Raw genomic sequence first — 144,179 nt, 5'->3', positions numbered from 1 at the left:
GATTCGGAGACCGACTCACATGAATGGGAATTTGATTCCATCTAGCTTAATACTTCAGATGAGGAAGACACATCACTACCTCCACCATGCAAAGACATCCCTATTTATGGAGAAGCACAGATAAAGACTTCTTGGGTTCCTGAGCTGGAAACATCTTCCACAGGCCCTACGTCTCATCCTACGCCTAATTCTGACAGGGAGAGTACCTTCAATGACCTTCACCACACTGTCTTAACTCTCACTGATACATCTGATGAACTTAACCTAATCGATGAAGTAATGCCCATTATCCATCATGAACTCATCGAATGGAACCAACCACATCCCCCATGTCTTGACCTCTTCCAAAACGATGAGGTCATCATTGACTTTTTGGAATTAAGGGATAACCTACCAAGTGGGGATCACAAAGCTGGATTTGCCATAGAACTAAATAGCGCAACATACTTCGAGGCGGATGCCAAACCTTTCAGCTGCAAAAATATAACAATAAAACATGGATCTTCCAGTAAAAACCACACCGTGGCACTGTTTGATTCAACAAAAGTAAAAAGAAAGAGTGTATCCAACGGTGAAAACCTCTCTGAGGTGCCTGAGGATGAAGGGTTTGACATTCTCCCCGCTAGTACACAATAGGAACGATCAACGATTCTCATCGAGGAAACCAACGAATACAATGTGGGGACTCCTGAAAATCCTCACCTCATACATCTGGCATCTCTTCTCACTCCAGAGGAACAGCCTAAATTTATAGAGTTCTTTCAAAAGCGTCAGATCAACTTTGCATGGTCATATGCAGACATGCCTGGGCTTGATCCTGATTTAGTCATGCATCACCTCACCATAGCAGAAGGGGCCAAACCTGTCAAGCAGAAGCTTCGTAAGATGCATCTCCAGATTGCAGTGCTAGTCAAAACAGAACTCAAGAAACTCCTAGATGTTGGTTTCATTAGACCAATTGATTATGCAAATTGGATCTCCAACATTGTGCCTGTTGGAAAACCAAAAGGGGGCATCTGCATTTGTACTAACTTCAGAGATCTAAACAAGGCATGTCCTAAGGATGACTTCCCCCTACCAAATATCGACATCATAGTAGACCTGATAGTAGGACATGCCATGCTTTCACTCATGGATGGCTTTTCAGGATACAATCAGATAAAGATTGCACCAGAGGATCAACATAAGACAGCCTTCACATGTCCATGGGGCACATATTGCTGGAATGTAATGCCTTTTGGTCTAAAGAATGCAAAAGCAACCTATCAACGAGCAATGACTACTATCTTTCATGATATGATGCATACCATAATGGAAGATTATGTTGATGACTAACTGGCAAAATCACTCACAAGAGAAGGTCATTTGGATATATTAGAGAGAATCTTTGATAGACTGGAACAATATCATGTTCGACTCAACCCAAAGAAATGTGTCTTTGGAGTAACCTCTGGGAAACTTCTAGGATACATTGTCTCAAGCAAAGGCATTGAGGTCGATCTAGCAAAGGTCAAAGCAATCGTGGACATGCCACCACCAAAGAATATCAATCAGCTAAGGACATTACAAGGGCGGCTTCAATCCATCTGAAGATTCATTGCACAGTTGGTAGATAAATGTCACCCATTCACACACTTGCTACATAAGAACATCCGCTTTCAGTGGGATGTCGGATGCTAGCAAGCATTTCAGATGCTTAAAGATTATCTCATGAATACACCATTGCTGATCCCACCAGATCCAAGTAGACCATTATTACTCTATATATCGGCAACAAGTACAACATTGGGTGTACTATTGGCACAACATAATGCAGAAGGGAAAGAGTGTGTTGTTTACTACATTTCTCGTACACTGGTGGGCTTTAAACTCAATTACACACCTATTGAGCGAGCTTGCCTAGCAGTAATCCTGGCAGCCACTAAACTGAGGCACTATCTGTTAACACACAAGGTACAACCCATTGCAAAGATTGATCCACTCAAGTATTTACTCAACAAATCAGCATTGACAGGCCGCTTGGCCAAATGGGTGATGATTCTAAGTGAATTTGACATCGAGTATGTAGACCGTAAAGCTATCAAAAGTCAAGTTATTGCAGATCAATTGGCCGATGCACCACTCATAGGCAATCATCCTGTCATTTCCAATTTTCCAGATGAAGAGATATTCATGATCACAACAGCACAACCATGGAAACTATACTTTGATGGTTCATACACTAAGCATGGCTCAGGGGCAGGCATTCTGTTTATCACACCTCAAGGTGACAACATCCCGAAGTCTTACAGGCTCACATTTCCATGCACTAACAACATAGCAGAATATGAGGCCTTGATCACAGGACTCAGGCTAGTCGTACAATGGAAATTACAAGAACTACAAGTATATGGTGACTCACAACTGGTCATTCGACAAGCAACTGATGAATATCAGACAAAGGATGATAAACTCATGCCATACAAGCAAATGGTGGACAATCTAAAGTCATCATTTACTACAATTTCCTTTGAGCAGATACCTAGAGATCAGAATCGAGCTCCTGACGCTATGGCTACCATCGCATCTCTCCTAGATCTTCCACAGAATTCAACATGCTACGAGTTCTTGGTAGAACAACTTTGGATTCTCGCTTATGATATCCCCGAATCTGAGATGATATGTCACCTTGTCGGTTCTGAATCCCCATGGTACGGTGAGTTCTAAACCTATCTTCGCGATCACACCCTTCCTCCCAACCAATCGAATAACCAACGTAAAACCTTCATTCGCCAAACTACTTGATATACCATTATTGTCGAAACCCTATACCGACACAGTCTTGATAGTACTCTCCTTCAATGTCTGGAACAAGATGAGATAACAAAGGCCTTGGAAGAGGTACATGAAGGAATTTGTGGAACCCATGCAAGTGGTCCGTCACTAGCCAAGAAACTCCTGCGCAATGGATACTATTGGCCATCTATGGAAAAAGACTCATACTACTTTGTCAGAAAGTGCAAGAAATGCCAAGTTCATGGCGGCCTGATACATGCACCGGCACAAGAATTGCAACCAATCACAACACCATGGCCTTTTTGTCAATGGGGTCTTGACCTTGTGGGTAAAATCCATCCATCTTCATCCAATGGCCATAAATTCATTATTACCGCCACTGAATACTTCACAAAGTGGATCGAAGTTGTTCCACTTACCCAAGTCACCGGCAAGCATATCGCCTCATTCATCCTCAATTACATCATCTGCCGGTATGGTGTACCCATGTCCATCATCACAGATAACGGTCTTCCTTTCAAAAATCAGGATGTCCGTGAACTCTGTGAGAAATTTCACATCCAACACCGCTTTTCCACCCCCTATTACCCACAAGGAAATGGTCAGGCTGAAGCATCGAATAAAAACATATTGAGAATCCTCAAGAAGACAGTCAACGATGTCAGTCGTGATTGGCATGTTCAATTGAATCCAACACTATGGGCATATCGAACTAGAATTTGAACCCCTACAGGCGCAACTCCCTACTCATTGGTCTATGGTGTCGAAGCTATCTTACCTATTGAGGTTGAGATACCATCACTACGGGTTTCCTTGCATAATCTGATAGATGATGAAGCATACAGAGTCTCACGCCTCTAGGACTTAGAGCTACTTGATGAGAAACGACAAGCTGCATACAACCACCTCAAAGCCTATCAACAACGCATGAGTAGAAGCTATAATCATCGAGTTCGACCTCGTACATTTGAGGTAGGTGATCTTGTTCTTCGAGAGAATCCTTGTAACCAACCAAACAAAGAACATCAGGGAAAGTTTGAATCAAATTGGGTCCATATGTTATCACTGTTGTATTTGGGTCTGGGGCATATCAGTTGGCTACTTCAGAAGGAGAACCACTAGTAGCTCTGATCAACAACATGCACCTCAAACGGTTTTATACGCAAAGCTGTATAGAGTATCAGGCTCTCATACATACCAGAAAAACAATCCAAAAACATTCAGATAAATGTCCTGAAGAAAATACAAAAAAATAAAAAAAAGTCAAGAAAAATCATGCATCCAAATGGTGAACAACCACTCTGGTGGTACCTTGGGTAAGTACGATGGTGAAAACCTGGCAAACAGGTGCCACTCGTAAAGGCTATGGCTCCATTGTCTTTCAAACTTGTTGCAATCACATTCATTTCATCCTCTCATCCATCTGTCCAAAACCATGGCTGGTTATTGATCTGGAATAAAGAGATAGTACTTCATGTGTCTTGCATCCCACTTTTTCATGGTCCTACCTATATTGGGGGCAATGCCCTTAACCTATTGATACAAGTGGATTTCTGCATTACTTGTGATTTGTGGAGTTCTTCATTCAAAACTGTCTCACAAAATCCAAAAACATTCAAAACAATCACCAAAATATCAAAAACATTGGAAATCAAATCAAAAAAATCCAAAAACATCAAAAAACATCAAAAATCAATCAAAAACATGGCAACACATTGTACATACTCATCCGCGCAGATACCAAACAAAAAATTGTGATATACTCCACAAAATGACCACTTATCAATCGACCACACAATCAACATCAACACTCAAAATTGTCTTCAACAAGGATGCATCCTTCCTTACCAAAACAAAGACAAGATGACATTTTCTTTGACAAGAAAATTATGTTTATGCTATCAAATACTTGGTTGATTTATGGGCTAGTTATTTATATCAGGTTCCTACAGCATTATTTGTGTATCTTCGGCACATTATTCCGATGAAGTTCTGGGGCATGTATTAATGGTGTCTACGTGGGAAGTTCACTAAGCTACATGATCATAGGCAAAAATACAGTCATAGATCAGTACGACTCGCTGACTACAGTGTATACCTCGACCATATGAGCATGAACCATTACCAAGGATCCATATTCTTTATTCTTTATGTATATATTGTTTGTTTGTAGGTACAATGCTCTTTCTTTGGTTCCTCCTACCTCATCCAAACTGGATAAAGGTTTTATCTCTTATTACGGTATGCACTTGTCTCAGGATATGATCGGCCTAAGATCAAGGAGGACGATCCAAGTCATGCATGAAAGGAGATAATCCTTGTCTGTTCCGCAAGCAATACTCAGGTCAACTTGATCCATTATATCAAGTTGCTTGTATTAACTTGCTATATCAAAATCCATGTAAGGAATACTCAGGTCATCTTGAATCATTATGTCAAGTTGCTTGTATTTTCTTACAACATTTTAAAGCTCAATGATGAAAAAATAAAGCACCATGGATCGTCATTTCATCTCATCTCTATATATTGCATTCTGTTGCATTCCATCCATCCATACATTCATAATAACTGTATATCATTCATACATAGTAATGACAATGGATACTCTATTTTCCTCTTCTTCCATAGGAATGTAATAGGTCCTCCATTTCTTCTATCTAACATTGAACTCGCCCTCCCCCACCCTCCCTATCTTGATCATCAGCATCACATACCCTACATCGTGTCCCAATCAACCTAATCAAGCCATGTTCATCACCATCCATCTTTAAATAGGATGGATTGTGTTTCCTATCCTAAGTCATCCAATAAGCCACACAAGTTACTCTGTCTACACAGATACATCGACTCACGCACACCTAGACTATCAACAGATACTCTGATCAAGTATCTTCGGGTCTCAACAGGTAATCGATTATGGCAAACCTAGACTACAACAAGCATTTATCATAATGACCTAGTCTCAACGGGGCTGCTATGATTCACCACAACCATCCATCACACACACACACACTATCAATTGATCAACCAGTCAAAAACAATCCAATAGACAATTACATCAATTGTCTAAGTCTCAACGAGTATTTTGCTTCATATACCTTGACTTCATCGAGCAATTACATCAATTTTCTAAGTCCCCATTAGGTCACTTTGATTCACTTACTCAGACTTTATCTTGTCCAAGCAAACAACTGACATCAACTGTCATGTTTTGACTCGACCGAGGCAATTTAACCAATTGCACCAGATTGTCCAACCATTTTGATCAATTATATAGCATCATTCAAAAGCACAACACCACATTTGCACCGTATCTCCTGCATAACCTATAGGTACTCACTAGCTTGCCATTTCTCCGTATTCACTCTATTTTCTTCCATTCTTTCACCGTTATTGTTAATTTCTTCTATTCTACCTCCCCTCCACTTCTCGTTCTTTTTCGAGAGACCGCCCGATTTTTCAAAAAATTTCGGACCATCTCTCGAGGGGGCATACCACCCACTAAATTAACATTTATGGGGCATATTTTTTCACACCTATTTTTTTTTCTTTGAAACGACGCGATAAAACTGCACCGTCTCAAAGAGGGGCAAATGTAGTCACATAAATCTGTCCACTTAATTAAATGAATATTTAATATTTATTTGATTATTTAACCATCAATTAATAATTAATTAAATTAATATATTTAATTAATTCATCTTAATCCTCTTCTCCTATTTTTTAAATAAATTATTCAATTTATTTGATTTAATTCACTTAACAAATTCAGACCATTAATTAAATAAATAAATCATATTTATTTAATTAAATATTCTCTCACATTTAAATAAATTAATATTTATTTAAATCCCCCAAAATCCCACCTCTCACATTTAAATAAATTAACATTTATTTAAATCACCTTTATCCTCCACCCACTTGTATTTTCCTACAAATGCAAGTTGCACAACTATTTTAAATTAATCATTTATTTAAATCACATTTATCCTCCACCCACTTGTATTTTCCTACAAATGCAAGTTGCACAACTATTTTAAGTAAATTATTTATTTAAATCACCTTTATCCTCCACCCACTTGCATTTTCCTACAAATGCAAGTTGCACAACTATTTTAAATAAATTATTTATTTAAAATCTTATTTATCCTCACCCACTTGAAACCTTTAATGGTTTCCCTTAAAGTCTTCAAACTTAATGGCTTCCTTCTAGAGTCTTCTCAAACCTTTAATGGTTTCCTTTAAAGTCTTCAAACTTAATGGCTCTTAAGACTTTAATGGTTTCCCTTAAAGTCTTCAAACTTAATGGCTTCCTTCTAGAGTCTTCTCAAACCTTTAATGGTTTCCCTTAAGCCTTCAAACATTTAATGCTTTATCTTCCTTTTTCTCATTTAAATAAATTAATATTTATTTGAATATTTACCCAAATGCAAATTACACCATTTAATTGAAATAAATGGTTTTATTTTAATTGAAAATACCAAAATTCCTCCTACTTGCATTTTCCTACAAAATCCACTTGCATGCCTAAACCCCTTTTAGATTCTTCTAAACCCTTCCTAATTAACCTAATCCATCCTCTAAATATTGTCACATTCCTAAGCAAATTGGAGTCACTTCTCAAAGACTCCAAAGTCTTTGAAAAGCAATTAATGCTTTGTGTGTTCAACAAATTAACCACTAAAGTCTTCCAAACCACTTATGGCTCTTACATGACCATTAATGGTTAATTCCACTTGCACCCATGGTTAAAGACTTTGACCCCTAACTTAACCCTCATGTAACCCATGTGTCTCTTCAAAGCATTTATTTCTTTGACTAGGGTAACCATCATGTCCCCTCAAGCATTTAATGCTCCTTATCTCTCCTCTCAAGCCTCTTCATGGTGACACTTGTCAACATGGGATTGGGTTGAAAGTCTCACATGGATTGAATATCTTTCAATCCTAACCCTTGTTAATATTGTTCAATCTTAACCCTTCATTTCCCCATTTCTTCTATAAATAGAACCCTTCTTCTCAAGCAAAGGAGAAAGCATTAGAGTATTGTTGTTATACTGGTATTATCATAGAGTTTTTTCATAGCATCACCATCTACACTTGCATAGCATTTATTTATCATATTCAACCATCTTGAATCTCTATATGGTAGCCATGGCTAGTGCTAAAAGCTGAGAGCTACACTCATTTGAGACTTGGAGAGGGGAGAAACAAGGGAGAAGCATCAAAAGGCATCATGAAAGCATCTTAGGGAGACTCTTCTCCTTTCTTTTATTTTGTTAAACTTCTTTCATGCTTTTTGAAATCTCTTTTGATATGTTTGGAATGGTTTTTAGTTCTTTGTTTTGTTTTTATGGTTGAAACTAACTTATTAACATTGAACTTTGTTGTTGCCTTATCCCCATTTCCATGACATCAAGAACACTAACACTTTTTCAACACCGAAAGAGTCTTTTCATCCCCAAAGTGTCCTAAACCTTGTTAAAATAAACCTCCCATATTAGTTTGTATCTCTTTATCTCATGCAAAGCACACAAGTGCCCAAGGTGGTATAGGAGTCCATCCTACAAGTAGACATCTAGAACTAAATTACTGCAAAGCAACTTTTGATGGACATTTGCAAAGTCAATGTCAGATGGATATAATTTTAACCATGTGCTAATTTCATGTCCACAAGCATGAAGAACAAAAAAGGAGAGCTCAAACTGGTAGATGGCTCAAACAATCTGCGATTACATTAGCACTTCCCTTCTTATGCTTGATGTTTGTAATACCCTAAAAATGGTCACCTAAACCATGAGCCCCTAATCTTGACAACATCACCAAGGTCCTAACCAAAGGCAATTAAATCAACCTTGAGCACCTAATTAATTAATTCTTCAATCATTAATATTACATGGCAAATTGATCACTCCATATTAATTAAATATTTATTTAATTATTTAATCATTCCAAGTAAATCATTGTAATCAATTATCCTATTTATTTAATTAAATATCTTAGCATATTTAATTAATAAATAAATTTACCATTTAAATCACAAAAAAATGAATTAATTTAAAGAAAAAGAGGAATTAATTTACAAAAAGAGATTAATCTCAAAAAAAGGAATTAATCTGCAAAAGAAAAGAATTAAATTGAGAGAAGAAGTCAAACTTAAGATATTTCTTTTTTCTAAAATTGAGATAACTTGAGAAATTTCAGAAAAGCAATTAAATTGAATTAATCATTTTCTCTAAAATTAAAACTCAAAGCTTTTCTTGAGGAAAGAGGTTTAGTTGCATTAAAAAAAGCTTTTTCTTTAAAAAAAAAAACTTGAGCAAATTAAAGAATTGTGCATGGAATCACCTAATTTTATCTCAAGTGTAGGGAATCAACTAATTTATCTCGAATGCAAACTCAAACTTATAATCTGAATGCACCCAATCAAGCTATAATTGGAATATATCTCAAGATTAATTGAATCTAATCTCTCAATTATTTCAATTAAATTGAATTGTGCTTTTTCTTGAGGAATCTCAACCGCTCATTGTTAATCAATCTTGACCATTGGTCTCTCTTTTGAGTGTCTATAAATTCAGCCTCCATCTCTCTGTTAGGCACAATGCACCACTGAGGGGGGTGAATCAGTGGTTTTCAAACTTTTCCCTTTAACTATCCTATGTGAGTATACCAGTTAACAAATCTAACTTAATTCAGACTTACTGGTTAGAAGGGAGACTAACACAAATGCACTCACAGATAAAGGGACATCACATAACACCAGCATATATGAGGAAAACCCAAGATGGGAAAAATCTCGGTGAGAAATGCTGCTAGAGTCTACTACTCCAATCCAGCCTCACAATGAATCTTTGATTACAATGTTTAGGGCACCAACCCAAGGAGCATCAACCCCTAATTTAGGGAACCAACCCAAGGAGAACCAACCCCTAATTTAGGGCACCAACCCAAGGAGCACCAACCCAAGGAGATACAACCCCTGCACCGAGCTCCAACTCAGTGATTACAAAACATAATCATTTACAAATTAATAGCCTTGTTACAAATGGATTTTGCAACTCTTTTACAAATCTCTTTGTTGGATCTTCTATCCAGTTCACTATCGATTCTCTGCTAACCCACACACTACTACAACCTTACTCTCTACTGCACTCTTACCGGTTCAACCTCTTCTCCTTCTCTGTCGGTTCTGCACTCTATCAGTTTTGCACTTTATTGGTTCTCTTCTCTCTCTGCTACATCACTGCTCTCCACTGATACTACACTCTACTGGTTTTATGCCTGCCTTCTCTGCAGTCTTCTTCACTTCTTCTATGTCAGTATGGTCGATGTCGGTTTTGCACTTTTGTTGTTGATTGAACACTTCAACCTTGTTCTCCCTCACCCTCAGTCTCTTCTCCTTATTCTTGGTGAGCACTTGACTAATCTATTCTTGCATGCAACAACACTCCCTCATTCAATGACAACCTTCAACGATTTTGGCTTGCATATTTATAACCTGGTTTTCCCGCCAAAAGCCAATTCAAATTTTGGGCGGTTAGGGTTTCCTCATTTACCTTGAGGTAGACCAAATCCAATCAGATCTCATCTAATATGATCCCTAGATTGATGAACTGTAACTCATCAATCAACCTCACCATTATCGTTCCTTCTAGAACACACCTTCTATTTTTAACATCCTACTCTTAACCTATCAGCGGATTTCTTGGTTGATCACCAAGAATGGTTTTGCGGTTTCCTTCACCTTCCTCGGTCTGCTCAAACAATCTATGCTAGATCTATGTTGTCCATTGACCTTGAGCCACAAACCTCTGCTTTGCATCCCATGAATCTCACAGTCGACATAAATTTTGACCTGTCACCATCTACCTCACCGCCTAACACTTCATTGACTCAACACACTGACCTGTGCATGCATGCCACATCACCTCCATGTGGCAACTATGTCAGTGTGGATGGGATAACCAACCAACTCCATTACCGGGTTCCTCTACCAGGTTACTATCCCTATCGGTTAAACCCTTAACTAGTTTGCTTTCAACCTTACATTATGCTTCTCTTCTGGTGAAACACTCAACCGGTCAGTACCCTTGCTAACCTACCTTATGCACATCTTCATTAGATGGGAGTCTTATGCATATGCACCTTGTCCATATTACTGATGGACATACTTATCGATAAACACTTTGATGACACCATGTCATCAACCATCAATAGACTCCATCTTCAATCTGTCCATTGTCCTCTATCTGCAGTTGCCGAGCCTTGCCTTCTTCCTCATCAGCCCAGACCATATCTCAACCGGTTTGTCAAAGTGACAAACCCATCACTCTTCATCTGTCCTGATAACTTGAAACATGCCTTCTCTGTCAGTCCAGTGCATATCCCTGATTTCATGCACTTGAGGCATCTTTGTGATTCACTGGTAGATCCAGTGTGAGCCTTCAAACACCTGTCTTTAATTCTTTTGTCTTATCTCACAAAACTATGATGCACACTTTTCATAATGGGAGATAAGCTCCACTTACCAATGGTAGTGAATCTTTGTCATCTGCATCCTGCAATGCACTCATGTGGCTTCCCTGTTTGTGCAGTATATCTTCAAACAGGCACATGTGATCCGGTGTGGGCACATTCATTGTCAGTCATCTCTTCACATGGTGATTGCATCTCTATCTGGTGGGAGTTTTGTTGTTATGCATCCACACAGTATATCGGTGACCTATATATCCTTCTCCTCTAGTGTTGATGTGATTTAGGTAACATTTTGCCTCTTCATCATAATCAACAACTCAAGCACTTTGCCCATCCTGCTTGTACATTGGTCATAAGCTTGTCGGTTGGCAACTACTCACTTTCAACACAACTCTTACCATTTGACATCCTTTCCTTACCAGTGATAGATGATGAGCCTAAATAATGGCTCTATTTTGATAGATTTTTTACATAATACTCCTTCCTAGGTCTTATGATTAGATGACATTTGGATTATAATACTCTTTTAAGTTTATACCTTTAAGTGTTTCTGAAACTGGTTTAACTTATACCTAAGGATGTCATGTAATGATCTATCTATGCAAATATCTGAAAATAATTATAAATATGGTTTGCATTATATCATGTTAGCATTAGTATATACACATGTTTGTTGTGCATTAATATCATGATGCAGGGTCAGCAAAGGTGGAGTAAAGACAAATGGCGGTTCAAAAGATCATCAAATATATAACCGCAATGCAGACCCAGTCAGAGAATTGCAGTAATGATCAAAACCACTTGACCAATTCTTCAGTAGATTAATTTATGAACATTTATAACTATTCTTAGTGGAGCTTAGATCTAGGAGGCTAGTCATGCTATATTTTCTCAGCTGCAGGACAGATGTAGTTTTGTTGTCTTGCGCTGACTTCTTCTCTTGTTAATAAATCTTGTTCACCTATTCCGTAGGAATGTGGTCGATCAGTTAGAAGTTTGTTATAAGTTTTCCTATAAATAAAGAGATCTCTCTCCTCTCAAGGATAGCAGAGAAGAACCATAGTATCTTGTAATACACAGTCTTTTGGTATTGTTTTATGTATTTTCCAGTCAAGATGAAATAAAGAGATCAATGCGATTTTGGATAATTAGATAATTGAAATCTGAAGTTCTTGAGATACTCACTCAAGGGGGACTTGGTGAGTAATCCTTTGTATGTTTTAGTTAGTTTTATACTTCTGTAGCAGTTGTTTCTGCAGTTGTCTGTTCCTGCAGCCACAACAGTAGAGTAGTTCTTGTTTCCCACCGGAACTTTATCATTTAACAGTAGTTGTTTAAAGTAATTTCCAGTTGTAAGATTAAAGTATTAGTTCATTTGAGATTTTGTGTGTTTACTTTGAGAAGAATTCCCTTTCATACAATAATATAGGACGATTGCAATATGAACTTGGTGCACATACAGTGCTGGCCCATTTCAAGTTTACAAACTGGTTGATAACTAAATGAGTCTTTGCCACAAAAAAAGTTAGCTATTTAAGGATATTCAATCGTTGGATTGTGTTTTATTACCTAGTTACCATTCCAGTTGTGATGACCAACATTTTTGGTGTCGTTGTCAGGGATGGTGCCAAGCTAAGGACCTATTGTAAACCATTAGTTTTAAGTTTTCTTAATTAAGCTCTTTGAATTTCCTTCATTAATCTGCATGCATAGGAGGAGAAGAGATGCATTAGGAAGATTTCTTCCCTCACCTTCTACTCAAGATATAAGATCAAATCAAGCACCTGAAGTAAACCTTTTTGCAGAAACTTATGTGCTAAATAGTAGTGTCTTTAATTTGTCAGAAGGAGACTTAGACTTCCTGAACGAACCCCCTGAACAAAACATTTTACCTCTAGTCATTTATCATGGACCAATGGCAGCAAATCCTCCACCTCCACCTGTTAATTTCAACATTTGAGTTCCCCATTCTTGATCTGCATGATAATGCAAATTTGAAAAACATACCAGCCTCTTCACTTCCAAAATTTGATGGGTTGGTAACAGAGGATCCAGACACCTTTCTGTTTGAATTGATATCCTTTGCAGAAGTTATGATTATACCATTGACGCTCATAAACTCAAGTTATTCCCTGCTACTTTGAAAGAAGTTTCCTTGAGATGGTTTATGAGTTTAGGAAGAAATGTAATCACTACCTGGGAGGGAATGAAAACAAAATTCTTGGATAAGTATAAAGACTATTGCAGGGGAATGGATCGACATGGTGATGATATATTCAGAATGACACAAAAAGAGGATGAGAGCCTGGAAGACTATTTGGAAAGGTTTTTATTTAGTGTCAGCAAATCCAAACATAGTAATCTAAATGAAGACTCTATGAAGTTGATTTTTCTGAGGGGTATCAATGATGACTGTGTTGACTCCTTGGATCTAATGGGAGGAGAAGATATTACTCAAGTTCAATGGGATGATATCAGAAAAATCTATCAAAACTATTCAAGAGCTGCGGCAAAAAGGGGAAGACACTATAGGCTTGGTTCTTCAATTGCCAAGTCATCTTCAACAGTCTCAAGAATGGAAATAGCTCATCTGTTGAAGGATTTTAAAGATATAATTAATAATATGGCTACCCAATTGGATACACTGCAGGCAAAGAAGAAGCATGAGGAGGCAGAGGCTATGCTTGTTGAATTTTGTCCTCATTGTCAATAAAAGAAAAAGGACTGTAGATGCAAACTGTTAGCTAAAATTGATAGCCAATAGAGTTCCCTGGATTTCAAGCCTGTTTACAAAGATGATGAACAACTTTTTTATGTTGCACAATGAAGGCCTTGGCCCCCAAGACAAGGTATGACACATGATCCATTATCATTTTCTAATCCTTATATGAACTTCAATGCACAAAATAATCAGTGGCAACCACCATATTCCCAAAATTTTGGAAATTATACTCCTCAGTCTTGGAATAACTCTCAAAACTCTTGGCCTAATTACTAGAATTCCTCATCTCGAAGGAAACAACCACAAGGGAATTGGTCTTCCCCTCAAGGTAACCGGCAGCAGTCACCACAATGGAGGGGAGGACAGCAGTGGGTAAACCAATCATCAGGTTTCCTGCAGCCACAACAACAGTCCCAACAACCAGCTTTAATGCCACCAACTCCTACTGCCAACTCAGCCTGTTCCAAATCCAAATAATAAACCACAACAACAATAGAAAGTTTTTTCAACTAATCTTAATAACGATCCTGCATACTCTCTCAATATAAGTGATATTCATTTGAGATAAGGGACAACATTGCCTACTCCATCTCCTCCACTCATAACAGAGTTACCAACAGAGGAGACTGCTTAGGAAAGCATACCTAATAAATCTGGAAACATTGAGTAGGTTCAATAGTCTGAAACTTCAGATATACCTATAAGAACTCCCTCGTTTCCTCAAAGATTGCAGGTAGAAGTATCTAGGCAGTCGGATGATATAGCTTTTGATGTCATTGATTAGCTAAAACATATATGTGTTAAAATTCCACAGTTTCAAGCTATCAAAGATATCTTTATAAGTCCCTAAATATTCTGACCCAGGTAGCCCTATTGTCAAGGTAGTTATTAATGGAACTCAAATAAAAAATGCCTTGATAGACTTAGGAGTAGCAATTAATGTGATGACTAAGGATGTCATGCAACAAATCAACATTACTAGTCTTAGATCAACTCCAACGGTCCTGCAGCTTGCTGATAGCTCTACTATTCGGCCTGAAGGAATGGTTGAAGATATTGTTGTCACATTAGACTCTTGGTAATATCCTGTTGATTTCATAATCCTCTCTCCCAAGGCAACATTTAGAGGATATCCAATTATTTTGGGAAGACCTTGGCTGGCAACAACTGATGCATATATAGGTTGCAGATCCGAAGATATGACAATTTCAGATGATATTACTACCAAAACACTTACACTCTATTCTCTAGCACAACTACAACTTGATCAAGAACGAGTAGTATGGCCAGACATGGGAGAAGAAACAAAGGAAATTAACTTTGTTCAACAACTAATGATGTTATCAAGGGACCCATTCATAGCACTTCAAGAGGATGATACAGTACTCTCTAACATCATAAGGAATCATTATGGAGCAGCTCAATAGTCATTGGGTATACTAGTAAGTCCTCTGCATACCCTTCTTCCATCTGTAGGCTTAGTAAATTCTCCTGCAGCCACAAGTATGTTTCGCACATTACTACCACAAGAGATTAAAACTTCTTGTCTATCTGAAATATCTAATGCAGAATCAGTAATTTAAATAGAAGTTGCTACAGGGAGAAATCTGAATATAAATAATCAATTAGCAGTAGATCAAAAATTGACATTAACATAATTACTCAAAGCCCAACAACAAGCTTTTGCATGGGATTATCAGGACATGAAAGGATTAAATCCTACTTTGTGTACCCATAGAGTTTATATCAAAGAAGATTGTAAACCAATTAGACAGCCACAACAAAGAATTAATCCTGCTTTAAGGGAAACAATTAAAGAGGAACTTCAAAAGTTGCTTCATGCATGATTCATCTACCCTATTTCAGATAGTCAATGGGTTTCTCCTCTGGTTATAGTTCCAAAGAAAGGAGGAAAATGGAGAGTTTGTGTGGACTATAGGGAGCTCAACACTGCTACTTAAAAAGATCACTTCCCACTTCCATTTATAGATCAAGTGTTAGACTCTCTAGCAGGTAAGCAATACTTTTCATTCTTGGATGGGTTTAGTGGTTATAATCAAATTAGAATAGCTCCAGAAGATCAGGAAAAGACCACCTTTACCTGCCCTTGGGGCACATATGCCTATTCAGTCCTTCCTTTTGGTTTATGTAATGCCCTTGCAACCTTTCAAAGGGTTGTCCTTAGTATATTTTCAAATATATCCCATGATTGTATGGAAATCTAAATGGATGACTTTACTACTTATGGAACTACATTTAAGGAGGCATTACAAAATCTGACCAAAGTATTGCAGCAGTGTGAAGATCACAATTTATCCTTAAACAGTGAAAATTATTTTATGATGATTCAAGAAGGTATAGTGTTGGGGAATCAGATCTCTCAATCAGGTATTCAAGTGGATCCAACTAAAATAGAAGTAATACTTGATCTTCTTGCCCCTGTTAAACAAAAGGATGTGAGAAGTTTTCTAGGCCATGTAGGGTACTATAGGAGATTTGTCAAGGAATTTAGTCAAAAAGCAGAGCCATTATATTCTTTATTGACAAAGGAAGCTGAGTTTGGATGGACAGTTGCATGTGAAAAATCATTTTCTCAACTCAAAGAAGCCTTAACCCAGGCCCCTGTGCTTAAAGGACCTGATTGGTCAATTCCTTTTCACATTCATACAGATGCATCCGATTTTGCAATAGGACTGCGCAGTTTTGGGACAGAAGCAAGGAGTTTTGGAAAATGCAATTTATTACAGTAGTAAAAATTTGCAAGGACCAGAACTGAATTACATTGTTAGTGAAAAAGAGATGTTAGTTGTCATCTATGCCCTTAATAAGTTCAGACACTATATAACTGGATATCCAATCTTTGTACATACTGATCATGTCGCCATCAAGTACCTCATGAACAAAAGCTCCATTACAGGTAGATTGGCAAGATGGTTATTATTAAAGCGAGAATTTAATATTATTATCGTTGATAAACCAAGGAAAGCAAATGTAGTGGCATATTTTCTGTCAAGGATTCACACACAAGATAATAAGGAGATCATTTATGATTCCTTTCCAAATGAGCATTTATTTTCCATCATTTTACATAGTCCATGGTATGTTGATATAGCCAACTACCTAGCAGCTAACAAGACACCCTCACATTTCTCACCCAAAGAGAAAAGACTGCTAGTAGAAAAGAGTTTCAACTTCTCATGGATAATAGATTACTTATTTTATACAAGGCCAGATCAGGTGATGAGGCGTTGTGTTAGGGAAGATGAGACATATGATATACTTCATGTCTGTCATGATGAACCTTGTGGAGGTCATTTTGCAACCAAAAGAACAACTCTCAAGATATTAACTACAGGATACTATTGGCCAACCTTACACAAGGATGCAGTTAAATATACCAGGAAATGTGACAGATGTCAAAGAATGGGCAGACCAACTAGGTCTGATGAAATGCCTCTACACCCTCAAGTGGTTGTCACACCATTTGACAAATGGGGTCTAGACTTTGCTAGGCCAATTGATCCATCATCAAGTGGTCTCTCTTACATTCTTGTTTGTGCTGACTATGTTACTAAATGGGTGGAGGTCAAAGCCTTCAAGCATGCCAGAGACAATAAGGTGGAAAAATTCTTATATGAAGAAATCTTCACTCGGTATGGAGTTCCTAGAGAAATAGTGACAGATCAAGGAGCACAGTTCACTTCCACTCTGATCACATCCACTCTGATCACAAACTTAGTTAATGAATACAATGTCAAGCATAGGAAATCCACTCCTTACCATCCACAGGATAATGGCCAAGCAGAGGTTACTAACAGGGAGCTTGAATCAATATTGACCAAAACAATAGCACTCAACAAAAAAGATTGGTCTAGCAGATTATTTGAAGTTGTATGGGCTTATAGAACCACCTAGAAAACTACAATAGGGTTTACACCATTTGAAATTGTATATGGGACAAAAGCAATGATGCTTGTAGAGTTTGAACTTAAAACTTTAAGAACAACTATTTCCTTAGATATGACTCTTTCTGTAGCACAAGAAGAAAGGTTCCTACAACTTAATGCTTTAGATGAGATAAGGAAGTCTGCCCTGCAGCATACTGAATCTATTCAAAACTAGCGCATGAAGTGGCATGATCGCTATATAAAGGACAAATCATTCCAGCCAGGAGATTGGGCTCTACTCTATGATTCCAGGTATAAAGATAATTTGGGAAAATTACAGACACGGTGGTTAGGACCTTATGAAATAATTTAAATATTTTCTAATGGTGTTGTCAGATTATCTACCATAGATCCTATTAAGATTAAATTGTTAGTCAACGATCATCGGTTGCGCCTATACCATAAACCTCTAAGAAAAGATGACTTCCTACGGCAATTTTCCACTGCCAAGCATGCCGAAATTCCTGCAACTACTGATGACAGCATTGTCGTCACCACTCCATCTTAATATCCTTGTTGCACGACCATAATAAATACTTCCCCACCTGGTGGGATTAATTTTCTCCATAATAAATATTCCATTCCGTATTCACTCATTTCTTTCCTTTCACTCTATTCATTCCCACATCATTTTCCATGCATTACGGCTCAAATATCTTCAAGTTGTAGTCATTCTCGCGTGATGTCAAGTAAGCTTGTGTGTATTTATTCTTCTTGCATGTATATAATTAAACCATATTAACTCTAATTATGATATTTTGCATATTGTCCTTTCTCGTTCCTCCTTCGCATGTGTGAACACCTGTCAAACCTTAGGTTGGGGGGAAAGTACACTAATAATTACTCTAGGCAGATAATTTTGATGTCCTCTCGGATTGCATTTTAATTTTTTTCAAATTTCTCGTTTGAGGTGATATCTTGCACTCTTCTTGTATGTTTGCTTAGAGTTATTTTTAGATTGCAACTAGGTTCAGACCAAGTAACGACACATTGAGTATACTATAGTGTAAAACATAGTGCAGAAAGTAAGCAGATTTATGCCATTTTAAAGTTGAAAGTGTTATTGTTGTAATGGGTGGTCCACCTATTCGGCATGAGCCAACAGTCCATGAAGTTCTCCTTGAGGACCAGGATTGTGAACTAGTATTTAGGAACATTGCATGGATGGATTATTTATTAAAGCTGATGGAGTTTAATGAAGAAATTGTGAGGGAATTTACCCGCACGCTGTCAAATGGAGAAGCTCAGGTAAAAGGTTTAAGAGTGGTGGTTACAGAGGAAAGGATAGTAGAAGTAACTAGGCTACCAACAGATGGGGAGAAGTACTCAGAGTCCAAGGATGCACGCAGTGCAAGAGCAGAATTTACACGTCCAAGAGACCCCCCATTAGTAGTAGATAGGCAAGGAACTAGGCGAGAATCCCTTCCGCCTGAATGGAAAGCAGTGGCATTGTATGTTTTAAAATATTTAACCTGTGAAGGAAGGTTTTCATGTCTGCATTCTCATCACTTCAAGCTCCTAAGTCATATGCGCCACAGAAGAAGGATGAATTCTCCAAGCCTGTTGTACAACCTTCTTTCTATAAGTGCAACAGAGACCCAGAAAGGTAGGCCTCACTCTGTTTCTCACCATTGTCTAATTAATATTTTAGTTGAAAAATCCTTGAGAGATGTTTCTCCAATGGTCTGGAAGGAATTTGTTGAAACCAGAATGTTTAGGGTAGAGAACATAGTTATAGAGGAACCACTTCCATCTCAGAAATAAGAAAACCTTGTAGAACCCAGTTCCCCTCTTGAACCCTCATGCTCATTGAAATCTTCAGAACAAAATCTTCCTGCAATAGAGGAACCCTTACAAAAAGAAGCTACAACAGGGGTTCCTCCTCAAGGTTCAAGAAAAACTAGGCTTGCCACACGAAAGGAAAAGGGCAAAGAAAAACAAGTTGATATAGAGCATAAGGAGAAGAAAAGTAAAAATGAGAATGTACCCCCTCCTGCAGCCAAAAAGAGAAAAATTATAAAACCAATTCTTGCAGTAACTGTTGAAGTAGTTGAAGAATTGGCTATAGGAAGTATTCCTGTAGCCGAAAAAGGGAAATCTTGAAGAAGTAGTGGTAGGCTTCGTGAAAAGTTTAAAAGCTGAGACCAACCCACAGAGCCAAATATTACAATCTTGATTGACTCCCCAGAACAAGAACAAAACAATCCACTCCACGATGATATCCCTTCTTCTCCACCAAATGAACCTCAGAGAGACCACGAAGAAGAAGAAGAACCACAAAATATTGCGGAAGAACATGAATTACAATTTCAGGAAGAAGGGGAACTCCAGGATATTGAGCAGCCTCAGAAAGAAGTAGGTTTTGAAAGACTGGATAGCTTAGCATCTGTTGTAGAGCAGGTCACTAAAGCAGGGGGCAAAGTAGAAAGTAAGAAACCTAAAGCACCTGTTCATAGGCCACCTACTTCCCTTACTAGTCATGCAATAGGACTTGCTCTTTATGAGGAATGGGAACTTGAAAAGGTAAAAATGCAAATGATAATTGATTACCAGAAGAAATTTACTAAGCAAAAGGATGAAGAAATAGCCCAACTTAAAGCTAAGGTGGAAACAATAGCCACCATGGTACCACAACTGATGCAATGTCAGGCTCCTCCTCATGTTTACTCTCTATACTTAAGAGAACAACACATTATTTTTTAAATGATGAGGATTGTCAAAGATTTAAGTCCCTCATTACAAACACCAAAGGAATTTTACAGTGCTTTTCAGACATCTCCTACAACAATTAAAAATCTACTATGTGAACTATATGTACATAAATATGTTGTTCCTGATGATGTTGATTGGAACCCTATCCGTTACATTGGAGATAACCAATTGAGGGATCTTATGTCTTGGATGAAAAATAAGATATCAAGGGGAGAACAGTTTTAGGTGCATCACAAGGAAGAGCTTGAGATTTCATTACCCTTAAGGTCTGAATCAAGAGAACCCAGGCGACTTTACTTTGATTGGCAGAAGATTGTATACGAGCCAGCTTATGCAAAGGAAACCCTACCCTTAAGGGAAGAAGTGTATAGAGAATATGAACAAATGGTTCCAAGGGAAGGATAAGAGGGAATAAGACATGTAGTCTAGCACTGGAACAACCTAACATATGAGTTGAAACAATCTGAGCCACACTCTGCACAAAATTACCATGCAACATTAAACAAAGCACCCAAGTATATGCACTTGGGAAGAACAAAGGGACGACATTGGCTGCCTCTCAGCTTTCAGCCTCCAATCCTCCTATGGCTATTGATGGGATGCAGGGACAGTGATCCTTCATACAGTGAAGCAATGGAACGTACTAGGTGGAAGAGATTGGAGAAAATGAAAGGATTCTACTGGAGCTTATCTACAGGCGGTTCTGGATGAGTTACCCTGGGCAATTTCCGAATCAATGCCAAAATCCAAAATTTTCCTCTTGCTGGAGGATCAACAAGAATTTAGGTTAGGGGGAGATGATGAGCCTAAATAATGGCTCTATTTTGATAGTTTTTTTATATAATACTCTTGCCTAGGTCTTATGATTAGATGGCATTTTGATTATAATACTCTTTTAAGTTTATACCTTTAAGTGTTTATGAAATTGGTTTAACTTATACCTAAGGATGTCATGTAATGATCTATCTATGCAAATATCTGAAAATAATTATAAATATGGTTTGCATTATATCATGTTAGCATTAGTATATACACATGTTTGTTGTGCATTAATATCATGATGCAGGGTCAGCAAAGGTGGAGTAAAGACAAATGGCGGTTCAAAAGATCATCAAATATATAACCGCAATGCAGACCCAGTCAGAGAAATGCAGTAATGATCAAAACCACTTGACCAATTCTTCAGCAAATTAATTTATGAACATTTATAACTGTTCTTAGTGGAGATTAGATCTAGGAGGCTAGTCATGCTATATTTTCTCAGCTGCAGGACAGATGTAGTTCTGTTGTCTTGCACTGACTTCTTCTCTTGTTAATAAATCTTGTTCACCTATTTCATAGGAATGTGGTCGATTAGTTAGAAGTTTGTTATAAGTTTTCTTATAAATAAAGGGATCTCTCTCCTCTCGGGGATAGCAGAGAAGAACCATAGTATCTTGTAATACACAGTCTTTTGGTACTATTTTATGTATTTTCCAGTCAAGATGAAATAAAGAGATCAATGCGATTTTGGATAATTAGATAATTGTAATCTGAAGTTCTTGAGATACTCACTCAAGGGGGCCCACTTGGTGAGTAATCCTTTGTATGTTTCAGTTAGTTTTATACTTCTGTAGCAGTTGTTTCTGCAGTTGTTTGTTCCTGCAACCATAGGAAATAGTTCCTGTGTCTGTTCCTGCAGCCACAACAACAAAGTAGTTCTTACTGCCTGCTAGAACTTTATCATTTAACAATACTTGTTTAAAGTAATTTCCAGTTGTAAGATTAAAGTATTAGTTCATTTGAGATTTTGTGTGTTTACTTTGAGAAGAATTCCCTTTCCTAAAGTAATATAGGATGGTTGCAATATGAACTTGGTGCACATACAGTGCTGGCCCATTTCAAGTTTACATCCCTGGTTGATAAATAAATGAGCCTTTTCCTTAGCAAAAGTTAGCTATTTAAGGATATTCAATCCCTGAATTGTGTTTTATTACCTAGTTACCATTCTAATTGTAAGGACCAACAATAGACTGTACCAATAACCTGTCCATTTCATCCACACAAGTCAAACACTAACTTGTGTACCGGTGACTCTAGTGGTCTCTCCCTTACCGGTGACCTGCACCACTAGTTGACATCAATGACTGCACATCAACTATACTCCCATACTGGTTGTCCTTCTATACTAGTTGACGTCAATGACAACACAATGCCAACACTCTCATTCAAGACACCCTGGAGATTTATTGTTATTATGCAGTTTTTGCTCTAGAGTCATTGAAAATATTATTCTTTGAGATTATTGCTTCTTATTTTATCTTTTTGCATACTTAGTTTAATCATGATTTCTTGAATTCATCTAGCTTAATATTCATTCATCTAGCTTAATATTAATTCATCTAGCTTAATATTCATTCATCTCGTTTAATCTTGCATACATCTAGCTTAATCTTGTGCTCATATAGATTAAATCCTTCATCTTGGTGTAGTCTAGTCACCGGTATTGCTTAGACAAATCTGAGAGAAAGTTTATACTCGCATCTTTTAGAAGGCAATGGGTCGATTTGTTATGGTTTTTATATTCATGATTATATCTATCTAACCATGCATGCAATGACTTAATTGAAGTGTTGTGTCTTGCAGCTTGCAGATACTTATCCACTTTTCACACACACCTTTTTGGTACTCACCGTGGAGTAGAAGACTAAATTTTTTAGCCTCGTAGATCAGCTTATATTTATTTTTTGGATTTTTTTTCATATAGTTAATGCTAAAACTCATACGAGTTTTCACAGAGGCTAGAATGACAATCTGCAGGTTCTCATACAGTCCGTGGAGAATTATCGTACGACTGGGTGAGAATTATCATACAATTTTCTGGTTTTTCGTATTAAAAACAGGCTGCAGGGTTTTTTTGATTAAAATTTGATGGTACTAATGCTAACCCTGGCTTGTTTTCTGTCTGCCTGAGAGATTTTGACAACCTAACCAGTTTTTGCAGAACGTTTGTCAAATAACACGCCTGTCGCACAAAAACAATATGACTACTGATATATTGTTTTTGCAGGTTGCCTGAGGAGATTCAAGTGAACTTCGTGCATTCTTTATTATTTTCTAGGCACTTAAATTGCTATCTGGTTAATGAATAAATCTTTCTTTTGTGTTTTAAGAAAAAACTAAGAAGTAGGAAAGTATGCTCTTGTCTACACAGACAATCAGAAATCTAGACCCTCAAAGCTTTTTTTGAGTTTGAGATTTGTGTACCTTTAGCGGGCTTGTCATAGTGGGAAAAAGTAATCACCCTGTGAGAATGACCCAAGTGAGTACAACTAGACCTGAGCATTCCAACTCACTATAATAAATAGGCCTTTGGTGATTAAAGTCTCAAAGGATGGGATTATTTGAGTTTTCTCTGTGAGATCTCTCATATTGGACATTTTGTAGGACCTCATGGTCTCAATCACGTTTATGTGACTACAGCTTGTTTCGGTACCTTGTTGGGCTATAGGTCTCGATCATGCTTGTGTGACTTCAAAGGATAATTTTGAACAAAATTCCTTACTAAGAACTATAAGATAGAAGCTTCCCGATCACCTCTGAAAGGGGGATAATCTTTGTGTAGGAGAGATAGTAACTCTCCCAAAATACTTTCCATTTCGTGCCCCCATTAGCATTTGGAGTCAACTAATATGACATTTAGAATCCATTGTGTGAGACTCACCAACCATATTTTGATTAGCTATTGGGTGTGTACCTAAGTTTGCAAGCCAAGGTTTTCTTCTCTCAGCCAACTTACGTAGGGTTAACGTGTTGTGCTTGAAGTTATTATACATCTTGCATGTTTGTTGTGTTTTCATCTTTGAAACTGAAACTGAAATACTGAAACTGGAGAAAATATTCAAAACGTAAAAAATACAATGATCAAAACTCTGTCCTTGTTAGAAACTCGTCTTTGTCCAGTCCTCTGTCGTACGAGTCTACTGAATTATTGCCTAGCTATATCTACTGTCATACGAGTCTACTGTATTATCATCTAGCTATATTCCTATTGTCATACGAGTCTGAATTCATCCTGTCAGTTTGTCGTTTGGTCCTATCAGAATTGTCGTCCTAGTCCTAGAGAATTGTCATCTGGCCTTAAAAGCACTGTCGTATGAGTAATCATAATCCTCATTAGATTATCATCTGAAGAACCTTAAACTATCGTGCAAGTATAGGCACCAACTCGTACGAGAAACTACCCGTGTCATCTAGGAGCTGCTAAATTGTCGTTTGAGTCTAAATACTCTGTCGTACGAATTTTTGATTTTGTCAGTCCAGACACTTGTTTGTTTGCACACTTTTCTAGAACTGTCATACTTGCCTAATCAGTCTACAGTGAGCATATATATGATCTTTTTTATCCTGAGCATAAACAATCTTGATAGTGTAACCCTATCGTTGTGTTACACGATTTTGTCGATCATCTTTCAGCTAGTTCAATCAACTACTTGTCAAACTTAATCAACCTAAGTTACTTAGATCACGTCTTAGACATGATAGATCATTCCTGAAACCAGACTGGGTCTTAGTCGCTTCTCTCAAATAAACCTAAGTTGCTTAGATCACGTCTTATACAGGATAGATCATTCCTAAAACCAGACTAAGTCTTACTCACTTCTCTCAAATCACTACATTAAACGAACAACTAGCTTCAATTTGATCTTGACATCTGCATCACTTCTAGCTCTCGGTCACATTAGTTATAATTGCCTATTCAAACCAGAAGTTCTCACAAGAAAGCTACCAAAGGTAAAGGACAGTCCTTTTCATTACAGACTAATCTGTTCTTTATAGAAGACGTCGTATTTGACAAACCTTCATCGACAAGTATACCAATGTTTGATCAACCCTTATCTCCCACCATGTCTGGAGAAAAACAAGAAAGAGAAGCTACTAAACATGATACCCATGACAATATCAACAGCCATGCTAATGACAACAATTCCTCATTTAGTGAGTTTGAAGCTTCCGAACCTACATAAGCTGTTATAAATAGCTGTCAAAATGATGAAAATCATTGGCTAGAGAAAAAGAAGAGCATTTTCTATAGCTAGCAAAACAAGGCACTACACTTCCAACTAATTATAACATTGAAACTCTTATCACTAAAGAGGAAGAGACACCACTAGCATTGGTAAACAAACAACTGCAAGCATTACAGGTTGAAATTGAAGAAATGAATAACAAGGATAAATCATCCAAGCAATATTCTTTGGACACGATCTGCCCGTTCCCATTTGACAAAAACCTTTACATGCCTCCATTTCCTTCAAGAGTAGAAATTCCTAAATTTAACAAATATGATGGTAACGTAAATCCTCAAGGCCATGTCAGAGAATTTTGTGCTTTATGTATGGACTTCATGCACGAACATACATATCTCATTCGCCTTTTCCCGAGGAGTCTAGGAGGACAAGCTATGGAATGGTTTTCAAGCCTACCTATGGGAATTAAATATTATAAGGAATTAGTCAATTTTTTTCTCCAACAATACTCCTATAACATTCATCATCCGGTCACCATGATCGAGCTTTGCAATACCAAACAGAAAACTGGAGAACCTTTTCTCACTTTCCTTCAACGTTGGAGAAAGATATTCTCTAGATATTCATGACCTATTCCAGATTATGAGAAGATGGACATCTTTGTCAATAACCTAATCCCTAAATTGAAATACAATATCCAAATGCAAGTGTACCCTTCATTCAACAAAATGGTAGATAGTGCCCTCGGAATGGAAGATGTGCTTATAAAGAAAGGAGATATATCACTTTATAAAGAAACACAAGAAGGCTCTAGTTCCAAAGAGAAGAACAAATACTGGAAATACGGCAAAGATAACAACATAAATGTTGTTAATAATGGAGTGGTGGATATTGTTAAACCAAAATTAAAACCCCCAATATTTAATCTGGCTAGCGCCACACAAGCCCTCAAAGCAGTTGAAACTGCGGCGGAAAACCCTCCTAAGAAATCAAAAGAGTGGTTTAAAGATAAGCCTTGGCTTTCAAAGCCTAAACGTGATTTCACTCCTTTGGAAGAATTGTATGAATCAGCTCTTAAGACTCTATTGGCAAATAATCTACATTGCCTGACAACTCTAGACCATATGATCCAAAAGTTAAACACAAATGGTGGAGGGAAAACGAGTACTGTGAATATAATCAAAACAAGGATCATACAACAAACAACTGCATGAAACTCAAACACGAGATACAAAACCTTATCGATGCTAGCAAAATTATTGTTGGAAGTCATGCAACCAATGTTGATCATAAATCTTTTAAAGATCCTTTGCCTGCTTATGACCAAGGAGAATCCTCTAAATCTAAAGGAGGTGTGAAATTCAATTACACCTAAGCCAACAATGACAATGTCATCAACATGATTGAATCTTCCCAATCTGAGTATTGCAATGTAATCATAGTCAAAGATAAACAAAATAAAAGGCAAACTGCAAATTATTGTGACCCATGCTCAAAAGAAGGTTATTCTCAAAGGAGCTAGTTCCTCAACTCCTGATCAAACAACATCAAACCTACCATCTTCTTCAAACAAACAACCATATACAATCACGGGTAAATCTAAACAACTGGCTTCATCATCCTCTCCTAGTTACAACATTGTCGAATAATTGAAATGTACTACCGCTCAAATCTCCATTTTTGAACTGCTTAAGATCTCTTCTGCTCATAGATATATCCTAGACAAAGCTTTGCTCACTACTAATGTCCCTAAAGATTTAGATGTAGATCGGTTTCAATCTATGGTGGGTCACCTGACTTCGCCTCATTACCTCACCTTCTTTGAAGAAGATGACAATTTATTGAATCACCCACATAACCAGCCATTACACATCGAAGCTATGATCCATAAACACCGAATCAAATGTGTTTTGATAGATGGAGGCGCTGGATTCAATATTTGTACCTCCAATTTACTGATACAGTTGGGATTTTCAGAAAATGTCATTGATCCAACAAAGAAAATAACAATAAAAAATTATGATGAAGAAGAGATAACCTCTAAAGGTCTGGTACTATTACCGATCAGGGTAGGACTTGTAGAAATATGTTATTTTTCAGGTGCTTGACATTCCTCTTTCCTACAATATCTTGTTGGGTAGGCCATGGATTCACGAAATGAAAGCAGTGCCATCTACATACCATCATTGCTTGGAATTTCCTTATAATGGAGTTGAAGTCAGTATTCCTGCTGATACAAGCTACACCTGTAATACATTGAAACAATGTATTGATACCTTTGTTCCTCATAACAGAGTAGCCTTTGCAGTTGAAAGTTTAGAAACTTTGATGAAAGACTTAGAAAAGAAATTGAAAATCGCAAGTACTGGCATGGATGGATACGAGATATAACTTGTACTTTCATTAATGTCTCTTCCCCCATCGCCAAGATAGTTTGGAAAACCATCTGAGCCTATGAAGCCACAAACTTCAACTCCAAATGTCATTTATGATGGTATTTTTGTATAGTCCTCTACTTCCCTTGCAGATGAAATAGAAGAGGAGGTTGTTCTCAAATGGCTTTTTAAAGAAGAAAGTGAAAATAAAGAAGTGCAACACTGTGAGATTTCCCCTAAACAATATGGTCCAGGCTATAAGATGATTCAGCGTATGGGATATTCAGGTATCGGTCCTCTGGGAAAGCGTTAAGAAGGTATTGTTGAACCTATTAAGCTACACACTAAGTCTACAAAGTTGGACTTGGATACCATCTAGAGGAGTTATCAGATCAAAAACATACTTCTCATCATCAGTCAAAGTGGAGGAAAAATATATTACATCAAACATCACAGGAAGTAAATACTCAACAAACTCAAGACGAGTATGAGAAAGAACACAAAGAATTGACAATCAAGGGAGAAGAAGCAACTTGTAATCAAGTTCCAACTATATCAACAATAACACTACAAGGAATAGAAATCCTAGAAGATATGAGAGAAGAGATGGAAGGCATTAAAGAATTGTTTGCACCACTAAATATTTCAGTCACATATACAGGAAGAATACAAGTAGAGGATTCAAAAACTAACTTGAATGAGTATGAATGGGGTCTAGAGCCTCTCTCAGATGCTACTACCGAGGAAAATCCAGAAGAACCTAGTGATATCATAGATGAAGCACAAGAGATAATACCCTTGAAGTGACAAAAGGAAATAGAGGAAATCATACTAAAAAGACAAGAAGACTATGAACAACAGCTAAAAGAAAGAAGAGCACAAGAAAATTCTTCACCTACTATATCTCCCTCTAATAAGATAGAGCAAATCAGGTATGGGACTACAAATGAAGAATTGGAGGCTGATACAGGGCCAGTCATTAGTCCAGAGGAAGTTGAATGGGAAAGACAAAAGAGACTAATAGAGTCATCAAGGTTATTTCAACAGGTATGTCAACTACAACTGATCATTGAACCAAATCACAAAGGAACTTGTAGCATCAAAGATGTAGATATTGATACTATACATTCTTTCACTAAGCCACTTGAAGAGGAGTCAAAGGCTTCATCTTCTGACTCTGATCACTCTGAAATAAGATCTATTTATGACATTTCCTATTCGACACCAAACTATAACTACTTCGTCATGAATGTTGAAACTCTGTCTGATGAACCTGTTACTGTCAAACCACGATATGTAGTCTAGTCTAAAGTAGAGGACAGTGCTAGTGGTAGGTCTGTTGGGTTAGGTCCCCTAAATACTAACATAAACTTCGATAATCGTGTTCTAACTCTTCCTGGTCTCGAGACGCTTACACAAGGTAGACATATAAATCTAACCACTAAAAATAGGGGCATCCACATGTTGTGTTACTTGTTAAAGCTCAGCTATAAAAATAAGTATTCTGATGGCAAAAACCACAGTGTGGCGATATCAGAATAAAAAATAGTAAAAATAAAGGACGTACCTAATAGTGAAAACCTCTTTAAGGCACCTGCAGGTGAGATACTTGATATTTTGCCTGATCGCTTTCAAGAGAGATCATCAGTGCTAATTGAACCTACATAGCCAGTAAACATTGAAACAAAAGAAGCTCAACACACCATACATGTAGCTCAATCCTTGTCAGCCAAAGAACTGAAAGAATTTGCTGATTTCTTCACAGAAAAGAAGATCAATTTTGCATGGAAATATGTTGATATGTCGGGTTTGGATCTTGATCTCATAATGCATCATCTTTCTATCACTCCCAAAGTTATACTTGTTAAGCAAAAACTTTGAAAATGCATCCTCATGTTGCATTACTTGTTAAAGCTCAACAAGAAAAATTACTAAAAGTTGGATTCATCAAAGCAATTGATTATGCCAAGTGGATATCTAATATTACGAGTGGACTTCACTTCAAAGAGGGGCAAAATGTAGACGTATAAATCTAACCACTTTCCTAAATAAATATTTAATATTTATTTTAACCCCATTCCTCTTATTAATTAAATTCTAATTAATTAATCTCTTCATTTTCATCTATTTGATTAAATGAATTACTCAATTCATTTAATTAAATTCACCTAAACCTTTTCTAGCCTTTAATTAAATAAATCACTTTATTTAATTAATTCCCCTTTCTCCCTTTTTAATTAAATTTATATTTAATTAAATTGATCCTTGCAAATAAATAAATCTAATTTACTTATTAAATCCCTCCACTTGCATTTTCCCACATCTCCCACTTGCCTCCTAAACCCCTTCTAGATTCTTCTAATCACTTCCAATTTAGCCTAATTCATGTCCTCATTATTGTCATATTCCTAAGCAAAGGGAAGTCACTTCTCAAAGCCTCCAGAGTCTTTGAAATGCATTAAAGGCTTTATGTCTTCAACAAGCTAACCCTCAAAGTCTTCCTAACCATTAATGGTTAACTCAATCTTCTTGCATAGTTAGAGAATTTCTCTCTAACTTAACCCTCATCTAACCCAAGGGTCTCATCAAGCATTCATGGCTTTAAACCTTGGTTATCCTGTTAACCCTTGCACAAGAGTTTACCCATTAGGTAAAAGCTTTATCCATTGGATAACCCTTACCTCCTAGGATAACCTTCATATCTTCTCAAGCATTTAATGCTTCTTACATCTCCTCACAAGTAACCCTTTGTTGACAATTGTCACCATTTCATTGGTGAAAATTGTAAACATGGATTGATTAACTTTCAATCCTAGCCCTTGGTAATATTATTCAATATTAACCACCCATTGTCCTATTTTCCCTATAAATAGAGCTCTCATTCCTCATTTTTCATATCAACAATCTTTCATGCATCTACCTTATAGTCTAATTTACTAAACATTTTAGCCTCTCTTTGTTAAATCATCATAATAGCATTTAGAAGCATTTTTAATATCATAGAATATTCATGCTAGGATAATTTGCTAATCTTTTATCATGTCATCATCTTTATTCTAGATTAATCATCATAGTTTCAATATCATACATCTTATAATGCATTCATGCATATAAATAAAACATCACTTGTTCTTGGAGTTGTCATTCCTAAGTCATTTGCTCAATGATCTGAGAGCAAAACATTGACTTTAGGGATCCTGTGAGATAGAGAACAATGGGACACCCCTTGGGAATTTGAACTAATTGAATTAGTCCATATACTTTCACCAAGAGTATCATTGGTGTGTGGGTCTTTTGGATTCGAGTTGTTCGTTTTCGTCATCGCACTTTCCCGCATACACAATCAGATCAAAATTGCACTCGAGGATCAAGAGAAAACAACAGTCACCTGTGCATGGGGAACTTTTTGTTGTATTGTAATGCCCTTCGGCTTAAAGAATACACATAATCAAAATAATGATAAGATGCCTAGAATCAACGCACAAAGATATCTAATGCAATGCTAACTGTGACAATTATTGATAAGATGAATCAGGTACCATAAAAGATTTAGGAACATGAACCATGGATGTATAGTGATAGTTGGACCAATGTGAATTTGATACTATGGTAGGTGGTGATGATTGATTTAGATAGGTTAACTAATGAATATTTGGACAATCCGTCACAATAGAAGTTGATGTAAGCAACACAAGAGAAAATCAAACGATGAACACGAAGTGACAATAGTGTTTATGTGACTATCATCAAATAGAAGACCAATGTCCTTTATAGTGTCTTCTTAGTCTACAATGTGGGACTCGCAAAAAATTGGCAATATCCATCGAGTACTCATCCCAAGAAGCTGTAATTGGAAATTAATGAATGACCTATTGCACCAAACCACCATAATCTATTGAAGAAGCAACTTTGAACTCAAAAGCAACAACATGAGTGTCCTCAAATGTAGACACAACAATATGTGGAGGATTAATGTATGTCAACTAATCATTCCTTGAGGATGTGTCTACACAAGATGGGGTAATATGAGGCTCAATAGTATCTAAGGAAACACCACTATTAATCGAAGATTATAAATTTCCAAACATTTGTTCAATGGTGGTCCATGTAGTGAAAGGGAACTCAATGTACTTTATGTGATGGAAATGTCCCTCATAAAATGTAATGTATATTAGTCCATAAACTTTGTCATTTTTGTTAACCATTTATTCTTCTAGTATTCGTCATTGGCTTAGGAACGAGTTCAAGGAGATAGGATAGTAGACAAGCTTGGAATTTGACAACCAACTCTGCTTACCATATGAATTTTTTATGACAGTTTCATCATTGCAATGCATTTCATTTGACGTTTTAAGAAAAATTGTAATTGTCAAAAGAATATTTAATTTAGATAGAGTATTAAAAATATTATTTTCTCTCACAAATAACTTAACAAACAATCACAATTTTAAATTTTTTAATTGTGGTTGTCTACAATTTAGTTTGCAAAAAGATGATAACCAAAGAGAATTTTATTGAGAAATAAAAAGAATTATAACATAATTGTATAAACTACAAAAGTATGTACCTTAAGTTTTAGAAGATCGAAGCTACAGTATAATGTGCATGTTGTTTCTCAAAAAGAAATGAAAATCATCATCCTTTCATTATTCATATCAATATGATATCTTATATAGATAAATTAATGAATGTAAAAATTCAGAAAACAATGATAAATGGGTAATATATGCAAAAATCTTAAATTTATATTTCTAAATTCATACCAAAAAATCTTGTTTATAATTAAAATAGAAACTATTCTAAAAATTTGTTTTATGTTAAGTTTCGAAATTGATATTTAAGACAACCTTATTAAAAATATTTTAAAAAAAAATGGACTAAGTTTTTTGTTAGACTTATCATGTATTAGCTGATAATTATTTATTTAATTATTAGTCTCTTGTCCTATACAGTTAAGCTAAACTTAGGAATTTAATAATATTGTAGCTATTTAATACACTTTATCCTTTTAGGGTTTCTTTAGGGTTGCATTAGGGTTTTTTTAATCTCCTTTTATAAGGATTGATCCCTTTGTAATTATTCAATTTAGTCATTAGATAATCAATATGATTTATCTTTCTGGATCAATCATCTTTTGGCCTCCATAGATATTTGCTTCTCTCTTGTTTCGTGGCAGGTGTTTGATTGCAGACGATCTTCGGAGTTGTGGGGTTGAGCAATCAACTCTAATATGGTGATCTGCAATTCTTTGTCCTTTCTTTCAGAGATCTAGAAGTTTTGCCAATTAATTTGGTTTGTGTTATTTTTTGGATTGGCCTTGTTCGTTGTGGTTGGAGCATCTTTGCAACTATTTTGAGCTTGTTGTCTTCCTTTGCATGTTTGGGACTAAATCTACTCTAATATATTTGGAGATGAGAGTGTTCCTTGAAGCAGCTATCTTTTGGGCATCTGCTTGATTTTAATGGCCCTTTCCAATACTTGGGAGAGGCGATCTATTGTTTACAATGTCTTTTTTGGTCCACTGTAGCTTCATAAGTCTTGGATTGTGTGTTTTTTGGGCTCCACTAAGTGCGATGTGGAGCGTGGTTCTCTACTGTATGATCAGTCTCCAAAGCTACTTCATTGGCGACCTTCTTTTGCCATTCACCAGCTGTTTGATTATGTCTTGGAGGATTTTGTTTATGTTTTGCCAGATCTTTTTGCATGATTTCTTTCTAGTAGTTGGACTAAGTCTTTGGATAGTGGAGTTCTCAAGTTGCATGGAGTGAACAAAGACTTCTTTTGCAGCCAGGCATCAACTTTTGCATGCGGCTTGTTTTCAAACTATGGGGTCGAAATTGGTGGGCATTGGTTTGTGACCTAAGGTGACTTATATTTTGCATTGGCATTTCTTCCATGTAACCCGTGGTGTCTGCTTTCTTTCTGATATTGGTGTTTGATCCCCTTGTCGCCTTGGCCTCTCTCAATATCATGGGTGGTTTCTCCTTTGTGGTTGATTTTTTGCTATAGCGAGCTTAAGTTCTTTTTGATTTAGAAAAGTGAATATAATTATGTATTGGCTTATGGACGACATTGGAGCAGCAATCTGGACTTCCTTTTTTGCATGCTTGATGTCTCCTTCCCGACGAATTTTGTTTCTATTGGGTGGTGTTTCTCTCTTCACTAATAGAGGTTCAGTGTGGGTATGCAAAGTTATTCGCATGTGGAGTTTATTTTTGGAGTACCCTCTCTTGCATGGTGTAGTGATTTGGTCTCTTGAAGTGTTTTGACTTGTGGCTCCTTGCATGTGGCAGTTGTTTCTTGTTTGCAATGCCTTGGGTCTGAGATTTCTCTCACTCGTTGTTTAAAGACTTCTTTGGCAGCTTTTTCTTTATGGCTCTTCATACAACGACATTTGATGCTTTCGATGGTGAGATTTGCTACTTCTTTGTCAATTGGATGTCGTTTTTTCCTTGCATGTATTGACTGGTGCATGACAGACTTTACTCTTGTGGCTTGGTTCACTGTTTTTTTGTCTTCATGCAGATTATAGTACATGGTCGATTTGAGCCTTCTTTTAATCAGTGTGAATTGTGGAGGCATTATCTTCATTTCAACGACTTCCCTTTCTTGTGCTAGCAATGTTAGCCTCTTCAACATCTACTGGGGCGATTTGCATGTCTATTGGATTGACTACTTCATTTACGACCTTATTTTTCATATTCACTAGCTGCTTGAGCTATCATGGAGGCGTTGATTTGCTATGGTGGAGTTTCAAGTTACTGTACATGGTGACCTTCACTTCAAACGGTGGGTTCTTATTCGATCATCTTGGATTCTTTGCATGCTTCTTAGTGGGCTGGCTTTGTTTGGTTGACTGGCAATTCTTCCACCATGCTCACCTTTACATGTGTCCTCACCTATCTTCAATGCATTCTCTATAACTAGTAGCAGTGGTCGTCATAGTCTATGACCTTGGTATTGTCATGATTACTCATTCATTACATGTGTGGTCCTTATCATGCATCGTGATGATCTTTTCAACGTCATAGTTTTCTATTTGCATGCCAGTCCTTCATGATTCATCGTATTTTTTTTGGGGGTAGGCCCTTTTTCATCTTCACATGACAGATTTACTTCATGCATGAAATTTTGTAAATGCATTGAGATCAAGTGCCTATGTATTGTCCATGTATTATGGGATCTTGCACATCATTTTTCTGCCTTATTGTACTCGCACTATAATATAAAGCGCCATGGGGGGGTTTGACGTTTGCCTTTGTTTGCCATCTACCTTTGTCAAGTGAGTGTCCCTTCCATGACATTAGCCTCATGATGTGTGTGTCAAGTGAGTGTTCCTTCCATGACACTAGCCTTTATATGTGTTTGTACTTTCTGTTGCACTCTTGATGTTCCTGGTTCTTCATCATGGAGTCCTTTTCGACATTCAGTTTTCAGTGTACCTGTCACCTCTCCTTTGTCAATATTATTGGGGATTCTACTATTGGTGCTAATGCTTCCTTGGTTTGTTGGAGTGAGCTATGTATTCAATATCTGTTCCTATGTACTAGTCAGATGCAGCGGCTGGTTTCCCATGCATTTCGGTGAGATGGATCATTTACCATATGTACACTTTCATTCCTATTTTTGGAGGCAACCTTCCATCTTCGATTGATCAACTCTTCAGACTTTAGTGTTTTTTGCCATTTGTATCTTTGAGTTCAATTGTTTGCCTTTGTTTGCCATCTGATTCGAGTAGTGTCATTTGAGGGCACTCATGCAGATTATAGTCTTCTATACCTAATCATCTTCTATTTCAGTCGATAGTTATTCTTTGACAGTGTTTGCAACTTCATGCTTCAATGGTGTTCTTCATGTTCATCCTTTGTTCTTGTTTTCTGGAACATTCTCTAGTTTGGAGGCTTCTTCAGTCCTTCACTAGTCTTCATCTCTTTTTGGAGTAGATTTTTTTCCCATGTGGTTTTCTCTATTTCTCCAGTTTATAGAGATTTGGTTGTGATTGGGTACCTCATCAGGCTTTGTTATCAGGACCCAAATTTGCCTTCATCATGTAGTTGCATTTGCTTCATGCATTTAGTTTTTTAGCTACTCCCCAAGTTCATCTTTAGGGGGGGGGGTGTTAGAGTTATCATGTATTAGCTGATAATTATTTATTTAATTATTAGTCTATTATCCTCTACACTTAAGCTAAACTTAGGCATTTAATAATATTATAGGTATTTAATAATTACATGAAATACACTTTATCCTTTAAGGGTTTCTTTAGGGCTGCATTAGGGTTTTTTAATCTCCTTTTATAAGGATTGATCCCTTTGTAATTATTCAATTCAGTCATTAGATAATCAATATGATTTATCTTTCTAGATCAACCATCTTTTGACCTCCATAGATATTTGCTGCTCTCTTGTTTCATGGCAGGTGTTTGATTGTAGGTGATCTTTGAAGCTGTGGGGTTGAGCAATCAACTCTAATATTTTTAAATTCATATAAGAAAATAGATACTAAAAATTAATATTAAAATACTATAAAATTAGAAACAACTCTATCCTACCATTTCAAAATATTCTAGATAAATTTGCATTTTTACAATAAACATTCTAAAATAATATATCAATATTATAAATTACAATACTATATAATATATAATACCTATTATACTTTTTTACAGTTTATTAATAACTTGAAGTATCATATATATGGTTTTATAAAAAAATAGTATGTTAATAAATACGGTCTAAAATGAAAAAATGGCCATATAGATGGTCAAATTGGTAGGCCATACATACTAAAATGATTCTTTATCTCTTGTTTCCAAGACAATTTTTATTTTTAAATAGAAAGGCTAAGACACTAGAAATAGTTTAGGTTGAAGATGATAAAAAAAAAGGTGTCAAATGAGCAAACCGATTTCAAATGTCAAACTTGCGCTAAAAGGATGCCACCATTGTCAATTTTACCATTGATCGTGTTTTCTAAATAATTAAAAATTAAAATATAACAAATTATTTTTTAATTAATTATTAAGTATGATTTGGATGTTGGGTAGACGTTGCCTGATGGCTCCAAAACAAGCTTCACCAATTTGTAGGTCAAAGGGCCAATTTGAAAGGTGACTCGTCAAAGATGATTTTAGATTTCAATTTGAATTCCAAATTCTCATATTCCCTGCCCAAACTTGTACACTGGCACCAACCTGGTAAATTTGAAGTCGGTGCTCACCCTGCAAGAGTCACACGACAAGAAGCCGGAGTAAAAAAAATTCCTCAAGCAGCCAAAGTAGAGGCAGCTGAGGGAGGAGGATCTGGATCATCTTTCTTGCCCCATGCATCAGCGGGGCTAGGAGTCAGGTCCGACACAGACCACCCATCTTCAGGGTCTTTTTCTTCTTCTCCTTTCTCCCACCTGGGAGGCAAAATAGCCAGAGCCAGAGAAAACTTGGAGGTGGTGGTAGTAGGCCACCCAGAGCCATCACCAGTAACAGGAGCCAAAGTGACAGAAGCAACAGAAGGCCACCTCGAGGTAGAGCCATGACGTGGAGGAGAAGCCGAGCAACACCTCCACGCATCGTCTCTCCCACCAGAGGAGCGATGAGGAGCCTGGGACCGCGGGGTCTGAGAGCGTCGGGTGGAGGAACTGTGGCCATGACGACGACCACGGGGTAGGGTGCGATCGACATAAACAAAATCCGATAGCATTTTGGCAACCATACAAGGGGCGTTGCCCCAGTATTGAAGGAGCTCCTGTAAGTGGCCCACCTCAAGAGACACTTTGCCAACTTGTACTTGAATCTGCATTAATACATTATTACAAATGCAAGCTTTAGCATAAAGTGAGACATTAATATCCAAAGAGTTGAGTAAAAAGAACTGCATTTCAATCTTTCCAAAGAGTAAATAGGATCTCCATTCTGAAAGCATGCCATATTTGGGAAAACTTGAAGGGGATTCTAGGTGAATCTCCCAGAAGAGCCATATGCCAAGAAAAGGGCTCAGACCGAAAAGGTCGAAAGAAATCATGGATCCAGCTCCAGCTCTAGTACTGCTTAACTCTTCTACAAAACCAAAAAATGCGCATAAAATTTTCTGGGTGACCACAAAAAGGGCACCGAGGATCAAGAACCCCCAAATGCTTAATTCTGGAACCCAAAGGCAGCCCTTGAAAAATCACACACCAAGCAAAGTGTGCAATCTTGGGTTCAGTGGTGGCAGACCAAACAACAAGAAACCTGAGTCTCCAAGATTTCTGAGAAGACTGCAAGTGCCACCGCTGGTTGAGAATATGGACCATAGGCAAATGAGGAACCAACTAGAGATAACCCATTTTGGGTTTGTAGCTGGTGAAAGGAGTCCAAGGATACCACTTCCAATCTTTCCACCAAGGTCTGACAGACTAAATGCCAAGCTTATGTAACAAATGTGAGGGTAAGGCCGAAACCAGAAAGTCATAAGTCTGTTGATCAGGTCGAGACAGATGAAACTGGACTTGGAGGTCATCCCATGACCAAAGACTCATAAAAACTCTGAAAAACAGATCGAAAGGCATAATTTAGCAATTTTGACTTAAAATTATCGCCATGACAAGTGCCAAAGTGTGAAACATCTTGCAAATTTAATGCCAGAATATAAGTCGACACCATGCCAAGCGTTAATGTTCAACGCTAAAGAACCAAAGTGAAGATTTCAAGGTTGATTTGAACAGGTCGCCCAAATAATTCAAAATGATAGGTCAATTTTGTAGAGAAAGAAGATCAAATGTGCAAGTTGATTTGATCTAGCAGCTCAAGGTCGATTGATGCTAAACTGTCAAAAAAATAACAGTGCAGGTTGAAATGCTTTTGCCGCTTGAACAAAAGGAGGGAGAGTAAGGTTGAAAGGCCGACGTAATAGTATAAGCCGATTTCCAAACTGCTTTAAAGGCCAATTCAAGCCAAAACAAAGATAATTTGTAGTTCAAACTGCATCACCAAATAATTTCAAAGCCAATTCATACACCAACGAAGATATGATGTGCAAAGGATAAACACCAAATCAACGTCGTAAATGCAGACCAAAAACATGTAGAGGCATCAAAATTTTTGTAGACTCATGTGGAAAGGGGTATAGGGCTACCACTGAAAAGGCAGATGCATGCCAAAAAAAGGTAAGTCGAGCCAAACAAAATTTGCACAGATATTGCTTATTCAAGTGCAAATCAACACCTGCAACCAAATTTTCCACAAAATCGAGCTATATTTTGCAAATATTGATCTATTGTTTGCAAATATTCAAATATGACGGAAGAACATTTTTTATATTTTCACAAATAAACTTCAAGTTAATTGTAAATGATGAACGATTTCAAAATTTATAGATCAACTCAAATTTGATACAATTATTAAGCCTATTTTCATAGATTTTAACAAATCAACTACAAATTTCTACAAAACTTGCAATTTTTTTATAGATATTTGTTAAAATGAAAGAGAATTTGTAAATTTTGAATTAATTTTATTGATTTTTTTTGCGGATCCAAGTGACTTCACACAAATTTTATCAAAATAGTGCAATCCTTCACTGAATTGAAAACTTTTGCATAGATCTAGGTCAAAATTTGTAGAATCCTCCATTAATTTGCAAGTTTTACTCAAGCAAGTACAAACATTGATCCAACTTTACAAATATTTATACAATTTGCAACTCTCACTTCAAATCTTCATGAAGAACTTGCTTTCAAATCAATTGCATTTCCATGTGCATTAGCATGGCTTTCATATCATGTGAGATTAGCCAAGAACACTAGGTATAATGGAAACAACAAATGAAGCAAAATTGCAAGAGAAAAATGAAGATTGAATTGGATTAGTTGGTGAAGGGATAAATATCCAACCTACCCCAATAACTAACTTACCACACAAGCAAGCCATCTAAGCATATCACCTTTAAGTATGATTAATACACCAACAATGTTGACATGCAACTAACATTTAATTGGAATTGTATTTTGTTACTGTTCTATTTCAATTGGATTAAATTGAAATCATAATTTCAAAAGAGGATCCTCAAGGTTTAGGTCAAGGTCTAAAGGTGGTTTAAAGATGACCTTGACATTGAGAGCTTACTGCATTCCAATTTGAGTATACCAGTTGTGACATAGAGTTCAACCATAATTATGGTTGAAAAAGTTATAAAGTTGTCATTTTTAAATTATATGGAAGATGTTTGGTCAATTAAGTCAATTTTTTTTGTGTCTTGAAAAAAATAGTAGCGACCAAGGAGTGGTTATTACAAAAAAGTTCAAGCTTGCATACTATAAGTTTGTATGAAAGAACAAACCTAATTAATTATAGATGACAAACAAGATCCATACATTAAAAAAGAGCTTTACCATTCACATATCATTTGAGAATCATTTAAATAAGAACCACTTCAATATGTGCATTACTAAAGACATATTGGACATCTTGCATTACTGCTTGACCAGTCTTCAAATTGTTCGAACCATCAAATCAATTCAAAAAAATTGATTAAGAGTAAAATCACAATACAACAAAATCTAATAATACCTTTAGATACTACCAACAAATTTTGATAGATCAAATCATAAATTTAGATATGAAAATCAATTTTATAAATACAAAATTACAATTTCAAATCTAATCATAAAACACCACATTAAATTATCCAACAATCTAAACTAAAATATCTCATAACAAGATTAAGTACACAAGTCTCCTTAATCACTTTTGTAAAACGCGTTTGTATGGTGTCACTTTCTAAGCTCTATCATATGATTTATTTCTGATTTAATTGCATTACTTAATTCATGTGTCTAGATAATTCAGAAAAGGACTTTTTAATTTCTTATATCTTTTCCATTCACACTCACATAGCCACTATCCTGCAACCAGCTTACGTGTACAATATCCTAATTTTGATATATTTTTCCTTTTGACTTTATTCTCTGAAAGCCGCCTGTGTTTTCTCCAGAGACACTTCTGAATGTGAAGCAGTGGGATCCAAAGTCCAAACTCCAAGATAGCATCTTTGGACAGAGCGCTAATTCTACAAGCAAAATAAATTCCAGAGGTCGGGAAGGCTGAACAGTGTGGATGGAAATGATGAGAATGTTATGACATCGTAGGTATATTTCCGCAGCCCAGATTCAATGGAGGGATGGCTAGCGGGCGAGTGGAATGCATGGCCGAAGTGGATTGCGCTCGCGATTTTTCTGTTCTGCTTCTTGATTCGTCTTGCTCTGAACAAGTTTTTGCCCATCCACAGCCAGATAAAAACGAAGCCTCAGAAACACCCACAGGCCTCCAATGTTAGGTCGGTCTTTCAACTCAATCACTATCTACAGTTGGTATTTGCAGTATGAAAGATATGCATTTTGGTCTTTGAAGGGCATATTAGGTTTTATATTTTCCCGCGGGTTAAATTGTAAATTTTTTCTAATTACGATGTGAATTTTCTCTAAATTTTTTATGATAACGAGCGCATAGCCTTGCGTGGCATATTAGAGGTTTTGCAAATAGGGTTTGTGGTCTGTTCACTTTTCTGTTAATGAAACGTAGTTTAATGTAAAGCCATGTCAAAGAACTTAGAGAAATGCAGAGAAGCTAAGAGAGGAACGATTTTCAATCACTTACTTACTACTGTTGTTCTGTCCAGGTGACCGCGTGCAGAATTATTGTTTGTTTTGATTATAGGGTTCACTGGTTAGTTACCAGATGCGAGAAATGTGAACTAATAGAAAACCGGGTCTGGATGAGGGTGAGCATAAGAAATGAATTAAAAATGGTTTTCGAGATATACATATATTTGGTATTTTTATGATTTTTAACCATTATATTATTTTAACAGTAGATTAACACATAAAATCATAAGATATAGTATTGAGAACTATATTTAATGAAAGAAAAACCATGCTTAATTAGAGGTACATTCAGGAATTCCATTTATTTAAATTTAAGAAAAAATAAAAAATACACTTCATACGATATTGGGTATGTAAACAAAAGCCTAATATCGAAAATCATTTCAAAATCTAAACTTACAAGCTTAGCTGAATCAAATTGGAAGGTGCTGCATCCTTCTGCTATCTTGTCATCTTTCTTAAAAAACTGTGTCCCATCTGTGGAGCCAAAGGATGGTTTGAACCATCATTAAGCTACTCAATTGTCAATCATCATTGTCATCATCCTATGAGCCGCCATAATTCTCCTTTTTATGAGGCCGTGATTTATCCTTGGTTGAAGCTCCTATGGAGCCAAAAGGCTCTCTGTGTTATCGTTGAGTACCTCAATTGGTAAATCATCATCACCATCATACTGTGAACCACCATAATCCCCCATTTAATGAAGCTCTAATTTATATTTGGTTGAAGCTTGGAATAAGACTCGGTGATTGGAGCAAACATAAACAAATTGCCCACCTTTATTGATTGTTAACAGTTAAACTATTGTATTTTATGAAATGTATGAATGCATATTCACTCTAATTTCTTTAACAAGTTGAAGCAGTAGAAACCTATGATTAAATAAATTTTATTAATCAAATATTTCATCTAGTATCAAATAATATAATTTGTTGCATAGGTAGGAAGTTTTCGAAAATGATATTTTGACCTAAGGGAGGACATAAATGGCTATATTATAAGCAAAGGTGTGTCAGTGCCATACAATTCCCAAATTGTTAAAAATTTCAAGTGAGTTTGGTCAAAAAAAACTTTTGATGGGTAAATTTTCCCTCGAATTTGATATGTTGATGATGTTTTCCTTTTATTTAGCATAATCATCTCTTTCCAGATAGTACCTATCAATATAGGTCATCCATCCATGATGTATTATGAAATCACAAAACATATAGAACTGCTGCAAAGAATACAGAGATCTTTACGCAACTGCCAAAACAAAGTAGCCATATTCACACTAATGGGTGCTGCAATGTCATCACATAAAGAGGAATTAGTTGTAGGTTGACTCTTTAATCTCTTCCATTCGACAGATAGCACCGTCTCGTCAAGTGATGGCTTCACCTTTAAGATGTGATCAACCATAATATAAGAAAAAACAAATCAAGTCTCTACACATCAAATTAGTTGTAAGGAAGCATATTTTTTATATATGACATGGGGGATTAAGTGATTTACAATTAAATGTCGAATTTTAATTACTGTTGTGGTCTTGTGGCTGATCCATAAAAAGCCATTGTGCAAATCTTTGAACAAGAGATTCATGTAATGAACTGCAAATGGTATCCAAATGTTTTTTGGTTACTCATCCTTGATCATGACTCCAGCTAATATGTTGCTTGAGGCACTATCTGTAATGATTTGAACCACATATTGCCTCCTCATAAGCTCAATTGTATTTCAAAACAAGCCCAACATCAATCCAACATCTATGTAGGACCAACTGCCCTAAATGTCTTTCAGTCTAGCTTCAACTCATGCTTTCTCAACATTCAAACTAAACGTTCAAAGTTTTTCATAATTAGAGGCACATACCACTTTGGAGCATTATTCATCATGCATACCACACCTTTCTATAAGGGGGGCTGAGTGATGTTAATGGTATGCCTCAACAAAAAATACCCTCTTGATTGTGTGATGAATCAGCACTAATTCAAATTACACTGACTACTGGGAAAAGGAAAAATAAGTAAGCAACTGCAGTAATTTTTATCCCAACAGTAGTGTCCATTCAGACGTAGAGAGGCAATATATTTTGAATTATTGGCATAAAGAACTTCTGAATATAATATGTCTTCTAGGAATTTTGAAAGACGAACTGCTATTTCAAAATGTAACGTAATTACATTTTCAGAAAGCTGAATGCGAATTCAGAATGTCAGCAAATTGTTGTGCACAGAAAGACAATCTGTACCCTGTAAGAATCAGTGAATTATTGCACAAGGCAAATTCCTGTTTCAGCCCAGCTGAAATTTAACAAAATAAAATGATTGTAATTGCAGTAAAGATGAGATAACGAGGCTAGAGATGGAAGAAGATTAATACAAAGATGACAATAGTGAGCTTTAAATGTTTAAGATAATAGATGTCCGTAGAAATGAAAGTGCGACTGTGAATGAAAAAGAGGAGGGAAAATTGAGTGGATCAATTTAAAAAAAGAACCTAGAGTGGCCATTTTGGTATGGTGCAAATAGCAAAGAGAGGGAAGGGGGATGGAAAACTGAAGAGGTGGAGGGTGGTAAAACAAGGAATTATTTGGTGAAGAGAAGAAATATAAGAGGAAAGATGAAAATCAGGGAAAAAGTGAAAGTGAAAAGAAGGAAAGGGGTGAAAAAATGCAAAGTCAAAGATGGGAAGGTATGAGATAGCAAGTAATAGGAGAGGCAAAAGATGAGAGAAGATGGTCAAAAGGGGCTATTATGATTATCTTTGAGACTATTTAACATGGGTTGCTAAGAGAAGTTTAAACTCCAATCATCATCTTAGTTGAAGTTATGTGAGTGTTTGCTAATTTTGACTACCTCTTTCAGCTTTCTGTATAGTAGTTTTCTACGTTAGCCAAGATTCAAGTGGTGTCTAAGCATATGTTGTGTTTAGTGTTGGATGATTGTTAAACAAGGGCAGATGTGCTAATATTATCATGTTTAATGTTAGCATTATGCATATCTTTATCCATGTACTGATGGAGTGACCTCTTTCTTCAATGCAATGTAATTTGTTCCAAATGAGTATTCTGTTGAAATAATAGCTAGTTCGGATTAAACTAAAATTTCAATGTTGCCAAATGGCAATCAAAATTGTAAAACAACTTGTGCGATCTATCCTCCTTTATTGTAATTGAGCTAGGACCCAAACATAACGTGTGCAATTAATTTGAACCCCAAACTGGGCAGTAAAAGGCAAATCAAGCAATAACATCTTTATGAGGCAAGACCTATTTGAGCGGTCTAAACTATATTATTATACAAGCCGACTTGCAACTTGACACCTCAAGTCAAGTATATAAACAAGTCATTTGCATGGCATTATATACAATCACATCCGGCAAATTACATCTCTCAAGTCAGGGAATTTTAATGAGCCTCAAGTCAGCGAAATTGTTATTTCAAGCATATTCATCTTCTTGAAGGTTAGCGCACATCCTTCTCCACTGGCAGGTCTGATATACCTGTAGCTAAGTCTGCAAGAGTCACCTTAAGTCTGAGACAGACTTCTGGAAGGCCAGCGAATCATCTCTATGCAAGCGAATTCCTTCTACATATCAGTGCATCACATCTCCAAGACAGCAAAGCAGATTTGACACATTTCGATCTCCACATAGAGCAAACGAATTTGGTTGAAGACTGTTTTGGCAGCAAACTGATTTTATATTGGAGATAAGTTTCATGTCTTGTAATTGCCTTCATATTTGACATAATATAATTGGATTTTGAGGCTGGGTTTTTCACCTCCAAGAGGGAGGTTTTCCCAGGGTATTGCTGTGTTGTGTTTATGTGCATTGTTTTTTCATTACATTTTCAGTTTACATTGAATTCTGTTATATCTGATTGTTAAAATTAACATATTCAATAGTATAAATTCGTTAGTTGTGGAGTTTTCTAGGATCTTTGGTGGAAGGGATAACACTTCTTACTGTTCTATGTGGTTTGAAAGGACATTTGAAGCCATTTTTCTTTAGAATTTTGGAATTCTTGTTGCCGATTCCTTTGACATAAGGGAGTGTAGCAACTGGGATATCAAGTAAGCGTTGATGAAATGGTAATTGCTTGTCATGTCCCCTCCTTGATCGTTATATATAATCTAAACGAAGTAATAATTATTATTAATTAATATAATATCTATTAACAAATGATTATTTGAAATTTATTTATTTATTAAATACTATTATTTAATTAATATTTACTACTAGTAATATTCTTAAAATATTCAAATAAAAATAAATTAATATCATATTATAAACGTAATTTATAGTATATAAATTATAAACATAATTTACGTATTATATCGATATTCTTAGAACCGATTACAAGTCAGATGATTATCATTGGCAAATACACTTAATTACACTCAATATTCTACAACAAGTATGGTCGACTTAGCAAACATCTAAAGCGCCATTCATCATTGTATCAAACAAACCAAGCAAATACCGTTATCACCGCCAAAGGATAGTATAATAGGTTGCTAACTAATCATCTATTAGTTATCCAAGGAGATGCGATGAAGAGTTTTATATCCAGGATGCAATGAACAGTTGTCATTCTTCTATTCTTCCCATATGATATTAAAGAGGCATCGATAATTATTTTGAAGAGGGAAAAAAATGGAGTTAGGGGATTTGATCTTAATCTAATTGGTTCTGCAGATTCAAGTGAAGGTTATCCACTAGCAGATAGAAGAATCGTATACCTACTTATTTCACACTTCAGCACTCAGCAAGCCATCACAAAAACAAATATACTGATTTAATATGATAAAGGCAGCCGACTTTGATGTCTCAATACAGCCGATGACAGAAGGTAGATGATGTCTTAATACAGCCAAAGATGATAGAGTTAACTTCATAAAGAGTCTTAGCAACTCCTCTTGACAAATGTTATAGAAAATATAATATAGTCAAGGCATACATTTAAGTTGATCAACCAAGAAAGAATTAACATAAAGCGATGACGATCTATTAGAATGTTTGTATTCATTACTTCATTATGATTCATTAAGAACTGTAATTTTGAAATGTGTGTTTCTATGGTTGAAAGATACAATTTGCAAGTAAGGATGTTAAGAATTGGGAAGACTTTATAGAAGATTTGGGGAAGATTTTATTTTTCTGAAGGGCTCAGTTGAGCAGCAAAAATTCACAACAGGGAGGAATATGTTTCAAGCACACAAATCAGCAAAAACTATCAAGATAAGTCATATTTTCCGTACTATTCTTAGAATTTTAAGTGAAATATAATAATGAAATGTCTTTAGATTCGATAAAATTATAATTATAAATGTATTACCATTCTCACTGTAAGTTGGAATTGTTGTCTCAAGACTAAATTGAAGTAAATCCCAATTGGGGACATTACATTGCTTGATTAACAATGGAGACGAAAGGCTCCATATAAAGTAATTACAAGATGATGCTTCTAAATGAAACAATCGTGAACAAAATGCAGAAATAGAAAGTTTACAAACTAACTAAAATTACATAATGACCATTAAATAAACATTAATAACTCTAATACTGACATTTCATGGAGATCCTTTAGATGCGTCCAAATATCCGAAGCCGTCTTGCCAGACGACACTTGTGGAAGCATGCCGTCGGTGATTGACAACTTAATGAGCATAACCGCTTCCTGATTGCACTCATCGAACTTGTCCTGGTCTTTCCCTGCTGTCAAGGGACGCAAAGTCTTACCTAGAAGAATCTGGTCTAGACACTTTTATTCAAAGATTGTGAGCACGCACTGTTTCCACGTATTGTTGTTCTTGCTGTTGAAGCGCTGATTATTTTCCAACATCATGCTGGTCAACGACGCCATCCTTCCCGCTTTTCGATGCGCAAAAAACAAAGTAAAAACTGCAACAACGTACTTTGAAAATAACATTGATTTTTGGTCAGAAAATTAGTCAAAACCCGGACATGAAAGTCGAGGCACAGATATGAAGGCAATCAGAAACCCTGATTTTGTTACAAAAAATCAGTCAAAAAATTAAAGACAAGTCTGGTGAAAACCCACAATTTTATTGAAAAAATCACCAAAAAAAATAACAGCAGCTTTTGGACACCCAGGTTGTAGAAATTGTTATCAGAAAACCCTTGTAAATATCAGCTGCAAAAACTGTGAAAACCAGACCCACATGCAGAAACCCGTGATTTAAAAAAAAACCATGCAAGCTGCAAACCCAGAAACCCTAAGTTGCAGTTTAGAAACTCTTTTTTCGTGTTCAGGAAACACTACCCAGAAAAGAGCTTGACGCGAGGAAAAGAAAATAAACCCGCCGCAGATCAGAAACCCTTGAAATCGTGGGGAAAAGGAAGACGGTCACGGACTTTGAAGAGGTCGCATGGAGAAATCGTGAGCCATCGCAGACTTGCAAAGCCAAAAAACACATGGACCAGTTGCAGGAAAATAGACCTGTTGCGATATAAAATGCGAATCCTGCCTTCTATCACAGTCGTGAGCATGTGAATCACGACAAAACCCTTCACAATCCTTAAGAAAAAATGTGCCAGAAAAACAACCCACCAGCTTGCACAGAGAAACCCTTGCATGACCAGGAAAAGAAGATAAAATCCACGTGATTGTAATTTGGAAAATCCCTCTTGCAGAGACCCGCGATTTCCTCTTCAATTTTCTTCAGTGTATTTCACTTTGTTGGAAACCCTCAAAATTTTCAGAGAGAAGACTCGGGAAATACTCGGATTACAAGCCTTTGATTTTTAATAAAAAACCAAACAAAAACTTTTGAAAAAAAAAAATTCCTTTCAGGATTAGCCACAAATTTTTAATTGAAAAATTCGCCAAAAAACATTTAATTGGCTCTGATACCATGAAATGGTAATTGCTTGATTAACAATGGAGACGAAAGGCTCCATATAAAGGAATTACAAGACGATGTTTCTAAATGAAACTATTGTGAACAAAATGTAGAGTTAGAAAACTAACTAAAATTACATAATGACCATTAAATAAACATTATTTACTCTAATAGTTGCTTCATTGTTTTTGCGAGAATTGTAATTTTATACCTGTTGACGTGTTTTTTGTACACTATCAAACACAGAATAAAATACCCAAGGGTACCTTATCCTCTCTTGAGTAAAGCCTCTGAATGCTGAAGATATGGCGAAAAGGATCAATCAGGGTGACTTCAAGGTTCTTTGCTGTAGGATCTCTACGTGTGGATAAGCTCTCTGTGGTATGATGTGATTTTGTTGGAATCACAAGGGGATTTACACTTGATGACTGAACTTCTGATTTGCTTTGAATATTGCCTGAACACAGGATTTTACTGCCTTAGATTTGAAAAAAAGGAAAAAAGATGAGGGCGAGGAAAGGATCTAATCCTAACACTAAGAATGTAAGAGCAATGAATGATCTTTGATGAAATTCTAACTAAGTCTTGTTTTGACATCACAGGACCATCTCCACAAGGTTAGTGCGATCTTCGAAGGAAAGCTTTATGATGTTCAAATCATCACTGCAGGCATAGACACCATCAGGTTGATGCATATCAATGAAGAAGCGACAATTGAAGTTAAGCTTAAGCTGAATGATTCTAGTTGACTACGCAAGGCAAGTCTGCAATCAACAAACTGCTAGTAGTATGGATATACGAATTCCACCATCAATCAAGCACATTTCTTCCACTCATCTAATAACACGAAATCAAATATGAGAAGTATAGAGACCATGCAAATTGTCGAATCGACCCATAAATTTCACCATTTCTTCAATGAAGTTACAAGTCTTTTACAACAACATCTTTGCCTTCTCTCTCTACTCTACTCTAATTGCTATTCTAATCACCTTCTAACTACTCTCTATCTGTCTTCTATTAAATGCCTCTAACTGCCTTTAAAAAATGAAGAGTCGGGGCTTATATAGTGCCCATAATACAATTCGATGGCTGAGATCAATTTGAGATCAATGGCCAAGATTCAATAATGAAAACCCTAATTAGGGTTTGTTACAACCATTACATAACATTTAATGCTTGACCAATGATAAAATTATATCTTTAAGACACATGTCTTCTCTGGAAAATTCGACCAATGGATAGCTGGGGTAGGTACATCGAAGTTTGTGCCACCTTCCATGAGTTAGGTACATTGAATCTGGACATGCTGAGGTGGACCAATCTGACTAGAGAAGTGATGACTAGGATGCCAACTCGTCTGACACTTGTAGCTTGGTAGATATTCAATTTGATGTTGTTGAGAAGCTATCTTTAATTAACTCATTTGGAACTATCTGCTTCTTCAACGAACCCTTTGCTCTGACTTCTTTTCTCTAATGTGCAGGATGATGATGTACGTCGCCTTGTAATGCTGGATTGGAAGAGGTAGCCCTTATCCTGATGATGCTGGATCGAAGAAGGCCATCCTTGTTGATGCTAGACTGGAGGAGGTCGCCCTTATCCTTGCTTGATCGTCCTGGAGGAGACCATCCTTGATTTGGCTTGATTTTCCAACTTCCGGGATCTCCATTTGATACCTACACAAAATATTAAAGTTAGTCTTTTGAGCATCAAACCTCAAAGCATGAAATTTAAGACCTTTCAAAGGTAAAACTTAAGATATTAACTTGAAAAAAGTCATGATAAATCAAGAATTATACATTTTCAAATTAATCATGACTGGAATTTGGATCTTCAAAATTGCAATGGGATCACAATAAGTCTTGAGTAAGAACTTCAAAAATGATTCTTCATACCTCCTCTTTTGAGTTTTAAACTCTAAGAAATGATGTAAAAAATAGATTTCGCTAGGCAAAGTGTAGATCAAAGCCTTCTCTTGAACAAATTGCGCCTCCTCTAGCTTGGAAAAGAATAAACTCCACTAGCCTCTTCAAAAATCTGGAAATTATCCTCCAATCTAGCAAGAAAATCGCCTCTCCAATAGCCTTCAAAATGAATTTCGCCCTCCTTAGTCTCCACACTTAGTAGAAATTCGCTCCACTCCAGCTAGATTTCGCACCTTCAATTAGCTCTCCAAATTCGTACTTGAAAGGATGATTGAATGATTTGAATGATGAAAAAAACACACCTCCAATATATAGAGCGCTCACCCCTTTGCTCCCTCTAGGCCGACTTGGCAAAAAGAGGTTAAAAATAAATAAATTTCCAAAAAAAAAAAAAGGGGGGGGGGCGACTTGGCAAATAAAGGCAAAATAATGCCTTGTGCGCTCAACTTTTAATTTTTATTTCACAAAAATTAATTTTAAATGCCTTTATAATAAAAATTCGATTTTTTGAGGCTCAAAATTAATTTATTAAATGCCAATGTGATTTAATTTTTTCAAATATTTCGAAGTTAGCAATTTGGCATCTAATGCAATTTTGGAGGATATTAGCGCCTCAAATATGGTAAAAAATAATGAATGCCACTAACTTCGCCCTGGTCCCTAGGAGAGGGACAGGAGCGCTCTTGAGTTCTTTGCATAAATTCTTGATCACTTCAATCTTCAAATTACTCCAAAGCGTAGAACATCATTCCCCGTTCCCTTTTGAGTCTTGGAAACAAAAAAGTTATCTCCAAATGCAAGGTAAATGGGCACACTTAGAAATTTCGCCTTGGACCCTAGGAGAGGGACAGGAGCGATTTTGCAAATTGTCATTAAAATTTGTAATCTTTGCATCTCAATTCCACCTCAAGGCATTTTAAACCTCATTTCACACTTGTGTCAAGGCTTAGATTTGTCCAAACTTGAAGAGAAAGGGTGGATATTAGGTTTTTCGCCCTGGTCCCTTGGAGAGGGACAGGAGCGATTTTGCAAATTCAAGTCTATCTGTCCTTTGTTAGGCTTCCAAATTATCTTCAACGGGCTAAACATGCCTTCTTTCATTCGTTTCAATCACAAAACTTGTTTTGTCCTTGCAAAAAAATTGCACTTTTGGAAAATTGCTCTAGACCTTCAGCAAGGGACAGGAGCGCCTTTTGTCATCTTGGTATATTTCCTTGCTTGTGGACCAGTCAAATTATATTCAACGCACAAATCATGTTTTCCTTGATCTCTTCAAATCATAAAATCATTTTGATCTTGCAAAAATAGTGCAAATTTGAAATTCAAGCTCCGGTCCTTCAGTGAGGGACAGGAGCGAATTTTGTCACCTAGGCCAAAATGCTTCACCTTTCATCATGAAATGCCTTGGCTAAGGAAGATATCATCTTGTTACATGCCATGAATAAGAGTTAAAGTCCAAGAAAGGTGTAAAAATGTGTATCTAAAGAAAATCGCTCTGGTCCTTCAGTGAGGGATAGGAGCGAAATTACCCTTCTAGGCAAAACTCCATCATTTCATTGCTTTAATCAAATCTGGATGCTTTATCACATTCATTTCGTCCTCCACCATGCCTTTGATGTCTCAATTTGACCAAACAAGGTCAGGAATGACTCCAATAAGCCTTTTCGCCCTGGACCCTTGGTGAGGGACAGGAGCGATTCGCCTTGGACCTCCTGAGAGGGTCAGGAGCGAAATTCGCTCTGGATCCTCAGTGAAGGACAGGAGCGAAATTTGACTTTTTAAACTCTCTATCAGGATAATTTTTATGGAATATAACATTTAAGTTCTTATACTTTAAGTTATATTCCATATATACTTTCAGGATGTTTGAGAGTGGTTTCAGACCTCCAGGAGTTATATTGCAAAATCTAGTTTTTTGAGGTTTTTCAGTTTCCAGACTTAGTCAAATTTCAAGATCAGGACTTTCAGACTTAGCCAATTTTCAGGATCAGGACTTAGCCAAATTTCAGGATCAGGACATTACTCAAGCCGGACTTGCTATCCATGTGATCCCCTTGGCGACACTCAAAATGCAAAGGCTAATGGACAAAACCCTAAAAGACCTAGAAAACAAACCCTAAAAAGCAAAAAGCAGGGGTCCCCATTTGCAATGGGGCGATGTGTGAAAACGTCACAACAATACCCTAGGTATGTTAATCAGATTTATTTAATTGATTATGCCCTAGATTGTAATCAGATTTGCAGTATTTTAATAAGCCAACATTCAGTAAAATCAGAAATAAACACAGTAGACAAACAAGCATACCCTGGGAAAACCTCCAAGGAGGAAAAACCCAGCATGAAAGACCCACAGGTCAGATTATATATTCTCCTCTAAATCATAAGTACAATACTTAGCTTGAATCTGATCTTCACATATCAGATCTGTCCCTTTGCATGCTTCAAAACTGCATCAAAATATACTATGTCCTCTTGGACAATTTTGCACAAATCTGGATAAGTTCGCACCCTTCCTTGAAAATTCGCACCTTAGCAGTAGAGCTAAATTCGCTTTTGCTTGAGATTGAATTGATGATATTGACTTGAGAAATGTCCTTTATTTATATGCGCTTTTAACCTTTATTTCACGTCAGCCTCCTTTAGGTTTTGGCGCCAAATTTATTATGGTGTGAGTGTTTTAGGATAGCGTGAGAGATAGGGCTGGGCCTAGACTTGGGGTCACGTTACCCTTTAGGGCCCAGACCTAAAAGGGTTCGGATGTTGCCTTAAGGCAATCCGAACCCTATAAAGCCCTAGTTATAAACAACAAGAATTACTCTTATGTTTTTTTTTGTATTAAGTATCATAGAATAGCATTACAATATTCAAAAGTCCTGGCTGGAAAGCACACAGCCATCTATCAGATAGTACTCACAGTATCAAAAAAACCATGGCTGGAAAACCCACAGCCCATATCATATGTCGATTACATACAGTTTATGGATGAAGCATAGGAAATAATACAGAAAATATCCCAAAATTTACAAAAATACAGCATTGGAGGTCCCATAATCTCATTATATCATAAAAGGAACAGGTTATCAACTAGCTAAAAAGGAAGGAGTTGGGATCAGTATTATCTCGCAGAGGGGGGAGCCATGCAGTCCATCCCAATTCGCCCTCTACTCTTATGTTTTTGGCTTGTTTAATTTATAATTACTCTAGAATTGTGTTTGTTCTTGTACCCATTCATTTAAATATTTTAGTCAGTTGAGAGATTTCATGACCAATGAGCTCCTCATCACAAATTTAGAATGCTATAGTAGCTAGAGTTTTTAAGACACTTTTTGGGCAGGATGGTGATGGGAAGATGTGTGTAGGGAAAGGTCAATGTGTGTGGCTTTTGTATATACTTGATCCATAAACTTAAAGGATGTTCCCTAACTAGCTTGTTAACAATGAATATTAATTATTAGTCTAAGAGAGCGCACATGAAAAACTTAATTAGCAAGAAATGAGCAACGAAATAACACAAAACCAATCAACACCATAATAAGACAAATTTACCTTGGAGAAACTCCTTGTGGGTAAAAGCTCTAGCAACTGTGAGTATACGCTGTAATGGCCCCTTCCAATTTTTTGGTCCTAGAATTATAATTATAACAATTTTAGCGTTAGGGTTACTCTTAACTAAGTAAGGTTTATGAATTATGATACTTCTTACTAGGAAGATCAACATATGTCAACTTAACTATTATGCTTAGATTCAATTGTTGCAATTAATGAACATTTAGCTTGCATAATACATTTGATAACTATTATATTTAAGCCCCAATCCCTACCTCTAACCTAATCCTCAACCCTATGAAGGATGGGGAATAACCATGTTAGGGTCTTGAAACTATCCTTCACAAATAGTGCCTTTGTATGATGTAATACATGCCCAGTCCACTGCAGGTCTTATCTATTGCCCTTGTATGATGTAGCATGGTCCATTCCACCACAGGACTTACTTATCTTGCGAGGTATTAATACCGCCTCTCCCTAACATTCCCACATTCAATCCTTCTTAGGGGCAATAGGAAAGATTAAAAAGATTAGGCTATGAGTATACTAACTTCTCATGTATTATGAATATATATGAAATTAAGTATGACTGTCATACATATTGCAGTCTATATTAATATTACTACTAAATTCTGCATAAGAACATTATCAGGCTGTATATATTAAGCATACATATTAAGCACATCCCCATGCATACCACCAAGATCAAGGATGTTACTGCCTGTAACTTAATAACAGCTGATCTGATCTGATCGATGGTGATGTCACTGAATGCTTTTAATTTCTTTCCTTTATATCTCTCAATGTGAGGGAGAGGTCACACCTTTTCATCATGTATGCCCTTTGGCAAGAGACACACCCTTTCAGCATTAGCACCCTTGGAAAGAGTGCAGCTCATCATTATTTCTGCCCTTTGAAAGGGACACAACCTTTTTGTTGTATTTTCCGGGCTGTGCTTGTTCACCGCAGGCAAACATCAGATTGTTGCCTTCCCAACCATAGACGATAAGGTCTTATCGTCACCCCCAAGCACAAGTTCGCTTACTGTGAATTGCATGTCTACATTATGTTTGAAAGACTACAAGACAATTGAATAAATATGAGGTAAGGCTACCTAAAGGACCTTAAGTCGGCCTTACTGATTTGACGCCAAGAATAGGGTCAATCCTATTTAATTACAAGTTACTTATTTAGGGCCAGACCAATACCTTTATATTAAACATAAAAGTTTTGTGCATTTTATGGAGAATTGCTAAGGTCAAAAGGCCAATTAGCAATTCCAAGACTAGGTCGGCCCTCGCTAGGTATCCGACCTAGCTACATGTCAACACTCCCTCTTAGCTAGGGAGGATACTTCCAAATAAGCAAGTCACATCATGGCTGCTCCCATGAAAACCAAATGACGTTCTATGATATTCATCAAGCATACCTGAATCAGAAAAATACATCATGGACTTCTTCCATGCCATCCATCTTGCATTGCCCGTAGAGGATGGATCCAAAATCTTACTGTGCACACCTGCAAGAGTGAGTATACATACAAGTATATAAATACACGTCATGGACTTCTTCCATGATATCCACCTTGCATTGCCCACAGAGGATGGATCCACCTTGCATTGCCCGCAGAGGGTGGAAGAGATCTTTCAACCTTCTCCCTGAGAAGGATAACTACCATCTTGCATTGCCCGCAGAGGATGGCTCCACCTTGCATTGCCCACAGAGTGCGGAAGAGGATTTTCACCTCAATCTTCTCTTTAGAGAAAAATACAACACCACCTTGCATTGCCCGCAGAGGGTGGAAGATACAACTAAATGTATCACTGGGGTTGATACTCCCTCTCAACCAATTTAGACATCATTATTACTATGTACATGAATTGAATATTTGAAGGTAATATGTTAACTTAATTCAAGTGGTAATACAAAATGCCAATTATTTGTAAACACTAATAAGTCATTAGAAACATGCCAGTCTTATTATTACTCCAGTCTAAAGAAGATACAAGTTGAAGACAGGTTGTTTTGACACCAAACTCAATGGCTTCCCTCAAGTTGTTGGATCCAAGCCCTTAAGCCTTTCTTGGGCCCTACCCGCGAGGTGCTCAGGGTCGCTGATCTCTACACTTTCTTGGGACAGCCCGTTGGCTGGATTTACACAGGCCTTTCCCTAATCACACCCATGCTCTTCTCCTCAGAACTGATAATAATAAGGTTGGTGCATATTTATATATACATTTGATTATACAAATAGTGTGTTCATAGTGTTGTTTAAAGTTAAGAAGGTATTCTTCACATACCAAGTCTGACTTATGTTCTGTGTCTTCCTTTCACAGTACCTCTACGGGTGTATGACTGAAGTGTTTCATCAGATTGCTGGGGTTAATAATCTCTGATTATCCCTGCAGAGATTCTCACGACTATATTTCCTTGAGGAAAATTCGCCAAGTTCACTAATTATTTTCGCACACCAAGAGGCAGATGAATTTCGCTAAGAGCATGAATGAATGATTGTTTTTTTTTTAAACTTGCCAAATAGCCTTTATTTATATGGTGCATATACCCTTTTAAGTCGACTTATTTAAATATATATTTTGGCGCCAATTTGATTTAGGTCTTTATGAGTGAGGCGTGTTCATTATAGGGTTGGCCCTATTTAGGAACACACTATCTTCTTTGGCATGAAGGGTCCAGCTCTACACGTTACTCTTTGGCAAAAGGGCCCAGCCCTTTAGGGATTCGGATGTTGCCTTAGGCAATCTGAATTCCCCCCTTTTCTTAGCCTAGTTACAAACAATACTCCCTCTTAACTAGGGAAGAAAATGAATACATAAATAGAACCTTTAGAGTTCCATCTAGCACACAAGCATAGAATTACATCTTCCACCTAGCACACAAGCATAGGATGGTTCTAGCACAAAAGCATAGAAAGTGTAATACACAAGTGGGTCTTTACATAATTACAATTTTCCATCTAGCACACAAGCATAGAATGGAACCTTCCATTGTTGCACACAAGCGAAGAATGGACAAACCCTGCAGAAGAGAATCAGAGTTAGCAACAAACATACTCAACTTTTCAAGTTAGTTTCCATAGGAGTGGACATAGGTTTGCAATCCATTATTCTAAATCTTTTCAGAACATTAATTGATTTAGTTAGATCTTTGTCATACTTCTAATCCTATAAGGAAATGCATTAGTTCCTTCATTTCAAATTCTCATGCTAATTCTTACAAAATCCTAAGCTTACCGAATATTGCCAATTCGTCCATCTAGAATTCACTGCGGATTGTAGGGAACGTAGGACTCCCTCTTAATCCTTCATATGAGTAATATAAGAATCCTATTAAGGAAAACAATCATAGGATTTTCATAAATTAATTATAGGATTTTCATAAATTAGAAGAATGCTAAATTTCCTTTTTCTTTACTTTTACTTTCTAATAAGGGATCCATAGTATAATGACATATCGTCAGTCATCTCTTTAAGTAAGGAAATGAGCTGAAAACTTGTATAGGTTCTCATGCCTATTCCAAGCTCCCTCTGAAGCATAATAGTTTATTGACATCAATATTAGAATCAAACATGATTAATAATAGCATGAATATGATACAATCATATATAAAACTTATCTCTTTTACCCGCATCCTTAAGTTGTTTCATGAATCTCTGGTGGCTGAGTGGCCTTTGGCTCTTGCCATCTACCTTCAACTTAGTGACGATGCTCAAAATGTTGGCATAACAACCAAGGTTGTTGATGGTCAAACAATGTGCATGACGGTGAACTTTCTGAATAGCCTACACCCCTTGACCCTGAGAATTACCTCAAAACATGAAGCCGAAATGTTAATACTGAAATCATACATGATTTAATGACAACAAAATTTATTCAACCATATGAATACTTATCTCTTTCTAGGTTGGTCTTCTACCAACGTTCTGGCTCAGTATTGGAGCTTCCAGCCATACTGAAGTATCTAGCGAAGATGGTTGCGTGGCCTTCGGCCCTTGCTATTGCTCATTGTCTATCTCCATCTTGGTGGCGTCAACCTGCCAAGCCACCAAACGCTTTCACTGTAATTGACAAACGATCAAGAATGTCGACCACGCACTGTGATCTTATTCTGCAATTGCCAATTTCTTATATTGAGACCCATTCAAATGCGAATACAACGAACTCCTTTCGGGGCCCTTGCGCATACAAACACTGTGAATATGGCTCTCGGTGAGCACTGTGGCAGCAACCATCCTTCCAATTCTGAATGACTATGACGAGGCAAATGTTGCAGACATACCCATGTGATCATACACGGATACACCCTATGATCAATGAGATTACCCGCAAATGCACTCTTTGATGGTCATGGGTAATGCGAATAAGGACACCTCATGCCACAGCATGACCAATCAATTTGTGAAGATGATACGATTAAGCCAACGACATGCCAACACCCGAGGACACAATGCAATGCGAATGAGACCACTGTGAGTAACCTACGATCACCACCTTCTGCGATCTCCGTGTTTCGAGATGAGTCTCCATACTCCCCTCGATGCACTGATCATGTCCGTGAATACCTCCCTGCTGCGCAATTATAACCATCCATGGCTCACACTGTGAACACAACACCTTGCAAATATCTTGAGCATCATGATCGTGCAAGACAAGGCGAATATACCAAGCGGTGAGGGATAGCGGCTTCTTCCCTGCATTTACGCCTCCAAGTGAATATGGCGACTGCAATGTCTGGCAGTCACCCTGAGAATGTGGCTGTCAATGGTCGCAAACAATGCATACACTTCTACAATTCATTTTGAACACGGTGAATACAAAACTTGAAATGCAATCATGATTATGTGATTTATGCGAATACACCTCGAACATCACTAACACGGTCACTTAACAAAATTACCCAAAGTCTTAGTCGAACCTCGCGAAGAAGTAAAGACATCGTCAACCCAACGAAGTGCGGGACTTTCTTAGGCACATGGGCAGCCACGATTCCGGCCCCTTGGGGGGCAGGAACCATCCTGACAGTAATGGATCCACACTTGCCCGTGACCTTACACGACACAGTATGCACCTTCCCGATCTTGTCCCCCAGTAACCACGCCTCACAGGGATGACTGAAAGCTTGGCCAAAATCAAGGCCCCTCTAATAGCAGTGGCAACTTCTTTGCTGCACTTGATGCCCAACCTAACATGTTCGTTGCAGATCTTGAGAAGCCATGGGAAATCACTCGAACTACTCAGGCTCCCATACTTTTCGCTGTCACAACGGACATAACTGCGATACACCCGCACACGAATTCAGCCTCCGCGATTGTCTTCGAATACAGTCCACCATCATTAGCGATAGGCAAACACGAGTAACATGAATACGGAGGCTGCGACTTCACCACCTCGATGTGAATGCTCCTTGCGATCACAACGACTACCCTTGGCTATACGGTGATTGCCAAGCGAACATTGAGATTGTCACACTGCAACTGCAACTCACTTAGGGCGCATCTGACTAACTCTGCAATTTAGGAAAGTCGTAGCTTTGATACCATGTTGTATTTTCCGGGCTGTGCTTGTTCACTGCAGGCAAACATCAGATTGTTGCCTTCCCAACCATAGACGATAAGGTCTTATCGTCACCCCCAAGCACAAGTTCGCTTACTGTGAATTGCATGTCTACATTATGTTTGAAAGACTACAAGACAATTGAATAAATATGAGGTAAGGCTACCTAAAGGACCTTAAGTCGGCCTTACTAATTTGACGCCAAGAATAGGGTCAATCCTATTTAATTACAAGTTACTTATTTAGGGCCAGACCAATACCTTTATATTAAACATATAAGTTGTGCATTTTATGGAGAATTGCTAAGGTCAAAAGGCCAATTAGCAATTCCAAGACTAGGTCGGCCCTCGCTAGGTATCCGACCTAGCTACATGTCAACACCTTTCACAATCAGATCTGCACTTCTTATTCCCCAAATTATCCCCCGTTCAAATGAGTTCTCTTCTCCCTTTTATACCTCATATTTCATGCCTTTTGACCATTCATTAACTTTAATCAAATTTAATAATATTTTAATTTAATTTTTATTTTTATTCTTTTGTATTTTAATTTTATTATCATTATATATTATTAAATTATATTTCAAAGTGGGGACATTACATATGCTCGCTTAGTGCTTCTAAATGGCATCACAATGGAAGAACAGCCCTTAGGCATAATGGATAGAGCTTCCATACAACAAAGAGAATGCTCAATGACCTCCAAATGCCCTAAAAATTAAAAAACCACTTCACCTGCTGCTGCTAGTGTGATGATCACCAAAATCAGAGAGTTCACAAGTAGAACTGAACTCTCTTCTCTCCAACACACCCCAAAGGGACTACAAGTAATTTGCCAACACATTTGGGAGCTAGGATGTCTTGAAAACTGCACCAAGAAGAGGAAGGATTCAGAATTGGAATAGCATTGGATGCAAACAAGTTGTCGTGATGAATGCAGTGCTTCCACTAGAGAGGCATTTGCACTTTCCCTGTGTGGTTTTGTTTTTGGCATTTTGTTACCTGTTGAAATTGGTAATTTCATCAAAGTGGGCAAAATATTCAGTTTTGAAGATTTTCTTGCACACCAAAACCTTCACATGGATGCACTATTCCACCTTGAACATCATCCAGCATTAAAGAAGTTGTCCTCTTGCCAAAAATATGCCATAAATACAAAAATCGGATCCTTGTTGGGCCAAAGATCCATCAAGTTTTTCCTATGAAGAAGAATGTCAAGGAAGGGGAGTTTGTTATTGTGTTCAAGTTCTTTAGTGAACTTAATGCTCTGTGTAACATTGTTTAAGTGGGAATGGAATTCTTCTAATTTGACCAAACCATGTTGCTAGCATAGGTTAGTATTATCCACATAACATTTCCACCATTTTGGTCTAAGGTGCAAGGAAACAAGAGTTGTCTCCTCAAAATTTTTCTTAAAAAGATTAGCTACTAAAGGATTAGTGGAGACCCCGTAGCAATGCCATTAGACTGTTTATAAACATCTCTGTGGAAATTGAAAAAAGTTGCCTTTGAAAACACTACTCCATATAGGAAGTCGTTTGATCACTCAACTTGTGTTTTAACAATTTCAATAGCTGTATCAACCGAGACTTTGGTTAACAGGAGAACAACATTGAAATTGACTAGGATTTCATCTCTTTCCTCTTTTAATCCTTGGTCAACTCAATAAAATGGGAGGAATATCTGATGAATGTCCTCGACTTTCCCACAAGCATTGTGGTATTTTTGTTGAGAAAGCTGCAATTTTTAAAGTTGGACAGTCAGTGGTGTCAACTGTAGGCCTCAATGGAGTACCGTTTTTATGAATTTTATGGGTCACATAAATTTTGGGGTTGGTCTCCTTCTTTGGGATGAGATATTTTAATGTTATCATTTGAGAAATATTGACTAATGGATTTTTTCACTTTTTTTCGTGAATTTGGAGACAAGGTTGAGGTCCAAAGTTGTGTGATTTACACTTTTGTGCAGCGGTCTATCATTTTGGAAACATAGTCATATTTGTTCATGACTACTGTGGTATTCCCTTTTTCTGCCTTGAAAATGACAACATCCTTATTCCTAGTTAATCTCTTAGAGGCAGCTAGTTGATCTTTCAGAATGTTACACTTGGGAGATTTGGCATGTCTTGAGGCAACTGTACAATTTTGTTTGATCTCTTCTATTGACTCATCAGGTGGAGATCTAACAACATTTTCAATTGCAATCATGAAGTCAACCTTGGGTATGGAAATAGGAGTGATAGCAAAGCGTAGACCCCTTTTCAAGGAAGATGTGTTGATAGAAGAATTAGAGAGGTTAATGACAAGTTTACTTTCCCACTCTTCAAATTTGCTAGGGGATAACCATTTAATGAGAGAGGTTTATAACTTGTTGGGAACCATATTGGTCTTCCTCTTGGGGGGTATATGGGTAGTGTGACTGATCGAGGTGTGCAGGATAACTACACTAGTTATGTCATTATATGTATGCTTTTCTGGGTTGAAGACGTGGGGAATTATGTGGTCAAAATTTAGAGCAAGGGTAGGTTCAGAGGACAGATGTTGGGAATCATGTCTACTAAGGAAGATAAATACAAAAAGCTCTTATTTCCCCTCAACTTGCAAAATGGAACACATGCAAATGGTTCCCGAATGGAGAAAACAGATTGAAACCACAGAGACCCAAAATCCTATCAACACTGGTTGCAGAAATGTGTTCCAAAGGTCACCCGCAGTCCAAGAAAGCCCCAGCATCTATCTCTACACCCTTGTGATACACCATCTAAAAAACAATATGGGTGTCTATGGAACAAAGAGTGATTGTATGGGATTAAAATGTTGTTTTACCAATAAGATCAGTTTATATACAACCATTAAATAGAAAAAAACCCCACTTTAATCAACTGACATTCGATGTAAAATAAACATCCATCTGCGGAAAATAGAAAATGCAAATGACTAGATTAAAGAGACAAATTTTTAGGCGCTCAATTTGACACAGAGAGAATCTTGCATTATTGAAAATGCTAACCACCTGTGGCTGTAACTGACATATGGCAGTCACACAACCACCTGTAAGGCTGTAACTGACATATTAATACTGGCATTTTTTAACCAAGCCAAAATGAATTAACATGCAGTGGTAGTTGCTATTCACAGTAAATTTCCATTTTTTACAATTTATACGTTTTAGACACTAACCCCATTCTTAATTAAAGTAACATCTACACTTGACCAAACTTATTTTAGCTATACCTAACTTGGGGACGTGTCCTCGGGCTAAAATCCCCCGTCCCTGTACCGGGGATGTTTTGGGGATTGCGGGCGGCCAGGGGACGTCCCCCACCATCCCCAAAATTGCAAAATTTGTGGGAATTGTCCCGGAAACTTGGGGACGACAGTGATTCTCAAAGGGGACGTCCCTCCGTCCCCAATATGGTTGGGGGAAGTCCCCCCGTCCCCTAAACATCCCAGGGACGGCCAGCCGTCCCCCTTTTCCCAGCACATTATAAAAAAAATGACTCAATGCTCAGAAAAACATTTTTTAATTTTATTATAGGTCTTTAAAACTGGATTTTCACTAATATGACGGGTAAACATGCCTGAATCACTTCCAAAAGCACTTAGAAATAATGAGCAGCAGCCTGGTAATAAATTTCACTTATAACTTGGTAGTGTGTAAAAAAGTGGTTGCAGGTCTGCAATATAGGACTTTTCACAATCATCAAAGGTAAACAGGTCTGATTCATAGCCAAAAGCACTCAGAAATATGAAAAATAGCTTGGTATAGAATTTCACACACACCCAAAACTTTGTAGTGCATAAAGAAGCGGTTGTAGGTCATAATAGAAATGGAAGACTATCAAAACATCCTCCAACCAGAAAGAAACAATGAACTACATGCAAACAAGTGTTGGCATATTGACAATGTATTTTCAGTTATGAATGCATATTGAGTATTGACAATGAATTCTGAATTATGAATGCATACTGAGTATTGACAATGAATTTTGAACATAAATGTGGTATGTTAAGGTTCTATAATGTACATATACCTGCTTTTTCCATGTTTTCATATGAATATAATGTATATATACATGCTTTATCTATTTTTCATATGAACATTTAATATTTCTTTATATATTTTAAATTTTCCCTATATTTTATATAGCCGTCCCCTTTGCTGTCCCAAAATTGGCAAAAAAAATTGCTGTCCCGGAAACACATCCCACTGTCCCCTGCCGTCCCCGTCCTGGAAACTCGGGGTAACATAGTATTTTAGTCATTTAACAATAAATCACATGTAAATTCATCAAAAACTGATTGTGAGTAATGATATATATTCACCCAATCTGGTGAAGCTGTTGCCTAGCATTAAGGTGGAATAATTATGCCCACAAAGATCCATCAAAACGTTGCAGGCATCACCTTCATTTTTATGCATCCGTCTTACTCTGGATTAATGTTTTTATTTAGATAAACCATATTAAATTATGTTGATTTTAACACTTTCAGATTAATGTAAACTCAGAAAATCAAAATTTAATTGCTAACTAAATTGATTAGATGAAAGATTTATAGTTTTCCAGATTTAAGCATAACCAAGAAATGAACAAAATAAGAACAAGACACGGTTACCCTGGGAAAACCTCCTAGGAGGAAAAACCCAGCCAGAAAAGATCCTCAGATCTGATTATGGATTATATTCATATGAAGATTACAACACTTATCTCAAGTACTTGAAGGTGATTGCACTTAGGGCTGATAATGTTTTCCACAAGACTGCACTTTCACAAGCAACAAGCTGTCAAGTCTGCCCCCTTTAACACTTCCAACAGCAATCAGGTCCAAACCCTAGGTCTGCATTATATTGCATATGAAGCCTGCACTTTGCTGGACTGCAGCCTTAGCACTTCAGTTCACTCTCCTTATGGATGAATTTCGCACTTTAATGGCAGATGTAATTCGCTGGTATAGCAGATGTACTTCGCTGTAATATTGCTCCTTCAATTTGCTTAAGGCAAATATATGTATTTCGCATGAACAATGAACACGTGAATGATAATGTGAAGTTGATGTTTATTTATATGGGGAGCAATATCTTTAATCATGTCGGCTTGCTTTATAAATTAATGACCTTTAATTTCTTTAACCGAAATGCATTATAGGATAGGTTTGGCCCTATTCATGTTGGCGTGTTAACTTGTATGTGGCGTGGAGTTGTAGCGTGGGGCTTTTATGAGATGCCGTGAGGTATAGGGCCCGGCCCTACACATTGGAGAAGGGGCTGGCCCCCTTGGGCGGATTCCAATGTTGCCCAAGGCAATTGGAATCCGCCATCCCTAATTACAATCAACACTCCCTCTTAATTAGGGAAGAGAAACATAACCATAATCTTCCATCTTGCACACAAGCAAAGAATGGATTACATAATCAGAATATTGTAGTTTTCCATCTTGCACACAAGCATATAATGGAACTACATAATATAATCTTCCAGCTCGCACACAAGCATAGACTGGATCCACCTTACATTGCCCGTAGAGGGTGGAGAGGATCTTTTCTACCATCTTACATTGCCCCCAGAGGATGGTTAACAATTACTCTTCTCCCTGAGAAGATTACAATACCACCTTACATTGCCCTCAGAGGGTGGTTTGATACAACACAATGTATTACTGAGGTTGAGACTCCCTCTCAATCAGGGTTTCATTTTCCACAACACTGAGTCTGTCCCTGAAGTACACAAACTTCACTTTGGACAGAGGCTTGGTAAGAATATCTGCAACCTGCTCATCAATGCTGACATACTTCAGCTGAATGGCGCCTCTTTGCACCATATCTCGAATGAAGTGATAATGAGTTTCCACATGTTTTGACCTGTCATGAAACACTGGATTGATAAACATTTTGATACAACTCTGATTATCACAATGAATAACTGTAGGATCCCAAGGCTGACCAAATAGCCCAGCAAGAAGCTTATGAAGCCATGCTGCTTTTCTAGAAGCTACACTTGCTGCAATATACTCAGCTTCAACAATACTTAGTGCCACTGAGGATTGTTTTCTGCAAGCCCAAGAGATCACAACGGATCCTAAGCTGAAACAAATGCCGGAAGTGCTTTTCCTGTCTTTGACGCTTCCAGCCCAATCTGCATCTGAATAACCTTCCAAGGTTATTGAAGTGTTAAGTGGATACTTCAGCCGATAACCAACTGTGCCTCGCAAGTATCTTAGAATATGCTTGGCTGCAACAAGATGAACATGTTTGGGCATGCTCATGAACTAGCTGAGAGCATTCACTGCAAAGCATATGTCTGGTCTAGTGTTAACTAGATACATCAGTGATCCAATCAACTGCTTGTACTCTGATGGATCTGCAAAATCCGAGTTAGTTGTAGAAACACTTTAATTTCTTTAAGTTAGATTCCATAGGAGTAGACATAGGTTTACAATCCATCATTCTAAATCTTTTCAAAATATCAATAGTATACTTTCCTTGACTTAGAAAAATTTCGTTAGATCTTTGCCATACTTCTAGACCTAGAAAATAATGCATTAGACCTAAGTCTTTCATTTCAAATTCTGAAGCTAGTTCTTTCTTACATCTAATGATAAGTTCATCTTTACCAGTAAGAAATAAATCATCCACATACAAAACTAGAATTAGCATTTCATTATTGGATAACTTAAAGTAGATGTTAGAGTCAGCATCATTTTTACAAAAACCTAAACTTAACAAGTATTTATCAATTCTTTCATACCAAGCACGAGGAGCCTGTTTGAGGCCATACAAAGCTTTCTTCAACCTGCACACGAGTTATTCTATCTTGAATTTCATAACCCTCAGGTTGTTCAATATAGACCTCTTCCTCAATGACACCATTAAGGAAGACAATCTTAACATCTATCTGATGTAGCTTCCAACCTCTAGCAGCAACAATACTTATTATAGTTCTAATAGAAGTATATCTAGCAACATGAGCAAATGTTTCTTTATAGTCTATGCCTTCCTTTTGAGAAAAACCACGAGCTACAAATCTAGCCTTATATTTTTCAATACTACCATCAACATTATGTTTAATTTTAAATAACCATTTAGAGGAAACAACAGATTGGGTCTGGGCACAATATCCCAAACATCATTCTTGATGATTGACTGATGCTCTTCATCCATAGCAAACTTCCAGGCATGATGGTTCAAGGCTTCTTCAACATTGCAAGGTTCAGATTCAATGAGATTGCACATCAATGCAACGTAGTTGGAGAATACTTGAGGTCTCTTGGTTTCATGGAAGGTGCCACTGGGAGCAGCAAATCTTTCGGCTTCTTGAATGGTGTTTCTTACCCAAAGTGACCTCTTTTTGGTAACAATAATGTCACTAGGAATGTCAGTGGGATTCATGGGCTCTGGTGGATCATTATGTTCTTCTTGAGGTGGAGGTTCAACAGGCTCCCTCTGAATCTCAGGGTTAGCATCAACATTCATATCTTGATTGTCATTAGCTTCATCAATAACAGAAGAACCTTTTGATTTCTTAAAAACAATATCTTCTTCAAAAGTAACATCCCTACTTACCTCAACATACCTTTGACCAGGGATATAGATCCTGAAGGCCTTGGAAGATTCACTGTATCTGACTAGCATGCCTTTCTTCCCGAAGGGTTCCAACTTGGTTCGCTTTTTCTTGGGCACATGAACATAAACATGACTTCCAAAAATTCTGAGGTGACTGATGTGTGGTTTGGATCATGTGAAGGCTTCTTCAGGGGTCATGTTCTTTAGAACACGGTGTGGACATCTATTCTGGATATATACCGCTGTTCTAGAAGCCTCAGCCCATAGAAAGGTCTGCAAATCTTGATCATGAATCATAGCCTTTGCAGCCTCAACAATAGTCCTATTCTTCCTTTTAGCAACTCCGTTTTGTTGAGAATTGTATGGAACACAAAACTCCCTCTTAATTCTTGACTCAACACAAATATCATAAAAGCTACCGGAGGTGTACTCACCTCCATTGTCAGATCTTAAACATTTAATTCTTTTATCAGAGGAGTTTTCCGTTAATGCCTTAAACTCTTTAAATTTACTTAAGACTTCATCAGATTCTTTAGATTTCAAGAAGTAGATCCAAGTTTTCCTATAGAAATCATCTATGAAGATTACATAATAAGGAAATCCACTAGGAGATACTATAGACATAGGACCACATAAATCAGAGTGAACAAGTTTTAGTTTATCTTTAGCTCTATTTTCACTTTTATGAAAAGGATTTTTAACATTTTTACCTATAGCACAACCTTTGCAAGTATTATCATGAATTTGACTGAGTTTAGGCATACCTTTGACTAACTTTTCAAGAGAGGGAAGTGCTTTATAGTTTAAGTGTCCAAGTCTTCTATGCCATAGCTCACAGGATTCGGGAGCCTCATTAATGAGGGCTTGAACATGGTTAGTAGAGAGCTTATAAAGACTATCATATCTATTACCACTTACACGAGCAGATTTAAAACTAGATTTCTTAGGCCAAGCAAGTACTTTTCCCTTAGAAAATGCAATTTGATAATCTTTATCTTCTAGAGCAGAAATGGAAATTAAGTTTCTTTTAATTCCAGGAACAAACAAGATGTCACTAAGGTGAAGTGAAATACTAGAGTCTAAATTTAAAGTAGTGCTAGAACCTCTTACCGAATATCGAGCATCATCACCAATTACCACTTGAAGACTTGTATCCTTTTCTACTAAGTATGAAAGATGATCACGGTAACCTGTGATGTGTCTGGAAGCACCACTGTCGATCAGCCATGTATTACTGTTTGTAGGTATGCTGCTTGATAGGGCAGAGATGAATAAGAAGTCACCATTTTGTTCTGAGACTTCATTTAGGTTGACTTCTCTTTGAGTATGATCATTCTGACATTCTTTAGCTAGTGACCAGATTTGTCACATCTGAAACATCGAACACAAGAGATATCTCTTGGTTTCTTCCAAGAGTGCTGAGAACTAGGTGGTTTGAATTTTCTATTTCTTTTTGGATAATGCTTCTTCCAATTTTCGCCTTTCTTGCATTGGGCTGCAAGCATGTGTTGGTCATCTACATGAGAACTTTTGGTTTGCCCTCTTGTGATAAGGCGAGATTCTTCTTGGATGCAATCATTCTTAAGGCAATCAAGGGTAGGTAACTCAGTTCTACCACTTATGGTTTGAATAAATGACTCCCATGAGTGTGGTAAACCATATAGGGCAATCATGACAAGGTCCTTGTCTTCCATGTCATGTCCAATTGTACCTAGCTGATTCTTTAATTATGAAATTTTCATAAAATAGGAAATAACAAAATCTTCTTTTGACATTTTGATATTAAGTAGTTGCTGTCTTAAGGTAATTGCCAGACTGTTAATTTCATAGGGTACCTTGTAGATGATTGAACATTTCCCTTGCAGTAGTAAATGAGGCAATGGAGGTGACAAGGTGATCTTTAACTGAATCAATGAGAAGCTTTTTGGCCTTGACAACATCCTTTTTGAATTGTTTTAGCTCAGCAGCATCCGTAGGTTCAGTTAGCTCTTTCGTTTCTATGAAATGGAGAAGATCTTCTTCTTCTAGAGCCAACATGATTCGAACCTTCCATGCAGCAAAATTGATATTTCCATCAAGCCTATCTTCAACTTTCAGCCCCATTAACCCGACCTGTGAATGAGACAACAATCTGGAAATAAAGGAGTACTAAATTTTGAAAACTGAAAGTTGATCTAGCCTATAGCTCTGATACCATGTTGATTTTAACACTTTCAAATAAATGTAAACTCAGAAAATCAGAATTTAATTGCTAACTAAATTGATTAGATGAAAGATTTATAGTTTTCTAGATTTAAGCATAACCAAGAAATGAACAAAATAAGAACAAGACACTGTTACCCTGGGAAAACCTCCTAGGAGGAAAAACCCAGCCAGAAAAGATCCTCAGATCTGATTATGGATTATATTCATATGAAGATTACAACACTTATCTCAAGTACTTGAAGGTGATTGTACTTAGGGCTGATAATGTCTTCCACAAGACTACACTCTCACAAGCAACAAGCTGTCAAGTCTGCCCCCTTTAACACTTCCAACAGCAATCAGGTCCAAACCCTAGGTCTGCATTATATTGCATATGAAGCCTACACTTTGTTGGACTGCAGCCTTAGCACTTCAGTTCACTCTCCTTATGGATGAATTTCGCACTTTAATGGCAGATGTAATTCGCTGGTATAGCAGATGTACTTCGCTGTAATATTGCTCCTTCAATTTGCATAAGGCAAATATATGTATTTCGCATGAACAATGAACAAGTGAATGATAATGTGAAGTTGATGTTTATTTATATGGGGAGCAATATCTTTAATCATGTGGGCTTGCTTTATAAATTAATGACCTTTAATTTCTTTAACCGAAATGCATTATAGGATAGGGTTGGCCCTATTTATGTTGGCGTGTTAACTTGTATGTGGCGTTGAGTTGTAGCGTGGGATTTTTATGAGATGCCGTGAGGTATAGGGCCCCAACCCTACACGTTGGAGAAGGGGCTGGCCCCCTTGGGCGGATTCCAATGTTGCCCAAGGCAATTGGAATCCGCCATCCCTAATTACAATCAACAAATTATACCTCTTATTGATCCTCTTCTCTCTTTTTCATTGGTTTGACTATTGAAGGCACTTGAAGTTCTAGGGCTGTGTATAGTCACGACCTTCCTTTGCTCATTGATTTCATTGTTAAGACACTCAAGCTCGTGGGCTAGATATTTTCTGCAGTAACACCAATATATATTGAAGCAATTGAAGGAGAGCCTCAAATTGATTTAAGAAGGTAGAATTTTAAAAGGACCAGCTCCACAAGGAGCAAGGATTCAAGAGATAGATAGGGTCTTCTTGAGATTACAGCCTCAGAAGAAGAAGTGGCTTAAGCATAAAGGGTGGTGAAACATGGACCTAGATTTTATGGGTTATATAGGGTTCTATAAGGAGGTAGATGTGTTGTAGATTTGTGACTAATTGTGAATAGTTGCAATTTGCTGCTTTTGCTGTCCTGTTTACCAAATTTTTTAAACAGTGGGTTTGACATTTGTTTTTAAAACCTATCGATTTTTGGCTCTTTTTGAATACACCAAAAAAATAAAGCACATTGAAGTTCGGGAGCAGATATATTACGATCAAGGAGAACCGGGCTTGAATCCCAACAATCATAAAATAAATAATGTATGCATTGCCTCTATTACATGGCCTAGCCTCATGGAGTTGCCATTTAGTGAGTGTTCATAACAATGACACCTCCTAGTGGCTAACTTTTCACATAAACCCAAGGGCACTTGTAAGGCCTATAGGCATTGGATAAGACCTACAAGAATTGTATGTAAGACCTATCGGCATTCTACATGCTTTATATGTAAGTCCTGTGAGCGTATTTACATGCTTTATATGTAAGTCCTGTGAGCACCATGTATTTCTTTCGCTGTATTACTTCTTCCATTTGTAAAAGTATTGTATGTAAGACTTACAGGGACTATTATTATAACAAGAACTTGGGAGGCTAGTTTAAGGAGTCTTGGGCTCTTAACAAAAACTTTATAAGACCTTATTAAAACATGATTTGAGGAAATTGAGATTGAAATTATGACAAGAATCTTATCACGTAGCTCAGAACGCATGATCTTCATCTTGGTGTTATCTTTATCCCTATGACATGCTTGTGAAAGAAGTTTTGCATTCTTGAGGAGCTTCATCTTCTCTAGTAAAAGAAATTGGTAGTATGAACCCAATGTAAATATTAGGGATCACCTTTAGTGTTGTAATGTCACCTTCTCCTCAGTGATCATTTAGGTGTTGATTAGTCCATTCTTCTATCATTCCGGTAGGCTAATTCGGAGATATAAGAGATGAGAGGCTGGCATTGTCAATTATTTATTGATGGAGAAATAAATAATATTATTTTGAGCCCATAAAGTAATATTATAAGGGAAAAGTCACTTTTGGTTATAAAATTAAATTATAAAAATAAAGTGACTTAAGTTATAAAATAAAATCATAAAGTGACTTTATTAAGAAGGTAATAAAATATAAAGTGACTTTATCATGAAGGCAAAGTTATAAAGTGAATCTATAACATTTATTAAGCCTTCTAGAAGTGGGACAAACTTCTTGGAGTAGGGAAAAGTTTATTAAAAATCACACATTGTGATTTTGAGGTCCAAAAGCAGTTTAGAAAATCTATTTAAGGGGTTTCCTTCCTTCTCCAAGGATTATTATATGTTGATTTGATACTTGATAATTTCTCCATTGTTGCTGGTTTGACAGTAGCAGCCATATTTGAGGATGGAAACTCTTGGATATTCATAGGTTGGACAGAAACCCAACACTACTTGAGAGGTGGGCTCACTCAGGGTTCATCATCGAGCAGATTGGCATCATTTTAATCAGGTTTTGGAGGAGATTTTCTGGCTAGGGCGATTGTGTAGTAGCAGCTTCTCCATGGACAGTAATCATTCTTCACATTGCAGCGATTATGTGTAGGCTTGGTTGATATTGATTCCTCCTTGCATGTCGGTATTGGCACATCTCTACAGAAGCAGCTACACATTGCATAAGTCTCTTCTTGCATGTCATTCAATCTTCTTCTGTATGTTTCAAATGATCATGCACATTTTATATCAGAATCATTATCAATAGATTTGTCTTTGTAGCATGCTTATTTCCTTTGCATGTTTAATTTGCATGTTTGCATGTTGTTTCTTTGCAATGAAATGAAGCAAAACATGGCAAAAATTGAAAACCCAAATCAGATTTGAAACAATATCCGAGTCTGGGATATTTCAAGTTCAAGTATTCCTAAATAATATTTATAAGACTCTAACTTATAAGATTTATTCTTATAATATAAAATAAGGGTAATTTATAAAGTTTATCTTTATAAATAAAGAATTAATTAAATATATAACTAAAAGGTTATATGGTGAAAGGTTGTGACCTATTTACCAACCCCTGAGATTGCTTAAAATATATGCAATCATAAAGGATATCTTACATTGCGAATCTGTAACATATACATTAGATTGCATGAGAGTTATACGAATGCATTGAATATGCATGCAAGGCATTAAGGAAGGAGGGGATGAAGATACTATGAAAATAAAGCTCTTGATAGGCTTGTTTTATGCAACCATTATTGTATGTTTCCTCAACAATGAATGACGTTTGTTGATTTTTTTACCTGAAAGGGTTTTTCCCACATACATACTATTTAATGTGTTATTATTGTGCTTTATCCAATTTTTATTTCATTTTTTATTTTGTATATAATGTTTAGCTGCCTTAGATTTGTTCCTTAGCTTGAAGCGAAGATCATATCCTAGATTGAGATCTATAGACTTGTTGTGCAAAGGGGCCTCTTTGCATGAGATTTATGCAAGGCAACCTGGATGATATTGGAGCTAGGTAAAAACCTATTAAGCATGTAATTTAAGCAAAAAAAAATCATCTTTTTAATGTTAATGTTGAAACTCAAAGCTGAACAATTAGATTGAGGATTTTTTTTCTTATTTTAGATGCATTGGGAAAGGTTTGGTACAAAGATGCCAAATCATTAGGCGATTGCAATTTGTGACTTGAGCCAACCATGTAGTGCTTCAAGATGCGAGCACAATTGGGGTATGTTTGGGTACATACACCTCAAAAGGGGCAATAGGTTGTTGGTGCAAAGACTGAATGATCTTGTTTGTGTTTATTACAGCCTTAAATTTCTGTCAAGCAAATCCTGGGCACTAAACTATCTCCCATTACTCTAGAGGTGGTTGATCCACAATTAGATTGGATCATTGAGGTTGAGAATCTTGTCTTCAATGAGGATGACCTTGTATGAGTTCATCAAATAGAAAATTGAGTATAGAATATACTCCCAAGTTTGGTCATGAGTTGAAAATTAAGTAGAATATTTTTATTTTGGTCATCCAGGTTGAGCTTATTTAGACTAACCTTGCATCGGTGGAGGTCACAAGGGGGACATCCTTGTTGATGATATAGCGTCGGTAGTAATCCTACAGGCCGACTAACTGAGACCAAATATGTGAATGGCCTATCGGCCTTACATATTTGGTGGTCCGATTTACAATATCCGTTAATACATCACATATAGCATTATCGGGTTTTGATTATTTACTATGGATTATTGGATGTGTTTTATCATTGGGCAAACAAATTATATTATTATGAATTGATTCATGTATAACCGATTGTGATGATTGTAAGAAGCCGACTTGTCTTATATTGAAAAGTCATGACCTCTCTTGGAAAGACATTGGGTTGAGTATATATATGAAGATAATGTATCTCCCCCTTGGACTAATTTTGATATACACAAAAAGTTCGAATACCATACTTGCTCAAACAGATCGACATCCTTTAGCATATCGTGTAACTACATACAAGTAGAGTGAAGATAGGCTTAGACATATGGTAAAACACATAGAGCAGATCGATACCTGGGATGCGATCAACAAGCGGGTTGGATCTTCTTGCTCGTATGTGATATAATTCATTTGATGATGAATCGCCAGTTCGATTCAATCAGCGGCTAAAGGTCGTCGACATGATAGTGAACTCTTTCATATTTATGAGTCGATACGATCAACAACAACTTCAATTCCGATTGGTATTGCTGTAGGAATTGTAATGAGCATGACCTCCATTTCTTATCAAGGGCGTTGGTGATAGGAGTGGTTGCTGGCTAAGTAACATGCTGTGACTCTCTTGGTGCCGCTTCTTGTGCAATAATGTTTCTATGGAAGGGGCGGTTTCTGGGGATATCGTGAGTTTCGTATTATTCATGGCATTACGTTATTGGAAAATTCAGAGGAGATCAGTGGCTACATTGGTTGGTTTCTAGCTGATGCTATGGTATTGATGCTTGGCGTTTCCCTTCTCTGCTTCCACTAGAGCTTTCTTGGAGAAATTGATATGACAAGAGCAATCATTCTACCTGAAGCATGGGTACTGGATTGCTAAGAGTGGCGTGTAATACTTCTCTCGCCAGGTGTGAGTTTTCTGGTAGAAATCGTGGTCACCCAATGTAGCATTTTGCTATGTTATGCTCTCATATTGGAATTTAGTTGGTACGACTCACCCTTCTTAGTTCGTGACACCAAAAGTTGTGAATCTGTTGCTTATGCATTATCAACCTAGGCGTTAGACTAAATCTGGGTTTGAACCTTCAGTTTGAAGCCGTGGGAATTAAAGAACCAATAACATTTGGTTTCGAGTACAAAATCCCAGGCAGTTTGAGACGTCAACATACATATCTACAGAGGCAAATGGAAATATCATATGCAGATGATTTTATAATTCGAACTGGCAACTTTCTTTGTTTTGAGCGGAAATCTTGAAACAATAAAAAAAAACAGATTGATGTGCATTGAGTTCACCCTTGGCATCACTATTTTATCCGTTTTCTGCATTGGTCTGGAGTCTCATTTTCTTAGAAACGATCATGTGGGTGTTGCAAGGAACCCTTGCACATACTCTCAAAGTGCACCGTGAATATAATAATGTGTTAAGGGCTTCAACAAATGTCCTTGAGAAGTGAAAACACGACACAACCATACCGTGGGAAGGTGCGTTGAAGATGACAATATTGTGGAGCTGGAATAAGGTGAAGAAGGAAAATCCTAAACTGTCAGCTGCAGCAGCGGAGCAGGCAGAAACGACCGTCATCGGAGTCATTGGAGACAATTGCATTCTTGGAGCAATATATATTCCATGATTGGGACCATGTGAGAAGGGTATGCTTTTGTGTCAAAGGGATCAGCTAGAGGATCTGCTTCAGTTGACATCCGAGGATCGTGGTCATATTGATTCAGAGGGAGTGGACCATGTCGAGATGGTTTCTCTAGTGATCAGGTATACTTCCATTTGGACCATGACTTCTTCAGTTTTGTCATGAGATGGAGGTTGCATCAGTGAGATATGATGATCGATTTCCTCTTTGGGAAATTGTAGCAGTCTGAGGACTATGATTCATGGGATGGAGTCCCATGTATGTAGGCTGAAAGGCCTTTATGCTGACACCTAGGTCGTGATATTCCTGGATAGATGGGTTCTTGGTAAGTTTGGGGTTTTGCGAGAATGAAGCCCTATCTGAGAGTGAGTCTCAGCATCAGTGATTTCTTGAGATGCACTTAATGCACTCTTCTCTGCGAAAGAAGTTTGTGGTGCAAGCCCTTATTAATGCACTCTTCTCTGCGAGAGAAGTTTGAGGTGAAAGCCCTTGTTTCCACCCTCTGCGAGTAGGTATGGTGGATGTCATGGGAGAAATTCTATGACTTAGCACTTGTGTTTATTTGTTTTTCCATCCATGGGAGTAGCCATGATGGACCCACCCTCTGATATGGTTCATGGTGGATGTCATGTGTGTGACGTCATGACAACACCATGTGAGAGTTTGTGGTGATCTTCTTGTACTTGTGTGTTTACCCTCTGGATGAGCCATGGTGAATATCATTGTGAGGTGACGATCTCACAATAATGGTTGAACTTGATATCTCGTGAGGTGGTGAGATTTTGCCATGATCAAGGGCACAATGAAAAGCACACAAAAGAGAGACAATAGTTTGACAAGAACAAACTGTATTCTCATCAATATGCAAAAGTGATCAACTGGATTAACCAATACAATGAATATGAGCTTGCTTATATAGGCAAGGCCAAATGGATATGTGAGAACACAATCATGACATGTGGCCCAATGAGAAACAAGGGTAGGTAAGAAAATGTAGGGGTAGGTAGGAGAAATAATATAATATTCCACAAGAGGTGGATCACCCACCAAATGTGGAATGTAATAACAAGATAAGACCACAAAAGGTGGAATTTCTCCTACAAGCATCATCCCTATGTGCACACTTCCCTAAGTGTCTCATATCCAAACTACAATGAGATGCATTATCCTAAGTCAACTTAAGTAAAGTGTAATTATATCGTATAAGAATAAATAGTTACACCAATAGAGGTGATATCTATGGATAAGCCATAATGGTGGATATCACGTGAGGTGATATCTATGGATAAGCCATGATGGTTGATATCACAAAGAGGTGATATCTTTCCCTTCCACATATGGGTGTAGCCATTGTGGTCAACATCACGATGAAGTGATATGTCTTGTAGACATCTAGAAGGATTCCTCCCTAGCTAAGAGGGAGTGTTGATGATATAGTGTCGGTAGTAATCCTACAAACCGACTAACTGAGACCAAATATGTGAATGGCCTATTGGGCCTTACATATTTGGTGATCCGATTTACAATATCCGTTAATACATCACATATAGCATTATCGGGTTTTGATTATTTACTATGGATTATCAGATGTGTTTTATCAGGGTTGTTAAATAATCATTGGGCAAACAAATTATATTATTATGAATCGATTCATGTACAACCGTTTGTGATGATTGTAAGAAGCCTACTTGTCTTATATTGAAAAGTCATGACCTCTCTTGGAAAGACATCGGGTTGAGTATATATATGAAGATAATTTATCTCCCCCTTGGACTAATTTTGATATACACAAAAAGTTCGAATACCATACTTGCTCAAACAGATCGACATCCTTCAGCATATCGTGTAACTACATACAAGCAGAGTGAAGATAGGCTTAGACAGATGGTAAAACACATAGAGCAGATCGATACCTGGGATGCGATCAACAATCCTCCCATAGCATTAACTCTAGAAATTCAAATGCACAAGCTCGATGGCCTAGTGAGGACACAAGTGTTAGGATCACAATGGCCTAGTGGGGGTTTTAATCTTGGTGGCAAGAATAATGGGGTTTAAACCCACGAGCAAAACGGCCCAACAAGGGCACAAAACCCACAAGCTCAACCTAATGGGTGTTTGAATCTTGGTGGCAACAATCACAATGCCAAGATTTAACCAACACACTATGCCATTAATGACATATATACAATATTTTAATAACATAAATTAAAATGGAAAAAAAAAAACTCCTTGTGGACTTGCACTAGAGGAATCACATACTCCAAACCGGTGTCTAGTTTAGGTGTGACCTATAAAAATTAGTGTTTGTTTGAGTTTAAAGACATGGAAATTTGAAGATTTGGTTTTGGAGATGACAAATTTTTTTCTTGAATTTTAGGGATGACAAATGTGTGGTTATTAAAATAAATAAAATAAATTGAAGCCGTTGAAATTTCAAAAAGTAAATACAATGTGCTGAATTTGCAATGACAATCTTGTGAGCACAATGGTCTAGCAAGGGCACAAAGCCTGCAAGCTCAACAACTCAATAGGGTTTTGAACCCTAAAGGCAACAATCACAATGTCAAGATTTAACCAATGCACCATGCAATTGATGGCAAGAATATGATATTTTGATAATATAAGGTAAAATGGAAATACAAATCCCCTTGTGGACATGCACAAGAGGAATCTCATCCTCCAAATTGGTGGCTATTTAAAGTGCGACCTATACAAATTAGTACTTGTTTGAGTTTTCAAGATGGGGAAATTTGGAGATGTGATTTTGGGATGGAAATATCTTTTCTTGAATTTTAGGGATGGCGAGGGGGTGGTCATTAAAATAAATTAGACAAATTGAAAGCTGCTGAAATTCCAAAAGTTAAATACAATGTGCTCAATTTGCAGTGACAGTCCTCTCCCTTTTAGCTTCTTTGGGCTTTCTAGCTTTTTAAAAATAAAAAGTTATTAATTTTTTTTTATGCACCAAGCATAGCAGGCTGTCTAGTCTTGAAAAAAGAGGAAGTTCTCTTCAAGTCCCAAACCCCTGTGACATTTGGGACATCGATTGGATACCAGGGAATGCTGATGAACACTACCTTTGATTCTTATTTGTGCAGTGAATACTGTAAATTTTGAATAAGTGTTTTTCTAATTCCTATGATCCTTCATGGCTTCCTCCAGCTTCTCATTCTTGAGTTCCTTTATAACCAAGAATGGGGTTACTTTGTGTAGGTAGGTTCAAAGAATGCTGCTAATGAGCTACTTGAGTGATGTGCCCCTAGAGATCATGATGGCAACAGTTATCCAAAATATAAAATAAGACTGCAATTGTGGTGGGAAATGGCATATCTCAAGATGCTTTGGCTGCATTTAGTAGTCATTGAAAGAACCTAGAATATGGATTGGATGGATGAACTGAAAATGGAAAACGACAGTGTTGACGTGTTTTTTATGACTACGTCGAACACAGAATAAAGTTGCCTAACTGTCACTTCACTCTCTCTTGATCAAAGTGCGATTGCATGCTAAGATTGCAAGAAGTTCAAACAATCGACTCCAAGGTTCCTTTATGCTACGGACGTGACTTAGTTGGCTGATGTGATTGCTGGTAATCCAAGGGGCCTTACGTTTGCATCATTCTTTCACTTCTTTGTTGTGGCTGGAACTCCATCATTGGATATGGCAATTTTGCGATGCTGCTGCTTTGAACGGACTAAAATGAACTGAAAGTTAAAGGGAAAGGGTTTAGAAGGATCTAAATCTACTCCTAAGGGCAGTGATATCAACAGCTAATGCTTTGGTGGACAAATTCCAAACAAACCAAGCTTTGCTTCGCCAAGGTCAACTACAACTCTGCAAGAACCGGTGCAATCTTCTCAGGATGCTAGAGGATTTTCAAATCGGGAAAGTATATTTGAATACCCAAAACGGCGCAATCCAAACGACTATCCACAATCGAACTTAGCACAAATTTAGGGGGCTCAGACTAACTTTACATTGCAACTTACAATTAGCAAGATGCAAAAACTAAGAACCATGGAAATTCATCAGACACCATTACATTCTCCATTGAAATCAAAACACTTTACTATATCTAATTTAAGCGAGGAAGGTGAAACCATGCAAGTCTTGAAAAAATAACTTAAGTGGACACCATCAGAGAACAATGTTTCACTGTTATTATCTCAAAACTTATCGCAACAATTTCATACAAGCCTCCCTCCCCTTTTACAAATGAGGGGGATCACCCCTTTATATAGGCCTCAAGCCATGATAACATGCAAAACCCTAATTAGGGTTTTCCCTAAAAGATTCACCACTCAAGGTGCAACAAGGTGGGAATCAACATTTAATAACCCATCATGCCCATATACAATTAATTCAAAAGTACCCAAAATAGCATCCATTGTGCATTAAATGCACCACCTCTTTCAAATTCGGCCAACATGCGTTGAATATTCATCCATGCAAAAATCACCCCATTATGTCATAAATGCTCCATCATTTCCACATGCTGCGACTGCATGCAAAAAGAATTTGCCATAAATTCAACATGCAATGATCGGGTCGCCATTTGGTCAAATATTCCGGAAATGAATGCGCCACCATATTGCCATGCGTTTAATAGATCCTTGCCATGCAAGTGGACCCCCACCATCGTATATCTGCTCTTGCATATCTGGAATTGTTGGAGAGGGAAAATTCGATTTAGGAAGAATTTTCTTGAAGTCTCCTCAACTTTCCTTGCTTGAAGAAGGTTTTCCATCAATTTTCACCATCTCCTATTTTTTAGGAAAATTTCCAAATTAGGGTTCCACGGTCTAGGAGAGAAAATTCTCCTACGAATCCAAATTTGTAAAAAGTTTTGAAATTTGGATGTGATTTGATGCCCGAGAATGGATTTTTAAAATTTTTTCCCTGTGGGGGAAATTTCTTGTATAGTTCATCCCTGATTCCTTCCTTGCCTTAGAAATTTTATCTTCAATTCATCCTTGGGTGTGATTTCTTGTTGTGGAGGAATTCTCCTTTGGAAAGGAATTTGTTCCTTACCCTGAGGAAGGAAATTCTTCATGCCTTAGCCAGTTTTCATGATTTCTAAGAACTATGTCCTGAAGGAAGAAATTTCAAACACTTAGTCAATTTTTTTACCTTTCCTGGAATTCTGTCCTGAAGGAAGGAATTTCCGACACAACGCCAATTTTTTCACTTTCTTGGAATTTCTTCTTCTTGGGCGCAATTTTGACTTGGTGGAGGATTCAGTGAATTTTGTGAATCCTCCATGCCTCCTTGGTTTTGGCGCCTGTCCTTCATCTTGGGCGGAATTTTGACTTGGTGGAGGATTTAGTGAATTTTGTGAATCCTTGAGACCCTCATTTTTGCGCCCAAGTCCATAGTTGGGCGGATTTTCACCCCTGTGGAGGATTCATGGATTTTTTTTTATTTATCCTTGCCTCCTCCATTCTTGCGCCCAATCACTTCCTGGGGCGGAATTTTCTCTATGTGAAGGATTCATGGATTTTTTTGTGAATCCTTGAGACCCTTATTTTGGCGCCCAAGTCCACAGTTGGGCGGATTTTCACCCTTGTGGAGGATTCATGAAATTTTTTCATTTATCCTCGCCGCCTCCATTCTGGCGCCCAATCACTTCCTGGGGTGGAATTTTCACTATGTGAAGGATTCATGGAATTTTTTGTGAATCCTTGAGACCCTCATTTTGGCGCCCAAGTCCATAGTTGGGCGGATTTTCACCCCTGTGGAGGATTCATGAAATTACAAACATTTCTTGACCTGCCTCATCTAGCGCCCAATCATTTCCTTGGGCGGAATTCTTCATGCATGGAGGATTTTGATGCTTTTCACAAGTTCCAGGCTCTTCGTCAGGATATATATATGAAATATAACATTTAAGTATAAGAAAGGAAAAAGACATACTTTAAGTTATATTTCATATATATTGCGAGGATGTTTGAGAGTCGTTTCAGGTCCATAGGAATCATAATGCAAATTCTGGATTTTGGAAGATCTTTAAAGTTTTCAGACAATCAAATTTCAAGCCATTTTCGGATTAGGATGACATTGGTGGATTGATGTGAATTTCTGGACTTGGATGATTTTGCATGCTTTCCTCTTCTGGAATAGGAGTTCCAAACTTAACCATTTTTTGATCCAACTTGTCTGCCTTCTGACTTTTCCGGATTTAGAAATAGTCTTCAGGAACGTTCAGTCGTCAATGTTTTCAGAGATATTCAGCTTTCAGTGTTTTCTTGTGAAGATCTTGCCAAAAATAGATTTTCCCAAATAGTAAGTGTTTCAAAATGTCAAGGTTTGGGCAAAATAGGTCATAAAAGCACTTACTAAAAATAGAACTTACTAAATATAGTAAGTTTGATTTTTGGCAAAATTAGACCAATGTGGGACTCAGTAAAATCCCTAAAAGAATAGGAACTTTCTAAAAATAAAAAGTTGCTCCGTTTTGGCTCAAATTTTACTGGGAGGTTCCTTGAAGGGTCCTAATTCCAGTCGTATGTTCAGTTTCTTCAAAACCCTAACAAAAACCTCTAAAATCTAGGTCAAAAGGCATAAACCCCCAAAAGACAAAACAGGCCCTAGACTTCACCAAACTTGCTCAAACGAAAAGCAGATTTAATCAATATGACCCCCAAACACTTGCAAAGCGGAGAAACTGACGAGACTGCTGCGAAAAGACCCAAAAAACAAAGCCAAAAGACCAGAAGGGCCAAAAAAGTAGGGGGTCTCCATTTGCAATGGGGCGATGTGTGAAAACGTCACAACAGGCAGTTGAAGCTAAATTAAATGTTAAAATAAATTTGGTGCTGCTAGTGTGACCAACAGTAAAGAGAGTAATGCACTGCCAATTGTGTCAGCTACTGAATGTTACAACTAGTCAAGTTGCAGCTGATGGATCAATCGACAGTCAGATATTTGGGATGGGTGGGGTGACTCCACTAGCTAGCATTTTAAATTTTTATATTTATTATTGATCAAGTCACCATCAGTGGGCTAGATGACAGTCATTAATAAGCCCTTGGTAAGAACTAAGAAGAGAACATAAGTTTGGGATGGTGGCAACTCATGACAGTATTTTAGAAGATATGAGATTTTGACGTTAGATATCAAAAAACATATACGAGATAAAGGTCATTAAAGAAACGAATACATGAAAATCGGCCATCTTAGAGACAATTTTAAATATACACAGGAATATATCCCCCAAGAAACTGAAAAAATGAATTAAAATTGAACATGGAAGCTCCTTTTACCGAACAAAATAATTAGTATTGGGTTGTGATTATCCTACACTGATAATAATTGTGAGACATTGGAGGCTTATAATGCATTACATGTAATTAAAATTATAGAGACAACTTGAATATAAACAGATTAAAAAGCCCATCAATTTTAATTTTTTTTATAAAAATTAACCATGGAAGCTATTGTTGCTTGTCAAAATAAAGGTTATTTGTTGTCATTAACTCACATTGACAATAAGTACAAGACAAGGGAGGCTTATATGACATTACACACATTAAAAGTTATTGACATATAAATGGATTAAAAAAATCCATAATTTTTTTTTTTAAGAATTGACCATGGAAGCCATGATGCTGATCAAAATAAAAGTTATCGGGTTGTCGTTAACCCATATATATAATAATTACAAGATAAGTGTAATGTCCCTTTTTGGGAGGACACTAAATTTTGCCCGATATACTTGTAGAATTATTGCAGGTTATGTATTTCCAGTCTGCTGTGGTAGTTTGGACAGATTCAATTCGATGTTGTTTCCCTCTTTAAATGCACGTCTGCTATTTATATCAATCTGATCTGCTGCCTATACTCAGATATATATATGCATGAATGAGAATCCTCTCTATTCCATCCAGTCTGATTCTCTGGTTATTGATTTAATGTTTCCTCTTCTTTTCCTTCGATGCCTGCTTAATTATTGTTTGCAAATTTGTATTTGTGTTCTGATCTCTTTGATATATGTTCATATCATTCTTCCAGATTTTCTTATAATTCTGATTTAGGTCTGCTACTAAATCTGCTTTTAATGCTTCAGATATTTTGTTCTATTCCATGGATCCTTCCTTCTCAAATGAAAACTTCTCCACTTTATATCCTCCAATGTGAGTGAGAGTCACGCCTCTTCTTAAAGGTCACAACCTTTCACAATTACCGCCCTTCGAAACGGTCACAACCTTTCATCAGTGCTGCCCCTTTGAAAGAGTCACTTCCTTATCTTCTTCCCATGAATGCTTTCTTAATTCCTTTGCTTCCTTCTTTCTTTCTTTTTTCCTTTTCTCCCCAAATGAAGTTCTCTTCTCTCCCTTTTATATCTCATGTTTGAGGGAGTCACAACTTTTCATTTCATGCCTTTTGACCATTCATTAAACTTAACTAACTTCTAATTATATTAATTTTTATTTTTATTTTTTATATTTTAATTTATTATTATTATTTATTAATAAATCTTATTTCAACAAGGGGACATTACAAGAAGGGGGACTTACATGACATTACACACACTGAAAGTTTTGCTTATATTCTAATTTTTCTATCGTAAAAGAAAGAAGCACATCCTTGCAAGTTTTTGTTTTTTTTCTTTTATTTGGGAGATTTTTTGGATGGTTCTTCCTGCTCATCTATGTGGAAACCCTAAGGTGGATGATTGTATTGTCAAATCTTGCACCGATTTGGTGCATGCAACAAATGATGTGATTTACAAAATTTTTGAAGGCAAAAGCTTCTTGGATTTTGTGGCTTTGGATCCTTCGTTTCCTGCATTGGTCAGGTGTATTGCCCTTGTTACCCCATGTAAAAATGAGGTGGATTTGGCTCAAGATTCCTGGTTGTCTCAAGGTGATATAGAGGAGATGTTAAAAGACACATTTTCTTTGGATCTGCACAAACCCCTAGTGGGTGGTGAGATTTGGCAAGGGTTTCCCTATCTCAAGGCAATCTTGTTCTTGCAATAAGGGTGAATTGTAATACAGTGTTTGTGGTGACAGTTGTACGCTATAATCTGTGAAGGAAGAAGGATATTATTCCCTGTTTTGGGTAGTCACATAATACATCAGTGCAAGATATTTTTATATGAAAAAGAAAGGTACTCCAAGCATGGTCTGATTTGTATGTTCAACTCTTTCTTGGATTTGAAATAGTTGGAAGTATCCAAAGTTTCTTTCTTTTTTATTATGTAAATTTGTGTAAGATAGGAATTTCATACTAGGCAAAGGACCATGGTTTGGGATAGCCATGTGCTGCTTATAAAGCCTTGGTATCTGGATTTTAACCCATTTACAAGGATATTTTCAATTATGCCTATTTGGGTTTGGTTGCCTTATCTTCCGTTGTAGTTTTGGGTTGATTTGTGCTTTCAAAGTATCGAGAATGCCTTGGATCATTTCATTTCGATTGACCATGTGATGGATGGTCATATTCGCTTTGTTGTGGCTTGAATTCAAGTGGAAATATAAATATCAAAAGGATTGCTAGATGTGGTTTGGTTGTGGGTGGATAAAAAGATTTGGAAGCAAATCATAGACTATGAAAATGGGTTATAAATGATTTGTAATGCTGTTAAATCTTCTCTTTCTAAGAGTTTGACTTGGTGGATAGGAGCATGTATTGGGCATTTACCAGTTAACCAGCCTGAACCAATTTTTTTGGTGATTTGGTTTGCTTCTCTCCTAAGTTGCCTTTGAAAAAGCCCGTAGTTCATGACTATAATGTTCAAATTAGATGGAGCTTTTTTCAGTGTAATCACCTTCCAAATGTGATTTGCAGAATCCCTTTGCAGGCAGCAGGCTGTTGATGTGATTTTAAATGTAGAGGCTGGCTTGTCTGTCGAAAGATAAGCTGCATGACATAATGATTAATTCAGCCATATATTGGTTTGGGAGATAATCAGTATTGTGCCCCCTGCTCTCTCTAACTCATCTTTTGGCAAAAAGTAACTGGTGAATATGTCATTATCTAATACTCAGATGGTCGTTCAAAGTGTGTAAGACTTATTGGCAAACCGGTCTGTCTTATGTGGAAGAATGGGGTTAGGATGAAGTGGTATCTAAGAATTGCAAACTAAGAAACCTGTGAAAGGACATCTGGTCATAAGGTCTCATAAGAAAAAATGATGGATTGATATGGTTAGGGCATGCTTGTCCTTTATGTACCTGTCGCCTTTGCATGGATTTGCACAAGTTTTTAGATTCATGTTTTAGTATGTATATTTTTTTTTGGCAAGATTGGGCCCTGCAATTGATCCCCAATTTTTAAACAAATAAATAATTTGAAGAAAAAGAAAAAGAAAACATCACTTAGAGAAGTTTCATGAGTTTTGTGTCCTGTTGCCTCGTGATTATTACCAACATGCATGAGAGAAATGACATAAACTAATTTTTTTAAATACACAGGTAAAATTCTACAAAAGAAAATTTTAGACAACAGCTGATACCTTGACTGATGTTCATCACCACTGATGGTTAACCACATGTCAGGGTTACTGGGAGACGAGTCTCCGGACCCCCAGTACCGGGACATGTCTCCCGTCTCCGAAACATCTTGGGAGACTGCAGGGTTCACAGGATGCGTGATATGGGTTCTCTTCAGTTCTACAAAAGTAGACGTGATATAGCCGTAAAGATGGTCAATACAAAATTTTCCAATAGGCTTAGGAAAGTTCATGCAAACATGACTCTTCTTAATTAACCATGCAGTGGGAACATGAATAAACTGCTCTAAGGGGTTGGAGCATGTCATACTAGTGTAAAAAATGTAATAAACGAGTTGTGTTTCTTCTGAGAGATTTTTATATATCATTGCTGATGATGATCATGAATTCATGGTCTGGGGCAATTCAGCAGATTACTGTAGAAGAGCAAGGGCTGAGAGGAGGACCATTCGTGGAACAGACACACCTAATCTTTTGCCGGATTACTGTGTGAATATTAAGTAAAATGACCTTATTATAGGTAATCATTGAATATTATGATAAGCTTCTCGTAATACCATTAACTGTTCCCACACAAAGTCTACTATAAACATGGTGCATATAAAAATTTCCAATAGACAAAGGAAAGCTCATGCAAACATTACTGTTCTTAACCATGAAGTGGGAACATGAATAATCTGCTCGATAACTTAAGGGGTTGGAGCATGTCATACTAGTGTTAAAAATGTAATAAACTAGTTGTGTGTCTTCTGAGAGGTGTTTATATCAGGAGATTACAGGAAACTTAGTTATGGCTATATGGTTTCATGGATTGTACAATAGCAAGAGCTGAGAGGAGGAACCTATTAGGACATGCACGGCTTATAAATAAAAGTAACACAATCGATTCTTGGAATACACACTTAACCTTTTGCTGGATTGCTGTGTGCATATTAAGTAAAATGACTTTTATTATAGGTAAAAGTAAAACCATTAGGTGTTTCCATGCAAAGTCTACTAAAGTTGGCCCATCTGCTTGTATTTTTAGGAACAGCAAGTTATACAGTCTGGCAAGGGCGGATGCATCCAGTGAGCAGCCCTGTCAACCGGGGGTTCAGGATGGACCGGTACTCTCTCTGAAGATTGGCTGGTGCTCAGATGAAAGCTGTAGCGAGAGGGGTTCAGTGAAGGCTATAAAAAAAGGTGTTCAGTTCAGGTAACACTCCCTGCTGGCCCTATATTTTTTAGTTTATTTTAGTTGCCTTCCTTCGAAGCAGTTGAACTTCTATATCTGGTGAAAGTTGGCCTAGCTGCTATAAGGCCTGCCGGGGAACTACCTGCTCGAATTCCGAACTATAGTTTCCCACCCAACCCTGCATGCAGGGTGGGCTGGGATTCAATAGTCGGTATCTAAACTACAACTATAATGGGGTGGTGGTGGGGGGTTAAGTTCTCGTTGAATAGAATAGTGCTCCTCTCACCCTGACTAAAGGAGGGCCTACTGGGAAGGCTGGATAACACCCCCAGGGAACTCTAGTAGTTACCGAGTTGCCATATAATTTTGAGGGCGATTAGTCTACTGTCCCACCCCTATCAAGCCACCGGTTGAACGAACCTCTTTGTCCTACCTTCCTTCCGGATAGGATGGTCCAGCTGAAGATCTTGCCTGGGGGTGAAGCCTATCTAACCTCCTATCGGAATTGAGCTCTTGAACTCCCTGCCTCCCAACAACTAATCCTTCATGATAGATGCAGAGAGTGATTGTGAAAATTAGTGAACTGGTGCATTTCAGGGGATTTCAGAAAACCTGCTTGTCATGGGGTACATATCTTCATTGTTTATGCAAGAGCAATTGCTACACCAAGAGAAGGAAAATCCTCAGGACTTGAGTGCTTTATATGTTAAAGTAGCACAGCTCAGGCCTGGAATAATGTTGCGTGTTGTATTGTGTTCTGCATGCTGACTGGTTTTAGTTATTATATTCTTTTTCCTGTTGACCATCTGCATATGTCAAGTACAATGCCAATTCTGGACTCATTGAGTTACATGATAACATAAGCAAAACTTTAGTGCACTTACTTTTTTCAGTCACCTGGAAAATCCAGTATAAGGACAGTGATTGTGTTCCTGTTCCCGTATCTGTATCTTTGGGTGACTTTTTATATTTAGCAAATTAGCATAGCTGTGCCTTTATTCATTTGGTCATGTACCCTGATTTGAATGGCATCTCTAACCTCTTAACGAAACCTGCACTCCAATGTCTCTAGTTGACTGTTTCTCTTCATCCATAGTTTTTTTTTGATATATGATACCAGACTAGGGGTCTGGACATGTTCTATTGCATTTCAAAAGATTTTACAGTGAAAGTTCAACAAATCCTGCTTCTATATGATGCAGGAGTTACAGATTCAAATAATCTTTTACATCTTAGGCGTGTGGTTAATCCCTAAACCTATCTGACTGGTATAACAGTCATAATCTATTACAATTTTCGCCAAAAAACAAAAATGGTCTCTGTTTTATTCTCAAGCACACCATATTGCTCATTTATCAAATTTCAAATAAACATCCATTTTACCCATTCTGCACTAGCATTTCTGGCTGCCGCCTCCTCTTGCCACTCGACCACCGCTTTTGGCTCTTCCAGCATGTGCTTTACAAACTCCAATCCAGCCATTGCTTGCCCTCATCTATGGTCCTCAGCAAAGGTGGTACCCCAAATAATGAATGGCTGCAGAGTGGCATTGAATTTGTAATAAAGTCTTGGCCAACAGCCTCCATGTGCATCTGAATCCAGCCCTTGACTCTGCCATAGCTAGGAACTTCTCCATACCGCCACACTATCGGCTTTGCACACATACCTCCATTACTCATTTACCTTTTCTTTTCAGTCCAATTCGAGCACTCTAGCCAAAAACATGGATGCGATATCTGTGTTCGATGCTCAGGAACCCATCTCCAAGCATCATCTTGATTGCTTTAAGCATCATAGGGCAATGTCTTGAGAAGACATTTTTTAACCACTCATCGAAAATTTTGCCTCTGAAGGCAATTTGTTGCTCCCTTGCCCATAAGCAGAAATTGGCTTCCATTTTCACTCCAGAGTGTGCTAAGAACTGTGTACATTTAACAACTCAATTGCCCTTTTATCAACTCTCTCCAGCTCATTATAGCTCTTCAATCCTTTCCCCCATACTATTGACCAATAAACTGGTTTGGCCTTGGTAATGAGTCCTCATTGAGACGTAAAATTGTACTCCATTCCTTTACCGAGAAATTGTACTCCAGTTCTTTACCGAGCTCGTTGGCTATATAGTGTAGATTTCAATGGCTCCTGTCCTCTACTAGTGCGATAGCCCATTGAGCCAAACAGTCCACTAGTGCATTCCCTTCTTTATAAATGTAACTTATTCAAAATTCTTTAAACTCATCCAAAATCTCTCTAATCGGATTTATAAACCTACTTAACTAATAATCTGCAAGTCACCTTCCAGGTGTATTTTCTTTATCCCAAGCCTTATGCCTGTCTTTAAAGCTAACCATACTGCCAGTATCTCTGCCTCATTATTTGTCCCATCAGCCAGCTTCGTGGAATCAAAAGCAATCAGATTCCCCTTCCAATTCCGAGCCACACAGCCAGCCCCTGAGGGCCCTGGATTCCCTCTAGAAGCACTGTCGAAGTTTATCTTTACCCATCCATCCTCTGGGGGTTCCTATTTCACTTCACTTCTTTTAATTGGATTCGGATTAACCCGATCTACCTCGTGAACGGGGGCTCTTCATTCGTAGTTTTGAAAGGTATGCCAGTTGCCTTTATTTATTACTTATTTTTCTGATTTCTTTTTGTCAATGTTCTGAACCTGGTTTACTATATTGGAGTAGTATTTAGACCTTTTTGTTGTCTTTTCTCTTGTTCTCTCTATTTTCACGTCAGTTAAAATTTCAGGAAAACTAGGAATTAATTTTGTGTTGTGATTTGACTATTTTATGTTATAAATGCTTAAATGAAGTAATCTGATTCTTTATTTTATGCTTCATTTGTACAGGATCTTTGAAAAGTTTTCAGAGGCACACCTACAAATGCTTGTGAATGAGTTGGAAGAAAAGTTAGTTCTTGAGGAACAATGGGAAACTGTGATAGAAAAAAAAAATGATAATTTCTCATATAGTGCAAAATGCTGTGATCCAAAGGTTTATTTCTTGACGTTTTTTCTATATTGTTTAAAACACCATACCTTCCTGTTCCATGTAGTGACTTGAATTGTTTTTTGTGGACAGGATGGCAGCGCTACAAAATATATCAGTACAACTATCTTTGAGAATTGCACTACAGAGTTATTAAGAGATTTCTACATGGATGATGAATATCGGAAAGAATGGGATAAAACTGTTGTTGAGCATGAACAACTAGAAATCAACCAAGAAAATGGAATAGAAATTGGTCGCATAGTCAAGAAGTTTCCATTTCTCACACCAAGAGAGTATGTTCTAGCTTGGCGTGTTTGGGAAGGAAAGGAGAAGAGCTTCTATTGTCTAATTAAGGTAGCACAATAATTAGTAAATTCTTTATAATATTTTTTCATCCAGGGTATTTGCATGGACTGAAACACTGACATCCTGATATGGCTTTTTGGAAGGCCTGTGAACATCAACTTGCACCTCGACAAAACAAGTACAAACGTGTTGAATTTTATTTTTCTGGATGGCATATTAGGAAAGGTCAGAAATATGAAGAATGAAGTCGTCTTCCTCACATCTGTGGCCTTCTGAGAATTTTTTTTCCACTGTCCTTAACTTTTCTGGTTAGATAATTGTAATTTATTTCTTTTGTTGGTTTGTTGATACAGTTCCTGGTAGAGATGCTTGTGAAATTAAAGTGGTTCATCAGGAAGATGCTGGGTTGAAGCGTGAGATGGCAAAATTATTCTTCTCAAAAGGCATCTGGAGCTACGTATGCAAGATGGACATAAATTTGCGGAAATATGCAAAAAGAGCTAAATCACAGTACATTAAAAAACCAAATGCTGTCGCTTTGATGCAGAAGGCAAGTGCCGAATATCATTCATGTAGAAAATGTGTTTTATGGAAATTATTGCAGAGTTTGACTTTCTATGAAAGAGTTTGTTATTGTTTTTTAATGAGTATGATCTGCCTGTGCAAAGGACAAGGTCTACTTAATTGTCCCATAAATTGTAAATTATAGAACACAGTACAGTCGTCTGTGCAAAGTTTTTTTTGAATTTTCTGCAGTTTGGTATGGTGACACTAATAATTTGTCTGTTTATATTAGCTCCATATGGTTAAACTGATTTTGAAAAGATGCTTTAGATTAACATGGTTTTAGGAAGGATTACAAGGAGCCAGATACAATGATTATGTTGTGCCTCATCTGGTAACTCGACGAAGGTGAAAATCTGTGGATATAAAACAGCCAATTTGAAGGCAGTGGAATATATCAACTTATATTTTTTGGTTGTGTAAATACTGTTTTATCTAAATCTACATTCATCACAATTTGGTTCTTATGAGTTTTGATCCTTTTTCAAATTTACATAACTAACTCATTCTACCAAAATGCAATTCTATTTACCTTGTGACAAGCTGTTACAAAGCAAGTTTTATCGTCATAACTTATGTCTGATGTTCAGAACATGGATAGAGCAGAAGTGTATTTGTGCAATGTCTGTTAGTTCACTTTTGTTTTTATATTGTCTGCAGCTTGTTAGTTATCTGCCAGGAAGTGTACACCTTCAAATCACCAGGATAACTGATTTGTTAAATTATGTAATATGTAAGCTATATTGTTAAATTTATGTCAAAATTATTTTTATTTGGACTGATCTCAATCTAGTATTTGCATGGACAGTTGCCAAGTGGAATTGAGGAGAATCCAGATAATGATAGGAATCCAATAGAAGCATCAAGTGTCGAATCCATTGTCACAAACAGGAAAGGGATTCAGCAAAAGAGAAACTCATTTTCTCGTTCTAAAATGAAATTGCTAGCAAAGGGGTTATTGCTATTGGGTGGAACAGTCTTCCTCACAAAAGGCCATTCTTCTCTTGGGGCAAAGCTTGCTGTGGCATGTCTTGTGAATAAATTGATTAAAAAAGATGGTGCCTCAAAAGACAGTATACAAAAACAGCTGTTGTTGAGGCCACCTATTGAAAACAAGCATTGGTGATGAATGGACTGCATATGAGGAAGCTATTAGCAAGATGTGTTTGGTCAGTGCTCCGTGTTGGATGAGACACTCAAATAAATACTGAATCTAGGAGTGGTTGGCATCATTGTCCAACATTGTTATGGTATGCTCAAATGTGAATATCATATTATAGTTGTGTTTAACACTATTGTATCTTACAATTGTGTGATCCAGCTGTGAGGTGTATATTATAGGTCAGTTCTAAGAAGGGAGATGTTCATTTGTCTATTATAGGATTTTTAGTTCAGAAAAGTTGAAGTTATCAATCTGTGGCACTTATGTTTTGTCTTTTTGGATTTGCAAGGAAAAATTATTATATTTATATTTTATGTTACCATCTAATAAGTAGCATGGAAGGATATAGTTCTCGTAACATTTTGAGAGTTGCAATTATCCAACTTTTTGAATAATGTAAGGCATTCTAAAATGAGTTATCTATGAAATCATTTAAAACATTCATGGTTTTGAGATCTACAAGGAAAAATAATATATTCTCCTGAAATAGATAAAAAGAAAACAAAGATTGATGCATAGACAATGCTGTTTTTATGTGGATTCCATTTACTTATGGATAAGTGCAGGTGAAAGAATGGATGATGTTGCAAGCTAGAGTCACAAGAAATCAATTTTTTTTTGTCTATTTATTGGTTTTAATAAGTTCTTGATTATCATCATCTATAGATGACCAACAAAGCAAATTATATCCATTGCTCCTATTAGCCTAGCATACATACAGTACTTGCAGCTGGGTGAAATCACAAAATGAGTAACTCAAGTTAGATTTCACTACTCACTGAAACTGCAACTGTATGGTTGAATTGTGGTCGAGGAATTGTTAAAAGCAGTGGATGCGGTGAATCAAGCTTTGTGCATATCATGACTAGACAAAGGTTTTGGGAAGGTTGCAAGGGCATAGACAAGGCATGGAGGTCATAAAATATTTATCTGAAGTCATGAGTTTGTGCCCTACCCCTTTGCAGCTGAATTGCAGACAGAAAGAAGCATCAACCTCCAAAGAAAATTGTGGGTTGATACAAGACATGGGAAAAATATCATAACACTTGTGAAGAGGTAGCAAGGTGTTGTGTAAAGGGCATGAAGATCACATGGTGGGGGGAAAAGTCAAGGTCAGAGGAAAAAGGGCGTGAAGGTTTGTAAGGTCAAACCCTACATTGCTGTTTGAACACATTTCTATCTAATAGAAAACACTTTTTCGACATTCTATGACTCATTTGATAGATTTTGTAACTTTATTTTGCATTATAGTTATGTTTTTTTAAGTATATTTTTGAGTTGCTGAGGTTTTTCTGAGTCAAAAATTTGGGATCTGCCAAGTTCGAGTTGAGTCCAATATGTGAACTATGACCACTACAATGGTGCTCCAACGCATGAGGCATCCATGCCTTATAATAAAATGACTAAAAACATTGAAAGTCAGTTGTATGATCGTACTTCTGCTCACCTACAATTATTTTTGATTTTTTTCTACTGATATAAATATCGAAAATTGAGTATAATAAACTATATAGCTATATTTTAAATAGGAGCAACCTAGGATGGCTCACTGTATAATGAAAGGTTTCACATAACAAATGCAATATATTTACTTGAAGGATATGGCAAGCTTAGAAAATTCTCTCGAAGTTGCATTGATTTTGAGGTTGAAGAAATGCATAGACCTTATGGCAATGCCCATGCTGATTTTCCTTGTGAACTCATAGGATGCACTGCTAGCTTTGCAGTAACAGGTTCGAGAGGCAGGTAATTCTCTCGAAGTTGCATTGATTTTGAGGTTGATGAAATGCATAGACCTTATGGCAATGCCCATGCTGATTTTCCTTGTGAACTCATAGGATGCACTGCTAGCTTTGCAGTAACAGGTTCGAGAGGCAGGTTTTAACAATTTTACTAACTGGTGTCAAGCTGTTTGGATGTCAAGTTTGTGTCAAAATTCAGTGTGTTAGATTGGCTTGTGATTAACCATAGTCAAAGCAGGGTTGTATACATCTAGTCTAATCAATGGTTAATGAGTGCTATGCTTTGATTAGAGAACAAAGAAAGAATATCTTAGCATTTTCATTTTGCTTGGTTTTTGATGGCATTGAAATGTGGGGGGAGCTGTCGGATGTTTTTATGGCAATAACTGTCTGTGCAGGTTAATGCTAGAACTGAAATCTTAAGTGAGAATTTGCATTCTCTTGTTGATAAATTAGTTGCAATGACAACCCTTCTCATTAAGATTGGCATCATAGACTCTTTTGCATGTGGATGGATGATAGATGTGTAACTATTGTCTATGTGGCCAGTGTAAGATGCATGCCTAAAAAGCATGCATTGTGAATAAAAATAGTATTGGAAGTTGATCAACCATTGCCCCATATAACTCTTTAGTAATTATTTTTCACAAGTTTGGAAGGTCTCTGTATTCATAGGAAGAGGCAAACTAAACCAAAGAAGCATTAATCGTTTGGGGAATTAATCGGCAAACCAGAAGTATAAGATTTTTTGAAAGTTATTATTTTTCACAAGTTTGGAAGGTCTCTATATTCACAGGAAGAGGCAAACTAAACCAAAGAAGCATTAATCGTTTGGGGAATTAATCGGCAAACCAAAAGTATAAGATTTTTTGAAAAAATCAGGGATAAATCAGGAAAAAATTGGATTTATAAAAAAATGTAAAAAATTGAAGAAAAACAATAAAAAACTATCTTTTCTATATATTTAAGGGCATTTCCTTAGCATAGAGATATTGTGAGTAGATGAAATAGAGACTTCGAATTGTAGAAAATAATTTTTTTCGTTATTGATATTCATATGGCTGATTACATTGCATGAAACATACCACAATATAAATAATAACTAGATGGTGATAGCTGTCAAAATGTCAATTGCAATATAGTTTGTGACTTTGTACAAAGTCAACCTATAAACTAAATACAAGGCTCCAAAAAATCAAATGTAACCAATGATGATGAAGCTCCTGGGTTAGTAGAGGGTGTTTGAGTTTGTTCAATCCATTCAAGATCCAAGTTGGCTTCCCCCATGATATCAAAATCATCAAGCTCAAGCAAATCATCATCATCATCATCATCATCATCATCATCATCATCATCAAACATCAATCCTCTCAAACTCTTGATCAATCTTGTCGAGGTCAATTGGCTTGTCTTCCACAATAGTTTTGTTTTGCCCATGTAGAAGAACATGGAAAATTTTCTGCTATTGTTATTTCATGTAAAATCTAGTGTACAAAGTGTCATCAATTTGACTTATGGCAGACACTAATTAGCTAGCAAGTGCAAGACTATAAAGTTCATATATATTTATTTTATTAATTAGAAAAGATTATAATCAAGAAAATAAATTTATTTCACAATGATAAACAAGTAACTTCTATTTGGATATCTTTTAAATTTTATGAATGTTTACTAAGACTTATTAGTTAATCATAGCATGTAAAAGCCTACACCTATAGCATGATTTAAAGAATAGGTATATAGAATAATTTTAATATTGTTAAAAGTTAAATCTAAGAAATAGAAAGTTGAGTTATATAAATTTTAGAAAGTTATAAAAAAATTGGCTATGTTATTTATATAGAGATTGAATATAGATCTGTTTAATCTTAAAAAAGAGTTCAAATAAAAGATGTATTCGAATCAATATATTGATTGTTTATATAAAAATGGATCCCAAAATAAATAATTTTTATATTGCTTCCCTAAATTATAAACAAAAATAAAAATATTTTTTAATTTTATTAAAAAAATATATAATAAGTAAACAATAATCTCTAAAAATAAAGATATGCTAAAAAAAATTGAAAAATGAAATCAATAATAAAATTAAAAAGATTATAAAAATAAAGATCCCATAAAAGCAAAATTGAATGTTTTAATAAAAAATGTATATGAAAAAAATATTTTAAACATACATATTATTTAAGGTTTGAAGGCCATATAAAATACATTTACTATTGAATCTCCCCGACACAAAGTAATGCCTACTCTATTAATATTCTTAATGTTGACAAAATATATTTCAAATGAGAATTGCGAAGGCCAGACTTTTTCACTCCACGACCCGACTCCGTTGTCGCAGGTGTAGCTCTCTCTTCAGGTCGGCTCTTCCTTCCTTCATGTCGACCATATTTAAGAGACGTCGCACAGGGTTTTTAAAAAATTTAGGGTTTTGTTTAGGGTTTGCCTTTCTTTCGCCGATTAAACGCGAATTTTTAGCCGACTAAAACGCGATTTAATCGCGAACTAACCGTTGAAAAACGTTGACCTTAAAATCGCGATTTATTAAGGGAAAAAGTCGGCAAGCTGGCCGATCCGCGATTAATCGCGTATAGTCGCGATTTTTTGGGGATTTTTTGGGGATTTTTTGCTTCTTTAAGAGGGAAATCAAAGGATTTATCACGTTGGGAGTGTTTTGCTTTCGAACTCTGCACAAGTGCATGGTATGATGAAAAGGAATGTATTTCATTTTGGATCTTCCAGTTTACGCCTCAAAGATTTTTAATCTGAGTTTCTATCCTTGGTTTGATTATATGAAGAGTGCTGGACAAATGAAAGTATATTCATCGTTCCATTTTACCTTGTGTTTGCTGGAGAATCAGGAAGTAAAATGGCATGATGGCTACACTGTAATGAGCTGTCCGCCAATTGAACAACTGCAAGGTATTGATTGATGTAACTCACAATTCTTCTTGGTATAAGCTTGTCCTTTCAGCTTTCTTTGAAGTCTTTTGTGCATAGTTGCATGGAAACAGATATGATATCAAATCAGACATGGTATCAGATATGGATATGGCAACTTTTGAAGACCCCCAATACAATTACAGCTGTATACAACAATTAAAAATACACACATATTCAATTATCTACAGTGTACACATATAAGATTCTACAGGCATAGAACACAACACTAAAATTTATATTTCTACATGTTTTGGTTTTTAAGTTTTAGATTTTAATAACTATTTTGTTATATTATTATACATGTGAACAATTTATCTTTTATGTTTTACTCCTTAATGCAAAATTTGAATTTTTTTTATAATTCTGAATTCGATACAGCCTAAATATGGCCTCACATATAAATATGGTAGCCATGTTGTATTTGTCAGTATTCTTTCCATCTCAGGTACCTGATACATGGAACATGTATTTGGGCAGGGTAGGTGAAGTATTCAGTAACTTTGCTTTTGTGTCTTGGTCTCTTCTCTTTATAGTTTAGGGGCTGTATTAGCTAAACAATTAAATCGATGTTATGATTTCATATTGATGACCACCTCCGAAGAGATGTCTTTTTTAAAAGAAGTTTTTCCTCAAACATCTTTTGCAAAATAATCTTTAGGTCTATTGAACAAATGTCAGAATGCCACAATGTTAAGTAGGTGTAAACAAATGTGCTGTTAGTTTTCTGTAGCTACTGCTTGGCAGATGTCCACGAGTAGAGCGCTCTCAATTTTCTTTTAGCCTTACCTATCTTTAGCTAGATGCAGATCTCTTCTATTTTTTCATAAAAGCATGCTGTTTATTTTTCTTATTTTTATATTGGGTTATTTCAGTCAGCTGCTGTTCGTATCTTAGAAACGGACACTTTTTTTCTGCTTTTGTTTTTTGATTAAGATTTGTATTTCCTAGTTTAGGTGCCCCATTGAAATGGGGACTTTTAATTGTAAACTCTAGAGTTTTTTTTTTCTATAAAAAGACCTAGGCAACTCCATTGGAACATATAGAGAGCACCTCTGAATGTTGAGCCAGTGCAGTGTAATTCTTCTTTCAATTTTAATAGAAGGTAGATGCAGTTTTGAAAATTCAGATATGTGAGTATGTGCTCCTAATATTCTCAGCAGTATGTGTTTGTGGATTAGTGTAAATAGATCTGCTGTTTTAATTGGATTTTTTGTTTTATACTATTTTGTAGGTAGGGGTTAAATTTGAGAAAAAAAAAATGTTTACCATGATCTAAACATTTAGGGGAAAGGACCGAGTAGTTGTGCACCCTAACTTCGCGCTTCTCAAAGATTTTTTTACAGCAGCTTACTTGGCAAGTCCCCTGCTTATAACTAAGGTTTCAGGGCCACATCATCAAATATGATGCCACATCAGCAAGCCTTTTGCCAAGGTGTCCAAAACAGCCCAAAAAAAAAGTGAGACCAATAGGCGTGCAAAAGAGACTCCAATAGTTGTGCCGCTGATATGGCATCACCTGATTGGTTACTTTTTACAATATTGGTACATTTCCTTACAACTACTGGTACATTTACTAACAAAAATTGATATTATATGTTTCAAACAATAAGTTTTATTTGTTCAATTTTTAGAACAAAAGGTATCAACAACCCTCACAACAATTGGTACATGCTCAACTATTGGTGCTCTTCCCCTAACAAGGTATTAGTTATTAGCTGACATCCTCTAGATCTATGTATGGAGTATGCTGCTACCTATGAGAGGGAGCTGTCAGAGAATATCAGCAGGTGTGATGCCCTTGCTTCAGTGACTGAAGTGAACATGACTTGTGAGATTTTGGAAGCTGCAGGCATGACTAGTCTCTTCGTAGAAAGCAACTGTCTAGAGGATGTGTGTAATTTACACCTGGGAATTCGAGATCACCAATACTATTGGAGGAGATTGATCTTTGGAGTTAAGTGGATCTTTGGAGTTAAGTGGAGACTTAGGTTGTACCTCCTATCAATCCTGTTTAGGTGGTCAAAAGCAAATCATCCTAGATTTGGTGAAGGACTATTTGATCTGTCATATTAAGAGAAGCCATCAAAGGAGCTGCATGATGCACTGACCACTCTATATCAGAATGTGAACATTTTTTGCAAGATGCTACTAAAGAACAAGCTCAATGTCACATGCATGCACGATACAGACATAGTGGCTAGCTACCTTATAAAGATCATTGAGCTTTGAGATCAACTTATTTCTATTTGGGTAAAGGTGGACAATGATGAGTTGGTGCCCACAGCTTTAAATGGATTCTCTCCATCTTGACACTTATTTGTTCAAGGTGTTCTTTGCTCATTCCCACTTTTTGAGAAGCGTCCCACTTTTGTTCAAGAAGAAAGGAGATTGGAAACAACTTTACCTAGGGTAAAAGAGTGTCAAAATTTATGCTTCATTGGGAAGATAAGGAAAGGTGGTAAGAAAGGACTCAGGAAGAACATGAAATCATATTCAATTTTATTGCATCCATGAAATCATATTCAATTTTATTACATTTATGTTATGATTAATAACAATACCAACATGGTCATTAAATTTGGTGAAGTTGTTCAAGGCAACCAAATTTAACACTTAAGATTTAGATGGAACAAATCATATCGAATCTCAAGATTGTACAAATAACATGCTATTGTTAATTATTACATTCAAGATTAAAGTTTCAAAGAATGAAGCCATCACACGAGGAACCCAAATTATGTCGAATAATTACTAGTGCATGCCCATATACAAAAATGGTATAAATGCCAACTCAAACAAAATGTATGTCCATATATAATATATGCATGCCAAATAGACATGTATGTATCCCAAAATGTCTCTATCACATCCTACACTACTGATGGATCATCAAAATCGATCCTCTTAGAAGCACTCTTTGGCTCTGAAGGATTTTGCACAGGAAAAATTCAAACCACAATTGAGATTAGTTATATTATATAATTTACATTCAAAAAGTTAACATCAAAATCAATATACATTGAACTATAATTGAACTCTAAAATTGAATTCTTAATTACCTCAAGTCCACATCTTCAATTAGGACGGTCGAGAGTCCTAGAATATGCATGTGGTAGAGAAGGGATGTTATTGACATTTTCGTAGACAACATATATATGTTCACAAACATAACATTGATACTAGTTAGCATATAATTGTCAGTGATAGGAACATATCTACTAAACACAAAATAAAATAAACACATGTACCTGGGGCATCTTTTCTTCTGCTTCTTTAGGTATTGTGGAAGCAGTCAACAAGGATGTGAAGCCAACAATTCCTTGTACATAAAAATGACAAGTATTTGAAACTATCAATATATGTAGACATGTATAGTCATTATAAGTTCTTTAAACTCTTCATTCAATCATATTTGCATTCGATTACCTTTCTCTTGTCTTTGATTGCGCTTCCAGAGTTTGGATTGCATGACACCGCACTCACACTAGGTGTCCTACAAGAGTAAAATAAGATAAACATGTAAGTTAATATATAATTTAATTAATGACAATTTAAATGAGAAACATGTATACAATAAAAAATGTAAATGACTAGGTGCAAAAATATATATTGCGTAGCTGTCAAGGTCAAATGAAATGGCTGAGAGGGTGGCATCATGGACCTGTGATAAATCCTCCTCAAACATCAATTGTTAAATAGACCATGTATATAAACATTAGTACTTAATACTATCAATTATAAATATTCATTTAAAATAAAATGCACTATGAAATTACAAGTTGTCTTACCACTACATTGTCAATGTATGATGAAGTTACCTCCTCGTCTCTAGTATGAGAGGACTCCCCAGGGTGTGCTCCAGTCCCTGCCATCTCATCTGGTGCACCGGCCATATCACGTACCTTGTAATCATATGTGTCGATGGGATGATCAATAGGGTATCCAAGAGGACCTAAGCATACATGATGGCACATAGTGCAAGTATGCAGTACACAAATATGTGGATGTGAGGGGGATGTGTTAGGGCCACCCAATCCACTGCTAGCATAACCCTCTTATTGCTGAGCTAGTGTCGCAACCTGAGAAACCAAAAGGCTACTCAAAGAGTGAATAACTGATATAGTCTATGACGTTTCTTTGACAATAATATCTAGAGGCTATACTGGAGGTGGGTGAACAATGCCAGGCGGTGGAATATATGCGCCCTGTACTACTCGAACTGCCCTAGGTCTATCCTAGGGCATACTGATGTAGGAACATCACTCAAGTCATGTTTAAAAGTCATTTTTATGTTGAGAGTCTTAAGTTGGTGTTAGAATTCCATTTAGGGTCCATTGGGATCATTTCCAGTGGTTTAGGGTGTTTAATTTGGCTTAGAAGTTCAAATTTTGATTTTCCCTCCAAAATGCACTTTTGAATTTCTAGAGGAATTTTGGCTTGTGAGAGAGTTGGGGTTTGTTCTTCAACCTTGGTTTTAGGTTTATTTATGCAAATAAGGTCTTGTAAGACCATGTAGGGTCTCTTTGCAATGTTTTTCAATCCTAGGTAGTGTTAAAAGGTCAAAAAAAGACTTTAGGTTTTTGATGTAAAAAGGCATGTATTTGAATTGTAACTAATTATTGATGTTAACACACATGCAATGAAAAACACACTCCAAGAAGTTGTGGAGGCGTTTGGGATGAAAACTCTTTGTTTTTGATAGTTTTGTAATAATTTTCTACTATAACAGTTTGAGTTTTGCTTTGTACGGATTGGTATAGAACAACACATGCATGAAAATAATTGGAAAAGATAGTGTTATGTCTTAAGAATCAAATGCAATTGGTTTGAAGTGATTTCGTTGAGTTTTGAGCAAGATATGGCAAAAATACCATTGACTGCCCTGTTATAGACCTAGGGTTTCCAGCAAGAGGAAAAAATTCATATCTTTTGTTTCCACCGTCCAAAATTGCTATCACTTGGTTAAAACCTTCTTTATATTACTTCCTACAAAATGAAATTTCAAAATTCAATTCCATGTGAAAGTTATGCGGGACTATGTGTGTTTGTTGCTTAAAAGTTGTCAAAACCTTTGTGTTTAGGGTGGGGTTTGATAAATATCTTAGTTTTTGAGTTCCTTAGAGGAAAGGAGTGGTTTCAAGAGGCCCTATGGAGTGTGTTGAGGGTTTGAGAAGTTGAGGAAGTCATTAAAATGAGTAAGCCATTGCATTTAGCCCACTAAGTCTTCCTTGAGGGTTTTAGCCTATGGTGAAGGCTATAGTGAAATTTGCCAAGAAAGGGTAAACAAATTGATCTTGCCAAACTTGTTCCTTCCTTTGCATCACATACCCCCCACACACCCCGAAAATGCATGATATCAAAGTAGTTGACATGCTTTCCTAAAACAAACTCAACATATAATTTCTTGATGAAGTAAAATGGCACACCGAGATTATTGTTGGGTGGTCTATCAAAACCATCCACCAACGATTCTAGAATTTATTTCACATAGCATCATTTTGATACCATTTGATGGAAAGTTTTGGATTTTTCACATCTACAGGCTGTCTGGTGCGAGGATTAGCAAATAGGGCGGCAATTTTGGCTTTATATATCTCGAGGTTCTTCACCTCATCATAGAACAAGCCATTCACATATTTCTCCCTCATGGCCTCTTGCCACAAAAGAGTGACATTGTGCTTAGTAGTGACAGTTTCTACATTGGAGATTATTGCATTTAGTGTGGCTAATATTAGGGATAGACGAGGGATTGTACTATAGACATCAACAATGCCCATCACTTAGTCCAATTTTTGACCAATTAACTCATGAGTTGAGGGGGTGTTTGGTAATGAAGGGTTTGGTGGTTGTGGCGGTTGTGGTTTCTCATTGTTATAAGCCATTTTACCTGATTGAAGTTGAAAATTTTGATTTAATTAACAAATTTCAAATAACATAGTGTATTTGAAATTAAAAAACCTAATTTATAACTTAAAAATCGAAAAACAAATCAAAAAATGCGAATGAATGATTTAAAGACAAGGAAATAAAAATAAAATTGATACTTGATGCCTAGATTTGAGGAAAATTTGCTTAAGGAATTAGATATTGGATTTTAGTGTGTATCAGATCACTCTAAAATGCCAAAGCCATGGGTAAAAAAGACCCATGGGTAGCCACAGTTAGGTATTTAAAATACCCAGTGTATCAGATATCTGATAAATTTTTAGTACTTGTCGTAAGCAATACTATTGCATTCATTGAAGCCCGATTAATCAATTAGTTTGCACCAATCAAAAGTGATTATTATTTTTGCTTTAAAAAAGAACTTGGTTTTTGTGAAGTTGAGATTTATATTTTTAAATTTAAGATATTGTAAAAATTATTTATCTACATTATGATTGGTTTAAAAAATTTGGTGTTATAGGAGTAAATTTTTAGGAATGATAGTTTTTCAAATTTTTTTGGATTTCTTTGTATTTTAAAAATTATAATGTCTATTTTAAATATTTTTTTAATTTTTAATTATTTTTTAATATTGTAAATAAAATATTTTTTCTAAATAGACATATAGATTTTAATAATTCTTTTATACCTCAAAATATAGATAATAAAACCAATTATAAGGATTTGATTTAGATTAAATTAAATTAAATAAAAAATAAAACAAATATCTCTATTAAAAAAACTAATTATTATATGTATTCTTTATAATTATATTTGATATGTTTTTTGAAATCATTCTATATTTTAATACTTTTTGAAAATCATAATATTTTTTAACATTTTAATATATACGAAATTATTTAATAACTTTTAATCATATATTTATATATTTTTCATTAAGTTATTAAAAAATGTCTATTTTTACTTTTATAATTATTAATAGTTATTTTATTAAAACCAATTATGATGGAAAAACTTAAAATAGAGTTTGTAGAATAGAGATTGAAGGTGGGCTCTGCAATTGCGTGGCACGGACATGGATTCTGGTGAAGTGGTCAAAACCTGCGTGTGGGGGAGGTGGTAAGGCCTCCTCCACGTGGGTAAACCCATTCTTTTTCCTGTTACTTTTAGAGCCCTCATCTGGACCCATCATGTGGTGAATGATGAAATTCTCACATTATCCTGCCCTAGGTGGCTAGAAATAAAGAATCTTCCCCCAATTATATGGAATTTCATCCCACAAAATTTCCTAGGTTTAATGATATCAATATGGACAATGGTCCCATCTCATGCCTTATTGAAACCCTCTAGGGGATCAACACATTTTTTCTTTGAAGACATGAAGGGCATATCAGAAGGAACTGCCCTATTCTTTCCTCCCAGAGAACTGATAATCTTAATAGTAATTCTGGAAAATCTTTCACAGGAATTTTGGAGGGAAGGAACCCTCCCCACCCGAGAATGGCCAAAATGATCATTTCCCTTAATGGAGAAATTGGATTCTCTCAAAGAAGCTGTTAAAGTGGCAATCTCTAACCCTACTAAGGATCTTTTGGTGTTTGATCACTCTGTTAAATTCAGGGCGTTTACTTTTGAAGGCCCTTCTCACTCGACAGTTGCTGAGGCCATTATTAAAATATTTGGTTAAATCTATTGTTAAAGGCTTTGAGGACAAAGAACGAGCCAACAACGAGTTGGATGGGTTAGAGGGAATAATATCCCCCCATGGAATTCAGAGTCCCTAGAGGTGTCCAATAAGTTTGACATCCTTTCAAAAGCTCATATAGAGAACTCTGCTCTTGTGGAGGGTTCTAAGGTTTTGAATTCCTGAGGGGTATATCCTTCCCCTCCAACTCCCTAGGTCATTGTTTTTCTTGAGCTTGACTCCTCAGTGCTATAGGATGTGGTAGATAAAGATTATCTTATTATGATATCATTACTGCTGACTCGTCAATTGAAACATCCAACCCTGATGTGTCTCTCAACCTTGTCGTTCCCCCTTATGGGGATACTAATTCGAACAACTATGAGGACTCCCTTGAGGAAGTAAGTTATGAGTCCGAGTTGGAGGCAGAGTTGAATTCCAACAACTCATTCTCTAGTGGGGATCTTGAGCATGAGATTGATAATCTTGAAGAAGGCGATCTCATTGATGGCGAATCTATTGTGTCTACTGACAAAGGGAAAACCACCCGACCTAGGCAGAAAAGAGGGAGATCTAAAGGTTCTAAAGGCAAAATATCCCCATTCTCCAAAAAGATTGATGCTAAGACAGAGTTCCCCAAGTGTTTTAGCAGTTTTAGGACTGCCAAGAACTCTAATTAAGCAATACTTTATTGATGATGAAGTGCTCTTGGAATATCAGGGGGCTTGAATCCCTAGATAGGAAGCATGTTGTCAAAAGGTTTCTCAATCAACATAGGGATGTAGACATTGTTATGCTCCAAGAAGTTAAAGCTATTTACTTTAAAAGTGAACTCGAATTTTATTTGGAAAGATGCATGTCAAATTACCACCAAACATGAGAAAGGTAAAGGTGGAACTATCCTGCTTATTAACGCTAAATGGAAGGATGGAATCCTAGACTTTGGTTCCTCACCATGTAATAGAATTTTTTGGGCTACTCTCAATCTATGTAATACTAAAATTGGAGTATGTTCGATCTATGCTTCCAATGATTATAGAAAGAGATCAGATATGTGGTAGTGGCTTTTCTCTATTCCAAACATCCCTTAGATTATTGGGGGTGACTTTAATATGACTGAATATCTCGAGGATACGGTGTGATGTGTGAACATGGATTGGAAAGGGGGAGAGAAGTTGCACTGGGGTAGGATGAAGAGTAAGATGAGGCTCTTTGTTCCCCCTAGAAGGGTTAAGAAAAGAGTATGAGGGGATCTGGTTTACTTGGTGTAACTTTCAAAGAGGCCATAAAAGAATCTACTATAGGCTTTACAGGTTTTATGCCAATAAGGTTTCCTTCTCTTTTGTACAAGATGGTAAGGGCGTGTCTGTCAGTGTATGCCCATACACACTATCAGACCATCACTTGATAGTTTCTCAGATTTGTTTGATAGACAGGGTTCCTATAAGGAATATTAAACAAGATACATTCATTTTGAGTACTAAACTATTGGAGGACTAAGATGTGTTTGTTGCTGCATACATCATTAGGCAAATCAATAAGTGGAATAATGGCCCTATTTCAAGCATTACTAGATGGAATAAGAATGTTAGTAATTGGCAATGTTTGCTCAAAACTCTTGGTAGGAAGAAAGCTAAGGATAATAGGAATATGGAAAGAATTTTGATTGATAATATTCACAAGATGGAGACTCTAACCTAAAGTGATCCTTACAATGTGGGGCACCATAATTTATCTTATTAATGTTTAATCTCATCCCAAAGTTTTAATTAAGGTTATCACTTGTATTACACAACTCTCCAATGAGTTACCCTGGTAGCCACTTTGGGCCTCGACCCCCATTGAGAGCCACTCCCCCTTAATGCATCTAGTTATCCTAACCTCTAAGGTTCAAATAAGGAAATCATAAGAATAATAATCACATGAGTAGCATTCATGAATCCATCTCCAATGGATAAAACATATAATAAAAATAGGACTTCCATAGGTCCCTACCAACAAGGGATATCGTCTTGAAACCACATATGAATGCACAAATCTCTGAGACATTTTACAAGAGGGCATAGGAATGGGCCTCAACTCATAAAATCCTACCCAAATCAGATCCAAACACATATAGAAACATAATTGGCAACATGAATCCACTCTTAAGTTTAGATTGCACAAGTAAAATAGGACTTCCCATACAATACCCTATCAACAAGGGTTAAGTCCTGAAATTAAAACTGAAACATTATACATTGATTTATTATATAATAAAACATAGGACAAGGAATGAAGACACAAATCCAACCAAAATGAGACCAATCACACCAAAATTGCTTGACTAACAAGATACTAGACCAAACTGAGCCTTTGGGACAAACCGGGAGTCAAAACGAAACCAAACTGAAAACCCAAAACCCAAAACTGAGTTTTTGCACACTTGGTCTTTGAAGCTACACAATTGGACTTTAAAGCTACTCAATTGGGCTAATTTTCTATGCAATTGGGCTCTAGAATTATGTAGTTGGGGCCTAGACTGACATTGTTTTTGATTAGGGGAAAAACAGGTTTTGGAGGGACCCGAAACCCTTTACAACCAGAAAAAGATAGGATCTGGAATCCTCAACTAGAAAGTTGTCTGAATAAAAGGAACTAGAAAGCACCAGACAACCATGGGTAAAAAGGACACCCAAAACCAAAAATAACCAAGTTGTAGAAAGAACAACCTAGAACCAACCAAAAACCATCCCCTACCCAAGAACCATCAAGGTTTACATTTAGAATTTCTCTTATGGGATCAGAGAGTCATATCGAAAGAAGACTTAAAGGACTTAGATTTTTTGCCTTTAATAGAAATCCATCCCTCTTCCACTTGCATTGCCCTAACATGCCAATCCAGCGCACCAAAATTCTAATAAGGAGAGCTAACAACCACTGTCTCAGCCTCACAAGAACCAACAAACAACAAAGGAAAAAAACCAACATCACTAGTTCGCCCTAGTTCGATAGAAACAACCTCACCAGAACCATCAGACGACAAAACCCCAACATCAACAGACAAGTCAATAGATTTGGTAAAAACAGGAGTACTAGCCAAATCATTATCACCAAAAGAATCCTCCCGAGTCTCCTTCACACGGGAGACTGTTGGCATTCTACAATCTAATGAGAATAGTTGATGTTGTCATTGATGGCAACCAACTGGCAACAAGTTTCTACACATGCACCGACAGGCACTTTCACCGACATCCAGATTACATTGGAAATGAAGTATACCGGCACTCAGGCCGACATGTGATAACGTTTTTCTTATATGAATTGTATTGTAAATGTAATTGATTATTTGTAAGCCGACATAATGTATTGTAATAGACTCATATATGTATGAGATCTCATAGATCATTTTGTATTATGGTAGGAGATTATTGTATGAGGTGATATAGTGGACAACAAAAGGTTTTGGTATATGACCGAGATTAAACCGGTACTGAGCCAGGTATTAGAGATGCTATTTTGAGCAGTACATTGTATTGGATTTAATTATCCATTTTTGTAGTTAGTGAGACTCTTTTGAGCAGTGCGCTCCAGGCAGTTGGCCTTCCTGCATGTGCAGGCCCTTATTGTAAGTAGTATTTATTCATATTGGCTAGTGAATAAATATTGTGGGTCACAAATCCCACTGATGTTTTTCCCACATTGGGTTTCCTCGTTAAAATATCTTGTGTTATGGTGTGCATTTATGCTGTCTCTATTATTTCTCTTTACTGAACTATTTCTTGTTTACCGGTACATTGATTTGGGTTGCAAAGTTATAAATAAGTTTAAATATTCCTTTAACCAGTTAGACACTGATTCACCCCCCCTCTCAGTTTCTTTGGGACTGTCATTGAATCTAACTCCTATGATCAAACCCTCCAATTGACTTGGCCAACTTATAGAGTGAACCTATGTGGTTACTAACTCCCTCACTTCAGGCTCTGCAAGACCTAGGCGGGTATACCTATTCACTAGTGGCTTTCGATGACTAATGCTTTCTATAGCAGATTGTTTATCTTAATCTAACTTCCTCCTATATCAGAATGACATAGGTTCCTAGGATGGGTGACTTTTAGATGAGTTCAAGATTGTTGTTGTGGAAGCTATTCGATCTTTGTACTTGAAATTTATAAGTATGTATACTATTGCTAACTGGTTTTATGTGTCCTACTCAACTAGTCCTATTGCTTTAATGTAAAAGTAATTAATATGGTAAAGGTTGTGATTTGTGAATGACCAGTGTCTTTCCTGTTATTTGGGCTACAAAGTCTTATATTTCTCTAGGACTTAATGTATGATTTGTGAGACAGTTTTTAAACCTACCCCCTTTGGTAAATCTGTCAGTTACTGTTTCTTATGAGATCTGCTAAATGTTTATATCATAAACCGCTTGAATGAATTTAACCTTAACCTAAAGGATCATCCAAGGAAGAACTACAAGGAACAATTACAATTCGCAAGTAGATCCTATTAATCCAAGTTTATAACATAGAAACATAAACTTCACTGTAAGAATACAAATAACCTTATCTCCTTTAGATAATATCACAAACAACTGCCTACAGAAAATGAAATAACTCACAGCACATATGTGAAGGAAAACAACTGATTGTATTAAAAGGTTCAAAATAGTACAATATTATCCAAAGCCTCTCCTATATTTTTCTCTCACTCTCCCCCTTCATATCTACATTTTTTAACCACTTATATATATGTGGTTGAATGGGCACCATACCCCTTTTGGGGTGAAAAGTCACTATTTTACATTAAAATTAACAAAACCCTTTGAAATTAATATGCAAACTAGTTAGTCAATAACCTTGGTTTAAGCTGGGTTTTTGTTTGGTCGGAAGCCTTAAACTTCAGATATGAATCTAATTTTTTTTGTGGTGGTAGGAAACATCCACTTCTAAAATGGGTCTTCATCAGATTTGATATTTGCATATATTTTCATTCCAAGTCGACATCTTCTTTCATGCATGTTGAAATAACAAACTTTTCAGCCTTCTTACAGTCTTCTGTGTGGTCTATTGCCAAAAACACATTGTATAGATCTAATATTTTTACTGGAGCTTGGAAACTTGATTTTATGAAATGGGTATTTCTTATATTTTCATGTTTAATTCATTTTAATTCTCTGTTCATATCATCTTTTCTACAAATAAAAAATACTAGTCTTTCATGGGGTCCATTGGAATTAATTTATTCATATCCTCCTTTACTCTAGTTGTTCAAATCATTAATCATCCATTATGTGTCATTTCCATGAAGTGACCACTATTTTTAATAGTAGGGTGCTTGAAATTATTTGGAAATTTGAAGCCCCAACAAGTTGATTGGGTAACTTTGACACTGTGTAATGTTGCACCGATGCGCCTTTCCACCATGTAGCCTTAGTTGCCTTATTCTCAAACCCACAATGCTCAGTAGCGCCCAGACCAACACTAGGTCAAAAGGAGATAAAAATTGACACTTTTGGGGATTGAAACTGAAAAAATGGTCAAGACCCTTTTGATAAGTGTCTATTTCCATTCCAAAAAACTAAAAATCTAGCCCCAAATATTTGAAATTGAAGTTAAAAGACTCAAAATTAAAAAATTAGTCCCTCAAAACTGCATTCAGAGAGAGGTTTCAAATATGAAACTACAAATTACTAACCAGAGAAAAAGATGTTGGCTTGATGATGATTGTAATGAATTCATCACTTGTTGTCATTGATGAAACACTCTCACACACACATATGATTATATCGACTACCGATGTAACTTCAATTATTTACATTGTTAACCGATATGTTAGAGGTTTATCTCTAATCGGTACTTTGTGTCAATCGGTATGTGCATAAGAGACAACCTATGGCTATACTAAGTTGGCATCAAGATGAAGATCCAGATGGATATCAAGAGAAGATTCATGGACAACGGTTCATATGTTTTATTCAAACCGGTATTGATTGTTCCAACTGGTATTTGGTTATTTCTGTGATGAGTTACCTGCACTGACTACTTGGCGGTAATTTTTGTGATGAGTTATGATCACATGTCTAGATACATTGCATCTAGGAAATTGTGTTTTGATTTTGTTGGACCGACATAAGATTTGAATGTCTATTTAAAGACATCTTAGTGAATCATTTTAAGAGAGAGATGTTATGTTAGTGATGGTATGCATGAAGAGGGATAAGTGTTAAGATGAAGAGTGTGTTGAAGAGCAGTGTTGAATGTACTTAGAAGGATTTGATCAAGCAAGTATTGTGCTACTTAGAATAGATAAAACCTTTCTTGTTGTTTTCTAACCATTACAACAGAATCAAATCCCTTAACCGGGTAAGCTCTAACAAGCTTCAATGTAAAAATCCTCTAACAAGGTGATCCATTAGTTTAGATTCTTAAATCCTCTAGCGAGGTTACTCGTAATAGGGTATTACCTTTAACATGGTACAAGCTTTGGGATCTCTAACAAGATTTGCTCCTAGCAGAGAACTTTGTAGACCTTAACCGACTAGTTATCTATTACTGCAGATAGTTAACTTGTGAGTTCCATCTCACCATGGTTTTTACCTATTGGGTTTTCCATGTATAAACACTTGTGTTATGGTGGATGCTTTACTTTTTGTGAATGCTATTATATCATTTTGGATTGCATGCATTGTGTTTAAAAGATTTGTTAAGTTCATCTACCGGTTAGTGTTTGAAGTAGTGTTTTATTTGGTATCATTGATTCACCCCCCCTCTCAATGCTTTTCTAGTCCATCAATTGGTATCAGAGCCAAACTTCTTTGAAGCCTAATCGCTTAGAAGGGAGCCTTGAAACCACCATGGGGGACATGAGCTACCATGAGATGGCTAGAGATCTAGAAGCTAGCAGAAATGAACTTGAATCCCTCAGGGTCAAACTGAAAGCTTCTCAAGTCAAGAGGAGAGAGATAATTGAACAACCATTAGAGATATCTGATAATAGTTCTTCAGATGAAACCAATATTGATGCTTTAGCAGAGGAAGTTGATAAGTTGAATGGTGAGAAACTGAATCTAAGGAGAGAGCTAGAAGGTCTCACTATCTGCATGAGTCAGGAACTAGAAGCCAGAAGAGCTGCTGAAGATCTTATCAAGGAAAGAGATCAAGAGATTACAAAGATCAAATGTGAAAAAGACACTATGCATGAGAATTCAATTACCGAAAGACAAGAAAAGGAGAACCTACAACTAGATCTTGAGCTTGCATCATCTCTGAAAGAGAACCTGTCTAAGCATAATGAAGATCTCATCAAACAACTTACTGAAGCCAATGGGAAATTGGAGAAGTTCATCAAAAGTTCTACCATTCTGGAAGAACAAATTCAATCACAAAGAATGAAGGGTGATATCTCTGGACTTGGTTTTCACACAACTGAAAAAGGTGAATCCTTCGGTACTAAGAACAAATCTTCTCCTAAGATAAAAAATCCTACCAGTAAGAAGGTCTTTAAACCTGTTTGCTTTGTTTGTGATAAACTTGGTCACATTGCAAATGTTTGTAGAAACAAACCAAACATAAATGTAAGTTACAATACTAATGCTAGGTATGTGTCCAAGAAATTTGAAGGTCATTGCTTCACATGTGGAATGTATATTAGACATAGATCTGTTGAGTGTGAATATGGAGCAAACAACCTTGTGCCACACATGCATCCAAGACCAAATGGTGACCAGATGAGGAACTTTGATAACTGGGTAAACCTGAATTGGCAAAGATCCTACGACAACCGGTTTAGTCCATTCGAGATAGAAAAGGTAACGAATGTTATTTGCACCTTCTATAATAAATTTGGTCATGTGGCTATGAACTGTAGAGGAAGAACAAGAAGAGGAAATGCAGGACCTTGGAGATCATCTGGTATGGCCTGTTATCACTGTAACAAACCGTGGCACTTAGCAAAATTCTGAAGATCCAGAAATAGGAAACCAGTCAACTCTTCCAAGGATCAAAAAGGAAAGCAGAAAGTTGATATTGAAGAAACCAGAGAGGATATGAATCATATTTGAAAGAAGAAAAGTGATGACTCACTTGGAGAAGAAACGGTTCCTTCACCCAGTGAAGAGAACCTTGCACCGGTGACTTAAGCCTTTTTAATATGGCTAAGGGGAGTTTAACGATAAAACATCTCCGGACCCCTTGTGAAAAATGAGCGGGAAAGAATTTTGAAACATGAAATTTTGGTAACTTTTTGTTAACATGTTATCAACCGGTTTTCCACTTGAGCAGTGAAATTAGGGTTTGCAACCCTAACAAGCGATCATTTATTGCAGTAGGTAAAAAGGATAAAAGCAAGTTTTACTTTGTCATTTTTACCCTAACTCATTTGAGAGAGAAATTTGAAGCGATTGCAGAGTTGAGTAAGATTGTCTTGTTGTCAATTGTCAAATTGTTTCATGATTTGAGAAATTAAGCTGAATTGAAGGTTGCAGAAAGTCGAACTGGTGTGCACTTAGGCATTTCAATCGGTAAACGGGGCAATGTGCGCGGAACAAGGTATTTCTTTGAACATGCTGTTTCGAATCTTGTATGTCTAGAATGACATGTTCTTCAATCTATAGAGAGGTTGATGATCACTTTAGAGCCTATGGAAGCTCTAAAGGCAGATGAAATTGTGTCATATAATGCATTATCGCAAGTTCCAAACAAAGGTGTGGTAAATGGTGATCTATCCATTTATATAGACTGCAAGTTAGAAGATTTAGGATCTCTATACATTTACACACAGCTGAAATCACTTTGTGATGGGAATGGTAAGATTAAGACATAGTATGCTAGAGTTTTTGAAAAGTGTTTTCATAATGCCTCTTATTTTATTGAAGATTTCTAAGAAGCACACATCAGAATAATTTTGAGTAGAGTTCATGGAGAGAGCATGTACTTAGAAAGGACTCACACAATTACGAAGGAATCCATTTAGGCTTTGACTGGCTACTTTGCAACTGATGAAGTACCTGAGCTAAGGAAAATTTCTAAGGATACTGTCTTTGATTTAACCGGTTCTACATCTGACAGGTGTGCTTTTTCTGTCAACAACATCAAGGACCCTGCAGTAAAATTAGCAGCAATGGTGATAGGCTACCGAGTATTTTACTCCAGTAGACTTGACAACGTTCCATCTGCAACAATCCACACAACTCACAAAATGATTGTGGATAATGCTCTTTGATATCTGTGAAGCTATCAGAAGACAACTATTTTTGAATTTGAAATCTATCAAGAAGGATAATAGTCAGAAATTCAAGTTTGGTCAGCTTTTAGTCGGCCTATTCTTTTACTTTCAAAATTTTGTACCAGGGATAGGAGACATTGAGTGGTCAAAGGACTCACCGGTCTCGACACAAATCAAGAATAGCATCAAGGCAGTAAAGAATACTTTCCATGTTGCCCTGAACAAGTATTTCAATGAGTTCCAGAAGAAAATGAGTATGAGAATAAGAATACTAGAAGAGGTGGTAAAGAACTTTGAGAAGGATATAATCTTCACCGTTACCACTGATTTTTGTTTAATGCAATCTATTTAGCCAAGAGAGGAATAAATGGAAGACATGAGTTATGAAGTAAACTATGATCTTCTGGCTGGCTATGCTAACACGTTATTGGCATCACCAATAGCCAAAGAGAAAAGAAAATTGGACATTGTGGCAGTCCAAAATGAAGCCGCACAAACTGATACTGCACCTGTGAAAAGTGCAAAAGGAAAGACTAAAAAGTATGATAAAGCATCTCCAACAAAGAGTACTAGGGTTACCAGGAGTGTCCTAACTCAAAATGAATTGGAACCCAAGGTATATATTAAGAAAGAGACAAAGAAGAGAGGCAAAAAATTAATTTTGTAACTAGAATCTGAGGGAACGGATTCTGATGAAGAACCAAAGAAGGCAAAGACATCCGATAAAATATCCAAAAAGGTAAAGGTGGTGCCAAAGGAAACTACACCTATTGATATAGCTGCTTACAAATCAAATACCCATTTTGAAAGAACAATGAAGATACTAGGGAGGAATAGGTTTGCCAATGTCAAAGAATATTTTGATTCCTTCACTGAAGATGAGAAAGAGCAAGTGATTCAATAGGTAATCACTCATTTATGTCATACAATAGATTTCCACATGATCTGGAAAAAGGTTATTTTAATCTCTTTGTATAACATTCTTTTAGATAAATGGGAGGATGCTATAAAATTGGAAAAAGAAATTATTGATGAAATATTCGTACAATATTTTCCCAATCTATCTACGGATGGAATTAGTGCTTTAGTTGATCAGTACAAAGTACATCTTGCCTTTAAAGCAAGAAGATTGAATCTTCTTAATGGTAAAAGGGAAATTGTTGAAACTGAGACACATTAGATAGCCCGTGGAATCAAAAAGATGGAAGAACTCATCCATTCTTCTAAGAATAAGGATACATAAGAGATAGCTGATGATGTTAATAGACCGGAAATGGATAAAGAGGAGATTATTCAATATGATGAGGTCTATCCTCTCAAGAAGAAGGATTATTCCATTATTCTTTTTGATGATGATGATGTTCAGAACATAGTGGACCTATCTGAAGACACCATTGTACTAGATATGGAGCCCCCAACAATCACTTATGTACATGTTACACTAGTTGAGCAACCGGCTACTCAACTAAAAGTGGACAATCCACTGACAACAGAACAATTGGAGAAACCTCAATCTCCACCGGTCATTCAAGAAATTCAAAAGGAGACTACTGAAAATGTTGCCACGCAGTCACCTGAAAAGACAACAGAGGAGAATACAAAGAAAGCTATCATTAAGGTTGTATCCCCTGAACTGGCAAAGCAGAAAAAACTTGAAGATGATGATGATGATTCTTTAAGTATTTCAGGACCTATTGATATGAACGCTTTGAGCGCATCAGAAATGATGAAGATTGATAATGTTATGCAATCTAGAGCGCATAAGAAGAGACTGAAAGAGCAAAGGGTTGAAGCAGAGACAATTTAGAATGTAGTAGAAATTTTTGTCTGGTCTACTACTAGAAAATTTATAGCACATCTTTCTACACCCATTAGCAAACTTGATCAGTTAGTTGCAGATGCATCTGATCAAATCAAGTCACTAGAAGATACTGCTCAATTGTATGCTAAAAAGAGCCACAAGAAGAAATATGGAGACAAACTGGCAAAGAATATTGAAAGTGGCAAAATGGCTCTATCTCACAATAAAAGTCTATTGAGAAAAGCTATTGAAACAAGAGGAAAGTATCTTCCCTCTACCTCCAATGTTACTTTCTTTTATTCTGACATTTCAAAAAGTCAAATTGAAACAGAGCAAGAAATGGAAAGGATATGCAAGGCCTATGTCCCACTACAGGACTCCATACATCCCTTTAACAAGTCTATAGATGATTTGTATAACAAACTGGACAACTATGATAATGAGAAGGCAAAGAGACTCCGATCTCTAAAAGAACTCAAGAGTCTCCTCACATCACAAGTAGACATATTACAGAGAGCCTACTCCAATGTAGAAGCTATTCTTGCATCCCCTGAAACTTGCACATTGGACTCAATGGAAGAATTCCATTCTCAGTCGACGTCTACATTCGAGTATATTGCACACATATTGGAATCATGGGAAAATGCTTTGTCACAGATGAAGAAGAGCTTCAATGCTATTTTTATGAGATTAGCTAATGCATGAACTTTTTTTTTAAGTAATTGTTATATATGCTGAACACTTTGATACAAATTTTCTATATATATGTATATATTTTACCTTTTCAATTTGGCATTGTTGTCAAAGGGGGAGTAGAAATATGTATGTGTGTTTCTGAAAATTTTGTATTTATGCATGCATTAAGGGGGAGTATGAGTATATGTTGAAATTTGCTATGTATGCACACTTAGCGGTATCACTGTAAAATTTTCTCAGTGTTGCCATCAATGCCAAAGGGGGAGATTGTTGGCTTGATGATGATTGTAATGAATTCATCACTTGTTGTCATTGATGACACACTTTCTCACACACATGATTATATCAACTACCAGTGTAACTTCAATTGTTTACACTATTAACCGGTATGTTCGAGTTTTATCTCTAACCAGTACTTTGTGTCAACTGGTATGTGCATAAGAGACAACCTATGGCTATACTAAGTCAACATCAAGATGAAGATCTAGATGGAGATCAAGTGAAGATTAATGGACAACGGTTCATATGTTTTATTCAAACCGGTATTTGGTTAATCTGTGATGAGTTACCTGCAACGACTACTTGGCGGCAATTTTTGTGATGAGTTATGATCATATGTCTAGATACACTGCATCTAGAAAATTGTGTTTTGATTTCCTTGGACCGACATAAGATTTGAATGTCTATTTAAAGACATATTAGTGAATCATTTTAAGAGAGAGAGATGTTATGTTACTGATGGGATGCATGAAGAGAGAAACTTTTTTTTGAAGAGCGATAAGAGTTAAGATGAAGAGTGTGTTGAAGAGTAGTGTTGAATGTACTTAGATAGATCTAATCAAGCAAGTATTGTGCTGGTCAGAACAGATCAAACTTTTCTTTTTGTTTTCTAACCATTACAACATAATCAAATCCCTTAACCGGGTAAGCTCTAACAAGCTTCAATGTACAAATCCTCTAACAAGGTGATCCATTAGTTTGGATTCTTAAATCCTCCAGCGAGGTTACTCCTAACAGGGTATTACCTTTAACAGGGTACAAGCTTCTAATCAAGCTTTGGGATCTCTAACAAGATTCACTCCTAGTAGAGCACTTTATAGACCTTAACCGGTCAATTATCTATTACTGCAGATAGTTAACTTGTGAGTTCCATCTCACCGTGGATTTTACCTATTTGGGTTTTCCACGTATAAACACTTGTGTTATGGTGGATGCTTTACTTTTTGTGAATGCTTTTATATCATTTTGGATTGCATACATTGTGTTTAAAAGCTTTGTTAAGTTCATCTACTGGTTAGTGTTTGAAGTAGCGTTTTATTTGGTGTCACTGATTCACCCCCCCCTCTCAGTGCTTTTCAAGTCCATCAAAAGAAAACTTCTATATTACAATTGAAAGCTTCAAATACATCAAATTTTTTATTCAAATACCAAAAACAACAATATCCCTTTTCAAATCATTGAAAATCCTTTAGAAATCACATTACGTACGTAGGGAAAGAGAGCACATACAAGGTTCATACTCAATCAAAATCTAGAATTTCATGATATCATTAATTGTCATTCAAAACCAATAAATAAATTTTTTTCCTCACACACATACAAGAAAGATTTAAGGATAATTTCATACGAATTTAAGTTCCTACCTCGGGTCCTAAAAAGACAAACAAAGTGAAAGCAGATTGATGAAGAACAAAGACACACACACAATCTATGGACCACTAGAAGATGTCAATTGAAAAGAATCGGATTCAACAAAATAATTTCCCAACCAAACTCCCATTCATAATCCAAGAAAATCCTTAATGAAAGAAAAAACCACAAAGCAATAGGTTGAATTCTCAAGTCATTTTTAATTCCCCAAAAATTCTTATACCATTTCTCTAGAATCTTGTTACAACCCCAAAGAAACTTCTCTCTCCAAATTATTATGAAAACAATAATTAAAACTCCCTCAAATCCTACAAAAAATTTCCCCTTAAGAAAAACGATCCTCCACCATGAAAATCCCCCAAAAATCATAAAAAATAGAAATATTAAATTAATATCCCACTCGAAAATCATAATAAAAACAATATTTAATTTACAAAACAAAACATATATTTAATATTTATTTCCAACTCACAATTTATGTTTCCACCAATAATCAATTAGAAAATTAAAACAATTACTAATAATAATATAAATGTATTTATTAATGGGGAATATGAGCACACTAAAATATTAAATCAATTAATTAACTAATTATTAATATAATCATCCCACTTAGGGTATTTTTATATTAATATTAAATACATGTAAATCATACCACCACTAAATAATAATTAACCACAACATAATAAACTATATCACTAGAGCAATAAACCAAAACTCACAACACAACACAACTACTGACGTAAGGATACTTAGATACTGTCTCAATGACAATTTGATAAGGTAAGAGAGCACAAGGTAATTGTCCCTAATTAGAGACAATGGCTAAGGCTAGGAATAATTTTGGACCTTAATGCTATATCCACAATCACCATTAGGAATAAAGACATTCACAGACCTGTGATACCAGGTGGAGTTGATGTCTGGTACCTGCATCCTGCATAACATAACATCTTGCAAAACACACACACACACACACACACACACACACACACACACACACCCTGCATAACATAACATCTTGCAAACACACACACACACACACACACACACACACACACACACACACACACACACACACACACACACACACACACACACACACACACACACACACACACACACACACACACACACATCCTGCATAACATAACATCTTGCAAAACACACACACACACACACACACACGTACATATACATATACATATACATATCCATATGCATATGCACACACACACACACACACACACACACACACACACACGCACGCCACACACACACACACACACACACACACACACACACACACACACACACACACACACACACACACTGATATAGTGAAGGAAATAATGACATCTCATGGCTCTCATGAATGAGTAATGTGATATCATTCCTTTCACTCTAATAACCAAAAAATAGTGCAATAAAGATCTATCCTACTCATCAAATCCATATTTATTAAATAACATCAATAACCATCTAGCATATCCAATAGTGTCACCAACAACATAGGTTAGCACATAATTATTCATCATGGTAATAACACTAAAAAAAATAACATCATAAACCAATACCATCAATGCATCCTCAAGTATGAATCATCATCTCAAAGTTATTAGGAAATCATAATATCAATAATCAATAATTTCTAACATGATCAACAATTCTTAAATATTAAATCATCATGGGCAACTCATCATCATAAAACAATATGTATACATCCACACACATGACATATAGAGTACCACACACATAAAAGCTTCAAGCATATATCCAACATAGACAACAAACCCTAATATCATCAAGTATCATAAAAGTATGAATCGAGTGTCATCTCGAGAGCATCTAGTCCTAAACATTAGGTTAGTAACATGACATTCTCATCAATTTAATAAATCATTAATAACTATTGCATCTATAATATCATTGTTAGCAATTACCACTTGATCTCTTTAATGAATAAAATAACATGAATATAGTTAATCACTTGATCTAGCCATTAAGCAGGCATGCAAACACAACATCACAATGGTTCCACAACTAGGTACATAATAGTAATCACTCATATCAAGGCAACAATAAACCACTACATAGAATCCATTACATCACTAGACCATCACTGTCACATAAATGCATCAAAATAAGAAATTAAACACTCATGTCACATAGAGCAACAAGGAAGCATCAAACAAGATCAAGGCATCATGAAACAAGATCCACATCCAAACACCCAAGTGACACATCCTAACCAAAACCATGCCAACAATGAGAAGAGAAGGGGAACAAATGGGATGGGTATTACTCTCTATCTTTTTTTTTCCTCCTCTTTTTATCTATCTTCATCTCTTCCCTTGTTCTCTAGAAATGCCTCCTTTTATTCATCCATCTCTCTCTCTCTCTCTCTCTCTCTCTCTCTCTCTCTCTCTCTCTCTCTCTCTCTCATTCTCCCTATCTATCTTTCCCTATCACTTCTTTCATCTATCCCTCTATCTATATCTCTCTCTACCACTATATATATATCTCTCTCTATATATATCACTTCTTATATCTATCTCTATCTTTATCTCTCTCCAACTATTTTTTTCTTCCATATCTATGTATTCCTCTCGCCCCCCCCTCTCTCTCTCTCTCATATCTCTCTCCTTCTCTCCATTTTTATCTCCCCATTCTCCATCTCTATCTTCAACTCCATCTCTATCTTTATATCTATCTATTTAACCATCTTTCTCTCACTCTTACCCCTCTATATATCCCTCTTTCTTGCCCTATCTCAACCTCTCTCTCGCACTCACCCTATTGCAAACATAACATGAGCTTGTTGCTAATAAATTCTGATTATCTTCTCAATTCAAAGGTTTAATTTAGGTTATGATTGAATCCTTTTAAGTGGATGCATAGTTGATTTTCACTTATCACCTCTCAATTGAGTCCCTTGTTGCACAAACAACATCATGGCCACAAATGACCTCATGCACTACACAAATTTATCCAAAAATAGACCAAATTTTTCCCAATTGACCTTCCACGCCTCTTCTGCATACCCATTGCACACCAAAGTGCAATTGCTAGTTTATATTATTTTATTAAAATAAGAGTTTTAGTTAATATTACATAAATATAATAATTATTATGATATAATTTTAAAATACAATGATTCAAAATTATAATAATTAAAATATATAATATATAATATATAATATATAATATATAATATATACTATATACTATATAATATATAGTATATATTATAATATAATATAATATAATATAATATATAAGTTTAATAATATTGTATATTCGATATTTTTTAGATATCTGTTATGCTTTGGCTTTTGCCATGGCTACATGTACTGACATCCAAGCCAAGCAAAAAGTCAACATGGATTTATTGCATTTTTGGGTGAGTAGAAAAGGCTTTTTTTTTTCTCATATCGCCACTTTTTAGCCCCTCATGATCTTGCACATATCCTCACATGCATTCTAGGATCATTCAAATTGGATACAAAAAGAATATTTCTTAAAAGTCCTTGAATATGCAAAACATAATCAATGGTTTTTATCTTCTATTGAACTAAAACAAAACTTTACCTTTCCTTACTAACAATCCTCTTTGTACTATTGTCATCAAGAAAAAATCTCTCCCATGATATGCTATATAGGAGGAAAACCACTCCTTGTTAGGAGTCATGTGGTAGGAGGCACCTGAATCAATAAGACAAGCATCATCACTAATAGTGTTAGAAAAAATAAACAAAGCATCAAAATCATCATCAAAGATTTTTTTGTGGAGGAGTCAACATTATTTTTCTTAATTGTACATTCTTTCTTCATATGCCCTCTTATCCCACAATTCTAACACAATACTTTTTCTCTTTCTAGGGGTCTTAGATCATCCTTTAAACTTATCCCTCTTTTTATCCCCTTTAGGCTCTTTCTCTTTGGACCTTTATCACACATACAAGGCATCTTGGGAGCCAAAATTCATAGAATTTATTCTCACCTCTTTTAAAAGAAGTATGGTAATCAAGCTATCCATATTTGGCTATTTATTATCACTATTAATTGTAGTAATTATATTTTCCAAGATTTGGGCAAATAGAAAAGAAACAAGATACATTTATCTTCATCCTCTAATTTCAAATCTATCAATGTAAGATGACTTAAAATTATCTTAAATATATTAAAATTATCAATAATAGATTCACCCTCTTTCATTTTAAAAGGATACAACCTCTTTTTGCGATACAACTTACTAGAATTTTTTTAGATTTATAATTATCCTCTATCCTCTTCTACAACTTGTATGGAAAGTGTTCTTCCGAGACATTCAAGATGACCGAATTAGTAAGACACAACCTAATGGTTCCCCATTCCTTCTTTTCCAATTTATTCTAAGCATCATTTGATAAAGTAGAGTCCTCTGGTTTCTTTTCATGTGAAATTAGCAACCACTAATCTCTTTCTTTCAAAAGATCTTCCATATTTAGTTTCCACATCTCATAGCTAGTGTCATTGAATTTCTCAATATTTGTGTGAGAAGTAGAAGCCATGGCTTTCAATACTAAAATCACACACAAAAAACTCTCACTATAGAAAAAAAAACTTCCACTAACTCATTTGGGTGCATTTTCCGATGAAAATTTTCGACGAACTATGGGATTTTTTTTGTTTTGTCAGATCTTATGAAGTTAAATGTGTCAATTTGTTATTTAAAAAAAAAACTTTCCCGACTTTCTTTGGAATTCTGATGTTTATTAATTTCATCAGAGGTACGACAAAAGTGCGTTGGCATTGCGACGAAAAACAAAATATTAAAAAAGTAAAAAAAAATTGTATGCATAGCAAAACACTTCATTCTCGCACGTAGGAGCTCGATCACAGGAAGAGGAGATTGGATCTTCTGTTGGAGAAAAGGATTTTGGGAAGAGGATTCTTCGAATGGGTTCTAGCGATGAAAAGCTCCTTGCTAGGGATTCGTCATCCAAGTTGGGTTGTTTTTTTTTCTCTGTAGATCGATTTATTTCCTGGAGAATGATTGTGTATGTTGATTTTTTTGGCGTTGTTCTCTCCTCCTGTGTATGTATCCGACCCTTTTCCGTAGTCTAGTTGCTTTTGTTTTGGGTTCAATTTAATCTATCTGGTATTATCAGATTCTTGTTATTGATTTGCAAAACCCTACACAAGGAATATGGAGAATTAATTTGTTCAAACATATTCAAATATAATATGGATTAATGTGTGTAAGAACTATTTGATGTGTGCAATATCATTTGGGATGAAAATGCATATGGAAATGTCAGGTGTCTAATAAATGATTGCATCTCATCATACAAATGACATTCAAAATATTATGGGGAAATCAATCTAACTTCTACATGTGCAAAGCTTGGGCACGACCATCTGCATCAAGCCTTACTAATAATTACTTTTGTATTAATCTGCATTAAGTTTCCCGTAATCTTCCAACAGTTTTGAATGTTGTGAAAACAAAATGCAGAGCCAATCTTCCTCAAATTTGGCAGAATTATAGAGTTCGATAATGTTGCCAACAAGAGAATATTGGCCTCAAAACTACAGGGTTGCTTTGAGAGTGGAAGAATGGGAGGAGCCGTTTGAAGAACATGTTGTGGATGAACAACTTGGTCAAGTTTTATAACTTTGAGTGTCAGCATTGTAGGAGAAGCGTGAAGAAAATTCTTGGCGAGGAAATCCTTTACCTGTATACAAAAAGAGTAAACTTTCCCTCACAACTTATCTCCATTTTCCTTTCGAATGCTCTGGATTTTTAATGCAATCTTGGAAGGATTTGGAATAAATTGCAGATAAAACTATTAAGGAAGAATTTAGGATGGGTAATAAATTGTTATTAGCAGTGCAAAAATATGACCTTTGGCGGGGGCAGGCTCATGTTGGAGGTGTGTTTCCTAGACATTTCTTGTTGAACAAAGAGTCTTTTGTCTCCCTGTACAATAGTATGAAGATGTTGGCATTGTGTTGTCATTGATATCAATCGGTATAGAAGGACAACCGATATGGGAGTATTGTTGATATGCAGTCTTTGATGTCAACTAGTGTTGCGGGTCACCAGTAAGATAGAGAATATCATTTAGTATAATGACCATTGGAGTCACCGATACACAAGTTAGTGTTTGACTTGTGTAGAAGTTATGGACAAGAGACCGATATGTGTGTGTGGGAAAAGTGGTGTGATGAAACGAAAAATACCAATTCTGGACTAGTCCACATACCAATGGGATTCTTGGTGCAAGTTATGGAGTTATATGGAATAACTCAACTTCCCAAGGGATGTTCCATTGTTATCTATCTCACAAGACCCCTCAAGCCAATGACTTTGCTCTCAGATCACTGAGAAAAGTGACTTAGGGATGACACTCATGAGAATGAGGAATGTTTGATCAATCTAACATGAATGCAATCCTAAATATGCATGATATTAACCAATATGAATTAAACTAGCATGTATATGATGATAAGATGAAAGGATTAGTAAAATAACTATCCTAACACGATACACTAGCTTAATATGATTATTATGATAATGGAAATACTTCTAAAATGATGGTTTAGATGATTTCCATTCAAAGAGAGACTCAATGCTTTATAAAAATGTCCATAGATTAGATGCATGAAACTTGGAATATGAAAATGGAGAAATGAGGGCTCTATTTATAGGAAAAACAGGGCAATGAAGGGTCAAGATTGGATAATCTTAACAAGGGCTAGGATTGAAAGTTATCAATCCATGTTTACAATTATCACCAATGAAATGGTGACAATTGTCAACATAAGACTACTTGAGAGGAGATGTAAGAAGCATTAAATGCTTGAGAAGACCTCATGGTTACCTTAGGAGGTAAGGGTTAAGGTTAGGTTAGGGTTATCCAATGGATAAAGCATTTACCCAAAGGGTAAACTCTTGTGCAAGGGTTAAAGGGATAACCATGGTCAAAGTAATGAATGCTTGATGAGACCCTTGGGTTAGATGAGGGTTGAGTTAGAGAGAAAGTCTCTAATCATGCAAGAGGGTTGAGTTAACAATTAATGGTTTAGAAGACTTTCAAGGTTAACTTGTTGAAGACATAAAGCCTTTAATGGTTTTCAAAGACTTTGAAGGTTTGAGAAGTGACTTCCCTTTGTTTAGGGATGTGGCAATATTTAGAGGATGGGTTAGGCTAAATTAGAAGTGTTTAGAAGAATCTAGAATGGGGTTTAGAGAGGCAAGTGGGAGATGTAGGACAATGCAAGTGGATGGAGGGTAATTTTAATTAAAATAAATTACTTTATTTCAACTAAAATAGATGTAACTTGCATAAATACAAGTGGGGGATTTAAATAAATAAATTAGATTTATTTATTTGCAATGAACAATTTAATTTAAAGGGGAGAAATGCGAATTAATTAAATAAAGTGATTTATTTAATTAAAGGGGTAGAAAAGACTTAGGTGAATTTAATTAAATAAATTGAATAACTTATTTAATTAAATAGATGAATATGGATAATTTAATTAAATAGAAGAATGAGAGTAAAATGAATATTAAATATTCACTTAAGAAAGTGGTCATTTTTATACATCTACAATATGATATAACAACCGATAAATGATGACATCTGTGAGTGGGCAAGATGAGCTGTTAATTGTGATGAAGAGGCAGAGTGTTATCTAATCACACCAACACAGGACGAGAAGGATGTACATGTCACCGGTACACTGTGTGGATGCAGAACAACAAGACTCCCACTAGATAGAGATGCAGTCACCATGTGATGAGATGACTGACAGTGAGTGTGCCCAATCGGATTACATGTGATTGTTTGGAGATATGCTACACAAGTAGGGAAGCCACATGAGTGCATTGTAGGATGTAGATGATAGGGATCCACTGCTTCTCATAAGTGGAGCTTATCTCCTATTATGCACAGTGTACATCATAGTTCCGTGAGATAAGGAAGAAGAGGTAAAGGTAGGTGTTTGAAGGCTCATGTCAAATTTACTGGTGAATCACAAAGATGCCTCAAGTGCATGAAATCGGGGTTATGCACTGGATCGACAGAGAAGGCATGGTGAGTTGTCGGGACAGATGAAGAGTGATGAGTTTGTCACTTTGACAAACCGATTGAGATATTGTCCAAATTGATGATGAAGAAGGAAAGACTGAGCAACTGCAGATAGAGAGTGCAACCGACATGCAGATGCCTCAGATGGAATCAGTTGAAGGATGATGATATGGTGTCATCAAGGTGTTTACTGGTAAGTATGTCCACCGGTAATACAACAATGTGCAGATGCAGAACTCCCATCTGATAAATATGTGCATAAGGTAGGTTAGCAAGAGTGCTGACCAGTTGAGTATTCCACCGGAAGAGAAGCTGAGTGCAAGGTTGAATCGGTAAGGGTTTGTACCAGTAAGAGGGTTTTTCGAATGATCAGGTGTGAACCGACCCAATATCGGTAAGTTGAGTGCTGAGTTGGATGCCGACATGTGCAATACATAGGTGCCAAGTGGAAAGAAATAAAAAGTCGGTGAAGGTGTTTATATCATCGAGGATGGTAGGTGTTTTTAGAGTTGAACATTTAATATAAAGCTCGTGATTTTTAGATCGGATCAAAGGATTGCATATTGCGAAAGAATGAACAACAGAAGGAGATCAGGGAGTTGTTGGCGCCATGATCAAAGCAAGGAAATCAAATTGCAGGAGAATCTCAAGAAGGAAACAACTGGGTCATGAATGTGTCAATAGATTTCAAGGCCGAAAAACAAGGTCAGGTTTTCTATTCTTGGCAAACATACTTTGGACAGATGGAAAATGCATGATGGCTTATCCCTCCAAAGCAGGTATGCGATTCAAGGCATATTGGATCAGATTGGATGCAGATTTGGTCAGTAGAAGAAAGCCCTAGCCACTCAAAATTTGTATTTGCTTTTGGTAGGAAAACAAGTTTATAAATATGCAAGCCAAAATCGATGGTTCCTACCACCGAATGAGAGAGTATTGCTGCTAAAGAAGAAAAATTAGTCAAGTGCTTGCCAAGAAGGAGAAGAAGAGACTGAGTGTGAGTAAGAACAGGGTTGAAGTATTCAACCGACATCAGAGAGAGAACCAGTCGTCAGTCTTTGAGTTTGCAAAAGGAGTAAAATGGTAGTGACAAAACCGACACAAGAAGAGTTGCAGAAGATTGCAGAGAAGGCAAGAAAGAGTACCGATAGGGTGTAGTACCGGTGCAGAGCAGAGCAGAAGCATAGAAGAGAGAGCCAAGAAAGGAGAGTACCAATAGAGAGCAGAATCAACAAAGAGAGAACTGACAAAGAAGAGGAAGGAACCAAACTGGTGAAGGTACAGTAGAGAGTAAGTTGCATCAGAAGATAGAGTTATAGTGGAGAGGTGAGCAGAGAACCGATAGAGCATTAGAGAGAGGAGAAATGATAGAGAGATTTACAGAAGAGTTACAAAGCTCATTTGTAACAAGGCTTTTAATTTTGTAATTGATAATGGTTATTGAAGATCACTGAGTTGGAGCTTGGTGTAGGGGTTGGTGCCCTAAACATTGTAATTAGAGATTCATTGTGAGGCTGGATTGGACCAATAGACTCCAACAACATTTGTCATTGAGGTTTTTCGCATCTTGGGTTTTCCTCGTATATGCTGGTGTTATGTGATGTCCTTTTATGTGTGAGTGCATTTGTGATTAGTCTCCTTTCTAATCGGTAAGTCTAAATTTAGTTAGATCTGTTAACCAGTATACTCCCATAGGACACTTAAAGGAAAAAGATTGAGAACCACTGATTCACACCCCTCTCAGTGGTGCATTGTGTCTAACAATTGGTATCAGAGCCCTAGATTCCTGGATTGATAAGCTTTCTCTAGCTTGGGTAGATTCTGGCTTAATGACACAATAGTCTATTTAGTGTCAATACCTACTCCGATTTTTGATGGTTCAAACTATTCCATTTGGAGTTGTAGAATGGAAGTCTACCTATCCTCTCTAGGATTTGATGTGTGGATGTCTTTTGTAAATGGCTACCCTAGTAAAGTCAGTCCTCCCACCGATTTAGATGCAGAAAGAAGAAACCAATGCAATGATATAGCAATGAAGGCTATACTCTGTGGGTTATCAGATGATGTTACCTCACAGGTGGATAGATGCAGATTGACAAAAAGCTTATGGGACAAACTAAAGAAGCTCTATGGAAATGAGCCTACCACTACAAAATCGGTTTGTGAAGATAGGATGAGAAATGCAACTCATGCATCTGCAGATGATGGAGGTAGATCTGTTAGCAGCTGCAATAATGATGAAGAAGGAACCCATCTCTTCATGGCTAAAGAATCAGAAGATGATAGACACACATCTGAGAATGATCATGCAGATCACTCCTACCAGCAAGATGTGTTTGGCAGTGATAGTGAAGGAGAAGAAGAAGATGAAGCAAAAGTTGATCTTGAAGGTGAGCTGGTGAATGCACTTGAAGAACTCAATAGAGTAAGAAATGAATACAAGCTATTCAAGAATTCTGCTATAGTGGAGCAGAACTGGTTGATAAAATGCTTTGAAGAATCTGAGAAATGTATCTCAGAGTTGAAGACTCAAGAAGAAGACACCAATGAGTGTTGGTGTAAAGATCTAGCATCTGAGATAGAGGTAAAAGATAAAGAATATTAGCGACTGCTTGGAGAAATGGAGGTTCTCTGAAATGACCTTGAGAAATGTCAGGATGAGCTCAAGGTAAGAATCCGGTTTGATGGCAGCAGTGATGCCTTGAACAAAATGTTGAAAAAGAAAAAGCATTCCAAGGACACTGAAGGATTAGGTAGTGGTGCTAGTGAATGATCCACTAGCAAGAATGTCCCCCACAATGACATTTTGTTTGTCTCCTCAAATGGAGAAAACAAGGGACAAACCTTCATAGTTAGAAATGCTCCCCGTAAGAAGGTTGATCTAACTACAATTGGTGAAGACTTGCAGACAAGAATGAGGACTGGTGCTGCAAGAAGGAGGAACACTGCAGATCCCAAAGAAAAAGGGAAAATGGGAGAAGACAACTTCACCAAAAGAAAGAACATGAGAAGACAACAAAGAAGACTTCCTACTAGTAGAAGACAAGGAAGTGATACTACCCACAAGACAAAGAAAGTGTGGGAGAAGAAGAGATCAGATGGAAGAAATGCAAAGAATGGACATCCTAGGATCCATCCTTAGAGAAGGATAAATGGAGATGACAGACTAGTAAGATCTCCCCATGCATGACAAAATAAGTTTTTAAGTTATAAACCTTCCTTCTCCGATTATTGCTTTGCATATAATGGTCATGGCCATAGAGAAGAAGAATGTATAAAGAAATCTAGAAGTAATAATATAGGATCTCATAGAAATCATGCATATGAGCAAAATGTATCAAGGAGTAGAAACATGCATAATTACTCTCCCGATTATGCAAAGAGGGTTTGTTATAACTGCAATAGAATTGGCCATAGAAGTTATGAATGCAGGAAGAAGGACTTGCAGTCATATGAAAGCCGGTATAGCAGCTATGCTCAACTTAGAAATGAATATAGAGCATATGGAAGTTAGAGACCTACATGGAGTCAAAGAATAAATGTCCTAGCAGGATCAAGAGGTCCACCAGTTTAGGTTGCCGGTCGCAGCAACATGACTAGAAGAAAACGGTCAAACCGACATGTTAAGAGATTCCCCAATCATGAAGCTGAGATGGATGCTGCGTGCTACTATAGAACTGCTTCTGATTGTGATGCAGAATACAAAAATACAAGGACCCATCAATAGAAGAAGGAAATACCTACTCCCAAGACTGAAAATGGGAAGAAGAATGTGACTAAGCAGGAATGAAAGAAGAAGCAAGAGGATACAACCATGGACCGACACTGTGCATTCAATGCACATGTGATATCTCCTAAGGCCTAAAGGAGATGCAAGACCTCAAGGGGAGTAACATATTGATTAGATCATTCACCCCCTTAGTGGAAGATAACACATGGAAGAACAAGCTGCTGCTGATATGAAGGATGAAAATGAGATGATAAGTACGTGTAGTGGTGACCTTGGCTACACATCTACAGATCAGAGTTGGATCACTACTGCATGTGTCAATATATGGAGATTAACAATTGGACTCAGATGCAAAGTGCCACAAAATGATAGGAGTTACAAGAAGGTGATCTGATAGTGATGATGGACCGGTACAAGAAACCGATATGTGTAGGATGTTACCGGTATGATGCTAACAGGTACTTGCAGGTTATGTAAGACAATGAGGCTGGAGATCATTGCATTAGCCTAGGTAACATGGAAGGGGGAAACTATGTCTCAGGTGGTGTTGATGAAGACCTGAATGACATATGTTGGCCCGACATGGAGACATACATGTTTTTGGTCTAACCGGTTTGATTCATGTCATGATGATGATATTGTATGGCATTGTGAAGATCCAGGATCATGTCATAGGTTGTGGTAGATATAATGGAGCTGATAGATCATTAGATTGATCACATATGAACAACTCAAATGGTATATGGAGATGAGTGGTAATTTGATATTGGATCTGACTGACATTGTGGACCTGAGATGTATAACTCAGCGGGAGTTCAAGTGCTTACGAAGAAAAACCGGCTTTCTTGAAATTATAAGTGTACTGACTGCCTAAACTGCAGATGATGGAAATGACTATAGGAATACCCGAGAGAATTTCATGGTTAAGGGTATCTACGCTTCATTTGGTTGGTTGTATTAATAGTACAATCACACTTGATTCTAAAGAAATTTGGGATCAAATGGGAGGTGATGCAGTCTGACCGGCAAGTAAGAAGTAATCACTAACACACCCTTCTGCAAATTGAGAGCTTTAACAATTTGTATTAATTTTACATGCTCAATTGGTGTTAGTGATGGTTAAGTCCTCCATCTCAAGAGCTGTAACTTGAGAAATTGCACCAATTGGTATCAAATGAGGAGGTGCATCCGGTAAAGAGAAAAAGGGGAGAAAAATATCTAACAGTGACCGGTAAATACAAGGAAGCAAGAGACCCTGATAGTGCCCTTTTCCATTGTTGTCAAAGGGGGAGAAGGATTTTGTAGTATACCACATACTACATGTGTGAGATTCCATGGATTATAGAAAAGAGGAGAAAGATCATGTACTATTCCAGATACATATATTGACATCAATGCCAAAGGGGGAGATTGTTGGCATTGCGTTGTCATTGATGTCAACTGGTATAGGACAACCGATATGGGACTATTGTTGATGTGTGTGGGAAAAGTGGGTCAATGAAACTTAAAATGTTAAAAATGTGTTCAAAGAGACTTGTCCACACACCCACAAGACTTCTTGGTGCAAGTTATGGAGTCATGAAGAATGACTCAACTTCCCAAGGTAGGTTCCATGGTTCTCTATCTCACAAGATCCCTCAAGCCAATGCCTTTTCTCTCAGATCACTGAGAAAAGTGACTTAGGGATGACGAATGAAAGAACAAGGGATGCTTTAGATTGATTTTAGCATGAAATGCATCCTATCTATGCCTAATTTTACAAATGAAGCAAACTAGATTATAAGATGACAAGGTTAGTAGCAATACTATCCTAACATGATATACTAGTTAATGATTTAAGCTAATGATAAAGGAAATACTCTAAAATGCTTATTAGATTAATTCCTATTACAAAGAGAAGCTAGATGTATTGATAAATTTGAGCATAAATGAGATACTAAAAGCTTGCATGGATCCTTAAAATGGAGGAACGAGAGCTCTATTTATAGTGAAAATAGGGCAATGGATGGTCAAGATTGGAGGAGTTAATCAAGGGTCAGTATTGAAAGTTATCAATCCATGTTTACAATTTTCACCAATGAAATGGTGACAATTGTCAACAAGAGACTGCTTGAGAGGAGATGAAAGAAGCATTAAATGCTTGAGAAGACCTCATGGTTACCTTAGGGGGTAAGGGTTAAGGTTAGGTTAGGGTTATCCATTGGATAAAACTTTTACACAAATGATAAACTCTTGTGCAAATGTTAAAGGGATAACCATGGTCAAAGAAATAAATGCTTGATGAGACCCCGGGTTAGATGAGGGTTAAGTTAGGCAAAAAGTCTCTAACCATGCCACTAAGGGTTAGTTAACCATTAATGGTTTGAAGACTTTGGCGACAAATTTGTAAGAGTCCTTCCAAATTTAGGGTTATTCAACAAGTTAGCTTGTTGAATGGATAAAGGCTTTAATGCCTTTTGAAGACTTTACTCCAAATTTGAGAAGTGACCTCCTCAAATTTAGGGAAAGGGGATAATGAATGGGTTTGGGTTAATTGATTATGATTAGATGGATTCTAGAAGAAATTAGGAAGAGGGTTAGGATGCAAGTGGGAGATGTAGGAAAATGCAAGTGGATGAGGAATAATAGGATTAATTAAAATAAATTGCTTTATTTCAATTTGGTTGCAAGTTGGGAAATTAAATAAATTAGATTTATTTAATTGGGGTAAATTATTAATTAAATGTAAATTTAATTAAAAAGTAGGGGGACGAGATTTAATTAAATAAAATGATTTATTCAATTAAATGATGCAAAGGGCTTAAGTGAATTTAAATAAATAAATTGAACAATTTATTTAATTAAATAGAAGAATGTGGGCGATTTAATTAAATTAGATTTAACTAAATAGAGGAATGAACATAAAATATTCATTTAGGAATATGGTCATTTTTATACGTCTATATTTTGCCCCTCTTTGAAGTGATGTGTGTGCACATGTTGATTCAAAGAAAATGATGTGTCATCATGATTTGGTTATGATCAGTGTGATGTCATGTCAAGGTGTTCATGTCGTGCCCCAGGTTTGATAAACGAGGCCCCAGATTTGATAAATGATGTTGTAATGCCCCCTCGGGAGATGAAACAAAAATTTGAAAATTTGATTTGTTGTGATAAATTTGATTGCATTTTAAATTTTTGTCTATGTTGAATGCGATAAATTGATTCATCTCTCGATAATGATGTTTGCAAGGGTTATAAATGAGCCCACGAGCAATTTACATGCTCGCCCACGCAACCCTAGTTTTCATTTTACCCTATAAAAAGGTAAAAGTGATTTATTTTGTCTCATTTGTGCTTGTTGACTTTGGAGAAAGTGACACTTGGAGAAAAAGACAAAATGCTGATTCCTTATGCTTCTCATCGATTCGAGTGTGTTCAGAGGTATCAGAGGCCTGCCACATATGGACCACCGGTAATTCATCCTTTTTGACCCCTTTTGGATTTTTGTTTTGTCATTTTTGATCATGTTTTTGAATTTTGTCACGCGAATTTAACGGTTTAGCGCGTCGGGGTCAAACCGTAGTGCATACGATAGGTTTCGTAGCGCGTAGGGTTTAATAAAATAGGATGGCGTCTGAGAAGATTAGGAGCGCTCAATGGTAGGGTAGGGTAGCACTTAGGGTTAGGTTAGCGCACCGGGAGCACAAGGTAGCACATAGGGGAAAATAGGTAGCGCGTAGGAGATACCTAGCAAATAGGATTATTTTGGGTCGCAGGGGTAGTGGAGGGTAGTGCGTAGGTATACCCTAGCACATAGGGTTAGGTTTGCAACGCAGGACCAGGATAAGATAGTGCATAGGGGTTTTTAGCGCTTAGGGTAGTTTTAGTGACGCATAGATAGAATAGGGTAGCGCATAGGTGTTGGCTAGCGCATAGTGTGAATGGTGTAGCACGTTGAGCAGATAGGGTAGCGCATAACCAACAATTTAGCGTGTAGACAAGATTGTTTAGCACATGAGGGAAAAAATTTGGGTAAAGTAGGATTTTGGATGAAGAAAGATGGGTAAGTTTTTGCTAGTTTTGCCGGGATAGGTGCAAATTGTCAGTTTGCGTGTCTGCTGTCATTGTTTTGATAAGTCATCCAATATGAGTTTGGATATGACTTGATTTGATTTGCGATGTTTCAAGTTGATATTTATTTGATGTTGATTTGATATGATGTGGTTTTTGATGGGGATGTTTTTGATATGAACTTGATTTGATTTGCATTGTTTCAAGTTGATATATATGTGGAGCTTGAGTTGTTTTACAAGCTGATATGAATGTGAAACTTGATTTGTTTTACAAGCTGATATGAATGTGAAACTTGAGTTGTTTTACAAGCTAATATGAATGTGAAACTTGAGTTGTTTTACAAGTTGATGTGATTGTGGAACTTGAGTTGTGTTACAAGTTGATATGATTTGATATGAAAATGGATTGATATGATGTGGAACTTGATTAGATTTTCAAAGTTTCGAGTTTGATATGAATTTGATTTTGATATGAATGGATTTGATGAGGAAACTGATATTTGACTTGCTTTGCTTTTTGACAGGAGCGCATTGGAGTGGTTCAGTCACGAGAGCGATTTTCGAGACTGTGGTCATTGATACCACGATTGACACAGGATGACAAGGATATTATTGAGAGGTGTGGCCTATCCTCTTTGTTAGAGATGCCCCGGTTTATCATTAACTGGGGTTTGTTGACAACATTGGCTGAGAGGTGGCATAGCGACACCAACACCTTTCATTTGGCGATAGGGGAGATCATAGTGACACTGGAGGATTGTTATCAGATTCTGCAGATTCCTATGGTAGGTGCATTGTTACCATATGAGCAGACAGAGGAGGGTGGGATAGAGGCACTTCACCGGATTCTGCAGAATGATATAGTTTGTGGATATGAGATCCCATGGCAGGAGTTCATAGATTTGGATTACATTGCTCTACCATCAGTGCTTGCAGGGTTCATAGGTGGTTTCTTATGTCGCAACTATAGGTTGAAGGGACTGGCAGTAGGATGGGGGTTGGTCCTGGAGGAAATGGTGACACAGGGTCACCGCTTTGCATGGGGGTCAGCTATGCTGGTCTACTTATATAGGGATCTACATCAGGTTGTGTACGGGTTATATAAGTTTATCAACTGCAGTTACACTGCTATAGGTATGGGCGTGGGAGCATATTCCCACAGCCAGGCCACTGGCGGATAGAGATAGGCCTGCTGGGTGTGCGTATGCATACAAATACCAAGGGATAGTTGTCAAGCGTAAGCTGGGAAAACTAGAGCACTGGAGGAGAGTGTTAGATGATATTGATATGGTTGTCTGGCGACCATAGATAGAGTGCGAGGTATGGGCAGAGGATGGTATGGAGATGCCCTACGTCTACATGACCTGATTTTTGATAGGGAAGACACCCTTTGTTATTGAGAGATTCTTACATAGCCACGTGTTGCAACAGTATGGTCGTCAGTAGGGAGTTCCATAGGGAGCATGCTTGTATGCTCGACAGAGACATGATATACTAGAGTGGGGACCCACTATTGATAGCACGGCGGCAGTTGAGGAGTTCTTTCACTTAGCCAACCAGATATGGGACTACGCCTATGGGGTAGTGGACGCAGGGATGACAGAGGAGTTTGCCACACTATTTGCGGCACATGTAGTTGCCAGGATATTAGATCCAATGGAGATGATTCCCACTTTTGATGATGATGAGGATGATGAGCAGCTCAAGAGGCTAAGGAGACAGAGAGAGGATGGAGAGGAGCTGGATGCGGGAGGTGGGGATGGCGGAGGGGATGATGGTGGTGATGGTAAAGGAGGTGGCCGAGATTGGCAAGGGGATAGAGGGAGGAGAGGAGATAGGGGTGGAGATGGTGGTGCCAAAGGGATTCAGGTAGAGAGAGCTGTGCGACGAGTGGTGATGGATAGAGGGAGAGGAGGTTTGGCTATTGGAGCTGGGGGTGAGGAGAGAGTAGGAGAGGTGATAGCAGTGGTGGGAGGGACTTACGAGTTTAGACGATCGACTTAGAGGAGGAGAGCTGATGTGTTACCCCCACCAGCACCAAGGATAGGGAGAGGGATAGGGGTACCACTTCACAGGTACCCATCCAGATACGGATTCTGACCCACCGGGAGGATGCACAGATTAGGGTGCTGCAGTTATCAGTGCAACACCTGTAGACACAACTACTGGTGTATCAACGAAAGATTGTATAGTTGACCATAGAGTGGGATACAATTTTGGAGTGGTTAGGTCGATCTGAGGCTCGGGAAGAGGCTTTGGAGAGAGCGGCGACAAGTGGCTCGATGAGAGATACCCTGAGAGAGGTGGCTTTGAGAGCCAAGGAGGCAGAGTACTACAAGAGGCATTATGAGGATGCGGTGCCCAGGGAGCACCGAGTACCGAGTTTTACAGCCTCGAGATCCAGTCGATCTCGAGAGACTGGGTCAAGGACAGAGAGCAGAGGCGTGACAGGGCCTCCTAGACAGGATCCACCTGGAGATCCAGGTGCTGGGACATCAACAACGAGACTGTCCCCTTTAGGAGATAGTCATACCTGAGAGACATTGTCTCCATTGTATTTTGATTATTTTGTTGTATTGGCACAGATAAGACATATTTTGTACATTGATCATTTTTGAGATATATATGACACCATTTTCCTTGATTCTCATGTGATGTGTTATGGATGATGCTTTCTATATGATTTTGATTTTTCTATGATAATGATGTGATGGTTAGATGTATGTGATTTGATATGTTATGAATATGATGTGTTAATGCATAATGTTTATGAGATGTATGAAAGGATATGTTGTGAGATGTATCTTGAAAATGAGATGTATGATATGATATGCTGTGAGATGTATCTTAAAAATGAGATGTATGATATGATATTCCATGAGATGTATCTTGAAAATGAGATGTATGATATGATATGGAAAATGAAATGATACTGATGCAAGATTAAAATGATATGTAACTAATTATAAAATGATATGCAACTAATTGATTTGAGCATCCTCATTCTGCATTGGTCATCCCTGTATAGTCACATGTTTTTTCTTTCTTTGTAGGTATCATCATTGAGAATTGATTTGTTTGGGATATGTTGAAAATTTTTACAAGCATAATGATATAATTTAACCATAATGACCTGAGGAAAATTTACATGTTTTTTGATTTTGCAAGATAGCACAAGCATCAAGGTATAATTGAACCAGGACGACCTAAGTGTGGATTGCATATAAACAGACAAGATTAAACCATTTGTATGTGAAAAGTGGGATCATGTCTTTAGTGATATGATTTGAATTATGTCTCAAGACAAGTATCTGCACAGTACAAATGATCACCTCACAGACATAAAACTAAAAAAATATTGGAGTCCCCACGACTTTCTCTAGCTTTGAAGCTTTTGTTGAGAAAATGTAGAGGATCCAATAATTCAAAAAGTTTAAGTGAAAAATAGTCAAATATTCATGCAAGATGCAAAGATTTAATACTTCAGAAAATTATCCATCATATTTTGTGAATCCCCGTTAAGTGATCGATGTGTGGTTTTGCGATTGTTGAGTTGTTTGCTGGATATGATGTTCTGAGTTTGCTACCAGTTTTGATGTCTTGAATTTGCTGCAAGTTCTGATCAAGGTTGCCCCTAGCTGACTTTTCCTTTATATTTTCATAGTGATTACCAAGCCATGGTGGGATATAAAGAAATGATATTTGGATAAACCAGGATAGTGACTATGCTAAGTATGTCCTGGATAATGCGATAAAAATGTCAGGCGATGACCGATAGTGCTTGACTGTGGATATAACAACATGGTAGTAAAAATAAATGGAGAAGATGTCCTCTCACAATAGCAACTATTGCCAGGTTTTCACCAGTTGCTTTTATTGTACCTCTTTATTTGCTTTTTCTTGATTTTTGATATTTTTTGATTTTTTGACTTTTCCATGCATTAGACTGCTCAAGTGTCGTATTTATTCAGATGGATGATGTTAGTTGGTTTGTCGAGCACATCTCCTTCTGAAGTTGTTAGCTGATAAGCACCTGATCCATAGGCTGATATGATGACATAGGGACCTAACCAGTTAGGTTCAAATTTCCCTTTCTTTTCCCAATCTTGTTGATTTCTAGGATTTTCCTTGAGTACTAGGTCACCAATTTTAAAAATTCTGGGAATGACCTTGTGGTTGTAGCTTCTACACATGCATTGCTGATATGCTTTGAGGTGAGTGTAGGCATGTTGGCATCTTTCATCTAGAAGTTATAGCTCTTGCAGTCGGTTGACTTGATACTCTTCATCTGGAATTAGGCCTTCCAAAGAGACTCTGAGAGATGGAATTTCTACCTCCAGGGGTAAAATTGCTTCTGATCTATATACCAATGAATATGGTGTAGCTCCCATAGGTGTGCAGATGCAAGTTTTGTATGCCCAAAGTGCTGGATTGAGTTGTACATGCCAATCTTTGCCTGCATCATTCACTGTTTTCTTTAGAATTTTCAATATTGTTTTGTTGGATGCTTCTACCTAACCATTCCCCTGTGGGTAGTAAGGTGTAGAGAAATGATGTTGGATTTTGATTTTTTCACATAGTTCTCACACATATTGGTTCTTGAAAGGTCGTCCATTATCTGTGATGATGGAACTTGGAATGCCATATCTGCAAATAGGATAAAAGATGCTATTTGTTTCCCAGTTACTGTGGTCATGGGGACCGCTTCAATCCATTTGGTAAAGTATTTTGTTGCAGTGATAATGAACTTGTATCCATTTGAAGATGAAGGATGAATTTTGCCGACTAAGTTCAGTCCCCACTGGAAAAAGGGCCAGGATGTTGTGAATGGCTGCAGTTCTCGTGCCGGTGCATGTATAAGATTGCCATAAATTTGGCATTTAGGACACTTCTTCACAAAATGATAAGAGTTTTTTTCCATTGTCGACCAATAATATCCCATTCTTAGAAGCCTTTTAGCAAGAGTAGGACCACTTGAATGTGTGCCACAGATACCTTCGTGAAGCTCTTGTAAAGTGGAGTCAGATTCATTATGATCAAGGAAACAAAGAAGAGTACCATCTAGACCTCAATGGTACAAAGTATCAACAGTGAGAGTATAACGGGTGGCTTGCCGGATAAAGTTGCATTTTTGGTTTCGAGATAGGTCAATGGGTAGGATATTTCTCTTAAGATAGTCGTATATCGGTCCATATAATGGAGAGTTAGAACTGGTCAAGGCATAGATAACATGGGAATCATAATGGTCATAGGCTGGGGAGAACAACTACTCTACCAGAAACTCATAGCGATTCTGTTGCTCTAGAATTTGCTGTAGTGAAGCAATAGTAGCCATTGCATCGGCTGCTTTGTTTTCCAACCTTGGTATTTGCTCGAAGGTGATGTGTACAAAATATTGTTTAAAATCATCCACCATTCGCTTGTATGGTAGCAGCTTGTCGTCCTTCGTCTGATAGTCATTGTTGATTTGATTGATGACTAGTTGTGAATCTTCGTAGAATTTTAATTCTGTGATTCTTCATTCCACGACCATTTTGATGCCTATAACCAGTGCCTCATATTCAACAACATTATTTTTGCATGGAAACATAAGCCTATATGATCTTGGTATGGTGTGCCCTTCAGGAGTGATGTACAAAATGCCAACACCTGAGCCATGTTGAGTATATGATCCATCAAAGTATAGGGTCCATTGTTTGGTGGAAATAGCAAGAACATCCCTGTCTGGAAATTCAATCTCCATAGGTTGTTTTCCAGGTAGTGGTGCTTGAACTAGTTGATCTGCAATTACTTGTCCTTTGATAGCTCGTCGCTCTGTGTAGTGGATATCAAATTCACTGAGAATCATAACCCATTTAGCCAACCTGCCTGTAAGAGCTGCTTTGTTGAGTAAATATTTGAGAGGATCAATTTTTGCAACTAGCTTAATTGTGTGAACTAGCATGTAGTGTCAAAATTTTTGAGAGAGAAATACCACTGTTACACAAGCCTTCTCAATGAATGTATAGTTGAGTTCATATCCGTTCAATGTCCTGGTGATGTAATATATAGATCATTCTTTGCCTTGTTGATCTTCTTGTGCAAATAGTGCCCCCAGTGATATATCTGTTGTTGAAATGTAGAGAATGAGTGGCTTCCCTGCTATTGGTGGTACTAGAACTGGTGGGTTCATTAGATATTGCTTGATTTGATAGAATGATTTTGCACATTTGGCTTTCCATCTAAATGGTACATTTTTATGTAGCAAATGATTGAACGGTAGACTTTTATCTGCTAGTTGAGCGATGAATCCCCTGATTGACTGGAGCCGTCCTTGTAGAGATCTAAGCTGACTGATGTTCTTTGGTGGTGGCATCTCCATTATGGCTTGTACCTTTGCTGGATCCAGTTCAATACCCTTAGCTGAAACTATGTAGCCTAGTAACTTGCCTGATGTAACCCCGAAGAGACACTTCTTAGGGTTGAGCCTGACTTGGAACTTTTACAATCTGTCAAAAATATTTTCCAAGATGCTTAAATGTTCTGCCCTGGTGAATGATTTAGCTAGTAAATCATCCACATAGTCCTCCATGAAGGTATGCATCATGTCATGAAAGATTGTTGTCATTGCTCGTTGATAAGCTGCTCCTGCATTCTTTAAGCCAAATGGCATGGCATTCTAATAGTATGTTCCCCAAGGATAGGTAAACACTATTCTATCTTGATCCTCTGGGGCTATCTTGATTTGATTATAGCCTGAAAAACCATCCATTAGTGATATCATTGCATGGCCTGCTGTGAGGTCTACAATTATGTCAATACTAGGCAAAGGAAAGTCATCCTTTGGACAAGCTTTCTTGACATCTCTAAAATCAGTGCATATTCTGATACTGCCATCTGGTTTTGATACTGGTACGATGTTGGAAATCCATTCAGCATAGTCAATAGGTCAAATAAATCCGATGTCTAATAGTTTCTTCAGCTCAACTTTAACCATGAGTGCCACATGTGGATTCTTCTTTCATAGTTTTTGCTTGACTAGCTTAGCTCCAAGAGTAATGGATAAGTGATGCATGATTAACTGTGGATTAGTCCCAAGCATATCTGCATATGACCAAGCAAAGTTGATTTGCTTTTCTTTAAAAAATTTGATAAACTTTGATCTTTCTTCCTCTGTCAAAGATTTTGCAAGGTGTATATTTTTGGCTGCTTCTGTAGTACCAATGTTGATTGATTGAGTGGGCTCAATCAATATGGGTGATCGCTCGTGATAATGCTTAGGAAGAGGGTCAAGTCTCCCATATTTAGGTGCCTTAAAAAGGTTTTCACCTTCAGATGCGCCCTTTATTTTTACTTTTTCGTGATCTATTGCTGCCATTGACTGGTTTTCAGTAGTAGATCTTTTATGTTGTTCATTTTTGCGACTGAGAGACTTGGCGCTCCCCTGATTGCAGATGTCATTACTTTGTTCACTGGTAGAGTCTATTTCAGGGTTAACGATACACAAGTAATGGATAATAGATTCATCATTTGCGAAAATTGGTATATCATGAGTTTCAGGTTCGTCCCAGTCTATGAGGTCAAGAAAGACAAGTGGTAAGGAGTCGTTAGGTGGATCAACTTCAGCTGCTGTAAGTGTTAGGATGGAGGTATCATCGTGGTTGGCCTGGGTGTTATAGAAGTTAAGGATTTCATTGAGGTCTTTGATGGTATTGTCTTCTGTGTAGACTTGCTCGTAATGTTGCTGCTCGTTTTCCTTGGCGTCATAGATATTTTGTGGACCAAATTCAAGTGGTCTAGATTCTATGCCATGTTCTTCTTGAGAGATGGGTGTATGACTATTATTTGCACAAATATCTTCAGTAGCATTAGAACAGCTGCCCCATTCATATTCATTGGAATCAGTTTCAAAGGTATTATCCCAGATTCTGGCAGTGCTGTGGACTGGTATGTTGTAGGGTGAGAACAGGTCTTTGATGATTGCTACAAGTTTGATAGTTTTCTCTGATTCTATGTTAGATCTTGCTTCCACTCTTTGCATTTGTTCGTATACTCTCTCCTTGGGGAGGATCGATGTTATCAGGAGGTGATTCCTCTTTTTCGGATATTGGTTCTTGAATATGATGTACTTTTGCAGTAGGTGCTTCCTTCTTTTGATTGATGGGCTTCCTTTGATATTGCTTTCATTCTTGATTTTCACGTTCTTTGCATATTGTCTCAGCTGACTCAAATAGTGCCTCCTGCCAGGAGTCCTCCTTGTATTTCTTCTTTGCTTTCCACTAAGGTTTTTGGTATTTTCTTGGTGTCTTCCTTGGTGGTAAAATGTATTCATAGCCCAATCCTTTTTTGTCTTTACTGAATTGTGAAGGAGGATCTAATGGTTCTGTAACGCCTTCCTGATGTTTACCAATAGGTCCTTTGTCATTGTATCCCATTTGTTGCATGATCAAGTAGCCTTTTCCATATAGGTGCGTTGGTATAGCTACTTCCACAGTAGAGGCTCTGTCCTCTTCCTCATCCTTGTATAGCCAACTAAGGATGTCTTTTTCCTCTGATTCATGTGCTAGAGTGCCTAGTTGGATAAATTTGCCATCAAACTTGGTGATGGGCTGGTTTGCTTGATGTGTTGATGCTGCAAGTAATCCATGAGATTTAGGTGATGCTGGTAAGTTGGCCAAACACATGGGTTCCAAAGATTATTCTCCCATGCCTTGCTCTTTGATTTTCATTTTCTACTTGAAATCCATAGATAGTGATGTAGATTTTTTTTGCTGAAGATTTGGTGCTGAGGAACTTTGTTTTTCTCTAAAATGTGGAACCAAGCTGTCTTGGGCTGCCCCCATAGCATTGCAATGTTGAAATGGGTTATGATCTGCTGATATAGAAATCTCCTGTCCATTGTAAGGGAACTTAACACATTGGTGATAAGTAGAAGGTACTGCTTGCATTTCATGTATCCAAGGTCGACCCAATAAGATATTGTATGTGAGGTCTATGTCTAAGACTTGGCACATAGTGTCCTTTTGCATTGTTCCTACCAACAGAAAAGGTAAATAGATCAATAATATTTGTGATGGTATTTGAAATTCACTTAAAATTCGCACATATCACTGCCTATTCTGGGAAATAGAGATATAATTTCATGAATACTGAACACCCTTAGATGATCTTTCTTCATCATAATATGCTTTGATAGTGATATTTTTGCATGGATCAATAGATTGCTCAGAGAAACCTAATGCACGGATAAGTTTCAAGGTACAGATATTGAGTCCAGCTCCTCCATCTATTAATACTCTTTTGACTTGATGTTTGTAGACCAAGACTTCAATGTGGAGTGGAGTATTGTGTGGATGGTTCAATGAGATATTATCATGCTCAGAAAAGGTAAGGTTATGAGGCGCTGTCATATGAGCTACCATGGCTTGGAATTTGTCAGCATCCAGATCTTGAGGTACATTTGTTTCCAATAACGCTTGTCCCAAGATGTCTTTGTGTTTTGGCGAAAGTTTCAGCAACTCCAATATAGATATTTGAGCAGGAGTTTTGCATAGTTGACTGACTAGATCATATTGTATTTTGGGTATGGTGTTTGCTGTTGGCATATGCCCCTTCAAGACATATTTTTGAGCTCTGGTTGTTACATTGATGGATTCATGTTCACGCTTGTCCTTGATTGTGATGACGTTGACTTGATTTTCCTTAGCTGATATATGATTGATGGTGTTATTGTATATGTGATTGATACAAGGTCCACGTGTATCATTTGAGGTTGAAGCTCCATCCTTGTTGTAGTTTGGAAGAGGATTTTTAAAGGCTCCATGGTCACCATTTGTCTTGAGACCATCGACTGTTAAATTGCCTCTATCAATCATGTCTTGAACAATGTTTTTCGGTCTCATGCAATCATTTGTTTGATGACCTTTGTTGTGATGAAAATCATAAAAGTGTGAGTCATTCCACCAGGGTGGTTTGATTTGTGGTTCAAAGTTGTTGATTTCCGGTAAGGAGATAATTTTGTTTGCCAGGAGTTCTCTGAATGCTGATTCCAAGGATTGCCCTAGTGGTGTGTAAATGCATTTTTGAAAGTTGTTTGCATTACCTCGTGAGTTTGTATTAGGTCCTCGATTGGTATTATTGTTTTGGGTATTGTTGTTTGTGTTGAGTTGATCTTGATTGGTATTCGGTGCATAAGTATTAGTACCTTGGTTAGAACCTTTGGGATTCTTTGTAGCTGGATGATTACCTGATAATGCTAGCACGGGTTCCTTGGATTTTGCATCATTTGATTCATTTCCTCCTTCATTTCTGTTGTTTTTGTTTCGGGTCCAGAACTTGGATTTGTCTAAGTTGTTTTTGTTTTGGTTATTGTAGTTGGATGAATTTGTTCCTTCTTTGAAGAATTTCAATGTTCCTTTCTTGACACATGCCTCTTCTACTTGGATGCTATTCTCAATCAATTTGGAAAAAGATGGTATGCATTGAAGCTTGAGTATGTAACTCATCTCACTATTCAAGTTGTCGATGAAAATCTCCATCTTTTCCTTTTCGGGCACATCTCAAGGATATTTCGAAAGCATACGTCGCCAATGTTGAAAGAATACCATGAATGTTTCATTGTTTTTCTTCTTGGTATTATAGACATCTAGCATAGAGATATCATGTTGAATGTTGTAGGAATATTGAGTTATGAATTTGTTGACTAATTCATCGAATGATCTGTCTGGATGTGTG

The 144,179-nt window shown here is 36.9% G+C and overlaps 1 protein-coding gene across 3 annotated transcripts; it reads left to right on the top strand.

The window, feature by feature from the left end:
* The first annotated feature begins 40,857 nt into the window (after positions 1 to 40,857).
* On the top strand, positions 40,858 to 92,348 carry LOC131060449 (uncharacterized). Of its 3 annotated transcripts, none has more exons than XM_057993683.2 (7): positions 40,858 to 41,324; positions 86,823 to 86,984; positions 89,815 to 89,959; positions 90,047 to 90,310; positions 90,406 to 90,487; positions 90,616 to 90,812; positions 91,635 to 92,348. In XM_057993683.2, the coding sequence occupies exons 1-7, from the start codon at positions 41,161 to 41,163 to the stop codon at positions 91,950 to 91,952; spliced, it is 1,332 nt and encodes a 443-aa protein (XP_057849666.1). In that variant the 5' UTR covers positions 40,858 to 41,160; the 3' UTR covers positions 91,953 to 92,348. The 3 variants fall into 3 exon arrangements, with proteins under 3 accessions (XP_057849666.1, XP_057849665.1, XP_057849667.1); XM_057993682.2 differs by having other exon boundaries at positions 40,860 to 41,324; positions 86,817 to 86,984; XM_057993684.2 differs by lacking the exon at positions 86,823 to 86,984 and having other exon boundaries at positions 40,864 to 41,324.
* The last annotated feature ends 51,831 nt before the right edge of the window (positions 92,349 to 144,179 follow it).

This window comes from Cryptomeria japonica, chromosome 2 (genome assembly GCF_030272615.1).
Source record: "Cryptomeria japonica chromosome 2, Sugi_1.0, whole genome shotgun sequence".
Classification (NCBI taxonomy): domain Eukaryota; kingdom Viridiplantae; phylum Streptophyta; class Pinopsida; order Cupressales; family Cupressaceae; genus Cryptomeria; species Cryptomeria japonica.
The sequence above is the reverse complement of the archived record's forward strand: the minus strand, read 5'-3'. Positions and strand labels throughout refer to the sequence as shown.

Bases quoted from the DNA above. Each gene is read 5' to 3' on its own strand.
- LOC131060449 (XM_057993682.2), top strand. From the start codon at position 41,161: ATGGAGGGATGGCTAGCGGGCGAGTGGAATGCATGGCCGAAGTGGATT. The intron at 86,985-89,814 runs GTAACACTCCCT...TCATTTGTACAG, and splicing joins AAAAAAGGTGTTCAGTTCAG to GATCTTTGAAAAGTTTTCAG. The intron at 89,960-90,046 runs GTTTATTTCTTG...TTTTGTGGACAG, and splicing joins CAAAATGCTGTGATCCAAAG to GATGGCAGCGCTACAAAATA.